General features: G+C 40.2%; 1 protein-coding gene across 1 annotated transcript; it reads right to left on the reverse strand.

Moving 5' to 3' along the window:
* Positions 1 to 46,576: 46,576 nt before the first annotated feature.
* On the reverse strand, positions 46,577 to 104,044 carry LOC100494846 (probable cation-transporting ATPase 13A5). Its single transcript, XM_002932227.4, has 30 exons — positions 103,941 to 104,044; positions 96,189 to 96,362; positions 94,308 to 94,442; positions 93,338 to 93,408; positions 93,177 to 93,257; positions 92,779 to 92,848; positions 88,168 to 88,302; positions 88,001 to 88,073; positions 85,563 to 85,694; positions 83,350 to 83,520; positions 83,109 to 83,266; positions 80,840 to 81,028; positions 80,222 to 80,283; positions 78,539 to 78,689; positions 78,351 to 78,437; positions 76,312 to 76,468; positions 75,125 to 75,242; positions 73,659 to 73,783; positions 72,018 to 72,181; positions 70,552 to 70,677; positions 68,190 to 68,269; positions 66,303 to 66,345; positions 64,005 to 64,114; positions 63,238 to 63,334; positions 60,823 to 60,895; positions 58,242 to 58,416; positions 56,418 to 56,590; positions 51,625 to 51,713; positions 49,247 to 49,327; positions 46,577 to 46,970 (listed from the first exon to the last, which is right to left on the reverse strand). Exons 1-30 carry the CDS (start codon positions 103,986 to 103,988, stop codon positions 46,749 to 46,751), a joined length of 3,570 nt encoding a protein of 1,189 aa, XP_002932273.2. The 5' UTR covers positions 103,989 to 104,044; the 3' UTR covers positions 46,577 to 46,748.
* Positions 104,045 to 144,179: the final 40,135 nt, after the last annotated feature.

Genomic DNA, 144,179 nt, shown 5'->3' on the forward strand with positions numbered 1-144,179 from the left:
TCAATTCCATAGCATGAAATACATGTATATTGGCAGTAGTGATGAAGGAATCTGTCCCGTTTCGTGAAACGGTGAAAAATTTACGAAACGCATTTGGTACATAATTTTTTTTTGCCGTCTCATGTCTTTTTTTGTCGGCTGCAGTGTTTTTTTTGTCGCACGTGGTTTTTTTTATGTGACCGCGCCCAATTTTGACACGGTTGTGCCCTTTTTTGACGCGTCTGTGCCCAATTTTGACTCGACTGCACCCTTTTTTTGACGCGACTGCGCCCAATTTGACGCATGATGAACATTTTTTACATGCGGTGAATTTTTTTGCGGCAAATTTTCACGGAAGTTTCGCAAAACCATTTGCCAGTGATGAAATGCGGAAATTTGCTGCGAATCCATGACTCGCGAAAAAATACGCTCATCACTAATTGCCAGCTAATACTGTATAATTCATGCTATGCTAGCGAGTGAAGAAGAGGTGCCATTTGCTGTGCACAGAGCATCACAAAGGAAAACCTGCACGGAACATACCGGTAAGCACGTACTTCATTAAAAAATGAAAATATTTGAAATTTGTTTTTGTTAAGAGACCCATATTGTCATACTACCAGTTTGCCTATAGGGATTGTTGAAGATATGTCACCACTGGAGGGCAATGGTACCTTAGGAGGTAAGGTTGGAGTGAAGACTGGGGTGCTGTGACTTAAGGTGCCCAAGTCTGCAATCATGAAAGTCATAGGACCTTTGAGGAGGGTTTTGGTCATGCTAATTTCTGAAGCTCAGAATTTGAGCAACTGGGAGGAAGAATATCTAGATCAGTGATCCCCAACCAGTGGCTCAGGGGCAACATGTTGCTCCCCAACCCCTTGGATGTTGCTCCCAGTGCCCCCAAACCAGGTAGTTATTTTTGAATTCCTGACTTGGGGGCAAGTTTTGGTTGAACAAGACTTACTACCAAATAAAGCCCCTGTAAGCTGATAGGGTGCATAGAGGCCCCTAATAGCCAATCAAAGCCCTTATTTGGCACCTCCATGAACTTTTATGGTGCTTGTGTTGCTCTCCAAGTCTTTTTACAAGACTTAGTACTATTGTCTACCCATCTTGAACTTGATTTGTTGCCAGTAGTGTTGCATGATAATGTCACAATTAGTGATAAGAATTTTTTTTCCAGGTATGGCTTCACTGAGAAATTCCGCCTTTCACCACTGGCAAATGTTTTCGTGAAACTACTGCAAAAATTTGCTGTGACAAAAATTCCCAGAGTGAGGAAAATGTGAGAAAAATTTGCAAATCTTTCAAAAGATTCGCGAAACGGCAAACAATTCGCAAAACGGCAAAAATGTCTTGCGAAAAAAAATTGATGCTCTCGACTATTCTTTTGACGCCCAACTATTTTTTTGACACCTGCACCTATTCTTGCAACAATTTTGGACGGGCGACTATTCTTTTGACGCCCGCGGCTATTCTTGAGTCAATTTTGGAAGTGCAACTATTCTTTTGATGCCCGCGACTATTCTTGCGACAATTTTTGGACGCGCAGCAAATTTTTTCATCCGTTTCGCAAAACAATCCGCCAATGGCGAAATGTGGAAATTCGCTGTGAATCCATGCCTGCCAAGACATTTTGCCCATCACTAATGGTCATGTCAAAAAAAAGTCTCACCTGTGGCAGTCGCGTTTCTCAAAATTTTCGGCGTTTCGTGAAAATTTCTGACATATTTGCTCATTGCTATTCACAATGTTCATTCAGCTTTTTTTTATATATATTTTTTTCCTTTGAAGTAGGTACCTTAGTGAATTGATGTCTTCCTGCTCATCACAGGATGAGAACCTTCTTTAGCATTCACGTTAGGCAGAGATAACACTTATTATGGGAAACAGCAGCTGAACAAAATAGGAATATTTCAAGTCCTTCTCAGATTTCAGCCCCTTGTATAAAGGCACTCAGCCTTAATGGCCCTATACTATATAGTCAAGGTACTCTGTAGTACCTTTAATGTGTTGAGTAGAAAGTAAATTATACCTTTTTACTTAATAGAACCCTGAAAGATATCAGTCGGTATTTTCAAGATGCATTCGTTCCAGCCGGCTGAAAAACTGATAAAAACAGAGGAATAACAGAATTCTGCAACTTTTTAAAATGGTGCCACTGGGAATTATATGGCAATAGGCAAATGCCAAAAAAGATGTATTTTTCCTTATTTTTGTAAATATTAGGATATAAATTAATAGTCCATTTCTTCCTACTTTATATTCCCAACCTATTTTGATGATTCTGAAAGACTTGGGGGCAGATTTACTAAAAGTCTACTATTTCTCTTTTTTTTTTTTTTTAATTTTAAAATTTGAATCAATTCATTTCCTTCAATGTCTGGCGTCAACTAAAAAAAATCAAAAATAAAAAAAAGCATGTGCGGGAATATTTGCAGAAAAGTCACGACAATTCAGGATTTTTTTGACTTGTTGCTTGAAAACTGTGAATTTTTCAAATTGCTGCACAAAAAAACAGCTTTAAAAATCCAAAAATCTCTAAAGTTTTAAAGCAAAAGAAGGATCCGTCAGACAAGGGAAGGGACATTTGTGGCAAGTTTTAGCTGGCGAATTGTTTTGGATTTTTAGCCGTTTTGATGCGTAGTAAATCTGGAAAAAGTTGTCACTTTTTTTCAGCAACTTTTAGCACTAAAAAATCCAAATCAAAGGTAAACAAATCTCAAGTTTTTGGTACCATGGATAGCTCCTTGTCAGGTCTCAGTACCACAGACAGCTCCTTGTCAGGTCTCAGTACCACAGACAGCTCCTTGTCAGGTCTCAGTACCACAGACAGCTCCTTGTCAGGTCTCAGTACCACAGACAGCTCTTTGTCAGGTCTCAGTACCACAGACAGCTCCTTGCCAGGTCTCAGTACCATGGGCAGCTCCTTGGCAGGTCTCAGTACCATGGGCAGCTCCTTGGCAGGTCTCAGTACTACAGACAGCTCCTTGGCAGGTCTCAGTACCACAGACAGCTCCTTGGCAGGTCTCAGTACCACAGACAGCTCCTTGTCAGGTCTCAGTACCATGCACAGCTCCTTGTCAGGTCTCAGTACCACAGACAACTCTTTGGCAGGTCTCAGTACCATGCACAGCTCCTTGTCAGGTCTCTGTACTACAGACAGCTCCTTGGCAGGTCTCAGTACCATGCACAGCTCCTTGGCAGGTCTCAGTACCACAGACAGCTCCCTGTCAGGTCTCAGTACCACAGACAGCTCCTTGTCAGGTCTCTGTACTACAAACAGCTCCTTGGCAGGTCTCAGTACCATGGACAGCTCCTTGGCAGGTCTCAGTACCACATACAGCTCCTTGTCAGGTCTCTGTACTACAGACAGCTCCTTGGCAGGTCTCAGTACCATGGACAGCTCCTTGGCAGGTCTCAGTACCACAGACAGCTCCTTGGCAGATCTCAGCACCATGGGCAGCTCATTGGCAGGTCTCAGTACCACAGACAGCTCCTTGGCAGATCTCAGTACCACAGACAGCTCCTTGGCAGTTCTCAAGTTTTCAGTACCACGGATAGCTCCTTGGCAGTTCTCGAGTTTTCGGTACCACGGATAGCTCCTTGGCAGTTCTCGAGTTTTCGGTACCACGGATAGCTCCTTGGCAGTTCTCAGTACCATGGATAGATCCTTAGCAGGTCTCAGTACCACAGACAGCTCCTTGGCAGGTCTCAGTACCATGGATGGATCCTTGACAGGTCTCAGTACCATGGATAGATCCTTGGAAGGTCTCAGTACCATGGATAGATCCTTGGCAGGTCTCAGTACCATGGATAGATCCTTGGCAGGTCTCATACCATGGATAGATCCTTGACAGGTCTCAGTACCACAGAGAGCTCCTTGGCAGTTCTCAGTACCATGGATAGATCCTTGGAAGGTCTCAGTACCATGGATAGATCCTTGGCAGGTCTCAGTACCATGGATAGATCCTTGGCAGGTCTCATACCATGGATAGATCCTTGACAGGTCTCAGTACCACAGAGAGCTCCTTGGCAGTTCTCAGTACCATGGATAGATCCTTGGCAGGTTTCAGTACCACAGACAGCTCCTTGGCAGGTCTCAGTACCACAGAGAGCTCCTTGGCAGTTCTCAGTACCATGGATAGATCCTTGACAGGTCTCAGTACCACAGAGAGCTCCTTGGCAGTTCTCAGTACCATGGATAGATCCTTGACAGGTCTCAGTACCACAGAGAGCTCCTTGGCAGGTCTCAGTACCATGGATAGATCCTTGGCAGGTCTCAGTACCACAGACAGCTCTTTGGCAGGTCTCAGTACCACAGACAGCTCTTTGGCAGGTCTCAGTACCACAGACAGCTCCTTGGCAGGTCTCAGTACCATGGATAGATCCTTGGCAGGTCTCAGTACCACAGAGAGCTCCTTGGCAGGTCTCAGTACCATGGATAGATCCTTGGCAGGTCTCATACCATGGATAGATCCTTGACAGGTCTCAGTACCACAGAGAGCTCCTTGGCAGTTCTCAGTACCATGGATAGATCCTTGGCAGGTTTCAGTACCACAGACAGCTCCTTGGCAGGTCTCAGTACCACAGAGAGCTCCTTGGCAGTTCTCAGTACCATGGATAGATCCTTGACAGGTCTCAGTACCACAGAGAGCTCCTTGGCAGTTCTCAGTACCATGGATAGATCCTTGACAGGTCTCAGTACCACAGAGAGCTCCTTGGCAGGTCTCAGTACCATGGATAGATCCTTGGCAGGTCTCAGTACCACAGACAGCTCTTTGGCAGGTCTCAGTACCACAGACAGCTCTTTGGCAGGTCTCAGTACCACAGACAGCTCCTTGGCAGGTCTCAGTACCATGGATAGATCCTTGCCAGGTCTCAGTACCACAGAGAGCTCCTTGGCAGGTCTCAGTACCATGGATAGATCCTTGGCAGGTCTCAGTACCATGAATAGATCCTTAGCAGGTCTCAGTACCATGGATAGATCCTTGGCAGGTCTCAGTACCATGGATAGATCCTTAACAGGTCTCAGTACCATGGATGGATCCTTGACAGGTCTCAGTACCATGGATAGATCCTTGACAGGTCTCAGTACCACAGAGAGCTCCTTGGCAGTTCTCAGTACCATGGATAGATCCTTGACAGGTCTCAGTACCACAGAGAGCTCCTTGGCAGTTCTCAGTACCATGGATAGATCCTTGGCAGGTCTCAATACCACAGACAGCTCTTTGGCAGGTCTCAGTACCACAGACAGCTCTTTGGCAGGTCTCAGTACCACAGAGAGCTCCTTGGCAGTTCTCAGTACCATGGATAGATCCTTGGCAGGTCTCAGTACCACAGAGAGCTCCTTGGCAGGTCTCAGTACCACAGAGAGCTCCTTGGCAGGTCTCAGTACCATGGATAGATCCTTGACAGGTCTCAGTACCACAGAGAGCTCCTTGGCAGTTCTCAGTACCATGGATAGATCCTTGGCAGGTCTCAGTACCACAGACAGCTCTTTGGCAGGTCTCAGTACCACAGACAGCTCTTTGGCAGGTCTCAGTACCACAGAGAGCTCCTTGGCAGTTCTCAGTACTATGGATAGATCCTTGGCAGGTCTCAGTACCACAGACAGCTCTTTGGCAGGTCTCAGAACCACAGACAGCTCTTTGGCAGGTCTCAGTACCACAGACAGCTCTTTGGCAGGTCTCAGTACCATGGATAGATCCTTGGCAGGTCTCAGTACCACAGACAGCTCTTTGGCAGGTCTCAGTACCACAGACAGCTCCTTGGCAGGTCTCAGTACCACAGACAGCTCCTTGGCAGTTTTATTTTGTTTTTTTACAGAACTCTTCCTCACTCACAAATTTTTTTCCGTGGGGAATTTTAGCGACCATCTTGTTAAAAAAAATCGCCAATGGCGAAATGCAGAAATTCACTGCAAGTCCATGCCTGGCGAAAAATTTTGCTCATCACCAGGACTCTGGTCTCTGAGAGTTTTCAGAATCCCACAACACAGTTAGTACCCAAAGTTAGCTCCTCCAAAGCCTTTATTTTTCACAGCTTGGTTTAAAGTGATCCACAATTTAAAGTGAAAACTGGAGTTGGGGTTGTGTGTTGCCCATGGTTCTATCAAACAGATTTTACAACACAATGTCCCCTTTAATAAAGAAAGCAATTGTAGTTGGTTGTTTTACCTCCCATAGGGATAATTATTTTCTTATCCCCAGTAAGATGCTTTGCTTTTCCCTTTTATATTCAGACGGAGGCTTATAAGTCAATTTCCTATTATCTGATCATCTTCTCCCTCAGCTTTATTCCTTTTACATTTACAGGCCGTTATTAAATTATCGATAAGGGCAGATTATTCTCTCCCTATCAGACTGTATGATTTCATTTTGAAAAGAGTTAAATACTCCCCAGTGACTTATCCCATAATATTTGTGATATTTTCTTAAAACAAAACCTCTTTTTTTGTTCCTTTTCTCTGTAAATCTCTGCCACTGTCCCCAATCTCTTGTAATTGTGATAGTTGTACCCTTGCACTGAAATTTGTTTTTATTCTCTGCCATTAATAGATGACTGTAATCAAACAGTAGGAATAAATACCATTTTATATGCTGAAATCCAGCTGCAAAACTGTTCTTCTCTTTCTGCATCATTTGAAATCCTGGCAGGGGAGGAGGGACTAAAACACTGATGTTACAACTTTTCCACAGCTTACAGGCAGCGTGCAGGAACTACATAACCTCAATCCACACTTTCCAGCACACCCCGGTCTTTCCACTCTGTTCCGCCAGGTGCACAGTATTTTGAGAGACTTCGGCACTCTCCACCACGATCCAAATAGCACAAAAATACCTTGTTGTCCTGCTGTGCCGGTATTTTTGTGCTTTTATTGTTGCGCGTCCATTCGGGCGTGGCTGCGTCAAAAAAAGGCGAGGTTGCATCAAAATTGGGTGAGGTCACGTCAAAAAAGGCTTGGTCGCGTCAAAGTGCAGGCGACGAAAAAAAAAATAGACACAGGCAGCAAAAAAGACTCGGGTGAAAAAAAAATAGACACAGGCGACAAAAAAGATGCGGGTGACACAAAAAAATAGACACAGGCAGCAAAAAAGACTCGGGTGAAAAAAAAATAGACACAGGCGACAAAAAAGACGCGGGTGACAAAAAAAAATAGACACAGGCGACAAAAAAGACGCTGGTGACAAAAAATATTTCGAATATTTCGTCGTTTCACGAATTTTATGGCGATGCGACACAGGACAGATTTGCTCATCACTAGTCTTGGACAATAAACTACTGTAGTTCGGTTTGAGTTTGCTGCAGAATAACTCCTGGCGTCCTTTTCCATCACTGTTTTCCATTTTTTTTCTTTTTAATTTTACATTTTTATTTGTAATTAATAAATTTGTGCCTGATTATTAAGCCTGGGTGTAGATCTCTTTATGAGAAGCATTTTACAATTTTCATGTGGAGTTACATAATTTTCTAATGAGCCCCCCATGGATTTATTATGATGATTATTATTATTATTATTATTATTATTATTATTATTTATATAGTGCCATCAATTTATGCAGCGCTTTACAGAATAGAAGGGTACAAAAGACAGAACAGTTAATGTACGTATAACCAATTCACAAAAATGGTTTGCAGTTACATTGGATGAGGATCGGAGACCCTAGGGGGAGGGCCCTGCTCGCAAGAGCTTACATTCTAAAAATATGGATTTGCATATAGGGTGGAAAAAGTTTTGGAGAGCAACACAAGCATGAATTGGCTATTTGGTAGCCCCTATGTTGAGTGGAAGCCTGCAAAAGGCTCTGGACCCAATTTACATGCTGCCCCTTCTGCCATAAGTCTGGGCCTTTGTGACCTTGTCCCAAATCCAGGCCTGAGGCCCATCCTTTGAAAGAGAGTCCAATGTACCCGATGCTCTAACCCAGGGATCCCCAACCTTCAAATGGAAAAAGTTTTGGAGAGCAACACAAGCATGAAAAAAAGTTCCTGGAGATGCCAATGAGAGCTACAATTGGCTATTTGGTAGCCCCTATGTTGAGTAGAAGCCTACAGAAGGCTCTGGACCAATTTAAATGCTGCCCCTTCCGCTGTAAGCCCGGGCCTTTGTGGCCTTGTCACAAATCCAGGCCTGAGGCCCATCCTTTAGAAGAGAGTCCAATGTACCCCATGCCAGGGATCCCCAACCTTCAAATGGAAAAAGTTTTGGAGAGCAACACAAGAATGAAAAAAGTTCCTGGAGGTGCCAATGAGAGCTATAATTGGCTATTTGGTAGCCCCTATGTTGAGTGGAAGCCTACAGAAGGCTCTGGACCCAATTAACATGCCCCCCCTTCTGCCGTAAGCCCGGGCCTTTGTGGCCTTGTCACAAATCCAGGCCTGAGGCCCATCCTTTGAAAGAGAGTCCAATGTACCCCATGCTCTAACCCAGGGGTCCCCAACCTTCAAATGGAAAAAGTTTTGGAGAGCAACACAAGCATGAAAAAGTTACTGGAGGTGCCAATGAGAGCTACAATTGGCTATTTGGTAGCCCCTATGTTGAGGTGAAGCCTACAGAAGGCTCTGGACCCAAGTTACATGCTGCCCCTTCTGCCTTAAGCCCAGGCCTTTATGGCCTTGTCACAAATCCAGGCCTGAGGCCCATCCTTTGAAAGAGGGTCCAATGTACCCCATGCTCTAACCCAGGGATCCCCAACCTTCAAAAATGGAAAAAGTTTTGGAGAGCAACACAAGCATGAAAAAAAGTTCCTGGAGGTGCCAATGAGAGCTATAATTGGCTATTTGGTAGCCCCTATGTTGAGTGGAAGCCTACAGAAGTCTCTGGACCCAATTTAAATGCAGCCCCTTCCGCTGTAAGCCCGGGCCTTTGTGGCCTTGTCACAAATCCAGGCCTGAGGCCCATCCTTTAGAAGAGACTCCAATGTACCCCATGCCAGGTATCCCCAACCTTCAAATGGAAAAAGTTTTGGAGAGCAACACAAGCATGAAAAAGTTCCTGGAGGTGCCAATGAGAGCTACAATTGGCTATTTGGTAGCCCCTATATTGAGGTGAAGCCTACAGAAGGCTCTGGACCCAAGTTACATGCTGCCCCTTCTGCCTTAAGCCCAGGCCTTTATGGCCTTGTCACAAATCCAGGCCTGAGGCCCATCCTTTGAAAGAGAGTCCAATGTACCCCATGCTCTAACCCAGGGATCCCCAACCTTCAAAAATGGAAAAAGTTTTGGAGAGCAACACAAGCATGAAAAAAAGTTCCTGGAGGTGCCAATGAGAGCTGTAATTGGCTATTTGGTAGCCCCTATGTTGAGTGGAAGCCTACAGAAGTCTCTGGACCCAATTTAAATGCAGCCCCTTCCGCTGTAAGCCCGGGCCTTTGTGGCCTTGTCACAAATCCAGGCCTGAGGCCCATCCTTTAGAAGAGACTCCAATGTACCCCATGCCAGGTATCCCCAACCTTCAAATGGAAAAAGTTTTGGAGAGCAACACAAGAATGAAAAAAGTTCCTGGAGGTGCCAATGAGAGCTACAATTGGCTATTTGGTAGCCCCTATGTTAAGTGGAAGCCTACAGAAGGCTCTGGACCCAATTTAAATGCCGCCCCTTCCGCTGTTAGCCCGGGCCTTTGTGGCCTTGCCACAAATCCAGGCCTGAGGCCCATCCTTTGAAAGAGAGTCCAATGTACCCCATGCTCTAACACAGGGATCCCCAACCTTCAAATGGAAAAAGTTTTGGAGAGCAACACAAGCATGAAAAAAAGTTCCTGGAGGTGCCAATGAGAGCTACAATTGGCTATTTGGTAGCCCCTATGTTGAGTGGAAGCCTACAGAAGGCTCTGGACCCAATTTAAATGCCGCTCCTTCCGCTGTAAGCCCAGGCCTTTGTGGCCTTGTCACAAATCCAGGCCTGAGGCCCATCCTTTAGAAGAAAGTCCAATGTACCCCATGCTCTAGCCCAGGGATCCCCAACCTTCAAATGGAAAAAGTTTTGGGGAGCAACACAAGCATGAAAAAATTCTTGGAGATGTCAATGAGAGCTATAGTTGGCTATTTGATAGCTCCTATGTTGAGTGGAAGCCTACAGAAGGCTCTGGACCCAATTTACATGCCCCCCCTTCAGCTGTAAGCCCGTGCCTTTGTGACCTTGCCACAAATCCAGGCCTGAGGCCCATCCTTTCAAGGAGAGTCTAATGCTCTAACCCAGGGATACCCAACCTTGAAATGGAAAAAAATTGGAGAGCAACACAAACATGAAAAAAGTTCCTGGGGGTGCCAATAAGAGCTACAATTGGCTATTTGGTAGCCCCTATGTTGACTGGCAGCCTACAGAAGGCTCTGTTTGGCAAAAACACTGGGTTTTATGCAATCAAAGCTTGCCTCCTATTCAGAAACTACCTACTGGGCCACTGGGAGCAACATCCAAAAGGCTGGGGAGCAACATGTTACTCATGAGCCAATGGTTGGGGATCACTGCTCTAACCTATCACCAACTGGACATTTCCAAATTGAAATGTAGTGTTTATTGAATTAAATCCTCCCACCCCATTGATGATCCCGCTCTTTATGTGCCGCGTCTACTGCCCCCAAATAAATACACTGAGAGTGAAACGACTATCCGACAATGGGAAAGGTTATACTGCCACGAGGTGAGCCAATCAATTCTATGTGCTTCATATTTCACCCAGTAATTTGCTTTGCGGTTTACAGCAATTCTCATTCTAACGGTGATTAAGAGAATCATTTCCATGGTTTCTATTTTGGAAATCCGTGATTCAAACAATGACTAATTCAATCCCCTATAAGTTTTTAATCAAATTGGGAATGATATGGGTGGAAATTGTGTGTGAGATAATCCGCGGTTGCTATAGGATAGAAAATACACAAGCAAATATAGATTCCTATTATAAGTTTGACATTTGCAGATTTTATTAGAGATAATGAGATGTAGAGAAGTACAAACTGATCAGGATTTGCTTCTCTAGAGAATTAAGGTCTCCAATCCAACAAAATGTCCAATGGTGTAAGATGTCTTGCTTTGCAATTCTGTAGCTCCCACAGGAGTTAGACAGCAGAGGTATATGATCCGTTATAATGGAAACCTGTTATCCAAAAAGCTCTAAATTACAGGAAGGCCAACTCCCATAGACTTCACAGAAATAGGGGTCGGTAGCACTAGATAGGTACCTAATATATAGGGGCAGAGACAGGGGAAAGTGTTGGAAGGGTTACTGCCTGCTCTGCTCTCATTTCCCTACAGAAATAGGGGTTGGTAGCACTAGGTAGGTACCTAATATATAGGGGCAGAGACAGGGGAAAGTGTTGGAAGGGTTACTGCCTGCCCTGCTCTCATTTCCCTACAGAAATAGGGGTTGGTAGCACTAGGTAGGTACCTAATATATAGGGGCAGAGACAGGGGAAAGTGTTGGAAGGGTTACTGCCTGCCCTGCTCTCATTTCCCTACAGAAATTTGGGTTGGTAGCACTAGGTAGGTACCTAATATATAGGGGCAGAGACAGGGGAAAGTGTTGGAAGGGTTACTGCCTGCCCTGCTCTCAATACCCTACAGAAATAGGGGTTGGTAGCACTAGGTAGGTACCTAATATATAGGGGCAGAGACAGGGGAAAGTGTTGGAAGGGTTACTGCCTGCCCTGCTCTCATTTCCCTACAGAAATAGGGGTTGGTAGCACTAGGTAGGTACCTAATATATAGGGGCAGAGACAGGGGAAAGTGTTGGAAGGGTTACTGCCTGCCCTGCTCTCATTTCCCTACAGAAATAGGGGTTGGTAGCACTAGGTAGGTACCTAATATATAGGGGCAGAGACAGGGGAAAGTGTTGGAAGGGTTACTGCCTGCCCTGCTCTCATTTCCCTACAGAAATAGGGGTTGGTAGCACTAGGTAGGTACCTAATATATAGGGATAAAGACAGGGGGGGAGTGTTGGAAGGGTTACTGCCTGCCCTGCTCTCATTTCCCTACAGAAATAGGGGTTGGTAGCACTAGGTAGGTACCTAATATATAGGGATAAAGACAGGGGGGGAGTGTTGGAAGGGTTACTGCCTGGAGATACTGCTGCTCTTTTTAAATTCCAAAAAAAATAGGGGTTGGTAGTGCTAGATGTGGTTAATAGAGCCAATGAGCCAATGGGAAAATGTTGGTGGGGCTGCTGAATACTTTGTTTTTAGTTACCCTACAATTACAGGGAGTGTGACTGGCAGAACTAGGTTTATATTATGTTGCTGATACAAAGAGTTAATGTTGAGTTTTAAAACACCTGGTTCTGCATAACATTAATATTAATAATCATTCCCATAATCACTGAAGGTAAATCAATTTAGTGCTATAAAACTAAGCGACACCACACGAGAATCCTCTGCTCTGTTTAATTATTAACGAACAATCTCTGTTATTGTTCTTGTATTTTCATCACAGCTACTGTATATATCCTTTCCTACATTCCTGCCCCAATAGACGTTTGTCATTCCCTTATTCTGATTGGCTGGTAAGTTGGATGCCCCGCCAATTGGGCATCAGCTTGCAGTGTGATGGAATAAATCATAAATGTCTATTTACTTCATTATAAGGCAAATCAGCTTTTTTAACAAACCTGGCTCAACTAGTTCAGCATCATTTACACAAAAGAAAGAGGCATTTGCCTTTAAAGGTTAGAATTAGTGATGAGCGAATCTGTCCCATTTTGCTTCGCCGAAAAATTCGCAAATCTTTCAAAAGATTTGCGAAATGGCGGAAAATTTGCCAAATGACGAAAATGTTGCAAAAATGTCCCCCGCGGCTATTCTTTTGTCGCGCTGCTATTCTTTTGTTGCGCAGCAATTCTTTTGTCACCCACGGCTATTCTTTCGTCGCGAGGCTATTCTTTTGTTGCCCGCGGCTATTCTTTTGTCGCACACCTATTCTTTTGTTGCACGCGGCTATTATTTTGTCACCCGCGGCTATTCTTTCGTCGCCCGCGGCTATTCTTTCATTGCGTGGCTATTCTTTTGTCACCCACGGCTATTCTTTTGTTGCCCGCGGCTATTCTTTTGTTGCACGCGGCTATTTTTTTGTCACCCGTGGCTATTCTTTCGTCGCGAGGCTATTCTTTCGTTGCCCGCAGCTATTCTTTCGACACGCGGCTATTCTTTCGTTGCGAGGCTATTCTTTCATTGCCCGCAGCTATTCTTTCGACACGCGGCTATTCTTTTGTCGCCCGCGGCTATTCTTTTGTCGCACACCTATTCTTTTGTTGCACGCGGTTATTATTTTGTCACCCGCGGCTATTATTTTGTCGCCCTCGACTATTCTTTTGATACAGGCGACAATTTGTGGACGTGCAGTGATTTTTTTTCATCCGTTTCGCGAAACAATCCGCCAATGGTGAAACACAGAAATTCGCCACGAATCCATGCCTGCCAAAACATTTCGCCCATCACTAGTTAGAATAAAAGATTAACCAACATATCATTTAGATCTAATATGGACTATTTAAAAAATCATATCAATATATATGTATATTCATATCAATAAATATTGCCATTTTACATCATTGACCATGATCACCGGACAGGAAGTACTACATGTTCTTACTCTTACAGGAAGAAGGAAGAAGACTAGTCTCTATTTATTCATTGGCTGTTGTAACCTAACCTGTATGTGTGTCCTTGGTTTGTGTGTGAGGACAATGCCAGATGGACTTAATGTTTAAAATAGCAGTATATCAATGTGGATCAATGGTACATTCTATATATTTCATGTATTATATATATATTTTAAACCCTGCACTACACTGATGAGCCCCAAGAAGGGCAAAACTGGTCTGTAGTTTGGAATCTGATCCAGTGGATGAGCCTATTGGTTAAACCCATGTAAATGGCATTTTCTTGGAGCACTTTGGGATTCATTCCCAGAATTCCTTATGTTTATTTATATATTTCATGTAAAGACAATATTTATATAAAACAATGGTTTACATATCGGTTGTACTTGGTTGATTTATTTTAATAGAGACCTATTGTTGGCATGGTGTTGTGGGCATTAGTGATGAGCGAATCTGTTCCGTTTCGCTTCGCCGAAAAATTTGCGAATCTTTCAAAAGATCCGCTAAGCGGCGAAAAATTTGCGAAACGGCGAAAATGTCGTGCGACAAAAAAAATTTGTCGCCCGCGGCTATTGTTTCATCTCGCGGCTATTGTTTTGTCGCCCACGGCTATTGTTTTGTCGCCCACGGCTATTGTTTTGTCGCCCGCGGCTATTGTTTTGTCGCCCGCGGCTATTGTTTTGTCGCCCGCGGCTATTGTTTTGTCGCCCGCGGCTATTGTTTTGTCTCCCGCGGCTATTGTTTCGTCGCCCGCGGCTATTGTTTCGTCGCCCGCGGCTATTGTTTCGTCGCGCGGCTATTGTTTCGTCGCGCGGCTATTATTTTGACGCCCGCGGCTATTCTTTTTTGACGGCCGCGACAATTTTTTGACGTACAGCGAATTTTTCTGCGGCAAATTTTTGCATCCGTTTCGCGAAACAATCCGCCAATGGCGAAACGCAGAAATTTGCCGCGAATCCATGCCTGGCAAAATATTTCGCCCATCACTAGTGGGCATGTTAATTGGTGGAAACTAAATAAAAGAACCTGTCATTATATGCAGGGCCAAGGGTCTTATGGGAATTCAAAAAACTGGATAAGAATATCTTTATAATGGAAATACTTCATGAAAAAGGGGCGAGGGGGAGTTGAATATCATGTAGTCCCCACAGCCAAGACATTCAGAGGAAGTGAGAAGCCTAATGGGGCAAACCAAAAACGGTTTCCAAGGTAATGATGTATATAAATGCTGTTACTTTTGATGGTTCACCTATTCTTCCCCTCCTATGCAGGGCTGGTAAAAAAGTGTACATGCTCAGGGGCAGACCGAGTTTATGCCTTCCATATGGCAGTCACTGAATATGGGCCTGCTTTTTTATATGTGCCCCTAATGAAGACCCCCCCCTTTTTAAATGGGGGTTGAAACGCGTTGGATTTTTGTTAATAAAAGTTTATTTTTGTTATATTATTTGGATGTGCCCTGCTTCTCTTTTACATTTTGTGATTTTTGGGGGGATCTCAAAAGGGACCCCTGCAGTGAGCACCCATTATATTGTGTTTTTTTTGCAGGTGCAGAACTACGTATTAGAATTTTTACTGAATAAGAGCCAACGGAAGGAGAGGGGAGTACAAGATAAAATAGTCCCACTGCCAAGAAATCCAGAGAAAGCAAGAATCCTAATGGGGCAAACCAAGACATTGGTAGGATGTTTATAAATGGAGATTAAGTTCCCCATACACGTTAAGATTTGCTCGCTTGGTGGGATCGCCAAGTGAGCGGATCTTCACCCGATATCCCCACCTACGAGTGGGCGATATCGGGGAGTGTGTAGGCTAATTCAATCGTTTGGCCCCAGGGCTGAATTATATGGCGGCAATGGGGCAGTCGGTTTGGGGACCGCATGAACGAGCCGATGCGGTCCCCGATCCGACTAGATTTTCTAACCTGCCCGATCGAGATATCGGTCGGGCAGGCCCATCGGTAGACCCCATACATGGGCCGATTAGCTGCCGAATCAATCTAAGGTACCCATATCGCCAGCCGTGTACTTCAGTGGCCAACACAACAAAAGGTGGTGGGTTAATAAAATAATTTAGTTCTCCTTTAAAGTTGCAGCATTACCTAAAGCAATCTATGGCTGTAGTAAGTAAGAAATAAGATCTAGCTGCGGTGTTTTAAACAAGGCCTACCCCCTTCCAACAACAACAACAACAAAATAAACCGTCCTTCATATCAGAATAGGATATATTTGATGAAGCTATGCATAATGTTTAAGGAAGGATAAATCTTACATTACTTATATAAAAAGCGATAGTAGTAATCAAAGTTCAAGGTGAAAAGTCAAAAGGAAAGGGCACGGCATTTTCAACCATATAGAACCAACATCCAACATATATATTGTACTTTCAGTCCTATCATTGCAAAATCTGCAATTTTGACTTAGAAAAGGCAAATGGTTCAGCGGAAAATCCATACGGACCAACGTACAAAGGAAGAAGAAAGTGCCTTGTAAGATAAATACAGTAACCTATGCATTGAAACACCAAGGCCGAGCATTGACTTGGTATTGAACCGAGCGTTGTGCGAGGAAAATGATTAGCACCTAGGGTTCCAACACTATAGTATTCCTTTCAAGGAGAAATTGACCAAGCAATTCATGGCCGGCTGACAACAGAACTGGGTGTTCAAGTGCAAATTGTGTCCTTACGTCTAGAAAATACACTGAAAATGACCCATAAATAAATTGGCATAAGTGATGGCAAACAGTCTCAGCTCTTGTTGAGCAGCGCAATAACGATGTGCCTCCCCCGAATCTTAATGGAGGCTGGAGGTATATGGTCAAAGGAAAAGTTTCTTCTATCTAATTGGCCACTGGGTGCTTCAGTCGTTTCAATTAGTGATGGGCGAAATGTTTCGCCAGGCATAGATTCGCGGCACAGAAAAATTAGCCACACGTCCAAAAATTTTCGCCCGCTTCAAAAGAATAGTCGCGGCTGACAAAATAATAGCCACGCGATGAAGGAATAGCCGCGGGCGGCAAAAGAATAGCCGCAGGTGACACAATAATAGCCGCGGGCGACAAAAGAATAGCCACGGGTGACAAAAGAATAGCCGCGCGATGAAAGAATAGCCGCGGGCGACAAAATAATAGCCGCGCGATGAAAGAATAGCCGCGGGCGACAAAAGAATAGCCATGCGACAAAAGAATAGCCGCGGGTGACAAAAGAATAGCCGCGCGACGAAAGAATAGCCGCAGGCGACAAAAGAATAGCCGCGGGCAACGAAAGAATAGCCGCGGGCAACGAAAGAATAGCCGCACAACAAAAGAATAGCAGCGGGCGACAATTTTTTTTTGATGTGCGACATTTTCGCCATTTCGTGAATTTTCCGCCATTTCGCGAAGCTGGGGGTGTTTCAATTACAAGTGCACATATGAAGAAGGAACGGGTTGTTGTTGCTTTTTTGACCCACGCAAGGGCACATACAGTATATTATGGGCGGTGCAACTAAAGTGCACTGGTTTGAAACACACGTTGAAGTTTATGGATAAGCGACTTCAAAGTAGATTCTAAATTCAGCAGAAAAAAAAGTCCCTCTTTTGCTAAATAATTCTGTTCCATTTAGCCAACAGTCTTGTGTAATTTTCAAATTAGGGATGCACCTACTAGGCCGCCCCCTGGGATCATAGGATTCACAGTGCACACAAACAAGCCAAGGCACACATACATGCTAGGCCCCATCAGCCAATGAATGGGCAGAGTTCTGCCTTTTGCTCCCACACTACTTCCTGTTACAGTTAGAGCTGCATCACTTCCTGTCAGCTGATCTCTGAGGGAGCACACAGCCCATCACTAAATGGCGGCTCAAGGGAAAGGATGTAAAAGGGCAATATTTACTGATATATATATTCCAGTTTGGGGAGATTCTTTAATAGGCCACTTAACATGATATAAACTGTCTGTTGGTTACGTATTCATTCTGGGGGTATAGTTTGCCTTTAATTATTGCACACAAACACTCAACACTTTGCCTTGGGACATTGCACTCTATTTTTTATTTCTTGTACCATTAACTTCTTTCCCTAATATAAAACTATATCCGATGCAGTATTTATTTAATATTCTACATGTAATAAATACATATCGTACTTGGCCGCTTTTCTATGTGAAAATACAATGCAAATATTTCTGAAAGTAAAAACGTTACGGGATGCCAATAAAGCCGTGTTTCAGAGAAATAGTCTTAAAATAGGCTCCGGTTCCTGACAATGGGCTATAGGATCTGTTTTCACGCACTGTAAATGGCTGAGCTGCCTGCGAAGGGCCTGTCAGAAGGCGGCATTTCCATCAAAGCGCCCATTGTATTTGTGCAGTTGTCGAGTAACATTGAAAAGTCTCTCTCTCCGTTAGAAAACGAAAGTTCTGTCGGAAAAAAAAAGAAAAAAAAAAGAACAACTCAATAGAATAAAAATAACTTTTAAATGTTTATTAGTATTCAGAGCACCTGCGATTGCACGAAGCTGTGCCGGATGAAAGAAAGAGCGCCGGCTGCTTTTAACGCATTTATCCCTCACATCCCCGAGCCTGGTCAGCGGCCCTCAAACAATGTTACGCCAAGTGGACCAAAGAGAGAGAAAACAACACTTTATTGGGAAAAAAATATATAATAAAAATAACTTGGAAGAGCGATATTAAGTTTCAGGCAAAGTAGAACTTGTACATTAGGAACGATAAGGACAAATGCCCAATGGGAGAATTAAACCCAATAGGGCTGTTCTGCCCCCAATAAGGGGTAATTATATCTTAGTTGGGATCAAGTACAGGTACTGTTTTATTATTACAGAGAAAAGGGAATCATTTAACCATTAAATAAACCCAATAGGGCTGTTCTGCCCCCAATAAGGGGTAATTATATCTTAGTTGGGATCAAGTACAGGTACTGTTTTATTATTACAGAGAAAAGGGAATCATTTAACCATTAAATAAACCCAATAGGGCTGTTCTGCCCCCAATAAGGGGTAATTATATCTTAGTTGGGATCAAGTACAGGTACTGTTTTATTATTACAGAGAAAAGGGAATCATTTAACCATGAAATAAACCCAATAGGGCTGTTCTGCCCCAATAAGGGGTAATTATATCTTAGTTGGGATCAAGTACAGGTACTGTTTTATTATTACAGAGAAAAGGGAATCATTTAACCATGAAATAAACCCAATAGGGCTGTTCTGCCCCCAATAAGGGGTAATTATATCTTAGTTGGGATCAAGTACAGGTACTGTTTTATTATTACAGAGAAAAGGGGATCATTTAACCATGAAATAAACCCAATAGGGCTGTTCTGCCCCAATAAGGGGTAATTATATCTTAGTTGGGATCAAGTACAGGTACTGTTTTATTATTACAGAGAAAAGGGAATCATTTAACCATGAAATAAACCCAATAGGGCTGTTCTGCCCCCAATAAGGGGTAATTATATCTTAGTTGGGATCAAGTACAGGTACTGTTTTATTATTACAGAGAAAAGGGAATCATTTAAACATGAAATAAACCCAATAGGATTGACGTCCTGCACAGAATGATGGTAAACCTTCCTCTGCTCTATGTAGCTCTGCCCCTCCCAGCAAAAGCCTGGGAACTTTAAATTAACCAATCCCAGTCCTGTAAGCCAGTGTAGGGGAAGAGGAACACCCCTCCTGGCCCAGTCAAGCCCTGCTTCCCTACTCTATGCTACGGGTCATTGGGCCCCAGTCTTGTAATGGTACTTGTGCCAACTGTACCCACCTTTGTATATGAGGTGTAAAGGTGGCCATACACGGACCAATTCTAGCTGCCAATAGTGGTCCTTTTGACTGATTTTATATCTTATCTGCCCGTGTATGGGCAACACTGGCGAGCCTCCAGGACTGACATCTGGCCTGTAATTGGGTGGGCAGGTTTGATTTTTTTAGTCGGATCGGGGACTGCTTCATCTTGTTAATGCGGCCCCCACACCAACTGTGCCAATACCTGCCATTTTAATTTGATTGTTTGGCCCTAGGGCCAAACACCTGAATTTGGCCGATATTGCCCACCTGTAACCTACAATATTTATGCCATGGCGGCCGTAGCCATGATGCTGAGTTTAATTATAAACCAAAGACCCCATAGACCCCTATATGGACTCTCCCGGCGCAACTTACCTTTATTCCTAGATGCCCCGTGTTTCCCGGATGCTTTAACTTTCACAAGGGGTATTGGTTTTTGAATTTTCTCTCTTTCTGTGCTATTGAAAATGAGCAATAGTTTCTCACACACACCCATATATACAATAGAACATGCCCTGGGTCATTTCTATCACTGTATTGGTTCTTTTTATTTATTAGATTGGGTCACAATGTATGGTAAATATTGTCTTACCAGGCAAACATAGTTAAAGAAGAAAATGTACTGCTGGATATCTGAGTGCTGAGAGACATTCTATCCCAGTTTGGGACTTGCACGGATATCTGCTTTCAGTAAACAGAATTGTATTTCATGCTGTAAAAATGTCCTGCATGAAGGTTATGAAATCCCAGTGTGTATTATGGGGGGGAGTTCCACTAACATAATGTCAATGAGACGTTAGATCTGTCGTGGGATTCCTGAGGGTGTTCATTCATTGGGTCACTCACGTGCATTTCATAAGCTTTTAAGGTTTAGCTTCATTATCACCGTTTTGCACCCACTTTTGGGACTCATTCATGACCATTCAAGTAATATTTATTTAAATCTTGAGCTTTTGCCATATGCTTAAAGAAATACTGTCATAGGAAAACATCTTTTTTTCAGTTAATAGAGCTTCTCCAGCAGAATCCTGCATTGTAATCTGTTTTTTCCATGGGGCTAGCCATATTCTTCATTTCCCAGGGTGCCACAGCCATGTAACCTGTGCTCTGATAAACTTCAGTCTCACTTTACTGCTGTGCTGCAAGTTGGAGTGAAATCCCCCCCCTCCCCCCCAGCAGCCAATCAGCAGAACAATGGGAAGGGAGCAAGATAGCAGCTCCCAGTAGGTATCAGAATAGCACTCAATAGTAAGAAATCCAAGTCCGGCTTGGGACTCCTCCAGTTACATGGGAGTAGGAGAAACAATAGGTTAGCTGAAAGCAGTTCTAATGTGTAGCGCTGGTTCCTTCTGAAAGCTCAGACTCAGGCACACTTTACTGCTGCGCTGCAAGTTGGAGTGATACCCCCCCTCCCCCCCAGCAGCCGATCAGCAGAACAATGGGAAGGGAGCAAGATAGCAGCTCCCAGTAGGTATCAGAATAGCACTCAATAGTAAGAAATCCAAGTCCGGCTTGGGACTCCCCCAGTTACATGGGAGTAGGAGAAACAATAGGTTAGCTGAAAGCAGTTCTAATGTGTAGCGCTGGCTGAAAGCTCAGACTCAGTCACACTTTACTGCTGCGCTGCAAGTTGGAGTGATACCCCCCCTCACCCCCAGCAGCCGATCAGCAGAACAATGGGAAGGGAGCAAGATAGCAGACCCCAGTAGGTATCAGAATAGCACTCAATAGTAAGAAATCCAAGTCCGGCTTGGGACTCCTCCAGTTACATGGGAGTAGGAGAAACAATAGGTTAGCTGAAAGCAGTTCTAATGTGTAGCGCTGGCTGAAAGCTCAGACTCAGGCACAAGGCACTGAGATGGCGCCTACACACCAATATTACAGCTACAAATACATTTGTTGGTTCAAGAATAAAATGTTAAATGGCAGAGGGAATTATTTGCTGTGTAACAGTATCCTTTAGAAATAAAACGTACCCCATAAAAACCATGACAGTATCCCTTTAACTTGTAACCCTAATTTTGTTTTGTTTTACTATAATAAGGGAGTTATCTTAAACTCAAAGAAAACTGAATAAAACTTTTTAGGCTTTATGCAAGATGATCTGAAATAAATACCTTGCCTCTGTATAAATTCCCCTAGATTGCCAGGTTTTCCATTACTATTCATATTAGAAATGGCCAGCACTTTGTCTGCAATGTGCTAAGATGTTTTATACCTAATTAGCACTGTCTCTGAGCATAATCCTCATTTTTATGTAAATCCCTCATGTCTTTTTTGAGCATTAACATAGAAAGTGTATATCATTTTCTAAAACAACCCGGCATGATCTCACAAGCTTGCATTAAATGTCCCTACTTACCCAGATTTTCTCCGATATGTTCAGCCAGTTATATGATTAGTATTCCAGGGATCCAGAGTGGAACATCTACAAAGATCCATTGTCTCCAAATATTACATGGAATGTAATGGTGCTCAGATATAGACCAGGGGCAGATTTTGTGTGCAAAACAAATATCATAGAAAGTTGGAAGGGTAGCAGATTTAGGCCTTATTGTCCCTGATGGACAGTACCATCCCTAGATCAGGGGGGAGGGAGATTGAGGTCATAGGAAGTGCCAGAGGTATTGTGGTACTTTGTATTCCCAATCAGGAACCTGCCCCCAAAGTGTAGGTACAGCAACAAGGACAATGTTAATAATGTTAATTGGCAAAGCAACAACCTGGATCTGAACATTACTGGAATACAACAATGAATTAGCCAGTAGGTGGCAGATACTCTGTAGTGCCACCTTGTGCAAAGTAAGTGATGATAATTTGTTACAGTGCCACCTAGAGAAGTACCACAACATGACCACACTCTGTCTCTGTCACAACATGTCGAATGCCAAGGACAAGGACAAAGGGACGTTGTCCAGGGAACTAGAAACAGGCCCGGATTTGTGGAGAGGCCACAAAGGCCCGGGCCTAGGGCGGCAGAAACCTGGGGGCGGCATGCCGCCCCGCCGCACCAAAATTGTAAAAGTTTTGTCCCCATACGGAGCAATGGGGACTTCTCCCCACTGCTCCGTATGCATGTTTGGCCTACAGCGCATGTGTATGCGTGCGCACCCCCGCCCCGCACTGTTCGCGCATGCGTGCGTAAACCCCACCTCCCCTTGTTCGCACACGCATGCGAACTGCGGGGGGGGGCGTGCGAGCGGGGGCGGCCTCTGGGTGGCCAATTGGTAAATCCAGCCCTGACTAGAAATGAAGAAGGTAGGAGGCATGGAGGAATTAAGGTTAGCAGTGCTGACTGGAGGACCTGGTTGCCCTTGATTCAAACCCATTCAAGCACTATCTGCATGAAACTTCTATTACAATAAGTTTATGAATATATTGAAGCTTATATTTATGTTGAAGGCTGTGACTACTACATATATACATTATGCTATTAATAATACTTATAAGTGCAGAATTTAAACTATAGAGCAGGGGTCCCCAACCTTTCTTACTCATGAGTCACAGTCAAATGAAAAAAGACTTGGGGAGCAACACAAGCACCATAAAAGTTCATGGAGGAGCCAAATAAGGGCTGTGATTGGCTATTAGGCAGCCTCTATGCGCCCTATCAGCTTACAGGGGCTTTATTTGGTAGGAAATCTTGTTTTTATTCAACCAAAACTTGCCCCCAAGTCAGGAATTCAAAAATAACTCCCTGGTTTGGGGGCCCTGAGAGCAACACCCAAGGGGTTGGGGAGTAACATGTTGCCCTGAGCCACTGGTTGGGGATCCCTGCTATAAAGGCTTGCATCCTTAACTTGGCAATAGGACCAGTCCCTAGGGCAACTTGTACTAAGAGCTATCTCCCATAACCCTGTATTCCCCAGTACCATTGATTCAGGGAGGGAATCCCACAACCTCACAGCTTTCACAGTAACAAATCCTTTCCGAATGTTTAAACAGAACCTCCCTTCTTCTAAACGGAGTGGGTGCCCTCGTGCCCATTGGAAGGCCCTACTGGTAAATGAACATTAGAGAGGTTATTATATGATCCCCTTATATATTTATACATAGTTATCATGTCCCCCCTTAAGCGCCTCTTCTCCAGTGTAAACAGACCCAACTGGGCCAGTCTTTCCCCATAACTGAGACTTCCCATACCCTTTACCAGCTTAGTTGCCCTTCTCTGGACCCTCTCTAACTCAATAATGTCCCGTTTGAGCACTGGAGACCAAAACTGAACAGCATATTCTAGATGGGGCCTTACCAGCGCTCTGTAAAGGGGAAGAATAACCCCCTCCTCCCGTGAAAGAAAAAAAAAAATAGCCGCCTGGCATTATTTTTTGTCTTAAATAATGCATGCTAAAATTTATCATGAAATGTAAACCCACGACAGAACAAATTTCAAAGTGCTTCATTACATGGTAACCTTAAAAATAGCCGGCTATCTTATTGCGCTCGGTAAGCGCGGCTGCAAGCGATGCGTCTGTTTCAGCTGGGCAGGAAAATAAAGGATGAGAGGGAAGAATCTTGTTAGCTAGGATGACACGGTTAAAAGGATTGGAACTAATTTTGGAATTGACTGCATAGCTGGAGACCAGTGCATTACTGGAAAACAAACCTCAGGCTAGAAAACAAAGCGCTGTGTGAATTTAATCACGGTTTTGTACCACAGAAAGCAGCGGGAGCCGAGCGGGATGCACAAAACGGAAAAAAAAACGGCACCGATAATGCTAATCCTCATAAATGAAGGTCATCGTCTTACCTGCAGTCTGTAAAATACGGCGCATTCTGCTCCAGTTGGGTAATACGTTAAGAACATCTGACATTTACACAAATTCATATTGTAGAACGCGTTTCCTGTTCAAGCAGTATAACGAGGCAAATGAGCTTTAAAAATGGGGAAAAAAATCCTATAAAATAAGTGTACAGTGAAATAGGCTAAAGGCTGTTGTTGTTGCAGAGATGCCCATATTGCTATACCCCTCAATACCCACAGATGGTCAGGCTAATTATTGTGCATTCTACTCATAGCCCCAAGTGTCTTAAACAATTGGACTGTGTAGAGCGCTGATTTTTTTACTTAAAGGTACTGGGCAATTCACATTCAGTTGTCCATAAAAGCCTGGAGTTAGTATTCTCCTGTTGTGTTTCTAAATAGAGATAGGCAAAAAGGCCTCATACGTGTACAGGTATAGGGCAGGGGTAATTATATCTTAGTTGGGATCAAGTACAGGTACTGTTTTATTATTACAGAGAAAAGGGAATCATTTAACCATTAAATAAACCCAATAGGGTTGTTCTGCCCCCAATAAGGGGTAATTATATCTTAGTTGGGATCAAGTACAGGTACTAAGATATAATTACCCCTTATTGGGGCAGAACAGCCCTATTGGGTTTATTTAATGGTTAAATGATTCCCTTTTCTCTGTAATAATAAAACAGTACCTGTACTTGATCCCAACTAAGATATAATTACCCCTTATTGGGGCAGAACAGCCCTATTGGGTTTATTTAATGGTTAAATGATTCCCTTTTCTCTGTAATAATAAAACAGTACCTGTACTTGATCCCAACTAAGATATAATTACCCCTTATTGGGGCAGAACAGCCCTATTGGGTTTATTTAATGGTTAAATGATTCCCTTTTCTCTGTAATAATAAAACAGTACCTGTACTTGATCCCAACTAAGATATAATTACCCCTTATTGGGGGCAGAACAGCCCTATTGGGTTTATTTCATGGTTAAATGATTCCCTTTTCTCTGTAATAATAAAACAGTACCTGTACTTGATCCCAACTAAGATATAATTACCCCTTATTGGGGGCAGATCAGTCCTTTTGAGTTTATTTAATGGTTAAATGATTCCCTTTTCTCTGTAATAATAAAACAGTACCTGTACTTGATCCCAACTAAGATATAATTGCCCCTTATTGGGGGCAGAACAGCCCTATTGGGTTTATTTAATGGTTAAATGATTCCCTTTTCTCTGTAATAATAAAACAGTACCTGTACTTGATCCCAACTAAGATATAATTACCCCTTATTGGGGCAGAACAGCCCTATTGGGTTTATTTAATGGTTAAATGATTCCCTTTTCTCTGTAATAATAAAACAGTACCTGTACTTGATCCCAACTAAGATATAATTACCCCTTATTGGGGGCAGATCAGTCCTTTTGAGTTTATTTAATGGTTAAATGATTCCCTTTTCTCTGTAATAATAAAACAGTACCTGTACTTGATCCCAACTAAGATATAATTACCCCTTATTGGGGGCAGATCAGTCCTTTTGAGTTTGATTAATGGTTTATTGATTTTTTAGTAGACTTAAGGTATGGAGATCCAAATTACGGAAAGACCCTTTATCTGATATCGCTTTATCTAGATAACGGGTCCCACACCTGTACAATAATTTTTCCTTTTTACATATTAGCATTTATTTAAAAAATAAGATTTGCAAACCCGCAAATATTTAGTAACTAATCCCCTGCTAGGAAATTAGATTGCACATTTTTTGTGTGTGCCAGTGCACAGTGAATGTAATAAAGACTGGAAAATGTAATACAATCTGGAAAAGTCATTATTTCTAAATCAGTAATAACCTCGGGCAGTGCTAAATGAAATCCACAATGTAAAAACAGTCTAAATAAACTGTTGTATTATATTAATTACATTATTTCTTCCTTAATTCTGGGCCTTTTTTGTTTCTACTATCTCCTTACTATGCTATTATTACATTTCTACCAACAGAGTACCCACACTTATACAATAAAATGGCATTTGCAAAATGTATGTATATCAATGGAGCTATGTAGTAATCTGGGTTCCCTTAATAAAATAAATAATAACCCATAACAATCAGCTTTTATTATTTTTATTTGCTTAAACCACAACAATCTAATTGCCGATTGGGTGCTCGGAGGTGCTGGACTGGAGTAAATGTTGCTCATGTTACTTTGTAACCCCCAACAAAACCTTCTAGTAGAATGGGTGGGTTCTCTAGTCTACTAATATCAAGATGGCCCTCATTTCACCACCTTGTTTTACTCACTTGTGTGCATTCCTTACTGGCACACACTGTTTCACCTGGAATTTAATGGTCATAGAAGAACACTGTAGTTTGCCAATGTCTAATTTTTGAAATCTTGATACTGTAACCCTATCTTGACTAAAAAAAAAGTCTTGTCTAGCTAGTGATGGTGGAACATGGGTCGTACTAGACTCTTCTACCCAGATTAGAGATGGTGTTGAGTAACTACCCCTCGCTTTGTAGAAATAAAATATAGGAGAAGTTCTTTCAAACAAACAAAACTTTATTTATTGTCAAAGACACTCCAAAGGGTAAATACTCACATGCAAATATTAGAGGCAATATTCTAATAGATGTCATAGGTAGAGCAGGGATGTGACACCATTGTAGACGGCTTGGTGGGTTTTAAGGTTCACCTTTAGGATTTCTAGCAATAGTGGTTTGGCTCCCCACAAAAGGAATAGTTCAGGAAGTTAAATAAAAACTAATTTCCTTTAGTACTATGATATATTCACTTTAGGCTAGCTGAGCCTAGGTGAGAAACACCTCCAGCTATAAATCTTTGTTGAAGCACAGACTGCCCTTTCTATAGTTAACTATAGCTAACTATCTTACATTCCTATAATGTACGATAACAAAAGCTAGTCTTGTAACTAATCCTCCATGACCAAAACCAAACCTTCCATGACTAAACCTTCATTCACAGTGTCCCTGTTTCCCAACTTACTAGAAGGATTGTCCTTCTAGGGCAGAACTTTTCTGGGCCTTCTTGACATTAGGGTCCCCAGGCACATCCACCTGGTTTAGCAGACAGAAGGCTAAAGAGGAAAGACCACTAGTGATGGGCGAATTGTTTCGCCAGGCATGGATTCGCGGGGAATTTCCGTGTTTCGCCATTGGCGGATTGTTTCGCGAAACGGATGAAAAAATTTGCCAGACGTCCAAAAATTGTCGCGTTCCATCAAAATAATAGCCACGCAACAAAATAATAGCTGCGCAACAAAAGAATAGCCGTGGGCGACAATTTTTTTGACGTGCGCCATTTTCACCATTTCACAAATCTTTTGAAAGGTTTGCGAATTTTTCGGCGAAGCGAAACGAAACGGGACAGATTCACTCATCACTAAGGACCACCGCTTTCTAAACACTATATTAAAATGTGACAGGAAGTGGTCAATAACCTATAAGCCAATAATATACATATATGTCTAGGAATTTCTTTGGTGCCAAAGCTTGTCTAATGCTTATTTGAAGAACTATCTGTGCAAGTTGTGCAAAAAGAGCTCCCCATACCAGTCATTGATTATCTCAGATACTTTCTTGAATATCTAGTATAAATAAATCTAAAGCAACTGGACTCGTTAAGTAATCATTGAAGACGTTTCACTACTCATCCGAGCAGCTTCTTCAGTTCAACTGACTGGTATGGGAAGTCCTCAGCATATGACCTCTTCCACTAATCCAATCACAATGGCACATTGTAACTCTACCAGTCAGTTGAACTGAAGAAGCTGCTCGGATGAGTAGTGAAACATCTTCAATGATTACTTAACAAGTCCGGTTGCTTTAGATTTATTTATACTAGATATACCATGACCTGGATGAATGAAAATCTTCATAGTCTTGAATCACTTGAGCACTACAAATGTAGATCATCTGGTATGAGCCTAAAGCTCCTGGCATACCTGGTGGTTTCTCTCAAACGTCAATGGGATTATCAGGAGCGGTTTGGGTTGCTTTTTTTTGACATCTGAAATACAATAATATCTACAATGTATTATTTTTTCATAATGTATGACTTTTGTTGTGCAGCAGAATTACAATCTAACAAATACAATCAAATAAATAAATCCATCAATAATCGTACCCACAAGCCTTGAGATAAACCAGCAAAAGTTTATTTAAAAGCTAAAAAATCTAAAGGTCATAAATGTTTTAGCGGTCTATGTTCAGATCAGTTTTTGTTCCATTGATCGAGCCCTTCCACGCATACGCGCACACATATATATTTATACACATATACAGTATACGCCATCGAGGAAGATAATTTACGGACGCAAACTTCTCGTAATAAGTGTTTTCAGCCGTGGTCATGTTGAGCTTCTATCTATTTATTCTTCTGCATCACATGATCTTGTCATTGTTTGTTCTCATCTTGAAGTATTGATCAACCTTTTCTCATTTCATGCTGTCATTTTTTCAGACTCTCCATTTGATCTTTCTACATCTCGGATTCAATGAATAATTCACTTCCTGGACTAATACCAGATTTCTTTCTCTTCCTCTGGAACTCTATTAGTGAAAAAAAAAAAAACTTTGCAGGGCATTTCAACCGTATATTTGTACAGTGGTTTGATTCTTCATCTTCCACCTTCTGTTAATTTAATACTGTTAATTAAGGGAATAGTTACCGGACAAGCAAAGACAAGTACAGTGATTAAAGGGAATAGGGAGCAGAATAATGAAATGTGATTCGTTCATCAAAAACAGAAAATAAATATATACAGGTATAGGACCCATTATCCAGAATGCTTGGGACCAATGGTATTACGGATAAGGGTTCTTTCCATAATTTGGATCTCCATACCTTAAGTCTACAAAAAAATCAATAAAACATTAATTAGGATTGTTTTGCCCCCAATAAGGGGTAATTATATCTTAGTTGGGATCAAGTACAGGTACTGTTTTATTATTACAGAGAAAAGGGAATCATTTAACCATTAAATAAACCCAATAGGGCTGTTCTGCCCCAATAAGGGGTAATTATATCTTAGTTGGGATCAAGTACAGGTACTGTTTTATTATTACAGAGAAAAGGGAATCATTTAACCATTAAATAAACCCAATAGGGCTGTTCTGCCCCCAATAAGGGGTAATTATATCTTAGTTGGGATCAAGTACAGGTACTGTTTTATTATTACAGAGAAAAGGGAATCATTTAACCATGAAATAAACCCAATAGGGCTGTTCTGCCCCCAATAAGGGGTAATTATATCTTAGTTGGGATCAAGTACAGGTACTATTTTATTATTACAGAGAAAAGGGGATCATTTAACCATGAAATAAACCCAATAGGGCTGTTCTGCCCCAATAAGGGGTAATTATATCTTAGTTGGGATCAAGTACAAGTACTGTTTTATTATTACAGAGAAAAGGGAATCATTTAACCATTAAATAAACCCAATAGGACTGTTCTGCCCCCAATAAGGGGTAATTATATCTTAGTTGGGATCAAGTACAGGTACTGTTTTATTATTACAGAGAAAAGGGGATCATTTAACCATGAAATAAACCCAATAGGGCTGTTCTGCCCCAATAAGGGGTAATTATATCTTAGTTGGGATCAAGTACAAGTACTGTTTTATTATTACAGAGAAAAGGGAATCATTTAACCATTAAATAAACCCAATAGGACTGTTCTGCCCCCAATAAGGGGTAATTATATCTTAGTTGGGATCAAGTTCAGGTACTGTTTTATTATTACAGAGAAAAGGGAATCATTTAACCATTAAATAAACCCAATAGGACTGTTCTGCCCCCAATAAGGGGTAATTATATCTTAGTTGGGATCAAGTACAGGTACTGTTTTATTATTACAGAGAAAAGGGAATCATTTAACCATGAAATAAACCCAATAGGGCTGTTCTGCCCCCAATAAGGGGTAATTATATCTTAGTTGGGATCAAGTACAGGTACTGTTTTATTATTACAGAGAAAAGGGAATCATTTTTAAAAAATGTGCATTATTGATTTAAATGGAGCCTATAGGAGATGGCCTTCCCATAATCCAGAGCTTTCTGGATAATGGGTTTGCACATAATGGATCCCATATCTGTAGTTGGGAAAATTAATTACTAGGGTGATATAGTGGGACATTGAGCCAACTAAGCCAAATGTTTACATTTTTCTCCAACTTTATATTCATTGTTTTTCCTTTGCATGTTGGAGTTGGCAGTTGATATTAAATTGTAAGCCGTATAATGCTATTGGCTCCCAGCTGCTCTTTACCCTGCATACTTCAGCTGTTACAGTACTCTATGCTGCTTGTGTTTTATTTAAACACCTTTTACCTGTGGGTAAAAAAATTAGTGGAGTTTCACTCATAAAAAAACATGAAAAACACACTTGAGCCTACACACAACTCATCTATAGTAGCCTGTGTGCCAATTGGTAGTGATGAGCAAATTTTTTCTCCAGACATGAATTCGTAGCAAATTTCGGCATTGGCGAATTGTTTCGTGAAAATTTTTTGCCGCGCATAAAAAAGGCGTGGCTGCGTCAAAAAATGCGGACAACAAAAAAACAGACGTGGGCGACAAAAAAGACGCAGGCAACAAAAAAATCGCGCAACAAATGTGTTTCGTGAATTTTCTTACCACTTCGCGATTTTAATGGACAGATTCGCTCATCACTACCAGTTGGCCAATTGTATCTACTTACATGAGGTGCAGTACAAGGAATCTCTGTAACTAACCCCTACATAGATAAGGAAATAAGTACAGTGCTACCTTTACTATTAGCACCAACAGGGGACCAATGAAACACCATTTAAAAAGGGGCAATATATTAATTTTTCAAGATATATAGAGAAATAGGGCTTGTGCCGAACACACTTTTTTGTTACTTTATTCTCTGTGCTAAACAGGGCAACCAAGGAAATCCAATCTACTTTAGGTTTGGTCCTTGGGTGGTAGAAAATCCACCTGTATAATAAGCCCCTGCTAACAAAACAGTTACAACAAAGGGAGATTTGTAGTTTATTGGGATCTAATTGTGTGCCTTGCAAGAATCAAACATGGAGTAGCTTCAGTTTCCATATTTGTTCTATGTCAAGAAATAACAAAAACCATAGATTTTTTTTTTTGTTATTAAAACAACAGGCAAAAAGTAGGTTCAGCATAAGTCCTATTCATTGAACTCATCTTGAACAAGGGGGTTTATTGCCCCTAACATTGCAGGGTAGGCTCCCACTGTGGGATGTTCCTACAAGCGGAACAGTCCTGTCAAAGAACACAGACAAGCATGGACTACAGAACAACTAATATGGCTGCTCCTTGGGACTGGAGCCAAGTGGATCATACACCTAGGGGCTGATTTACTAAGACACGATTTCGAATCCGAATTGGAAAAATTCCATTTGGAAATGAACATTTTGCGACTGTTTCGTATTTTTTGCGATTTTTTCGGCGTCTTTACGTTTTTTGCGTAAAAACGCGAGTTTTTCGGCGTCTTTACGATTTTTGCGTAAAAACGCGAGTTTTTCATAGCCATTACGAAAGTTGCGCAAAGTCGCGATTTTTTCGTAGCGTTAAAACTTGCGCGAAACGTCGCGCCTTTTAAGTTTTAACGCTACGAAAAAGGCGCGACTTTGCGCGCAAGTGTTAACGCTACGAAAAAATCGCGACTTTGCGCAACTTTCGTAATGGCTACGAAAAACTCGCGTTTTTACGCAAAAATCGTAAAGACGCCGAAAAACCCGCGTTTTTACGCAAAAATCGTAAAGACGCCGAAAAAATCGCAAAATTACCGATCATTACGAAAAAAACGCAATCGGACGTATTCGGCCCGTTCGTGGGTTAGTAAATGTGCCCCCTAGGGGTTGATTCATTAAAACACGAGTTCGAATCCCGAATGGGAAAAATTTGGATTGGATACGATAATTTCTGAAGATCGCAAATATCACGAAAATGCTTACGAAAAAATCGTATTAGTTACAATACTATCGTATTGGCAATCCGAAAGACACGAAATTTTCGTACCAAACAACTGTAAACAGCGGGAAAACCTTTCCGATTTTTTGCATGCTAACGTACGAAAAAGTCGCGCAAAAATACGCTCGGAGCGTTCGTGTCTTAATAAATCTGCCCCCTAATATATTTACACATGGCAAATTATAAATATATTTTTCCTATCTGTATTACTTAATAGGCAAATTAATTTGTTACAATTATTATTAGACATTTAGGTTAAATATAAACCATGTTTAGTTACCCTTTAAAAGCGAACAGGTGCATTTTTTATATTGTTTGCACTTCAGCCGGGCATCTTTGTTCCCACAAAGTATATATGGAAAGGAACAGCAATTTGTTAGCTGTATTCCAACCAGCAGTTGACATTAACTGTGCCAATAGAGCTGTCAGATACAGTCTTTGCCTCGACTTTTCAGTCCTCAGTCCATTTTCATACATTTTCTTCCTACTGCTCCTATCCTTTTATATCAGAGTGAGTACATCATGCACTTGATCAACCTGCGCGCTGTGCACTGTGCCAGACCTATCATTAAATCTATCAATTAAATCATAATTGTTTTTGCCTCAAGCTATCAAGACAATTTCTGCAGCAATTCTCGCTGCTTTATTGGTTCTGAGCCAGGAGAGTAACTTTAGAAGGGCTAAGAATCGAGAAATGTGAAAGCTTTATCTTGATGGAGTGCTAAGGTAAGAGCTTTTAATTGGTTTACTAGCAAACGTTATAGGCTTAATATTTGTTTTATAGACATACGCACATTTATAGTATAAGTACGGGAGAAGGTAAGCTTCTGTATTGTAAGGCTGATGATGAATTTTTCCAATCAAGTCCAGATGCAGCCAAGTTCCTTTACCTTGTTGTCGTGTTATGTCTCCCCCAGTTAACCCAAGGGAATAAAATACTAAAATTCGCCACGAATCCGAATCCCGGAAGGGAAAAAATCGTGTTGGAAACAAAAATTTTGCGACTTTTTCGTCGCCGTCGCGATTTTTTGTATTTGTCGCGACTTTTCCGTCGCCGTCACGACTTTATCGTATTTTGCGCGACTTTTTCGTCGTCATTTTTTTGTATTGAGCGATAGCAAATGGCGGAAAAACCAAATCCGATGTTTTCGCGACAACGACGGAAAAATCGCGGGACATACGAAAAAGTCGCGATGACGATGAAAAAGACGCAAAAATACAGATCATTACGAAAAAACGCATTTGGACGCTTTCGGTCCGTTCGTCAATTAGTAAATCTGCCCCATGGTCTATGACGTTTTATATTGATCTTTTCTGACAAGACTATGCACTTTAGCGCCATCTAGAGGCAGGATTTAACACTCAAAAAATGGTGTCTGGACATGGTGAGATATAAATGTGAAAACTTGCTGGCTGCATCTGTAGGTGCCTCTTGCTGATTAGTAAACAAAAGTACAAGGGTATCTCATACAAAATCATTTTATGAAAAGCATATAAGATGCTTGTGTCATCTCAGAACATGATTTAATAAAAAAAGGGAGTTATTTAGCAACAGAAGACTTTTTTCTCCCAGCATTCAGAACAAACTGAATTCATAATAACTAGAACAAAGTTGCATGGATGCCGCTCAGATGAGTGGTAAATAGTGATGAGCGAATCTGTCCCGTTCAGCTTTGCCATGAAATTCTCGAAACAAGAAAATTCACAAAAAATGCCGTGAAACGCGTTTGTCGCTGGACTTTTTTTGTCACTGGACTTTTTTTTGTCACCCGTGTCTTTTTTTGGTTGCTTGCATCATTTTTTGAAGCACCTACTTTTTTTGATGCGCAACAAATTTTTCCACTGCACATTTCCGTGGAAGTTTTGCGAAAATATTCGCTCATCACTAGTGGTGAAATGTTTCTTCATTGCATCCCACTTGCATTTGTAAAAGTCCCCAATGTCTCTAATGATCATCAAAAAAATCCCAAACCTTTCCTTTCATAAAATTGTATTTACCAATTACTCCCTCCAAAGATAATGTATGTTCTCCATCCCCCTGTATGTTTACCCTCCGTCTTCTTCGATTTTTTTATAAAAATGCTTATTGTGTTAGTCCATTCCTCTCTGTATTATTTTTATCTTCCCTGATGTGCTCCTTAATTTCCTGTTTGTTTTACTATTTGCCAGATTTAGGGGCACATTTACTAAAATTTTCAAACTTGACCAAACTTATTTTCTCAAACTATGACTTTTTCAAGTTATCACACAAAAAAACAGTGTCAAAAATCCGAAACCTCTAAAGTTTCATGACAAAAGAAGGATCTTCAAGGAAAGGGAAGGGACCTCTGCCATCGAGTTCTACATGAATACAGCAAATTTAACCTGGAGAATTTAGATTTTTAGCCGTTTAGATGCATAGTATATCTCGAAAAAGTTGCAGCTTTTTTTTCCTGCTAAAAATTCAAATTGAGAAAAAAAAACTGATGGTTAGTAAATGGGCCCCTAAGGGGCCCATTTACTAATCCACAAACATCCGAAAAGCGTCTGAATGCCTTTTTTTCGTAATGATCGGTATTTTAAGTCTGAAAGGTTTGCCCACTGTTTACGAGCGCTCAATATGAAAAAGTGGCAACAATATATGAGCAAGTCGTAACGGCTCCGAAAAAGTCGTGACAATTTACGAAAAAGTTGTGACGGCGACGCAAAAATCGAAAAAAAATACAAAAAAGTCGCAAAATGTTCGTTTCCAATCCGATTTTTTCCCATTCGGGATTCGGATTCGTGGATTAGTAAATCAGCCCCTAAGTGTCATAAACTATATATTTGTTATATTGTAGTTTCTCTTCTCTTTAATGATTTCTGCGTTGCTGTTACATTTGAGTAGAGGATCCAAATTTACATGCATTTCATGTAGTGCGAGGGAAAATTTCCACCATTGTCCCTTATCTTTCTTATCTACCATTCTAGCTGTAGGTGAGCAGCTCTGGGTGCAAATATGTTCATGCATTTTTTGCCTGTTAAAAATGACTGGTGTTATCTGGCAATACCCTGAGGATATCTCAATATTTATTTATCATTCTTTCCTCACGTGTGAGATTATAGCCCTTAACAAAAACGGCTCCATTCAGCTTATCATTCTCCAGTTTATATTTAATTAAATCTTCTCTATTATCTGATTTATGTTTCATATGCTCCCTCTATACACTCCAGTTTATATGTTTTTCTAGATTGTTCCACAAATATTTCCTATTCTGAATAATTTTCTTTAGCTTCCATGTAAATACAATTTAGACATCTTGGACAATGTTCCTTTAGCTTCCATGTAAATACAATTTAGACATCTTGGACAATGTTCCTTTAGCTTCCATGAAAATACAATTTAGACATCTTGGACAATGTTCCTTTAGTTTCCATGAAAATACAATTTAGACATCTTGGCCAATGTTCCTTTAGCTTCCATGTAAATACAATTTAGACATCTTGGACAATGTTCCTTTAGCTTCCATGAAAATACAATTTAGACATCTTGGACAATGTTCCTTTAGTTTCCATGAAAATACAATTTAGACATCTTGGCCAATGTTCCTTTAGCTTCCATGTAAATACAATTTAGACATCTTGGCCAATGTTGATTTGGCTTCCATGTAAATACAATTTAGACATCTTGGACAATGTTCCTTTAGCTTCCATGAAAATACAATTTAGACATCTTGGCCAATGTTCCTTTAGCTTCCATGTAAATACAATTTAGACATCTTGGACAATGTTCCTTTAGCTTCCATGTAAATACAATTTAGACATCTTGGACAATGTTCCTTTAGCTTCCATGTAAATACAATTTAGACATCTTGGACAATGTTCCTTTAGCTTCCATGAAAATACAATTTAGACATCTTGGCCAATGTTCCTTTAGCTTCCATGTAAATACAATTTAGACATCTTGGACAATGTTCCTTTAGCTTCCATGTAAATACAATTTAGACATCTTGGACAATGTTCCTTTAGCTTCCATGTAAATACAATTTAGACATCTTGGACAATGTTCCTTTAGCTTCCATGAAAATACAATTTAGACATCTTGGGCAATGTTCCTTTAGCTTCCATGTAAATACAATTTAGACATCTTGGCCAATGTTCCTTTAGCTTCCATGTAAATACAATTTAGACATCTTGGGCAATGTTCCTTTAGCTTCATAGGAAAATACAATTTAGACATCTTGGACAATGTTCCTTTAGCTTCCATGTAAATACAATTTAGACATCTTGGACAATGTTCCTTTAGCTTCCATGTAAATACAATTTAGACATCTTGGGCAATGTTCCTTTAGCTTCATAGGAAAATACAATTTAGACATCTTGGACAATGTTCCTTTAGCTTCCATGTAAATACAATTTAGACATCTTGGACAATGTTCCTTTAGCTTCCATGAAAATACAATTTAGACATCTTGGGCAATGTTCCTTTAGCTTCCATGTAAATACAATTTAGACATCTTGGACAATGTTCCTTTAGCTTCCATGTAAATACAATTTAGACATCTTGGACAATGTTCCTTTAGCTTCCATGTAAATACAATTTAGACATCTTGGACAATGTTCCTTTAGCTTCCATGAAAATACAATTTAGACATCTTGGCCAATGTTCCTTTAGCTTCCATGTAAATACAATTTAGACATCTTGGGCAATGTTCCTTTAGCTTCATAGGAAAATACAATTTAGACATCTTGGACAATGTTCCTTTAGCTTCCATGTAAATACAATTTAGACATCTTGGGCAATGGTACTTTAGCTCCATGTAAATACAATTTAGACATCTTGGACAATGTTCCTTTAGCTTCCATGTAAATACAATTTAGACATCTTGGACAATGTTCCTTTAGCTTCCATGTAAATACAATTTAGACATCTTGGACAATGTTCCTTTAGCTTCCATGAAAATACAATTTAGACATCTTGGCCAATGTTCCTTTAGCTTCCATGTAAATACAATTTAGACATCTTGGGCAATGTTCCTTTAGCTTCATAGGAAAATACAATTTAGACATCTTGGACAATGTTCCTTTAGCTTCCATGTAAATACAATTTAGACATCTTGGGCAATGGTACTTTAGCTCCATGTAAATACAATTTAGACATCTTGGACAATGTTCCTTTAGCTTCCATGTAAATACAATTTAGACATCTTGGGCAATGTTCCTTTAGCTTCATAGGAAAATACAATTTAGACATCTTGGGCAATGTTCCTTTAGCTTCATAGGAAAATACAATTTAGACATCTTGGGCAATGTTCCTTTAGCTTCATAGGAAAATACAATTTAGACATCTTGGGCAATGTTCCTTTAGCTTCCATGTAAATACAATTTATTCATCTTGGGCAATGTTCCTTTAGCTTCCATATAAATACAATTTAGACATCTTGGGAAATGTTCCTTTAGCTTCCATATAAATACAATTTAGACATCTTGGGAAATGTTCCTTTAGTTTCCATGTAAATACAATTGGGCAAATGGTAGTTTAGTTTTCATGTAAATGATACAATCTTGCAAACGATTCGGGTAACGGCGAAAAATTCACAAAATGGTGAAAATATTGTGTGTCAAAAAAAAAATTGTCTGGTGTGTCATTTTTTTTGACGTAGGCGAAATTTTTTTGGCGCGTGACAAATTTTTCAGCAGTGAATTTTGTCGCCTATTTCGCAAAAACATCACCGCGAATCCATGTCTGGTAAATTATTTCGCCTATCACTAGTTCCAGTTTGTTTCATATTGTATGAAATATACTTTTTACAAAGGAAATATAGTTATTACAGCGTTGTATCAATTCAGTTATCATTGTTGATTTTATTATTTATAAAATGCAAAAATATCCTATAAATATCGCCAATATCTCTATTTTTTTTTTATAAATACAGGTATCGGATCCCTTATCCAGAAAGCTCCAAATTATGGAAAGCCTTTCTCCCATAGACTCCATTTTATTAAAATAATTCCGAATTTTAAAACTGATTTCCTTTATATATGTAAAAATAAAACAGTACCTGTACTTGATCCCAATTAAGATATAATTACCCCTTATTGGGGCAGAACAGCCCTATTGGGTTTATTTAATGGTTAAATGATTCCCTTTTCTCTGTAATAATAAAACAGTACCTGTACTTGATCCCAACTAAGATATAATTACCCCTTATTGGGGCAGAACAGCCCTATTGGGTTTATTTCATGGTTAAATGATTCCCTTTTCTCTGTAATAATAAAACAGTACCTGTACTTGATCCCAACTAAGATATAATTACCCCTTATTGGGGGCAGAACAGCCCTATTGGGTTTATTTAATGGTTAAATGATTCCCTTTTCTCTGTAATAATAAAACAGTACCTGTACTTGATCCCAACTAAGATATAATTACCCCTTATTGGGGCAGAACAGCCCTATTGGGTTTATTTCATGGTTAAATGATTCCCTTTTCTCTGTAATAATAAAACAGTACCTGTACTTGATCCCAACTAAGATATAATTACCCCTTATTGGGGCAGAACAGCCCTATTGGGTTTATTTAATGGTTAAACGATTCCCTTTTCTCTGTAATAATAAAACAGTACCTGTACTTGATCCCAACTAAGATATAATTACCCCTTATTGGGGCAGAACAGCCCTATTGGGTTTATTTCATGGTTAAATGATTCCCTTTTCTCTGTAATAATAAAACAGTACCTGTACTTGATCCCAACTAAGATATAATTACCCCTTATTGGGGCAGAACAGCCCTATTGGGTTTATTTAATGGTTAAATAATTCCCTTTTCTCTGTAATAATAAAACAGTACCTGTACTTGATCCCAACTAAGATATAATTACCCCTTATTGGGGGCAGAACAGCCCTATTGGGTTTATTTAATGGTTAAATGATTCCCTTTTCTCTGTAATAATAAAACTGTACCTGTACTTGATCCCAACTAAGATATAATTACCCCTTATTGGGGCAGAATTACCTGGATTATGCAGTGACTGTATATAAGAATATATCCCTTCATAGCTTCTCTTTTCAAGGTAAAAAAAAAAGGATTTTTTTGTAGCCTGTCTTCAAACGCCAGTTCCTTAAGATTTATTTTTTCACAGACCTACTCTATTTCTCAAAAATGTGGAAAAAAATTATGTATATTGTGAAACAGTGACATGTAGTGACATGCCCTTTCAAGTCTGGAACATCGATATCCAACTGGAAATATAATTAGGACACAGCAAAAGGTAAATCATACATATTTAAAACAAAGAAGATCTTGAGTTTCTTAAAAAGAATATCCTCCTAAGAAGATCAGATTTTCTACGGGGGATTGATTTTCCTGCAGTTAAATATAAGCCTTTGACAAAGTAAAATCTTGATACTTTATTTTTAACTCATCGTTTTTTGAAGTACAGAGGATGATTTTGGCACTTGTCTGAAGCATCTCGATCAGTTGTGTTCTTATTTTTATATTTCAATAGGCAGATCACAATTTTAGGGGGCCCATTCATCAAAGTAAGATCACTTCCAAATACAATTTTTTTTTATCTTTTCCAACTTTTCATACTGTGTGTATTTTTTCCGACTTTTTGCGCAACGTTTTCGTACTTTGCTACAAAAAGCATGACAATTTGTGCGACAAGATTGTTTTGGGCCGAGTTGGAGCTGCAGAGTTCCATTGAGCCCTATGGGAGACTTTCCTTGGGCCGGGTTGGAGCTGCAGAGTGCCATTGAGCCCTATGGGAGACTTTCCTTGGGCCGGGTTGGAGCTGCAGAGTGCCATTGAGCCCTATGGGAGGCTTTCCTTGGGCCGGGTTGGAGTTGCAGAGTGCCATTGAGCCCTATGGGAGACTTTCCTTGGGCCGGGTTGGAGCTGCAGAGTTCCATTGAGCCCTATAGGAGACTTTCCTTGGGCCGGGTTGGAGCTGCAGAGTGCCATTGAGCCCTATGGGAGACTTTCCTTGGGCCGGGTTGGAGCTGCAGAGTGCCATTGAGCCCTATGGGAGGCTTTCCTTGGGCCGGGTTGGAGCTGCAGAGTGCCATTGAGTCCTATGGGAGGCTTTCCTTGGGCCGGGTTGGAGCTGCAGAGTGCCATTGAGCCCTATGGGAGGCTTTCCGTGGGCCGGGTTGGAGCTGCAGAGTGCCATTGAGCCCTATGGGAGACTTTCCTTGGGCCGGGTTGGAGCTGCAGAGTGCCATTGAGCCCTATGGGAGACTTTCCTTGGGCCGGGTTGGAGCTGCAGAGTGCCATTGAGCCCTATGGGAGGCTTTCCTTGGGCCGGGTTGGAGTTGCAGAGTGCCATTGAGCCCTATGGGAGACTTTCCTTGGGCCGGGTTGGAGCTGCAGAGTTCCATTGAGCCCTATAGGAGACTTTCCTTGGGCCGGGTTGGAGCTGCAGAGTGCCATTGAGCCCTATGGGAGACTTTCCTTGGGCCGGGTTGGAGCTGCAGAGTGCCATTGAGCCCTATGGGAGGCTTTCCTTGGGCCGGGTTGGAGCTGCAGAGTGCCATTGAGTCCTATGGGAGGCTTTCCTTGGGCCGGGTTGGAGCTGCAGAGTGCCATTGAGCCCTATGGGAGGCTTTCCGTGGGCCGGGTTGGAGCTGCAGAGTGCCATTGAGCCCTATGGGAGACTTTCCTTGGGCCGGGTTGGAGCTGCAGAGTGCCATTGAGCCCTATGGGAGACTTTCCTTGGGCCAGGTTGGAGCTGCAGAGTGCCATTGAGCCCTATGGGAGACTTTCCTTGGGCCGGGTTGGAGCTGCAGAGTGCCATTGAGCCCTATGGGAGACTTTCCTTGGGCCAGGTTGGAGCTGCAGAGTGCCATTGAGCCCTATGGGAGACTTTCCTTGGGCCGGGTTGGAGCTGCAGAGTGCCATTGAGCCCTATGGGAGACTTTCCTTGGGCCGGGTTGGAGCTGCAGAGTGCCATTGAGCCCTATGGGAGACTTTCCTTGGGCCGGGTTGGAGCTGCAGAGTGCCATTGAGCCCTATGGGAGACTTTCCTTGGGCCGGGTTGGAGCTGCAGAGTGCCATTGAGCCCTATGGGAGACTTTCCTTGGGCCGGGTTGGAGCTGCAGAGTGCCATTGAGCCCTATGGGAGACTTTCCTTGGGTCGGGTTGGAGCTGCAGAGTGCCATTGAGCCCTATGGGAGACTTTCCTTGGGCCGGGTTGGAGCTGCAGGGTGCCATTGAGCCCTATGGGAGACTTTCCTTGGGCCGGGTTGGAGCTGCAGAGTGCCATTGAGCCCTATGGGAGGCTTCCAAAATCATGCACTGAAGGATCAAAGTCAGAAAGGTTTTTCTACCGTTTACGATCCTTCGGATACGAAGATTTTGTGACTTTCGGATCGCCAATACGATATTATTGGGACTAATACAATTTTTTCGTAAGCATTTTCGTGACATTTCCGATCATCAGAAATTATCGTATCTAATCTGAATTTTACCCATTTCGGGATTTGAACTCCTTCTTTGATGAATCAGCCCCTAGGTCTTTTAATACAATGCCTAGCCTCATAATACAGACAATAAATACTAATAGGGTAAATAAGGAGTAGGTGTTGGAATACAGCAATGGTTAGGACATGCAAAACTACATCCTAATGCCCAGTATATGTGTTTCAAAAATGCATGTTTTTTGGCCATAGGATGTAATAGTTAATGATAGAATTAAAAAGGAAAAGAACCATATTGGTTAGGGAGAGCGGGGCTAAAAGGAGCCCTTCTCAAATGCAAGACAAGCACAGAGAGATTTCTTAAAACAGAAAGTATTCACATCCCTCATGCTACACACATAGCACAGCATTAAAACCAAAAATAAAAGGTTTTGACTTTCACTCATGGCATTATAGGCGGAGACATGCAAATAAGCCCTTAATGTCCCTGTGGCCAACTGTGCTTCCAGAACTGCTGGTTTAATAGCATAGATACAGCCTAATAGTTAAAATCCATATATCCGAACTTGCAGATCTGATCAGTGTAAAATATTGGAATATGGCTTCTGAAGGGGCGGGACTGGAAAGCAGCAAAGGAAAAGAACCATTTTGCTTAGGGAGAGAGGGGCTAAAAGAAGCACAAGAGACCTTCTCAAATGCAAGACAAGTACCAAGAGCCGTCTTAAACAGAAGGTATTCAGATACCTCATGGTACATACACTGCACAAAAATGAAAGGCTTTGACCGTCACTCATGGCACTCTCTCATTGACATTATAGGCGGAGACATGCAAATGACTCCTTCATGTCCCTTGGGCAACAATGACATCACGTGTGCAGGGAATTGTGAGGTTGGGAGGAGGCAAGCTGAAGGCAATCAACTACTGTTACATTTTATTTGAGTCACAAAGTAGTCAGCCAGATCAGCAGGGGAACAGGGGGCGGTGCTTAGGGGACATGGGTGGGGCTTTGGGAACAGGGGGCGGGGTTTAGGGAACTGTTCCAAACCAGATTATTACATTAAATATCATGAAAAGGCTGCGTATTTATAATTGATGTATATTGCAAAGTTGCTAAAAATGATGTTTACTTTTCAAAAAAGCTTACATTTTGTTTGGACAGAGTCCCCCTATAAAATATAAACAACCATAACTACTTTCTCATTGAGTAGTGGAATAAAATTATTTATTACATTTATTTTAAAGGGCAAGTAACACCAGCACCTACAAATATAGCATTTTGTTTTACACATCACAATAAATTTCATTTAATTCCTATTTACTTCCCTGGTTAAGTATTAAAACCACTGAATTCTGCACTGTTTATCTGTTATTTATTTCCATATCCCAAATTCCCAAATTTTGCAGATTTTTTGCTGTTCCGCAAATTTCCATGTTGTCTCGTGGATTTTGCGGCAAAGTGAAATGGGACAGATTCGCTCATCATTATAGATGAGTATTTAGGGGGGAATATTTTGTGATCTTCAGGGTTTTGTGTATATACAATATTACATTGCAAACTGGAAATTTTTGTTTTTTATACACAATTATTTTTTCCATTTATGATTTTTATTAAATTACCCCCTTTTTTAAAAAAGTTTACAGCATTTCTCATTAAAGGGACCACAAAATAAATAACGGTCAGGCAGAAAAAGTAAAAACCGCTGAACTCTGACGGATCCAACATAATCAATAGTGATGAGCGAATCTGTCCCAGTTTGGGAAATTCACTAAAATTAGCGAAATTTACAAAATGGTGAAAAATCTGCGAAATGCGGAAATATACAAAATGGTGAAAAATCTGCGAAATGCAGCTACTGCGTGAGTTTTTTGATGCATGCAACTTTTTTTGATACAAAGCAACTTTTTCGACGTGACTGCAACTTTTTCCTCACTCGCCAAATGTTTTGTCGCGACCAATTTTTGCAGCAGTTTCACAAAAAAAAAATCCCCAATGTCGAAATGCTAAATTTTTCAGTGTCCGTTTTGCTTCTCTGAAAAATTCTGGAATCGTTGAAAGAATTGTTGGAAAATTCGCAAAAACGGCAAAAATGTTGCGCATTAAAAAAGATATTGTTGCATTTTTTTTTGACGCGAGTGACAATTTATTTTTTTCACTAAACAATTTTTTTGATGCGGGTGACAATTTCTTGAGGCGTGGCGAAAAAACTATTCTCCCGTTTTTCGATTTGGCGAAATGCTGAAATTTGCCGCAAAATTCAAACCTGCCAAATTGTTTCTAGAGATGTAGCGAACTGTTCGCCGGCGAACTAATTCGCGCGAACATTGGGTGTTCGCAAGTTCGGAAGTTCGCAAACTTTTCAAGTATGTTCGCAATTTAGGTTCGCCGCGGTTTTTTTTCCCGCTGCGTTTTTTCTCTGCATTTTTTTCGGCCTAAAAACGCCGCACAAGCCACACATGGCGTTTTTCAGCCTAGTACGGGTGTAAGCAACTCCCGTTTCCATGGTGCTAATAGTGCGAAATAGCAAAAAACGCTGCGTATTTCCGCTAGGTCTGCCAGCTGCCTTTGCGGTTTTACGCAATGCTGTGTCAACAAAGTATTTTTCAGAGAAATTTTTGCCCTTGATCCCCCTCCTGCATGTCACTGTCCAGGTCGTGGCACCCTTTAAACAAATTTAAAATCAGTTTTCTGCCCAGAAATGGCTTTTCTAGGTTTTAAAGTTCGCCTTCCCATTGAAGTCTATGGGGTTCGCACAGTTCGCGAATATTCGCGCTTTTTGGTGTAAGTTCGCGAATGCGTTTGCAAACTTTTTTTTTGAGGTTCGCTACATCCCTAATTATTTCGCCCATCACTACTTATCACTAATAATCAAAAACAAATGGTGCATTTGGTGTTAATGTTAGTAAATTAAACTAAATATCGTGTTCATATTGGCGAGGTTAAAGGGAAACTCCCCGGGGGTGAATCCAATGTAAGTAAATGTACAGAGCGCTGCTTCACCCCAAGGTAAACTTTCCTTGTTTGTCTTGTTCCTTTATCTCATTTTAATTGTTGCAGGAAATCCCCTGCCATTAACCATGAACCAGAAAGCACCTTTACAACGGTATTATTATCTTAATAACACGGAAAATAAATTCATTATGTACTAAGAATAAAAGTATCAGTGATTAGCGAGGAATTCCTAAAGCTCTGGGCAATTCCAATAGAAAAAAAATGTGGGGAATAAATAGACAAGGTATTCCAATTAAAGCTTCTTTTACTGTATGTGTCTTTGAAAATGTAAAGTACAGAAATAGCACATGAATATATATTTATAGATGTGTAGATATTACTAGTATTAATACAAAGGATAATGCATCCCCCCTATTGTCATTTATATGGCTGTTAAATGTCACAAAGGGATTTCATGGCCAACATAGAGCTATACAGGGAACTTATAAGGGATACTGTACCCCCTACTGTAAATGATAAGGATATTAGCAGTCACTGAGGGGTTCTGTGCCCATATAAAGGCACAAGGCTGCAGGCTGAGTTATACAGGGAACTCTGAGTATCACTCATGTATTATAAGGGATAATGTACCCCCTACTGTAAATGATAAGGATATTAGCAGTCACTGAGGGGTTCTGTGCCCATATAAAGGCACAAGGCTGCAGGCTGAGTTATACAGGGAACTCTGAGTATCACTCATGTATTATAAGGGATAATGTACCCCCTACTGTAAATGATAAGGATATTAGCAGTCACTGAGGGGCTCTGTGCCCATATAAAGGCACAAGGCTGCAGGCTGAGTTATACAGGGAACTCTGAGTATCACTCATGTATTATAAGGGATACTGTACCCCCTACTGTAAATGATAAGGATATTAGCAGTCACTGAGGGGTTCTGTGCCCATATAAAGGCACAAGGCTGCAGGCTGAGTTATACAGGGAACTCTGAGTATCACTCATGTATTATAAGGGATAATGTACCCCCTACTGTAAATGATAAGGATATTAGCAGTCACTGAGGGGTTCTGTGCCCATATAAAGGCACAAGGCTGCAGGCTGAGTTATACAGGGAACTCTGAGTATCACTCATGTATTATAAGGGATAATGTACCCCCTACTGTAAATGATAAGGATATTAGCAGTCACTGAGGGGTTCTGTGCCCATATAAAGGCACAAGGCTGCAGGCTGAGTTATACAGGGAACTCTGAGTATCACTCATGTATTATAAGGGATAATGTACCCCCTACTGTAAATGATAAGGATATTAGCAGTCACTGAGGGGTTCTGTGCCCCCCATATAAAGGCACAAGGCTGCAGGCTGAGTTATACAGGGAACTCTGAGTATCACTCATGTATTATAAGGGATAATGTACCCCCTACTGTAAATGATAAGGATATTAGCAGTCACTGAGGGGTTCTGTGCCCATATAAAGGCACAAGGCTGCAGGCTGAGTTATACAGGGAACTCTGAGTATCACTCATGTATTATAAGGGATAATGTACCCCCTACTGTAAATGATAAGGATATTAGCAGTCACAGAGGGGTTTTGTGACCATATGAAGGCACAAGGCTACATGATGTATATATATGATGATATTGATATTCTATGAAAATTTGCAATTGGTCTTCATATTTTATGGTTTTCAGTTATTAAGCTTTTTGTCCAGCAGGTCTCCATTTGCTATTTTAGCAGCTTCCTGGTTGCTAGGGTCTTATTTTACCCTAACAACCAGTCAGTGGTTTAAAAGAGAGATGGGAATAGTAGAGGGCCTGCATAAAAACAGAAATAATAAACTGTAACAATAACAATAAAACTGGAGCCTCACAGGGCAATAGTGTTTGGCTGCCGGGGTCAGGGACCCCCATGAAAGCTGGAAAGAGGCAGAAGAGAAAGGCAAATAATTAAAAAAATTTAAAAAATAAATTTGAAGGACCACAAGGCTAAAATACTGTTTATATCTTTAAATCTCTATCCCTTGCTGGCACTACTAGAGACATTTGGATCCCGATGCAAGTACTGTAGTTATATCTACTGCTATTTTATTGAAAATTTCATAACAGTTAACATAAATATCATTTTTTCTCTGTTTGGAACAAAAACAAAAACATTAGAAAATTGACCAGTAATAAGAAATGAAAATGAATCCAGAGTTTATTTCATGAACAGATTTTCACTCCAGACAACAAACATACATCGCACCCCAGGTACATTGGATGCAGCTACTGAATGCCAATCCTTTTGCTACTGATGAATTATATTATATCTATATTATATTATATTCTGCCGACAAGGAGATTCTCAGTCATTGGCAGTTGGGGGTTGGTAAGAGGCATTTTGAATAACAAGAATATCTCTGTCCGTTACAGAAACTGACTTAATTGCATAATCTGTTCTATTTTGCGGAGGCCACTCGGTGTCCGTCTCTGATCTTCTCTGCAGTTTCCTGTAGAGGCTTTTTGATTGGTAGTTAGATCGTCTCTTTAACCATAACCAGAGGCTTCTGTTCTCAATGATTCCCTCCTGTAAAATGAATTGTTTGTCAGTGAACTTAGTAAAACTTTTTAGCACTTTTTGTCTCAAAACTTATGGGCGGGATGTAAAAAGAATTGAACCCATGGCACCCCATCCATCGATGGTACTTGGTACTAGTTTATTGCATGTGTATATAATACAGCCTTATGGATAAAGTTGTTATTCTGTTTATACTTTGCAATGTAATAAACTGTCTTGTAAGCATGATCATATTGCTAAACACTATTTAATTATTTTTATATTTTTATTTTTGTGATTTTTCATAGTCACAAATCCTAACGAGGCTTGCTGACTTTGTTGACTAGTTGACTGTGCTTCTACCAGGACTTTGAAATGTGAAACAAGCAACATTTATCATCTATCTCGTTTACTATGGTGGGATGGAACAATGTAATTAAGTAAATGTCATTCATTGGCAAATCCCATAGTTTCCATATCCTTTGCAACATGTCCACTAGTATCTTTTAACCCAGGGGGCCCCAACCTTTCTTACTCGGGAGCCACAGTCAAATGTAAAAAGACTTGGGGAGCAACACAAGCACCATAAAAGTTCATGGAGGAGCCAAATAAGGGCTGTGATTGGCTATTAGGGGCCTCTATGCACACTATCAGCTTACAGGGGGCTTTATTTGGTAGGAAATCTTGTTTTTATTCAACCAAAACTTGTCCCGTTTCGCTTCGCAAAAAAATTTGCAAATCTTTCAAAAGAAACGTTAGCCAAACGGCGAAAATGTTGCGTGGAAAAAAATTGTTGCCCGTGACTATTCTTTTGATGCCTGCGACAATTCTTGCGACAATTTTTTGACGGGCAACCATTCTGTTGACACTCGCGACTATTCTTGCGACAATTTATGGACGCACTACTATTCTTACGACAATTTTTGGACGCTCTGCGAATTTTTTCACCCATTCCGTGAAACAATTCGCCAATGGCGTAACGCAGAAATTCACCTGGAATCCATGCCTGGCGAAACACTTTGCCCATCACTAGTCAGGAATTCAAAAATAACTCCCTGGTTTGGGGCACTGAGAGCAACACCCAAGGGGTTGGGGAGCAACATGTTGCTAAAAAGCTACTGGTTGGGGATCCCTGCTTTAGCCTATCACTACAAGTGATTTAGATACTTCACATAAGTTTGATGATCTCTCATATGAACCAACACATTCATCTACACACTCAGAATAAAAAGAGGAGCACTCTGGGCTAAATTTCAAATAGCCACACAGATACTCTATATTTTATTGGTTTTTGGTTATTATTTAACATTAAAATAATAGAGAGTCATAAAAAAAACACTACAAAACTAGAAAAAAAAAAGAATATTGTTTTTGCTGTCTTTTCATTGTGGCCCAGTCTATCAGTGGGATAAATGTGCACCCATAGAGGTGTAAAAGACTTCAGAATGGAATTCTTCATTTTCAAAAAGTCATGGTTTCTAAGGTAATGTACAGTATCCCAACAGGAAGCCTTATATTAACTGAAGTCTCTTGTACTGTATTTCACATATTCACATGCAACTCTATGGGGCCGATTTACTAATCCACGGAAAGTGTCCGAATGCGTTTTTTTCGTAATGATCGGTATTTTGCGATTTTTTTGTCGCCGTCGCACATTGGAAACAAACATTTTGCGACTTTTTCTTATTTTTTGCGATTTTTTCGTCGTCGCCGTGACTTTTTCGTAAATTGTCACGACTTTTTCGTCGTCGCCGTGACTTTTTCGTAAATTGTCACGACTTTTTCGTAGCCGTTACGACTTGCGTGAATTGTCGCGACTTTTTCTGAGCCGTTGCGAAAAAATGGGAAAGGTTTGCCTGCCGTTTACTAGCGTTCAATATGAAAAAGTTGCGACAATTCACGAAAAAGTTGCGACAAAAAATACAAAAAAAGTCACAAAAAATACAAAAAAAGTCACAAAATGTTTGTTTCCAATGTGATTTTTTCCCATTTGGGATTCGGATTCGTGGATTACTAAATCAGCCCCTATGGGGCAGATTTATCAAAATGTGAGTTTAATACATAAAAACTCACCCACGTTCTATTCATTCCTATTGGATTTTTAGAAGTGTATTTATCAATGGGTGATAGTTAGAACTCACCATTTGATAATTAAGCTTCTAAAAATCCCATAGGAATTAATAGAACATGGGGGAGTTTTTATGTATTAAACTCACATTTTGATAAATCTGCCCCTATGATTTCTGGGAACGCTACAATAAAGTATCAACTGCATTAAAAAAAACAAAAAAACATTTTAGACTTACCTCTATAGCGTAGGACACAGCAAAATGTACTAACCCCATAATAAGAATGTAGACTCGCCAGTAATAAGGAGTGCAAGCCAACTGTAAAATAAATAGAGGCACAATAAGTAAATAACTTCTTCATTACAAAGAATGATCTGTAAAGAACAGAATCAATGCTAATGTTAGTAATACAGGTAAGTTTGGGTCTATTGATATCTTAAAATACGAGGTTCAAATGTAAGAATACCTTTGTAAATGTGCCCATACACCATAAGATTCACTTGTTTGGCGATGTCGCCAAGCGGGCAGATCTTCTCCCGATATCCCCCACCTACGGGTGGCGATATCGGGAGAATCCAGGCTAATTTGATCATTTAGCCCTGGGGCCAAACGATCGAATTATAACGACGGGTATAGTAAAAATCGGTCCGGGGACCACATCAACGAGCCGATGTGTCCCCAATCCGACTAGATTTTTAACCTGCCTGATTGAGATCTGCCCGATTTGTGCAACGAACGTTCTTTTGTTCAATCCGAAAATTTCGGTAAGGTGACGAAAAGTCGGGGAAAATACGAAAAAGTCATGACGGCAAAGAAAAAGTTGCAAAAATACCGATCATTACGAAAAAACGCATTCGGACGCCTTCGGAGCGTTCATGGATTAGTAAATGTGCCCCATTGTTTATTGTTTCAATGTACAGATTGCATGTTTCTCCTTTACAATGATGTTAAACTGTTTAAAGAACAACCTCTATGACAAAGACAAAAGGACACATTATTTAAAACCTAGAAGTATAACGAGTAGTAAAAGTGATGTACAACAGCAGTCAAGAAGGTAACAATGGAAAAAGAGGTCATTGATTGCTTTACTTACAAAGACCAATCTCGAAAATGTTACATTTTATCATTAGTAAAAAGGAGGAAGTTTGAGAAATATTTTGGTTGTAGGACACTCATAGTTTTTTTAAATGGTTTTTTATAGTGATAAGCGAATCTGTCCTGTTTCGCTTTGCCGAAAAATTTGTGAATCTTTCAAAAGATTTGAGAAACATCGAAAAATTTGCGAAACAACGAAAATGTTCGCCCGTGACTATTCTTTTGGTGAGCAACTATTCTTTTGATGCCCGTGACTATTCTTTTGACGCCCGCGACTATTCTTGTGACAATTTTTGGACGCGCAACTATTTTTTTTATGCCTGTGACTATTCTTTTGACGCCCGTGACTATTCTTGTGACAATTTTTGGCCGTGCGACTATTCTTTTGATGGCCACGACTATTATTTTGACGCCTGCGACTATTCTTTTGACGCCCGCGGCTATTCTTTTGACGCCCTCGACTATTCTTTTGACGCCCGTGACTATTCTTGTAACAATTTTTGGCCACACGACTATTCTTTTGATGCTCACGACTATTATTTTGACGCCTGCGACTATTATTTTGATGCCCGCGACTATTCTTTTGACGCCCACAACTATTCTTGTGACAATTTTTGGCCACGCGACTATTCTTTTGATGCCCGTGACTATTCTTGCTAAAATTTTTGGAAGCGCGACTTTTCTTTTGCTGCCTGTGACTATTCTTGTGACAATTTTTGGACGCGCAACAAATTTTTCAGTGGCAAATTTTTTAAATCCATTTCGTGAAACAATCCACCAATGCCGAAACGCGGAAATTTGCCACAAATCCATGCCTCAAACATTTCGCTTTAAAATGGGGGTCATTTTTTTAAATGTTATTTTTATTGATCATTTTTATTGATTACTATTTAAAAATGTTGCCCTTTAACAACAAAATGGGCAAAATTATTTTCCAGCGAAGTGAAATGGGACCGATTTGCTCATTACTAACGATGAGCGAATCTCTCCCGCCTCGCTTTGTCGAAAAATTTGCGAAAATGGGGAAAATGTTGCACATAAAAAAATTGTCGCCCGCGACTATGCTTTTGCCACCCGCAACTAATTTTTTTGCCGCGCGACTATTGTATTGACGCATGACTATTTATTTTGACGCCGCAACTATTCTTTGACACCAGTGACTATTCTTTTGACGCGCGACTATTCTTTTGGTGTGGGACTATTTATTTTGACGTGCAACTTTTTATTTTGCCGCCGCGACTATTTATTTTGCCGCTGCGACTATTCCTTTGACGCCCGTGACTATTTATTTTGATGCCTGTGACAATTTTTGGACACGTGGCAAATTTTTCCACAACAAATTTTTTCATCCATTTCGCGAAACAATCCACCAATGGGGAAACGCGGAAATTCGCCGTAAATCCATGCCTTCCGAAACATTTTTCACATCACTACTCATTACTATTTTTAGATGCTGAATTTGCTTTCTTGCATTCAGTAGGGTTCTTTAAAAAAAAACAGAATAAAAGTCAATACTGTACCTCTAAAGCTGTGTAAACTGATTCAATATCAGCAAACAAAAGAAATAAAAGAACTGCTACTTGTAAGACCATCATGAAGCTGAGTAAATCTGCAAAAGCAAAATGAAGAAGGTCAAAAATTTCAATTTATTCTTGAATTGAATTTACAGTGAATATATAACACAAAGCAGCAAAGAACTGTATTCCCACAATGCAATTTCCCCCCTTCAAATGATGAATTCCATATTCCAGTTTTCTATTATGTTCTAAATATTATTGTATTATATGATGATAAAAGGAAAATTTCCATTGCTAAAAAAGTGCACCCAAATAGTAGTGAATATTTAATAAATGTTTTATACCTAAGCAGCGATGAGCAAAATTATTCACCAGGAATGGATTTGTGGCGAATTTCTGCAGATTTATGAGAGAAATGGGCGAAAAATTTTGCAGCGTAAAAATTTTCCGCACCAAAAAAAATGATGTGCGTCCAAAAACATTGTGGTGCGTAATTTTTTTTTAACGTAAGTCATTTTTCCGATGCGCACAATTTTGTTACGCACGCTGCTTTCAGCGTTCTATAATTTGCAAAAACAGGTTCTAGGTGGCAAGATCTTTTTCTTTTGAGGGAAGAAAGAAATTGCGAAAAAATTGTGGAAAAAAATATTTTACTGCAATTTATATAAATTGTGTCAAAGCCTAAACTTAAAAATCAATAATCCGCACCTTACTGTTTTATTTCCTGAATTCTTACAATTGCATTTTTGCAACTGCAACCCACACACTGTGAATCACATAATTTTTTTTACAATTTTTTTGTCGCGCAGGTAAAAAAAATGCTGTGCATTGAAAAAATTTGTTGCGCGTCATTTTTTTTATACACATGGCAAAAAGATTGTTAAAAACGATGCACGCAAAATATTTTTTGAATGTTTTTGCTGTTTTGCTGTTTCGCAAATCTTTTCAAAGCTTCTCAAATTTTTTTGATACGACAATTTTTTTTGCCACGCTGTAAATTTTCACACAGCTAATTTTCTTGACCATTTCACGAAATAATCTGCCAATGGAGAAACGTGAAATTCGGCATGAATCGATGCCTGCTGAATTATTTCGCCCATCGCTACTAATAAACTTTTTGTATCATAAAAAATATTTTAAAAAACATTTATTTCTGAAAAAATTATTAAACACCCAGTACAATGTAAGTACATAGCTATGCAAATGCTGGTCTCCTTAAATGTTTTTGTCGTGGAATTTTTCAAAAATTTTTATGTTCTGCAAGCTACTCACTCATGTTATTTGGTAGTTGGCCAAAATCATTGACTCGAGATAAAATCAAATGATTAGACCAAAGCAAAAATATACTTGACAGGTTTGCCCTCAGCATTAGAACATAAAAAAATGTCTTGTCCTATGTGAAAATGATAATTTTGTATTAAATCACCTTAATATTTTTTATATTTAGTATCTTTACTGAAGAATATACCATCTGAGTCTAGAACGACCACTCATCTGCTCTATAGTGACAAACAAATGTTCCATAGGGTGAAGAACCCAGAATGCAGGTTATGGAGAGATTTATTGACATTTGAATTTTTGTTTTTATGGCAAGTTTTTTTGGGCGTCAAAAATCACAAATAGAGATTCTGAAAGAGTAATTTTCAGGTTTATTCAGCACAAAAAAATATAAAAATTCTCCATCTAAAAGCTGCCAGGTTCATATAGAAGTCCCTGGAATTGGTATAAGCAAAATTCAAGCTGTGTTTCAATTTGAGTTTTTAAAATGTATTCAAGATTTGACAGACTTATTGAAAATGATGGCTAGAATGCTATTTCCTACATTTGAGTTTTTATAAACATTTTTATGAAACAAGTTTTTAAAATTCTAGTTTTTTTTTTACTGATTAATGGGATTGTTTTATACTGTAGGTCTGTAGGAGGATCCAAAGGCAAGTGTGTGTGATAGGGTGGTTGGAGACAGATGACTTAGGGGCTGATTTACTAAGACACGAATTCAAATCCAAATTGGAAAAATTCCGATTGGAAAACGAACATTTTGCGTCTTTTTCGTATTTTTTGCGATTTTTTTCGGCGCCTTTTCCGTTACCAATACGATTTTCGCGAAAAAACGCGAGTTTTTCGTAGCCATTACGATTCGCTTGTATCTTGTCGCGACTTTTTCGTATTGAACGCTCGTAAGCGGCGGGCAAAACTTTCAGACTTAGCATGATTTTGGAAGCCTCCCATAGGACTCAATGGCACTCTGCAGCTCCAACCCGGCCCAAGGAAAGCCTCCCATAGGGCTCAATGGCACTCTGCAGCTCCAACCCGGCCCAAGGAAAGTCTCCCATAGGGCTCAATGGCACTCTGCAGCTCCAACCCGGCCCAAGGAAAGTCTCCCATAGGGCTCAATGGCACTCTGCAGCTCCAACCCGGCCCAAGGAAAGTCTCCCATAGGACTCAATGGCACTCTGCAGCTCCAACCTGGCCCAAGGAAAGTCTCCCATAGGGCTCAATGGCACTCTGCAGCTCCAACACGGCCCAAGGAAAGTCTCCCATAGGGCTCAATGCCACTCTGCAGCTCCAACCCGGCCCAAGGAAAGTCTCCCATAGGGCTCAATGGCACTCTGCAGCTCCAACCCGGCCCAAGGAAAGTCTCCCATAGGGCTCAATGCCACTCTGCAGCTCCAACCCGGCCCAAGGAAAGTCTCCCATAGGGCTCAATGGCACTCTGCAGCTCCAACACGGCCCAAGGAAAGTCTCCCATAGGGCTCAATGGCACTCTGCAGCTCCAACACGGCCCAAGGAAAGTCTCCCATAGGGCTCAATGGCACTCTGCAGCTCCAACCCGGCCCAAGGAAAGTCTCCCATAGGGCTCAATGGCACTCTGCAGCTCCAACCCGGCCCAAGGAAAGTCTCCCATAGGGCTCAATGGCACTCTGCAGCTCCAACCCGGCCCAAGGAAAGTCTCCCATAGGGCTCAATGACACTCTGCAGCTCCAACCCGGCCCAAGGAAAGTCTCCCATAGGGCTCAATGGCACTCTGCAGCTCCAACCCGGCCCAAGGAAAGTCTCCCATAGGGCTCAATGGCACTCTGCAGCTCCAACCCGGCCCAAGGAAAGTCTCCCATAGGGCTCAATGGCACTCTGCAGCTCCAACCCGGCCCAAGGAAAGTCTCCCATAGGGCTCAATGGCATTCTGCAGCTCCAACCCGGCCCAAGGAAAGTCTCCCATAGGGCTCAATGGCACTCTGCAGCTCCAACCCGGCCCAAGGAAAGTCTCCCATAGGGCTCAATGGCACTCTGCAGCTCCAACCTGGCCCAAGAAAAGTCACCATACTGAAGCTTGAATGAATCCGAACGCTACGAAAAAAATCGCAACATTTTGCGCAACTTTCGGAATGGCTACGAAAAAGGCGCGATAATTTTCCGAAAAAATCGCCAAATACCGATCATTACGAAAAAAACGCAATCGGACGCATTCGGCCAGTTCGTGAGTAAGTAAATGGGCCCCTTAGTGAAGCAAGGGTTCAACCAGCATTGGAACCCAGCTTATGGTAAATTAATTGGAAAATGTATGTGTGCACTGGTTGTTAGTGATGGGCAAAATCATTTCCAAGGCATGGATTTGTGCCAAAGTTCCACATTTTGCCTTTGGCATATTTTTTGCTAAACAGGTGTCAAAATTCAGCACAGAAGAGTGCAACAAAAAAAATTTTGTGCAATTTTTGCTTTTCAAAGATTCGCTAATTTTTCAGCGAAGCAAAACCAGACAGATTCGCTCATCACCACTGGTTGTTAAAGTCGCACATAGGGGCACATTTACTAATCCATGCACGGACCGAAAGCATCCAAATGTTGTTTTTTTTTAATGATCGGTATTTTTGCGACTTTTTCGACGCCGTCGCGATTTTTTGTATTTGGTTCGTATTTGATTTTTCGTGATTGGTTTTTCTGCCGTTTACAATTGCTCAATACGAAAAAATTGCGACGGCGACGAAAAAGTTGCGCAAAATAGAATAAAGTCGTGACGGCGACAAAAAAATTGCGCAAAATACGGAAAAACTGCGTCGGCGGTGAAAAATTAGCAAAATTTTAATTTCCAATCCGATTTTTTCCCATTCGGGATTCGGATTCGTGGATTAGTAAATGTGCCCCATAGTATTCCCATTGTAATAAATGGTCTAATAAATAGTGATGAGTGAATCTGTCCCGTTTTGCTTTGCCACTAATTTTGCAAATCTTTCAAAAGATTTGCAAAATGACGGAATATTCGCAAAATGGCAAAAATGTAAAAAAAATTGTCACACTTGTGAAAAAAAATGTTGCTCATGTCAAAAAAAAAAAAATGCCAATGGTGAAACACAGAAATTCACCGCAAATCCATGCCTGATAAAAATTTCACCCAATTACTACTAATAAATAGTGATGGGCGAAATGTTTCGCTAGGCATGGATTCGCGGCAAATTTCCGCGTTTCGCCATTGGCAGATTGTTTCACAAAACGGATGAAAAAATTTGCCGAAAAATTGTCGCCCGCGTCAAAATAATAGTCACGGGCGACAAAATAATAGCCGCGGGTGACAAAATAATAGTCGCAGGCGACAAAATAATAGTCGCAGGCGACAAAATAATAGCCGCGGGCGACAAAAGAATAGAATTTTTTTTTAAGTGCAACATTTTCAACGTTTCGCAAATCTTTTGATAGATTCGTGAATTTTTCGGCGAAACGGGACAGATTCGCTCATCACTACTAATAAACATAAGAATGCTAAAGACTGGAAATCTTTATGAAAGTCAAGGGGTGCAACTTACAGTTGGTGTGTAGGCGTTTTCTGAATGGTCTTCCTTTAGAAAAGACAAACTCCAAGACAATGTAGTTCATGCTGCTTATAAAGAACACTGTAGTGACTAGTGAGGCCGCAGAGGCAGAAGCAACTTCTGTGGTGGTGACATTTCCTGTGCTGTGGTTTAATGGCTGACATGCGCTGTGGGGGTAAAAGTAAAATGATAACTCTATTGCTGACAAATTGAATATAAAGCATAAAGTCAATCTTACATCACATTTTAGGGAAACCTCACATCCGGATGATTAGGGTGCCCCCTGTGGCATTATAGAACCATTCGTTCAATTCTCCCACTGACGTTCAGGGCTGAATCATCAGATATTGAAGTAGAAACAATAGGAATTCTACCTCCATCTGCCGATTAAGCCCTAACGTAGATTTTGCTGGGGCTCCTTCAATGGTGCCCAATCAAAATCTTTTAACCCACCCAATTGACGATATGACCATTATCCGCAGTCTTTGCGATATTGGTTGTTTTGTCGATCTGCCCTACATGTACCGAATGTTGTACGAAACAATGCCTCATACGATACTATCGGTGTGTGTATGGCCAGCTTTAGACTCAGTGGTTTGTTTTTACATAAAAATGCAATTTTGTTGAGGAAAAAAAATGCAATTTTGTCATGATTTATTGTGCGACATAACTAATGACGAGCAAATTTTTTTCAACAGGCATGGATTCACAGCGAATTTCCACATTCCACCATTAGCAAATTGTTTTGTGAAACTTCGGAGAAAATTCTCCACAAAAAATTAGCTGTGCATCAAAAAAAAGTTGCTGTTGCATCCAATTGGCCGTGGTCGCATAAAAAAATGGATGTAGTTGAATCAAGAATGGGCGTGGTTGCATCAAATTGGGCTCAGTCGTGTCAAACAGGGTGTGGTCACATCAAAATTGGGCGCAGTCTCGTCAAAATGGGTGCGGGCAACAAAAATAAGACGCGGGTGACAAAAAAAATGTGGGTGACAAAACAGTTGCAAGCCAAATGCATTTTGTTCAGATTTTTCGCTGTTTCATGGGTTTTTCACGTTTCGTGAATTTTCTTGTCTTTTCGCAAATTTTATGGTGAAACGGGACAGATTCGCTCGTCACTAGACAGAACTGCAACAAATCCAAATGCAAAAATACGCTGTTGAGATCATGTAGAAGTCAATGGCAGATGTCCCTTTAACAACTGAGAGATCTTTCTTTGCTTTGTGTTCTTAGAGTTTTTTGGGGATTTGGTATGACAATACGAAAAAGTAAATTTTTTGGCTTTTTTTCCATGGCTTTTTTCATGTGCTTTTTTAATTCAGATCTTTTGATAAATGACTGACATTCGAGAAAATCACTATAGTTAAAAATGCTATAAAACCACAAAAATCAGAATGCATCCCCCCCCTCCCAGTATAACATAATCCATTTTGTATTGCCTTTATAGGGTTGATTAGGGTTAATAAATGTTGCATTGTACATGGTAGGGATTATGAGAGTATTGTCAAAAATGTTTTTTGTCTTAAAAAGTGGATGTGGTGACTTTACAAACTAATTAATTTATCCCATATAAGAGAAACAAATATGCTTTTTTAAATGCATACATTCATTCCATTTTAATTATGACATTTATCATTTATCAGTGTTTTTTTTTTTCACAAAACTGCTTTTTGACAGAAAAAAATATTCACCACAAAAAAAGTAAATGTCATGAAAAATGACCGTTGACTTGTACGGGGAAAATAAACACAGCAAAACATGTCCATTAACTTCAGTGCATTTTGGACAAAAAAACGCCCATTGATTTAAGTCATTTACCTGATAACATCACTTTCATTAATCCATGGCTGCTGCTGAAGTAGTAAAAATGCAGTCACTTCCAGAGCGATATTCAGTAAACAGTGCAAAGTAACAGAGAGCAACAAAGAAGGAGAGAGAAGTTGCCCAGGGGGTCTGTATGGTGCTAGTTTTGGGGCCGGACCATTTAAGCTTGCTGGAAAAAGCAAACAAAAGAAAGGTTTATTCATATGTGGTTTTATATAAATATACAGAAATACCGAATATGACATAAATATATACATTATGCAGTATATTTCTTGAGTCCCATACTTTTCAGTATATCCCCAGGGAATAGGTTTTAGCTGCAGCTAGTGATGGGCGAAATGTTTTGTCAGGCTTGGATTTGCAGATTGTTCCGCAACACTGATGAAAAAATTTGCCACGGAAAAATTTGCCACGCATCCAAAAATTTCGCCCCCCCTCAAAAAAAAATAGTCGTGCATTGTCGTGGGCGTCAAAAGAATAGTAGCGAGACAAAAGAATAGCCACGGGCAACAAAAGAATAGCTGCGGGCGTCAGAAGAATAGCCCAGGGCGACAAAAGAATAGCCGAGGGTGACAAAAGAATAGACGCGGGCTTCAGAAGAATAGCCCAGGGCGACAAAAGAATAGCCAAGGGTGACAAAAGAATAGCCGCGGGCGTCAGAAGAATAGCCCAGGGCGACAAAAGAATAGCCGAGGGTGACAAAAGAATAGACGCGGGCGTCAGAAGAATAGCCCAGGGCGACAAAAGAATAGCCGAGGGTGACAAAAGAATAGACGTGGGTGTCAGAAGAATAGCCCAGGGTGACAAAAGAATAGCCACGGGCGTCAGAAGAATAGCCCAAGGCGACAAAAGAATAGCCGAGGGTGACAAAAGAATAGCCGCGGGCGTCAGAAGAATAGCCCAGGGCGACAAAAGAATAGCCGAGGGTGACAAAAGAATAGACGTGGGTGTCAGAAGAATAGCCCAGGGTGACAAAAGAATAGCCACGGCGTCAGAAGAATAGCCCAAGGCGACAAAAGAATAGCCGAGGGTGACAAAAGAATAGCCGCGGGCGTCAGAAGAATAGCCCAGGGCGACAAAAGAATAGCCGAGGGTGACAAAAGAATAGACGCGGGCGTCAGAAGAATATCTGAGGGCGACAAAAGAGTAGCCGAGGGTGACAAAAGAATAGTCGCAGGCAACAATTTTTGTTTGATGCACAACATTTTTGCCGTTTCGCGAATTTTTCGGCGAAGCGAAACGAGACAGATTCGCTCATCACTAGCTGCAGCTATTTTGTGTTTGCTGTTTGTGTCTCACAGACATTGATATCGGTTTAGTTATTTAGGGGCACATTTACTAAAATTCTTTTTTTTCTGGGCTTGAAAGTCGTATAAACTCGACCTGGTATAAATTCCAATTGAACTCGATCATTGCTGTATTTATAAAAAAAAATTTAACTAAACATTAATAAATTGTAAATTACGGGAGTTATTTTTATAAAACTCAAATTTTTCTGGGAATAATAATGAGAAAATCAAGTTCTGGTGAAAACCCACTTGCAAATCTCGAAATTATCTAGAAGTAAGATTGCTTAGTAAATGTGCCCCATAGTGTCCTTTATTTTAGATTATGTCGATTTAGTCCAGCTAGTGGAACCAAAATCACCCTCATCTTGTATGTAGAGTATTGGATGGATCCATTAAGCTGTATTTACATACTCAGATTCAGTGTTCCTGGCTGAAAGAAATTACAGCATACTAACTATATGGTCCAACAATCAACAAGGCCATTGATGTTGTTGGGTACAAGCGGGAACCAAGTCAGATGGACCTGAAGGCTCAGCAGCTGGGTAGAACCATAACAGCACACACAAAACTTAGAAATAGGCCTCAATGATCAGGTCTGTTATACCTCATTCTATTTTATGAAAATATGATGAGCGAATCTGTCCCGTTTCTCTTCGCAGAAAAATTTGTGAATCTTTCGCCCGCGGCTATTCTTTTGTCGCCAGCGGCTATTCTTTTTGTCACCCGTGGCTATTGTTTTGTCACCCGCGGCTATTCTTTTGTCGCCCGCGGCTATTCTTTTTGTCGCCCGCGGTTATTCTTTTGTCACCCGCGGCTATTCTTTTGTCACAAGGCTATTCTTTTGTCGCCCGCGGCTATTCTTTTTGTTGCGAGGCTATTCTTTTGTCACTCGCGGCTATTCTTTTGTCACCCGCGGCTATTCTTTTGTCGCCCGCGGCTATTCTTTTTGTCGCCCGCGGCTATTCTTTTGTCACCTGCGGCTATTCTTTTGTCACGAGGCTATTCTTTTGACGCGGGTGACAATTTTTGGATGCAAATTTTTTCATCCGTTTCACGAAACAATCCGCCAATGGCAAAACGCGGAAATTCACTGCGAATCCATGCCTGCGAAACATTTCGCCCATCACTACCATACAGATGTCTCCCCACTCACCTACACTGTTTATAACATCAACAGACATAGAAATGTACAGAAATAGAAATGTCATCGACAACATCCACATTCATTTTATGACAAAATTTGTATTTTTTACTCCGTTCAGATTCCACTGAAGTCAGATACTTACCTGTTAAAGAAAAAACAACCATGATGCCAATATCCTGCAAGGTAAACTGAATATTCCCGAGAAGTGCTTGTTTCTGTAAGTAGAACTTATAATTAATTTAATTGTTTAATAGCATTTCCATTCTAAAACAAACGTTTAACTCATAAAAACTGACCATATAGGTATCATCGTTGCTCTTGTACTATGCTGAATACTGAGACAGCTAATACAAACTATGGATAATAGTAATGAGCAAATTTTTTGGCTAGGCATAGATTTGCAGCGAATTTCCGCTTTTCTCCATTGGTAAATTGTTTTGTGAAACTTCAGAGAAAATTAGCAGCCGAAAAATTTCGCAAATTTTGCTGTTCTTTCACAATTTTTTTGGCGAAGCGAAACGGGTCAGATTTGCTCATCACTTATGAATAAGAGAACTGTGGACATTTAAGAAATATAAAATAAATGGAGATACAGGTATCGGACCCCTTATCCAGAAACCCGTTATCCAGAAAGCTCCGAATTACCGAAAGCCCGTCTCCTATAGACTCCATTATAATCAAATAATTCAGAATTTTAAAACTGATTTCCTTTTTCTATGTAGAAATAAAACAGTACCTTGTAATTGATCCCAACTAAGATATAATTACTCCTTATTGGGGGCAGAACAGCCCTATTGGGTTTATTTAATGGTTAAATGATTCCCTTTTCTCTGTAATAATAAAACAGTACCTGTACTTGATCCCAACTAAGATATAATTACCCCTTATTGGGGCAGAACAGCCCTATTGGGTTTATTTAATGGTTAAATGATTCCCTTTTCTCTGTAATAATAAAACAGTACCTGTACTTGATCCCAACTAAGATATAATTACCCCTTATTGGATGTAAAATAATCCTATTGGGTTTAATTAATGTTTTATTGATTTTTTAGCAGACTTAAGGTGTTGAGATCCAAATTATGGAAAGACCCCTTATCCGGAATACCCTTGGTCCCGAGCATTCTGGATAATGGGTCCTATACCTGTACTGTGTACAATTGTCCTCTATTATCTATATAGTAAGGGTTCTTTCAGCTTGTTGTACAGGTATGGGACCTGTTATCCAGAATGCTCGGGACCTGGGGATCTTTCCGTAATTTGGTTTCAATAACTTAAGTCTGCTAAAAATCATTTAAATATTGAATAAACTCAATAGGATTGTTCTGCCCCCAATAAGGGGTAATTATATCTTAGTTGGGATCAAGTACAGGTACTGTTTTATTATTACAGAGAAAAGGGAATCATTTAACCATTAAATAAACCCAATAGGGCTGTTCTGCCCCCAATAAGGGGTAATTATATCTTAGTTGGGATCAAGTACAGGTACTGTTTTATTATTACAGAGAAAAGGGAATCATTTAACCATTAAATAAACCCAATAGGGCTGTTCTGCCCCCAATAAGGGGTAATTATATCTTAGTTGGGATCAAGTACAGGTACTGTTTTATTATTACAGAGAAAAGGGAATCATTTAACCATGAAATAAACCCAATAGGGCTGTTCTGCCCCAATAAGGGGTAATTATATCTTAGTTCGGATCAAGTACAGGTACTGTTTTATTATTACAGAGAAAAGGGAATCATTTAACCATGAAATAAACCCAATAGGGCTGTTCTGCCCCCAATAAGGGGTAATTATATCTTAGTTGGGATCAAGTACAGGTACTGTTTTATTATTACAGAGAAAAGGGAATCATTTAACCATTAAATAAACCCAATAGGGCTGTTCTGCCCCCAATAAGGGGTAATTATATCTTAGTTGGGATCAAGTACAGGCACTGTTTTATTATTACAGAGAAAAGGGAATCATTTAACCATTAAATAAACCCAATAGGGCTGTTCTGCCCCCAATAAGGGGTAATTATATCTTAGTTGGGATCAAGTACAGGTACTGTTTTATTATTACAGAGAAAAGGGAATCATTTAACCATGAAATAAACCCAATAGGGCTGTTCTGCCCCAATAAGGGGTAATTATATCTTAGCTGGGATCAAGTACAGGTACTGTTTTATTATTACAGAGAAAAGGGAATCATTTAACCATTAAATAAACCCAATAGGGCTGTTCTGCCCCCAATAAGGGGTAATTATATCTTAGTTGGGATCAAGTACAGGTACTGTTTTATTATTTTATAATGGAGTCTATAATTTGGAACTTTCTGGATAACGGGATTCCGGATAAGGGATCCCATACCTTTATTATGATTTCCACTTCTTTGTCCACACACTGAGAAATGAAACTCTAAACAGTTCAATATCCCAAGGCATGGGACTGGGCGCCCTCCATTCTACATCTCCAACCTTTGACTTTCAAGCCAACCTAGGTCTCTGTCTCATCACAGTTTGCAACAGCATTATTCAGGAGAACTGTACATTTCATTCAAGCGACATAAGTCTTACCAAAAACAAAAGTACAAATGAAGTCAGTGCAAGCAGGGTAACCATGGTTAAAAATTTAAATACGGTGAAAGAAGAGACAAGAGCATTTCGGCCTTCCCTGTAAATGAAATTACAAAATGTGTCATGATTTTTGACAGATGCAATGATAGGATACTATTTTTCTAACTAAAATGTTTAAAGGAGAAGGAAAGGTAAAAACCCAGTAAGCTGTATCAGAAAGGTCATAGAAACGCTCCCTGAGTCCTCTATCAAAAGAAACACAGGATTTCTTGTCTACTTTTTTGTATACATGTTGTTCTGGTGTTCAACTTCCTCTCTCAGAAAAATCACTAATTCCTGGGGCCAGAGTCTGTTCAGCTCTCTCCCCTCTCCTGCTCCCCCCTCCCTCTCTCCACTCTCCTGCTCCCCCCTCCCATAAGAATTCATAAAACTCACTCCCCCCACCCTTAGGAATGTGTAATCTGAGCTACCAGCGGCTAGAGCTACAGCGGGAAGCTACAAAGACCAAGCTAACATGGCAGCTGCTATCTTAAACAAACAGAGGGAGATTCTAGGGCTGTTTTCTCAGGTATGGTAAAGCTTTCTGCTGAATAAATATAGGGTTCTAGGTGGCACTAATGTGGCAAATCTATGGGCAGTAAAATGCCAAAATGACTTTCCTTCTCCTTTAATTTAATGATAAATAGTACATCAATTATTACTTTCCTGCTACTAAAAATACATAGTGGCAACAATACTAAATGGTACATTCAACAGGCCTAACTTACTTGATTAGCGTAGTCACACATTTAATATTTGGGATGTTTGAAGTAAAAGGTGAAGCAACAGATGCCTCGAGCTCAGACAAGGAGATTCCAACATTGGCCATTTTAAGTGCCTGTGGATAACAGAGTTCGTCATATATATTTCTCATATATTTAGAAGTTTAAAATTTGTTTTTTTTTAAAAAATAGGTTACTAGTGATGAGCGCAATTTTTGGCAGACATGGATTGCATGTTTTATCATTGACTTTTTTAAATTATTTTTTTTTTGTTAAACCATGGAAAAAATTTCTCTTGAAAATGTTGTAATGATTAGTGATGAGAGAATATGGGCAGTTTCGCTTGGCTGGAAAAATTGCAAAATGGCAAAAATTTTGCGAAACGCATTTATCGCAAGATTTTTTGTCGCGTACTTTTGTCAGTCACAATTTTTTTGCCGCGGCCATGCCCATTTTGACACGATCGCACCCAATTTGACTCGACTGCATCAAATTTGCCACAACAATACCCATTTTGACACAATTGCACCCAATTTGACTCGACTGCATCCAATTTGCCGCAACCATACCCATTTTGACACGATCGCACCCAATTTGACTCGACTGCATCCAATTTGCCGCGACCATGCCCATTTTGACACGATCGCACCCAATTAGACTCGACTGCATCCAATTTGCCACAACCATACCCATTTTGACACGATCGCACCCAATTTGACTCGACTGCATCCAATTTGCCACAACCATACCCAATTTGACACGATCGCACCCAATTTGACTCGACTGCATCCAATTTGCCGCAACCATACCCATTTTGACACGATCGCATCCAATTTGACTTGACCTGCATCCAATTTGCCACAACCATACCCATTTTGACACGATTGCACCCAATTTGACTCGACTGCATCCAATTTGCCGCAACCATACCCATTTTGACACAATCGCACCCAATTTGACTCGACTGCATTCAATTTGCCGCGACCATGCCCATTTTGACACGATTGCACCCAATTTGACTCGACTGCGTCCAATTTGCCGCAACCATACCCATTTTGACAGGATCGCACCCAATTTGACTCGACTGCGTCCAATTTGCAGCAACCATACCCATTTTGACACGATCGCACCCAATTTGACTCGACTGCATCCAATTTGCTGCAACCATGCCCATTTTGACACGATCGCACCCAATTTGACTCGACTGCATCCAATTTGCCGCAACCATACCCATTTTGACACGATCGCACCCAATTAGACTCGACTGCATCCAATTTGCCACAACCATACCCATTTTGACACGATCGCACCCAATTTGACTCGACTGCATCCAATTTGCCACAACCATACCCAATTTGACACGATCGCACCCAATTTGACTCGACTGCATCCAATTTGCCGCAACCATACCCATTTTGACACGATCGCATCCAATTTGACTTGACCTGCATCCAATTTGCCACAACCATACCCATTTTGACACGATTGCACCCAATTTGACTCGACTGCATCCAATTTGCCGCAACCATACCCATTTTGACACAATCGCACCCAATTTGACTCGACTGCATTCAATTTGCCGCGACCATGCCCATTTTGACACGATTGCACCCAATTTGACTCGACTGCGTCCAATTTGCCGCAACCATACCCATTTTGACAGGATCGCACCCAATTTGACTCGACTGCGTCCAATTTGCAGCAACCATACCCATTTTGACACGATCGCACCCAATTTGACTCGACTGCATCCAATTTGCTGCAACCATGCCCATTTTGACACGATCGCACCCAATTTGACTCGACTGCATCCAATTTGCCGCAACCATGCCCATTTTGACACGATCGCACCTAATTTGACTTGACTACATCCAATTTGATGTGACCACGCCTATTTTGCCGCGACCATGGCCAATTTGACACAACTTTTTTTTACACGCAGCAAATGTTTCTGCAGCGAATTTTTGCAGACGTTTCATAAAACAATTCGCCAATGGCGAAATGCAGAAATACACTGCAAATCCATGCTTGCCAAAAAAATTTGCTCATCGCTAGTAATGAGTATTTGATGAGGAAAAAATGCAGCAGAAAAACACCAGTTGACTTCAATGCATTTTGCTTGGGAAAAAAAGCTGCAAAAAATGTAAATTGACATAAATGATTTTTTTTTTTTTTTTGAAATTCACAGAACAGATTCGCTCCTCGCTATAGGTTACATGTGCCAATTATATCTGCAGTTATTGTGTCTGTTCCTCTTTAGTAACATAAATTAAAGTTGAAGTAACTTAAATCTACAGTACTTACCCCACAATCATTTGCCCCATCTCCACACATTCCAACATGGTAACTAAAAAAAATAAAATAACAAAAATAAGATGTATATTGTGCTTCTTTCTTTGGAATGGCACATCTTGCCCATTTATTCAGAGTCTGTGTATGAGCAGTACATATTCATCTAATGCTATTGCTTTCTAAGCTTAATGCATTCTATAGTGCATTTGGTTGAATAATAGAAAAAAAAATGCCTGTCTAGAAGAGAACGGTTATTATTCGAAAAAACCTACAAAAAACTCTTCTTTACAAAGTAATGTGTATGCTCAATCACATTTGATGCAGATCTTCAATAATCAAAAGATAAGTCTCTGTCAACCCTTCCTCAGGTCTTTGCACCTGTCATGGAATTTATAGAATCTGTAATCTGTGAAGATTCATCCAGGTCATGGTATATCTGTAGTAATAAGTCAAACAACTTGACTTGCTGTGCTTTTCTTGAAGATGTTTTGTCAGTCATCCAACTGGTTTTCTCAATTCAGAATGACTTGTACAAAGGTCTTCCTGGAATAAATACCTTGCAATGTTGCTCCAATCAGCATCATCTGTTAATCATAACCATGATCATAACCAGGGAACTCATGAAGGTGAGGTGTTGATTGTATTAGCATGATTGGAGCTTTGAGGTGTTATTAAACCTTCCAGGGAGAGGTGCCAATACAGCACTGTATGTGGAAGACAATAGATGTCACACCCCGCCTTTATTCAAACTCGTTTTTTCTGTTGTCACATATATGGCCTCTTTAACACCTCTTTTGTAGTGATGGGTGAAAAAATTAGCCAGGCATGGATACACGGCAAATTTCCGAGTTTAGCCATTGGTGGATATTTTGGCGAAATGGGTGACAACATTTGCAGAGTCCAAGGAATTTTTGCGAGCATCAAACGTATTGTCGCGCATCAAAAGAATTGTCTTGCGCCAAAAAGAATTGTCTCTCACTTCAAAAAGGATTGTGTCTCATCAATTGTCTCGAGCCAAAAATAATTGTCTCTCTCATCAAACGTATTGTCTCGCATCAAACGTATTGTCTTCCGCCAAAAAGTATTGTCTCTCGGGCCTAAAAGAATTGTCTCTCACATGTCAAAAGAATTGTCTTGCGCTAAAAAGAATTGTCTCTCTCGTCAAAAAGAATTGTTTCACTCATCAAAAAGAATTGTCTCTCATCAAAAGAATTGTCTCACGCTACAATTTTTTTTTACGCGCAAAATTTCCCCGCTTTGCAAATTTTTCACCATTTTGCAAAACTATTGAAAGATCCATTAATTTTTCAGCGAAGGGAAACGGAACAGATTCGCTCATCACTAATCTTTTGAACCAGTCGTTCTCCCTGTCTAGAATCTAGTGCAGAAAGCCAGTTGGATGACTGGTGAAACCTTTTCAAGAAAAACACAGCAAGTCCAGTTGATTTGACTTATTACTACAGACATCTAAACATTAAGAGGCAAATTTATTAATTTTCAAATTTGACTTTTTACTGCAATTCAAATTTTTTGGCAGCAAAAATCATAAAATTTAAGATCTGAAACAATTTTCAAGATTTATTTAAGCGCAAAAAGAATTGAATTTTATAATTTTAACACGCAAAAGCTGGTGAGTAAATGTTAATAAGATATTTTTTAACAGTTGTTCAAAAAGATGGATAGAAAGTTATTTGACTGCATCTGAGTTGTTTTTTCATCTTTTTATGTAATTGTCTTTGAAATTCATGTTTTTTAATAAAAAAAAATAGATCAAGTTTTTGAAAACTTGTTTTCTCATATACTGGTCTTCCTGTGTCTATTGTCTATAATGGGAAGGGATTTAAGTTTGTTCCTGGTATATTTTTTTTTAATACTTTTCTGTACGTTATAGTTTCTTACTCTATTTTTTGAAATTCTTCAATAAGACTTGATTTTTGTCTTGGCGTCATTCTTGCAAATATTGTCCCATTTAGAAGTACCTTCAAGAGAAAACAAGACTTAAGCATTATAAAGGTTTACTTGGTGTGGTGTAAATATCACATGTGTGGCATTAGCCTTAGTCTTAAGGTGGCCATACACGAGGCGATTTCGCTCGTTGTGCGATGAACGATTATATCGACAAACGATCGTATGGCGATCGAGTTCCCATACGATATGCCATCCACGGGCAACGATAATTCGGGAAAGATTTTGTCGCATCATTATCGTAAAATACCTACGATCGTACATCTACATACGATCGATGTCGTTGACTTCCGCTGCTGGCAATCGTGACATGCGCAGAGAACAATCGTTGAAAGACAAATGTCTGACACTCACACCAACTGGCAGATTTTATCGTTAAACGACCAAAATTTTTAAACCTGGCCGATCGATTTTGGGGACGATAATGTCGGCTCGTTTAGTGGGCCGACGATCGTTCGTACACCACCAACTATACGATAACTTAACGATAGCATCGGATCGTTCGGGAATCGGTCGTTTGTAAGTAAAAAATCGGTCCGTGTATGGCCACCTTTAGGGGGAGATTTATCAATCCACGAATCCCGAAAGGGAAAAAATCGTATTGGAAATGAAAATTTTGCAACTTTTTCATCGCTGTCGCGATTTTTCGTATTTGACGCAACTTTTTCATCGCTGTCGCGACTTTATCGTATTTTGTGCGACTATTTCATCGCCATCGCAATTTTTTCGTATTGAGCGATTGTAAACGGCGGAAAAACCAATCGGATTTTTTCGCGACGGCGACAAAAAGTCGTGGAAAAATATACGAAAAAGTCACGACGGCGACGAAAAAGTCGCTGAACATACGGAAAAGTCGCAAAAAAACAGATCATTATGAAAAAAACGCCTTCGGACCATTCGTGGATTAGTAAATCTCCCCCTTAGGGGCCCATTTACTTACTCACGAACGGGCCGAATGCGTCCGATTGCGTTTTTTTCGTAATGATCGGTATTTTGCGATTTTTTCGGAAAATTATCACGACTTTTTCGTTACCAATACGATTTTTGCGAAAAAACGCGAGTTTTTCGTAGCCATTCCGAAAGTTGCGATTTTTTCGTAGCGTTAAAACTTGCGCAAAAAGTTGCGATTTTTTCGTAGTGTTAAAACTTGCGCAAAACGTCGCGTCTTTTAAGTTTTAACGCTACGAAAAAAGCGCAACTTTTCGCGCAAGTTTTAACGCTACGAAAAAATCGCAACTTTCGGAATGGCTACGATAAACTCGCGTTTTTTCGCGCAAATCGTATTGGTAACGAAAAAGTTGCGATAATTTCCGAAAAGTCGGAAAGGCGCCGAAAAAAATCGCAAAAAATACGAAAAAGTCGCAAAATGTTCGTTTTCCAATCGGAATTTTTCCAATTCGGATTCGAATTCGTGGGTTAGTAAATCAGCCCCTTAGTCTTTTGAAAAATAGCACAATGGGTTTTATAAATAACCTATACAATAGAATGTAACAGCAAACAAAAAATCAATTATCAAACAGTCTTATCACATTTTTAGACATATTTTTATCTAGTCTAGGCAAGTGATGGACGAAATAATTTGCAAGGTATGGATTTGCGGCAAATTTCCACGTTTCGGATTGTTTCGCGAAACGGGCTGGGAAAATTTGTTGTGTGACAAAAATGTTTATATTAAAAAAATTAGTTTTTTGAAAAATGACACAGGAAAAAAAAGTCACGTGTGGCATTTTTTTCACGTGTACATTAAAAAAAGACGTTTGCAACAAAAAAAAAATTTCTGCGCAATTTTTTCGCCTTTTTGCAAATTCTCCAGTATTTCACAAATCTTTTGAAGGATTGTCTAATTTTTTGGCAAAGTGAAACGGCACAGATTCGCTCATCACTAGTCTAGACCAAGTCTCATGGGGCCAGTTCTGTTCAGTGGATCCTAAGTTAACACAAATTTATAAGCTTACCCAAAATTTCTGATCAGATAAACTACATTTGTGTATCAATAAAAATATCATACGCCGTAGAAATATCAATTTTAACTTAATACATTTTCCTCTTTAGCATCAATTATCATACATTTGCAAGGCAAGCATGCCTATTTCCATTCTTTTAATTTCCAAGAACTGACCAGTGAGCGAATCTGTCCCATTTCGCTTCTCAGAAAAATTTGCAAATCTTTGAAAAGATTTGCAAAATGGTAAAAATGTTGTGCGTCAAAACAAAATGGTTGTACGATAAACCAATGATGCGCACCTCTTTTTTTTTACCAACTTTTTCCGCTGTGAAAAGCTTTTGTTATATTTACCTTTGGAACCAAGTTATAGAAATGCTGCAACAATATCTCAAAGGCTTTCCCATCCATTGCAAAGTGATACTTTACTGGCTGAAATGTGTTGTGATTCCATCCGTCATTCATATTGATAGGTAAAATCTGAAATTATAGTCCTGTTAGTTAAGCCAAATACAACCGATACTGACACAACTCTGGACATGTATGAATTTTCTATTTGTTTTCTTTCCTATGATAAAATAACATCGCTGTGATTAAATTCAAACAATTTAGACATGCAGAGTTTACACACATATACACACTAACATTAACTACACGTTTTTTTTGTCAATTTTCGAATTTGTGAATTCAAGAGGCCCATTCACTAACATTCAGATTTTCGTGGTTTATTAGTTTTTAGAAACCACAACTAAACTCACTTCCATGAATGTCAGTCCTATATAGTGATGAGCGAATATGTCCCATTTCGCGGGAACATTTGCGAAACTGCAAAAATGTTGCGCATCAAAAAAATTGTTGTGCATGTAATAAAAAAAATTGCCACAGAAAAATTCATTGCACATAAAAGAAATGTTGCCCACGTCAAAAAATTGTTGCCCATGTATAAAAAAATGACGTGGATGACCTTTTTTGACATGTGTCATTTTTTTGACGTGGGCAACATTCTTTTTATGTGCAATGAATTTTTCTGTGGCAAATTTTGTTTCATGAAAAAATCCGCCAATGGCAAAACGTGGAAATTTGCCTGCCGAATTATTTCGCCCATCACTAGTCACATATCAGAAAATCCAAATGAAAAAAGCTTGAATGGAAAAAAGCTGTGAAAAAAATACAAAAATGCAACTTTGATTTATTACACAAAAATTGCGACTTTTCCTGCCGTTTATGATCGTTCGGATACGAAAATTTCGGATCGCCATTTGCAAACGATCATTTCAATACCAAAATTTCTGAACTTTCGGACCGTAAGTATGAAATCTTCGTATTGAAACAAACTGAATTTCATGACTTTCGCAATCATCAGAAATTATCGGATTTCGTGATTTGGATTCGTACTTTAAAGAATGTCTCAATTCTAACAATTCTGTTTTGATAGATTGATCATATTTTCCTATTAATTCCATTAAACTGAGAAAACAATTTGAACAATTGAATCAAAAGTTCTACCAGGATTTAATTGTTACTAAATTAAATTGTAGTTTTTGATTAATCTGTCCCTAAAATTTACTTTTTTTCTAGTGATGGGCAGAATTTTTGGCTAGGTTTCGCTGTGAAAAAAATACCCACAGACTCCAATGTATTGTAAAAAGTCAGGTGGTTTGGAATGGCAAGGTCACTGCAAAAAATGCCCATTGACTTCAACATGTTGCACAAATTTTTGCCATTGACAAATTTTTTGCGAATTGAAATGGGGCAGATTCACCCGTCGCTACTAATGACTTTTACAACATGTTTCAAGATGAATTATACAAAGGTCTTACACTTTCTTTGTGCTTATTTTCTTCGTTTTGAATGATTGTTTTCCAAGTGATTGATGCAGGGACATGTTTTTGGGGTTCGTTGGCTTCTACTAAGATAAGTTTGCTGGATTTGGGGATCATGCCACAGTTTGTACCAATATTAAGAGCTGTTTGCAGATTATCCCCTTAGATAAAAAAAAAAGTAGGAAATGTTAAAATTAGAATTTTCAATCAAAAGATCAAACAATAATAATCTTAAAATCTATTTATATTGAGGAATCTATGGGGCATATTTACTAATCAACGAATCCGAATCCCAAATGGGAAAAAATCGAATTGGAAACTAAAATTAAACTAAACTTTTTCGTCGCCGTTGCATTTTTTTCATATTTTGCGCGATTTTTTCTGATTGAGTAATTGTAAATGGAGGAAAAACCAATCCGATTTTTTCATGACGGCCACGAAAAAGTTGCGGAAAATATACGATAAAGTTGTAACAGCGACGAAAAAGTTGCGCAAAATACGAAAAATCGCGACGACAACGAAAAAGTCGCAAAAATACCGATCTTTATGAAAAACCCGCATTCGGACGCTTTCGGTTCGTTCGTGGATTAGTAAATGTGCCCCTATGTGTTGCTGTATCCAGACTGTATGTTACTTTATCTTTGCCTTTAAAACCCTGCCCTGGTATGTGACTAGATAATGATACTGAATTATTGAAAAAAACACATTCCGTCCAGAGAAAGTTTAACAGTGATGAACAGCGATTCACTTTGAGTATGTTCTCACTGGGGCTCATTTATCAATACTGCAATATTGCACCTGGGCAGTAACCCATGGCAACCAAACTTTTTCTTTTTTTTTTTTGCTTTCATTGTTCTAATTATAGGCATGCAGTTTATACCACTTATAAGTCTTCTGTTTTTCTTACTAGAAAGTAAAATGAAAGAAACAATAGGGCTAATTTATAAGTGATTTTGACACAGTGTGGCAAAGTCATGGTTTTTACCCACAAAGCAGTGTTTTTTTCCCAATAATTCCAGCGTAAAAGCATGAGGTGTCATTGCCCCTGGATGCCTGATCTTGATAACTTTTAGATGGAGTAATAATAATAAATTGCAAGAAAAATTGTCTTTTTTTCAAAATAAAATCCTATTTTGCTACATAAAAACACAAATAGGGAAAACAAAATGGAGTATTAGTAAATGCCCCCTAAGTATAAAGGGGCGAATGTAAAAAAAGTCAGTAATGAAATAAATTTAATTTAGTTTTTGTGAACCTTGAACCAATTCCGACAGTAGCAGAAAGATTGCGCATTTTATAGTTCGCATCATTGTGCAGTTTATGTAATTAAACTTTTATTCGACCAAAGATTACGCCACCTTCAAGCATTCACTATGCGCAATAAAAATTCACAATGCAATAAGAGTAACAAAGAAAGAATTTTTATTCTTATTCGTGTGATTATTTTCCTTTAACGACTTTTATTACATTTTCCCATAGAGTTTATAAGGGTACTTTCTCAACCCAACTTTTTTTCCTGCTCACTTTCAGCCAAGTGACTTGTATCATGATCATCACATGATTGGTGAACTCCTTACCGTTTCACGTTTTTTTTTAACAATACATTCCCCTTGAATAACTTCCATGTAAAAACCTTACCTGTGATCATCACATTCCGTATGTTGGCGGCAGCGAGTTCCTGGAGCACTGAGATTGTCTCTGGCTTCAGACGATTTTCCAGTATCAGTAACCCTAGGAAAATGAGGTCTGTCTCTATCATATCCCTGAAATGTAAAATGAAAAATATAATTAAAACACTTTTTTAGGAAAATCATTCAAGTCAGCAGTTGCATACTATGGCCGCCATTTTTTTTTCTTCATTGCTCCTACCATTCCAAAACCTGTAGAACAGAGACTTGCATATTTCTATCTATTTGCTATACAAAAAGTGCTGTCTTGTATAAAAACGGGCATTGACTCAAGGGATGAGAACATAATTTTGCCCCTTTATAGGTCCCTGGTAAGGCCTCACCTTGAGTATGGGGGCAGTTTTGGGCTCCAGTCCTTAAGAAGGATATTAATGAGCTGGAGAAAGTGCAGAGACTGCAACTAAACTGGTAAAGGGGATGGAAGTAGTGATGGGCGAAATGATTCGCAGTGAATTTCTGCGTTTCGCCATTGGCAGATCTTTCGCGAAACGGATGAAAAAAATTAGCCACGGAAAAATTCACTGCACCTCCAAAAATTGTCACCGGCGTCAAAAGAATAGCCGTGCGACAAAATAATAGCCACGGGCGACAAAATAATAGCCGTGCAACAAAATAGTAGCTGCGGGCGACAAAATAATAGCCGCGGATGACAAAATTCTAGCCGTGCGACAAAATAATAGCCACGGGCGACAAAATAATAGCCATGCGACAAAATAATAGCCACGGGCGACAATTTTTTTTGCCGCACAACATTTTTGCGGTTTCGCGGATCTTTCAAAAGATTCGCAAATTTTTCGGCGAAGCGAAATGGGACAGATTCGCTCATCACTACCTTTGACCTTTAGGGGCACATTTACTATGGGTCGAATCCGAGTCCGAATTGGAAAAATCCGATTTGAAAACGAACATTTTCGTATTTTTGGCGATTTTTTCGGCACCTTTACGATTTTTCGGAAATTATCGCGACTTTTTCGTTACCAATACGATTTTTGCGAAAAAACGCGAGTTAATCGTAGCCATTCCAAAAGTTGCGTTTTTTTCGTAGCATTAAAACTTGCGCAAAAAGTTGCGATTTTTTTGTAGTGTTAAAACTTGCGCGAAACATTGCGCCTTTTAAGTTTTAACACTACAAAAAAATCGCAACTTTTTGCGCAAGTTTTAATGCTACGAAAAAAACGCAACTTTTGGAATGGCTACGATTAACTCGCGTTTTTTCGCAAAAATCGTATTGGTAACGAAAAAGTCGCGTCAATTTTCCGAAAAAAATCGCAAAATACCGATCATTACGAAAAAAACGCAATCGGAGGCATTTGGCCCGTTCGTGGCTTAGTAAATGTGCCCCTAAGTCTTAAATTTGTTTTAAGGTAAGTACTGTTAATCTGTTTATACTGAGAATACAGAAACTGCATTGCTTACCGTTCTATGTGATGCAGATCTGGTAGGCTTTCATTCATAAATAATCGATACGCTAGTCCTATGACTCGAAAACCTTGAGTTGTATAGTAGTCAAGTTTCTCAGAGACATTGGGTGGCACTAGGGAGATTAAAGATGATGCCCATCATGTTGTTGATCCTGATAGTTACAAATTCTTTAACAAATTGCAATTTTACTATCCTTATTTTCTATCATCTATCTTTCTATCTATCTATCTATCTATCTATCTATCTATTTTTCCATCATCTACATCACCTTCTCTTTAGTGAAGAAAACCAAAGGTTATCATGCATGGGTCAATAAAGGCTGCCTTTGTGGACCATGTTGGCAGCTTATTGGCTGGTGTTTGGGCCTACCAGAGTGATATGTGGAGAAAATCAGAAGATATCTATCAGACAGGCTCGTTGATGTGATTCTCACCCTGACAGCCTGCATTTACCATTGTTGTGATTCAGTTATCTGGCCTGAGGGCTAAAGGATCAGATCAACCCAATATCATCCAGTTCGACATGGGCATATAGGGTACAGATCTTCTCATGTGGCAGCCTATGTGTACAACCATCTTACACTATTATCTTCTCACACAATTTTTAACCATCTTTCATCCCCTTCTCTTGGGTTGCATTTGCCTAAGACTCCACATACAACATATTATGTCTATTAGGGGCTCTTTAACAAAAAGTGATTAAAGCCTGGTGGATACTAAAGGACCTTTACATGGTATTTGAAGGCCATAAATACAATATACTCATTAACTACAAGTTATTGAATCTATGAGTCTTTAACTGTACTACTCTGTTGAAGAAGACCTAGGTAGAGGCTATAGCCTTTTAATTACTAATGATTAAGAGTCAAGTATGGGCATTACATTGAAGCATCCAAGATTTTCACTATTTCATGGGGAAGAATTGTTCTGTCATGCCATCATGTTGCTCTACCATGGCTAGACAAAAAGGAGCAAAAATTTGGATACTGTGGTATTTCATCCAAAATTCTTGTTGCTTTTCCTAAACACAACAAAGGCCACTAAGCTCTTAATATGTTATTCAAGCAGTTTGTAGAAATATATTATATGTATGCCCTACTGTATAGGGAAAACATAATACTAACTAGGTACTATATGATCCCCTCTTTCCACCATTAGCCAAAAACATCAGTCGTTTAGTACCTGTTCCTGGTTTGCAAAGTTCAATAACCACCTCTGGAGCCCCCTTCACAAACACCGTGAGGTCCCTCTCTCCAATAATCTGTGTAATAACCGACATGCGCTTAAGGCTGGAAGAAAAGGGGAATTGATGCAAAATGGCGATTCCTTCCACCGGGTCCTAACAAAGAAAAGATAAACAAAGTAAAGCTGAATTCAATTATTTGAGAATATTGAATGGAACACAAACTATTTATCATGTTTATGAATAGATTTTTAAGCATTTTGATTTAATTTGCCATGTTCTTATTCCAATATTTTGCCGTTGGCTGTCAGCGAAATCAATAAAGCCCATGTCACTTGGTCCCAGTAAGTCTGAGCTTTTAGTCCAGAATCTTAAATAAAATGCTAGACAGGCTAAAGAAGCAGCTGGGCAATTCATTCTGGGGGATATCTGGGAGACAGGAGAGAAGTTGTGTGCCAGGTTAGAACAGGGTGCATATGGAAGACGGAGTGTAGTTGTAGTGTGGGCAACTCCCCATTTCTCTTCGCTGTAAAATTCGCAAATCTTTCAAAAGATTCGCGAAATGGCGACAAATTTGTGAAATGGCGAAAATGTTGCGCATCAAAAAAAATTGTCGCCCGCGGCTATTCTTTTGTTGCACGACTATTCTTTTGTTGCGTGGCTATTCTTTTGTTGCGTGGCTATTCTTTTGTCGCCCGCGGCTATTCTTTTGTTGTTCGGCTATTCTTTTGTCGCCCACAGCTATTCTTTTGTTGCACGACTATTCTTTTGTTGCGTGGCTATTCTTTTGTTGTTCGGCTATTCTTTGGTTGCGCGGCTATTCTTTTGTTGTTCGGCTATTCTTTTGTTGTTCGGCTATTCTTTTGTTGCGCGGCTATTCTTTTGTTGTTCGGCTATTCTTTGGTTGCGCGGCTATTCTTTTGTTGTTCGGCTATTCTTTTGTTGTTCGGCTATTCTTTTGTTGAGCGGCTATTCTTTTGTTGTTCGGCTATTCTTTTGTTGCGTGGCTATTCTTTTGTTGTTCGGCTATTCTTTTGTTGTTCGGCTATTCTTTTGTTGCGCGGCTATTCTTTTGTTGTTCGGCTATTCTTTTGTTGCGTGGCTATTCTTTTGTTGTTCGGCTATTCTTTTGTTGCGTGGCTATTCTTTTGTTGCCCGCGGCTATTCTTTTGTTGCGTGGCTATTCTTTTATCGCCTGCGGCTATTCTTTTGTTGCGCGGCTATTCTTTTGTTGCGTGGCTATTCTTTTGTCGCCCGTGGCTATTCTTTTGTTGCGTGGCTATTCTTTTGTTGTTCGGCTATTCTTTTGTTGCGTGGCTATTCTTTTGTTGCCCGCGGCTATTCTTTTGTTGTGTGGCTATTCTTTTATCTCCTGCGGCTATTCTTTTGTTGCACGGCTATTCTTTTGTTGCGTGGCTATTCTTTTGTCGCCCGTGGCTATTCTTTTGTTGCGTGGCTATTCTTTTGTTGCACGGCTATTCTTTTGTTGCGTGGCTATTCTTTTGTCATGTGGCTATTCCTTTGTCGCCTGCAGCTATTCTTTTGACGCGGGCGACAATTTTTGGATGTGCAGCGAATTTTTTCATCTGTTTCGCGAAACAATCCGCCGATGGCGAAACGTGGAAATTTGCTGTGAATCAATGCCTGGTGAAACATTTCCCATCACTAGTTGTGGTCAATCGCGTAGTCAGTGGCACCAGGCTAAAAAGTAGTGTAGGCATTGCTATTAACATAATCATTTATAAAATATATTATTTTTAATTAGATGGTTGGGGATGGGATGTTAGAGTTGCCACTGAGCTCTAACACTGAATGGTGTTCGACTGCTCATAGCAGTAGAACACATCCTGACAAACTGACAGGTTAAACTGCTTTGATAAATGGGTTAATTTTTTGTTTAAAAATATACCTTATATGTTGGGAAAATGTTAACACGATAATAAATGGAGTGAAAAAAATAACAAATGAATGCAAAGTAACCCAATTTGAGCTGGTAATTTCTCATATTACCAACGTACAGGACGTGTGTGTGACTTGCCTCCCCAGCTCCGGCTGCAGGTTTGACCAAAGTACATGAAATTAATTCTCCATCTTTTGTTCTATGAGCTGCGTGACTCTTAAACTCCTGTTAAAAAAAAAAAAAAAAAGATTAAAATTGATCTTGACAAATAACCCCCCCCCCTTTTTTTTTTTTTTAAACAAATATTATTGGGAAATCGGCATTACCCAGCCGGTCCCTTCGAACATCTTCACATCCAACGGGTCTCCAAGCATTTTACCATTGAGCATAATGAGTGAGTGGCAACTTGTCATTGCTCCCAGAAGAGGTCCCCATGGCAAGGTTTTTCCAGTGGTAAAGAAATGTATGTCCTGAAAGCTAGAGGTATAAAGGGAATTCTAATGATCACATTGATCAATAACTTTTGTTGAGCTGAAAAACTGTAGAATGTAAGTTTCGGTGCCTCGTGTTAATACTCATAGACATATGAATGGAATTGTGTAGAACAGGGTTGCAGTTATGCATTTATTTGGGGCCAAAATCTACCATCTACATTGTGCCAATAGGATGCCAACAAATGAGGCTCATTTTCCTGCAAGGAGATATCACACCCACAATCCCTAACTGTCTGCTTGCTAAAGATAGGGAAAAAAATTGGCACATTTTGATAATCCACATACCTTCATAATAGGGACACTCTTTGGCTCCTGGCCAAATGAAAGAGCAAGCTAAAGGTGATATGCAGTGAACAGCCTCTTTGAAATCTTTAAATTCCTGCCACTCTGCTCTAGCTGTCCACTCTGCTGGATGTTTTTTCTCCTAAAGGTGGCCATACATGGGCCGATTCTAACGGCCGATATAGGTCCGCTAGACTGAATCGGCAGCTTATTTGCCCGTGTATGGGCACTAGTGACAGGCCTGCCGACCGACATCTGGCCTGAAATTGGGCAGATCTCGATCGGGTAGGTTTGAAAATTAGTTGGATCGCAACGGCTTGTTGATGCCTATACCCAGGGCCAAACGACCAAATTAGCCTGATATCGCCCACCCATAGGTGGAGATATCGGGAGAAGATCCGCTTGCTTGGTGACCTCGCCAAGCGAGTGGATCTTAGCATGTATGACCACCTTCACCTTCTCTCTTAAACTCAGTTTAACCGTTACAAGGGACAATCCAAGCAGGAATTTTTATCAAAGTAAGTTCTGCCTGTGTAAGCCTGCATTCATAAGTGCATGATCATTACAGCACACACATGCTGTTTTAAATTTCATTGAAGAAGCATGAGAGGGAAAATGGCCTCCAGCTGAAATATGCTATTTGTTGTAGGAAAATGTGATGGTGTTGGAAAATGGAGGGGATATATGCAATACAAATGGTGTGTTTTGGGTGGGGGAAATGTGCCCAACTTATATACATAGTAGGAACATGTAGGGTTTGCATGCCCTTTAATCTACATAGTTTCATTTTTCTTCTGTGTCCTTATTAAAACATAGTAAGGAAATATCAATAAAAAAGAAAACTTAGGGCAAATAGTAGCCTAACACACTTTAAACTAAAAGCCTGGGTAATCATATTTTGGGCTTGTCCCACTCTAACCAGCAAGATGGCTGAACTGGGCCGCTCTGCCCCTATAAACATATCATAAGTACCCAATTGTTTGGAAAGGAAATATACTGTGCATATATATGTATTTATATGGTCATAAATTATATGGTCAAACAACATAGAAGCCAATAAGACATTTTACACTAACTTCTAAATCATAGGAATTATTCCTTGAAGATCTTCCTAAATAAAATGTTATTAGGACATTATAGATAAGCCAATATCTAGTTTGTTATAGCCAGACACCTACATGTAGGGGTTGGTGATCAATGTTATTACATATTTAGGTTGTAGAAAATACTTGCCTGCCTCCACTGAAAGGAACAACGCCATGCAAATCCAAAAAATCTTCTGTCAATGTACCAGTCTAAAGGGGAACATAATCCATTGATGAGCAATAGCAGTGGTAATCTCCTGTCGTATAAATATGGCCCTATGGGTCTAAGTGCAAATTTTAAAATTGGGACCCCACCCCCAGTTCGTTGACATAATCACATGCCCTTTGCACCAAATGTCTATGAAGATTCTCATTCATCCAGGCCATGATATACAGTATCTAGTAGAATTAAGTCTAAAACAACTGGACTTTTCTGAGTTTTTCTTGAAAACGTTTCACCACTCATCTGAATGGCTTCTTCAGTTCTACTACTATGCACCAAATAGTTATGCCATTGGTTCCCCCCAACCTTATGATTAATAACATCACTCAGTTCCGAAACCTAGGCCCTCTATCCACTGAATTCTCTTATTTCCTGAGTATATAATTGTGGTTTTATTGCACTTTTAATGGGAAATAATGGATTTACTTGTTCAAAGACGGCTCCCACCACCCAAGATCCCTGAAGAATGGTATCCATGATATCCCTGTACCTGTCTAGTGTCTTCATTATCCCCAATTAGTAAATATTGATATTATTATTTACTTTGTCAAAACAGAAGAGGTTCAGTTGCCCAGCTAGATTGATCCTCTGGGGGCTAATGCAGAAAATTCCCAGTTTCTTCAGCCTCGTCTGAGCATAGAGAAGCCCCAGTGTCAGGGAAGCTGGTAGAGCAGCATTGACTGCTACGCTTAGCACTATAAGGCACATCAGCACGGTGTCCTGCACGCTGGCCTGGATGCAGGGATAGAGAAAAGAATACAGTTTATGTGTACAGTCTTTATAGTTATTGTATTACTGTAACTGTTTTTGTTTTAATGGCACAAAGGGCCAAAAATATGTCAGTATTTTTCTCTAGAATGTTAGTTTTTTAACTAAGTTGGTCCAATCTGCGCTAAACTGCATCTGCATCTTGTTATAAGGGAAGGGGCCAGTAAAGGATAAGTTAGGGAGTATGTTCTAAGAGGGTAGGTGTCAGCAGAGAGAGCACCGGGACACAATTAGGAAACTTGCTCCTGATCCACATTTTTTGGAATTGGAAACCACCCTATGGAAAAGGAACAATCTCTCACTAATGAAGGGAGGCCCAGAAACCAACATTCCTCCCAGCAATGCACTTTGACTTTTAGGAACCATCAACCCTGCTAGATCTGTGCAACCCAGAGGAACCATAAAATCACAATCTGCAGTCTCCCGGCCTATCTGTGACTTGGCTATACATGGACTTATCTAAGTAATCCTTGCCACTTGGTTGGAGTTACATGTTATGAACTATGTCTCAAAATGGCACCAACATCCCGTGCAATTTGCTGATTAAGATCCTATCCATGAACTTTAACGTTCTCTTGCCTGATTGTCCAATAAATATACAATGCTATGATTTATGAGCCATGAATGCCCATTACAATGAGTGAGACCTATCTCTGGAGACTTCCAATTTAAACATCAGTTATGCTATTCTCATACTTTCCAAGTCACATTGGGTAATGAAAAGGGGACCTCTCTGACAAAAACAAAACTTTTTTCTCTTCATATTTACCCTGTCCTTGTTACTTTCCTTTTTTCTTCACCTCCTTTATTCTGACATGATCTAACTTGTAGTAGACCAAAGATCAAAACTATTTGCTAATTGGTTGCTATGGATAACTGTACCAATCTTCTCTCTTGATTTCTTTTCACTTGTGCTTCTTGACCTCATCCAATTCAATTTCCTTCCAACCTCCATGCTTAATTTAACCTCTTATCTATTCTTGTGCTATAAACACTCCCCTTCCCAGCATTAGCAATGAGCAAAATTTTTTGCCAAGCATGGATTCGCTGTGAAACTCAACATTTCACAATTGGCAAATATTTTTGCACACATCAAAAAAGTTTTGTGGTAGCTGCATCAGCAGTTTCTCAACCCATTCTTTTAACCTTCTCTGTTATATATCTTTTTTACCCTTTATTCTTACTTTCTTTTCCTTTCTTTCTTTCTTTCTTTCTTTCTTTCTTTCTTTCTTTCTTTCTTTCTTTCTTTCTTTCTTTCTCTCTCTTTCTTTTTTCTTTTTCTTTCTTTCTTTTTCTTTCTCTCTCTCTATTTCTTTCTTTCTTTTTCTCTCTTTCTTTTTTCTTTTTCTTTCTTTCTTTTTCTTTTTCTCTCTCTCTTTCTTTCTTTCTTTTTCTCTCTCTTTCTTTCTTTCTTTTTCTTTCTTTCGCTCTCTCTCTTTCTTTCTTTTTCTTTCTCTCTCTCTTTCCTTCTTTCCTTCTTTCCTTCTTTCTTTCTTTCTTTCTTTCTTTCTTTCTTTCTTTCTTTCTTTCTTTCTTTCTTTCTTTCTTTCTTTCTCTCTCTCTCTCTTACCCTTCAGTAATGCCCAATGTATTATTTACTCCATTAATCTCTCTCTCTCTCGCTTTCTTTCTCTCTTTCTCTTTCTCACTTTCTTTCTTTCTTTATTTCTTTCTCTCTCTCTTTCTTTCTTTCCTTCTTTACTTCTTTCTTTCTCTCTCTTACCCTTCAGTAATGCCCAATGTATACGTTACTCCATTAATCTCTGTCTCCCTCTCTTTTTCTTTCTCACTTTCTTTCTTTCTCACTTTCTCTTACTTTCTTTCTTTTTCTTTCTTTCTTTCTTTCTTTCTTTCTTTCTTTCTTTCTCTCTTTCTTTCTTTCTTTCTCTCTTTCTTTCTCTCTTTCTTTCTTTCTTTCTTTCTTTCTTATTTTTGTATCTCTTTCTTTCTCTTTTCAATAAAAAGATACATTTCTGAAGGCCAAATTTGAAAACAGACTAATAAAAGCAAAAATACACTAACCTATTGTCACGTTTAAGCTTACCTCATAATAAGTAAAGATGACTGCAGTATATACAGCTTCCCCCAAAGTAAAGACCACAAGTATAAGAACGACGTACATGGCCTGTCTGTGGAGCTTTACATTTATGGATTTGTTATACAGAATGGATTTCAGGAGATCTCCTTTTGTGGTATTAAATCCTAAATACAAGTACACATATATAAACATTAACAGTATTGGATAATGCTATATTTCTATTTATACTGTTTATTATTAAATTCACCTGTTTGAAGCACAACGGCTTTTACCAGCTCCTGACTCTGCGCCTTTGTCTGGATGAGCTCAGATCCACAAAACAGAACGTGTTTCTTGTAGTCGTCGCCACTTTGTGTTTTCCATGGGACGGAGCCCTCCGAGCAAGGCAAGGGGATCTTTGTGACCGGAACACTTTCACCTAAAAATGACAGTTCTCTAGTAGTAAATTTATTAATATGAGAATTTATTTAAAGGGAAATGATCATAATTTAACTGAAAGAGGCTATAGAAGTAGCTCCTACATTCTCTATCTAAAATAAATATGCATTGCAAGCACTAAGGGAATGCACTCTCTGATGTCATTCAAAGAGTTCTGGGGAGATGCATAAAAACTCGTTGAGGGCCACATACAGTTTACCAGTTTACAGACTTCCATTTTCATAGCCCTGGAGTAAAGTGTAGAACTATCATTGCAAAATGTGTAATGCCTACCCACAATACAATATGCATGATACTTGGGTTACATATACTAACCCACCCATGCTGCTATTGGAATTGCTACTCGAAACATGCCCAGCCTCATGTTGAATTCCCCATCTAAATTCCCCATACTACAGGAATTCAATGGGTGGTGATCATTAAAGTCACATCCAGTTAAAGGAAAACCCCCAGAATGAATACTTAACCAACAGATTATTTTATGTTAAGTGGCCTATTAAAGAATCTCCCCAAACTGGAATGTATATATCAGTAAATATTGCCCTTTTACATCCTTTCCCTTGAGTCGCCATTTAGTGATGGGCTGTGTGCTCCCTCAGAGATCAGCTGACAGGAAGTGATGCAGCTCTAACTGTAACAGGAAGTAGTGTGGGAGCAAAAGGCAGAACTCTGCCCATTCATTGGCTGATGGGGCCTAGCATGTATGTGTGCCTTGGCTTGTTTGTGTGCACTGTGACTCCTATGATCCCAGGGGGCGGCCCTTAGTACATAAAATGGCAGTTTCCTATTTAGGATTACCCAATGGCACATACTGCTAAACAAGTATATTTATATGAAAATGGTTTATTTAGATGAAGCAGGGTTTTACATATGAGCTGTTTATGCAATATATTTTTTATAGAGACCTACATTGTTTGGGGGTATAGTTTTCCTTTAACCTAATAAAATGGGGGGTATAAGCAAGAATAAAACCTCAAGCTTAAGAACTAATAACTTCATAGATCCCTTCAAAAATTCCAGCAATATATATGTATAAGATATCCCTATCTTTACATTCATCTCCAAACATTTCCATTATGTGAATAAAGCTATATCAGCCCACCTTGTACCCCTCCCCAGACACAGATACATTGTTGCTGGGTATGGTTAGATAATCATGACCCCAACAATTAGGGGGTTAATATTTTGGATTTGCTGGGTTGTCGGCTGATATTTTCTTTCCATTTTGTTGTTTCATTTTTCTCTTTGTTTCCACCACAACAGTATGAACTCCAAGGTAATATGGTAACTACCCCCTGTACCACCAGGCACGTCTTGGTGAATGGGGCATGGGCAAATTCATTCCATTCAGAAGATTCTAAATTCAACTTTCAATTTCATTTTGTACATATATTGTCTTTACCCATGGGAACCCCAAGGTTACCGTTCCCCAGGGCCTCATCAACCAAATACTTCCTAGCCCCTTCAAGGTAAACAAAAACGTAGCATCTGCTTGTGGGCATTTATTATATATTTGCAATGATTAGTGATGAGTGAATTTTTTCACCGGGCATGGATTCGCAGCGAATTTACGTATTTCGCCATTGGCAAATTGTTTTGCGAAACTTCTGTGAAAAGTTGCTGCAGAGCGGAATTTATTTTGTCGCATGCCAAACTGGGTGCGGTCGCGTAAAAAAAAAAGGGTGCGGTTTCATCAAAAAAACCGCGGGCGACATTAAAGACGTGGACGACAAAAAAAATCGCGCAACAAGTGCGTTTCGTGGTTTTTTTGCCATTTCGAGAATTTACTTGCCGTTTCGCAAATTTTATGGCGAAGCGAAACGGGACAGATTCGCTCATCACTAGCAATGATCAATTTCCAAGACACCACTTCATATCATGGCCATCTAAACCCCAAAAAACCAAGGTACAGCTACAACCCCTTGAGGGCTGAAATCTGAAACTAGGCTAGAAAATTCTGAAATTGTATCAAATGCCACAATATTCTTATTTAAAGAGACTGCTAGAAAGATTCCCATGTACCTGTTAGCATTCCTTCGTTGACCGTGCATCCTCCACTTATTAATATGGCATCACAGGGCAAGGAGCGATTGGTTTCTGCCAGTACGATCACATCCCCAGGGACCAAAGATTGAGCTTCTACTTCCTTAAGTTCTGAGAACACATCAAATATACACATTTTATCTACAGGGTATTATATATATGTGTTTTCCTAATAATATTTATTGCCTAGTCCATTCCTCCCAGTCCATTTCTTGGGATATCGAAAGACTCCTCAATAAATTCTTTCTTTAACTACACAACTGAATGTCAGTTGAATGTCTCAAAGCCCACAACCCACCCTACACCAAGTAATCTAGCCAGGTCCCAGCTAGCTCATAATTGAACAACTACTGGTACTATTTCACCATGTTTCAAAGTCTGATCACCCTCCCCAGAGTCATCTGACCAGCAATTTTGTAAGATAATCCAATAAATGATAGAGTTCAGTAGAACCCACTTCCTCTTTACCCTCAGGTTTCAATGTCTGCTCTGCTGTCCACCACTCTGAGAAGCTCATCCACAAGTTATTTGTTTACAAATGGTGGTCCTTCCTTGATATGACATTTGCTGCTCACTGCTCACCCCAAACATCTGACCTACTCCCACACCAGGCCATGGGTATTTGCTTCTCCTCAAGCTTCAATCACAGAGATTACTTCACAGATCAGAGGACATTTCTCAAAACTTATTAAAGTATTAAAATGGGGTGTATGTTTCTAGTTGTTCCAGCCATTTATAGCTTTTATCCATGTATTGTACTGATACATACATCTTATAGCTACCTTTGTCTTACAATGTATACTATGGGGCACATTTACTAATCCATGAATCCGAATGGGAAAAATTCGGATTGGAAACGAACATTTTGCGACTTTTTCGTATTCTTTGTGATTTTTTGTCGCCGTTACGACTTTTTCGTAAATTTTCACGACTTTTTCGTAGAAGTTACGATTTGCTCGTATATTGTCGCAACTTTTTCGTACTGAGCGCTCGTAAATGGCGGGCAAAACTTTCAGACTTTGCATGATTTTGGAAGCCTCCCATAGGACTCAATGGCACTCTGCAGCTCCAACCCGGCCCAAGGAAAGTCTCCCATAGGGCTCAATGGCACTCTGCAGCTCCAACCTGGCCCAAGGAAAGTCTCCCATAGGGCTCAATGGCACTCTGCAGCTCCAACCCGGCCCAAGGAAAGTCTCCCATAGGGCTCAATGGCACTCTGCAGCTCCAACCCAGCCCAAGGAAAGTCTCCCATAGGGCTCAATGGCACTCTGCAGCTCCAACCCGGCCCAAGGAAAGTCTCCCATAGGGCTCAATGGCACTCTGCAGCTCCAACCTGGCCCAAGGAAAGTCTCCCATTGGGCTCAATGGCACTCTGCAGCTCCAACCCGACCCAAGGAAAGTCTCCCATAGGGCTCAATGGCACTCTGCAGCTCCAACCCGGCCCAAGGAAAGTCTCCCATAGGGCTCAATGGCACTCTGCAGCTCCAACCCAGCCCAAGGAAAGTCTCCCATAGGGCTCAATGGCACTCTGCAGCTCCAACCCGACCCAAGGAAAGTCTCCCATAGGGCTCAATGGCACTCTGCAGCTCCAACCCGACCCAAGGAAAGTCTCCCATAGGGCTCAATGGCACTCTGCAGCTCCAACCCGGCCCAAGGAAAGTCTCCCATAGGGCTCAATGGCACTCTGCAGCTCCAACCCGACCCAAGGAAAGTCTCCCATAGGGCTCAATGGCACTCTGCAGCTCCAACCCGGCCCAAGGAAAGTCTCCCATAGGGCTCAATGGCACTCTGCAGCTCCAACCCGGCCCAAGGAAAGCCTCCCATAGGGCTCAATGGCACTCTGCAGCTCCAACCCGGCCCAAGGAAAGTCTCCCATAGGGCTCAATGGCACTCTGCAGCTCCAACCCGGCCCAAGGAAAGTCTCCCATAGGGCTCAATGGCACCCTGCAGCTCCAACCCGGCCCAAGGAAAGTCTCCCATAGGGCTCAATGGCACTCTGCAGCTCCAACCCGGCCCAAGGAAAGTCTCCCATAGGGCTCAATGGCACTCTGCAGCTCCAACCCGGCCCAAGGAAAGTCACGATACTGAAGCTTGAATGAATCCGAAACTTTCGTACAACGGCTACGGTGCAACGGCTACGAAAAAGTCACGACAATTCCCACAAGTCGTAACGCTACGAAAAAGTCGTGACAATTTACGAAAAAGTCGTAGCGGCTACGAAAAAGTCGCGACAATTTACGGAAAAATCGCAAAATACCGATCATTACGAAAGAAACGCATTCAGACGCTTTTCGTACGTTCGTGGATTAGTAAATGTGCCCCTATGATTATTTAAATGATATCTTCCTGCATTGGAATCTGGTTTTGAAAAAGTTGGTGAAGGTCTAAAAGTCTGATGATTCTCTGCCTGCCATTACCTCCATTCTTATGAAGCACAGTCACCATGATGCTGTTAAAAGAGATGGACATTTTGTGTAGTTTCACAGATTGCTAAGGGAAAGATAAAAAAAAAGTGGGAAAGTGTGTGTTTCCTTTCTGCAATAGGAACAAAGTACTGAGATGATTGGGTGGTTTCTGTACTCACCGCTCTCAGGTTATAGATAGTCGCAGCAACCGAAACAAGAGTCATAGCTAAAATGGCACAGGCGTATTCTACATAGTTATTAGAAAGCCACAGACATATAGAATAGGCTTGGAAAACATAAAATGGGTTGAAGATCTGCAAAACAAAAATCATGTTACACTGTTGTCTCAAACTTTGAAAAGTATATCCTGAAACCAGTTTTAGTTCTATCAGAGACTCCTTCTAAAACTAATACAGGCTTTTAGTATTTACGGCATATTTACAGCGTTGAGACTATGGGGTGCTAATGCCGATGCTGTAGATTGTTGATCAATAGAAGAAAATGTAAGGTAAGGTGATACCTTTTATTGGCTGAGTAAGTTAAAATTGGAAGATTTTGAGATGACAGTATTTAATCTCTTCCTTAGGCTTAAAGATGTTACATTGTATAAAACTGTATTAGAAGACATTTATACACTCCAAGGCAGAATAGAGTGGGGTTAACAAGAAAGTGGCCAAGTGGGAATAAAAGTGGCCATACATGGGCCGATTGTAGCTGCCAATATCGGTCCCTTGGACTGATTAGGCAGCTTATCGGCCTGTATAGAGGCAACAACAACTGGCCTGCCCAACCAATATCTGGCCTGAAATCGGCCAGATCTCGATCGGGCAGGTTAAAAAATTCAGTCGGATCGGGGACTGCATTGGCACGTTGATGCGGTCCCTGAACCGACTGCGCCCATTACAGTCGTTATAATTCAATCGTTTGACCCCAGGGCCAAAGGGCCAAATGCCCGAATTAGCCTATATTAGCCCAATATCGCCCACCGTGGTGACCTCGCCAAGTGAGCGGATCTTATGTGCATGGCCACCTTAAGACAAGAAAAGCTTCCCAGGATAAGCAATTTAGCTTCCCTCTGCCAAGGATGCAAATACTGGAACAATAAGTACCTTGTTGTGAGGTGATGTCAGCCTAAGGAAGGTGTCTTTGTTATTTGCCCTTAGCTGAGGCCCTTAGGTGGCAGATCTCTAAGTTAAAGGCATCTCTGGACATATAACTCCTGATATTCCTCATCAGTTTGAATACCCACTCCTAACCCTCTTGTTGTATCTTGAAGTTACCCATTAATATTATGACTGAACCAAAGAGTGTCATTGCTGGTGTGAGCTAAAGGGTAAATTACCCCACTATAGGGTATTATTTCTCCATGACACCACATTACATTCTTGGTATGAACTCATTCATTAAACTGTATACTTTCTGCTGCAGGTAATTCCAGCTCTGTCCTCTTTACTAGGAACAAAATTTAATCTTTTCCACTTTGCAGCTTTGCTAGGGCATCTAGTGACCCACATTTTCTTGCATTGAATACAAGATCGGAGCTTCTCTTCTCTAACGTATCCTCTCTGAATTCTCTGCTCTGGCCGTGTTTATCTTCCACTGGATTGTTATGTCTCGCCGGAATCTCGTAAATTCCCACATGTCCTTGAGTGTTCATGATAGAAATGAACTTTACCATCAAATCTGCATTATCAGACAATAATTCCTTGGCTTTTCTCCTACTTTTGCAAACTACCAGAAGGTCAAATGTGGAATTGAAATAAAAAAAAAACAAAAGACAATTTAATGATTTACAATCGACATCGCCATCTTGTCTGCGTGTTCCCTCACCTCAGCAGTATTATATCTAAACATACCTTGACATTTCTTGCTCAAACCAACTACACTTACTTACAGATTGAGCCTAGTTCTTTGCAACTAATTTACCCTTTTCTAACATTATAAGTAGTAACATGCCAGCTGAACTTCTTTTTTAGTATTTTCTTTTTTTCATATTCCTAACCTGTATAAACCTCTGGCTTGTCCATCCTCACTCGCCCACACACACAGGAACATATGCGTAATATACACAACAAGTGCACACTGAAACAATTTGTACTTACACCCACACATGCTCCTTAGATACTTGTGGCTAGTTATGAGCAAATTTTTTTTGGCAGGCATGAATTCACTGCAAAAATCAACATTTGACCATTGGCAATTTTCTTTTTTGCGAAACTGCCTCATTTATTGCACCAAAAAAGTTGCAATTGGGTCAAAAAAGGTCAAGATTGCATCAAAAAAGTTGCAAAAAAAATCATGGGCACATCAAAAAAGTTGTGCTGTAGCCGTATTTCACAATTTTTTCCCAGTTTCTCAATTTTTTTTTGCCAGTTTCGCAAATATTTCTCAAAACGGGACAGATTCGCTCCTCTCTACATGTTCCAAGTGTTGATGAACCATCTCAGCATGTCCTCATCCATTGCATGCTCTGGACTTGACTTTGTACCAAGGGGGTTGTTCATCTTTACACTTTTAGTAAGTTGTAGATCAGTGATCCCCAACCAGTGGCTCAGGGGAAACATGTTGCTCCCCAACCCCTTGGATGTTGCTCTCAGTGCCCCCAAACCAGGGAGTTATTTTTTTAATTTCTGACTTGGAGGTAAGTTTTGGAGGCATAAAGGCCATTTGTGTTGCCAAACAGAGCCCCCTGTAGGCTGTCAGTCAACATTAGGCTCCAAATAACCAATCACAGACCTTATTGGTCACCCCCTAGAATCATGCTTGTGTTGCTCCTCAACTTTTTTTATTTAAATATTGCTCAGGGTGTTGGAGACCCCTGTTGTAGAAAGTGCTATTTTAAGGCAATTAGCAATTGACCTTCATGTTTTATTATTTGTGGTTTTCAAATTATTTAGGTTTTTGTTCACTGGTTCTGCAGTTTGGAATTTTAGCAAATTGTCCTAGCAACCAGGCTTTGTATGAGAAGCTGAAATACGAATTGGAGAGGGTCTGAATAGAAATATAAGGAATAACAATAACAAATAACAATAAAATTGTAACCTCACAGAGCAATAGTTTGATGGCCACCTGGGTCACTGACCCTCATTTGAAAGCTGGAAAGGGTCAGAAAGGGAAAGAAAATAATTCAAAAACTATAAAAGATAAAAAATGAAGACCAGTTGAAGAGTTGATATGAACTGACCTTTCTATACCATGCTACAAATGAACTTAAAGGTGAAATTCTCCATAAACTGGGACTGAAACCATCCCTGCTATGAAAAAAAAAAACCCTGAGCCTCAACTAGTTTGTGATTTACCAAAACACATGCTAATCTGTATCTGTATTGGTAAATGATCAGGGAAATGCCTAGTAGGCACCCTCCACAATGCTGGATTTCTAGGAAACAATGCTGCATTGTGGGTAAGAAACATGGTGACTGGCCTCTGATTATTGCCCTTTGCGCTGCTTTATTAAATGAGCCCATTTTATCAATTTTTTACCTCCTGACATTGGCTTAATGTTACTCAGTGCCAAGCTGACTGTATGAATGGGTTGAAGAATAAGTGCTCCTAACGCACGAAACGCGTCAGGCACACTTTTGTTTTTAAACATGATGAAATAAAGTACAGAATTTTAACGGATTCCTTGTGTCCGAAGTGTGCTCGATGTCCTTCCTTCCACTGCCAAGCTGACTGTAGCCTCCTACATCGAACTTCATGACCCTGTATGATATAGGTATCTTCTGGTCTTAATGATACTTCTCCAATTGCTCTCTCTTACAAAAATCTTTCCTTCTAAGACATATTGGGATAACTCATCAATACTCATTGTTGGGGCCACTATTGTGTTTTATGTATGCAACCATTCTTATTAGTTATTACTTTATAACATTTATCCTAAGATATTCTCAACTGCTTCCCATTCTTTCTCATTCTTCTTCAGTAGTGATGAGCGAATCTGTCCTGTTTCGCTTCGCCGAAAAATTTGCGAATCTTTCAAAAGATTATTTTTTTGTTGCCCGAGGCTATTCTTTTGTCGCCCGGGGCTATTCTTTTGCCGCCTGCTGCTATTCTTTTGTTGAGCATGGCTATTCTTTTGTCGCACGGCTATTCTTTTGTCGCCCGCGGCTATTCTTTTGTCATCCGCGGCTATGCTTTTGTCACGCGCTGCTATTCTTTTGTCGCCGTGGCTATTCTTTTGTCGCACGACTATTTTTTTTTGATGCGCAACTATTCTTCCGCGGCTAATATTTTCATCAGCTTTTGCGAAACAATCCGCCAATGGTGAAACGTGGAAATTCACCGCAAATCCATTCCTGGCGAAACATTTCGCCCATAACTATTCTTCAGCTTTCTGTCTGCTCTACCTTCCTCTAGTCCTTATCAGCATCACAATAAAGTGGTTTAAAAAACTGTGGTTGAGGATAGTGGTGGGCAAAATAATTCACCAGGCATGAATTTGTGGTGAATTTCGGCGTTGTCAGATTTTATTCCGCAAAACGGGCGACGAAATTTGCAGCGTAAGAAAAAATTACGTTTTCGACTTTTCAAGCAACTTTTGAAAGATTCACAATTTTTTTGGTGAAGTGAAACGGGACAGATTCGCTCATCACTAGTTGAGGACTTTCTATATAAGCTGTGTTTATAGGTATATGTACATCAGTTCTTACATAGTTGGGGTATAGAACAGAGAGGCGGAATATGCTGTAATAGTAATAATAAATGTAATAGCACCAATCAGGAAATCTGATTTATTTAACAAAAATGATAAACGTATTTATTTTAAAAAAAAACAAAAAAAAACATACCTCTTTGAAGAGTAGAACCCAGACTGGTTTGATTTTCACTTCTATTGAGTTAGGACCACACACCCTTTGCCTGCACATAGCAAAAGAATATTGATATGATAAGAAACAAGAAGAGCTTACAATCTGGTGTGAAAGCAAAAGGGTTGTATATAAGGGCTGAGGAAAGTATCTGAGCTCAAATGAAATGTTTGAGCTCAATATTATGGCTTGATCTTGGTTGGGTAAAGCCATCTCACAAGGACCGAGAGGGACTCTTCCGGGGAAGAAGGAATATATGGAAAGAATTATGTTTTTGGATGGGTTTACGTTTATTTTTACCTTAATGTCTATGTAAGGCTATAGAAAATGTTATATTAAATATTTCAGTGCTTGATCTGCACTTGGGACATGTATCCTACCTGATCTCTCGATCTTCAGGGGACAGACCAGAACCAAATTTGGAGTATATGTCTAAGCAAGACAGCTCTTCATCCAGAACACTTTAATGAGATGGATAGAAGAGTAAGTTTCCTTGATGCATGAAACTGTTATTTATTTTAAAAGTTTATAAATGTTTTACCCAATTCGCTGAAACTTCCCCTCAACTGTATTCCAGGCATAACGAATTTTCTGTACCTCCATATAGCGCATCTGTAATGAGAGAGTAATTAACGTTTGCATCAATTACATAAACAGACTATGAAAAGAGCATTTTTTTAATAATATAAGTTACAGGCATGGGATCCCTTATCCAAAAACCTGTTATCCAGAAAGCTCTGAATTACGGAAAGCCTGTCTCCATAGACTCTATTTTAATCAAATAATTCAGAATTTTAAAACTGATTTCCTTTTCCTCTGTAATAATAAAACAGTACCTGTACTTGATCCCAACTAAGATATAATTACCCCTTATTGGGGGCAGAACAGCCCTATTGGGTTTATTTAATGGTTAAATGATTCCCTTTTCTCTGTAATAATAAAACAGTACCTGTACTTGATCCCAACTAAGATATAATTACCCCTTATTGGGGGCAGAACAGCCCTATTGGGTTTATTTAATGGTTAAATGATTCCCTTTTCTCTGTAATAATAAAACAGTACCTGTACTTGATCCCAACTAAGATATAATTACCCCTTATTGGGGGCAGAACAGTCCTATTGGGTTTATTTCATGGTTAAATGATTCCCTTTTCTCTGTAATAATAAAACAGTACCTGTACTTGATCCCAACTAAGATATAATTACCCCTTATTGGGGGCAGAACAGCCCTATTGGGTTTAATTAATGTTTTATTGATTTTTTAGAAGAGTTAAGGTATGGAGGTCCAAATTACGGTCCCAAGCCTTCTGGATAACGGGTCCTATACCTGTATATAAATTGGTATGTAAATTGAATTGACACATATTCTGACTATGTGAGGAGCTTAACCTGGAAGCGGGCACTTTGGAGTTTACAAAGACTGTAAACCCTATGACTGTCTTTGCATATCTATAAAGCAAGTGAACCAAAGCCAAGAAACAACTTTTTTTTTTTTTTTTGCAAATAGTTACCCTGCCCTCTGGCTCCGTTATTAATTTGCTGATGATGGAGTTTTTCTCAGTGACAATCTGATGGACGGGTTTTGATCCTCCTGTGCAAGGACTGATCTCTAGCACCTTCCTTTTTGAGTATTCCCTGTGTTCATCCTATTAAAGAAACACACACACACATGGGCATTTAGGCAGAAGGAAGCAACACTCCCAGCCTTGGTACAGTTATAATTATAAATGTTGCCTTTTTATAGATATTATAGGCCATGTAGAATGTTTCCTGTAGGCACCCTACATGCAGCATTGATAACGTAATGACAAAAGTATCATCACTAGCCATGACATAAAATATGTGGTGTCGGTTGAGTTCCATGGCAACATAACCATTTATAAAACTCATCAGGTCTACTCATTACAGAACGTCAGCTGAATGAATATACTTTGATTTAATACAAAGAGTCACAAACTGTGGGCCTGACCCTAGTCAGGGGGCCAGGGCATTGGGTAAGGACATTCAGTTTGACCAGCCATAATTAATGTAACTCTAACTTGTCTTTGCAAAACCAAGAAGGTCTTTAACCTGAAAACATCCCCTCATAAATGCCCTTGATGACATCACAGCCATAAGAGTAGAATGTGCTGTAAATTATATTGATATAGCATTACAGTTGTAATAAGAGATAGCCACTATGGACATTGAAAGAGAACACGTTCATCTAAAGCAAATAAAGTGCTATCTTGTATAAAAAGGGCATTGACTCAAGGGATGAAACATAATTTTGCCTCTTTATAGGTCCCTGGTAAGGCCTCACCTTGAGTATGGGGGGCAGTTTTGGGCTCCAGTCCTTAAGAAGGATATTAATGAGCTGGAGAGAGTGCAGAGACTGCAACTAAACTGGTAAAGGGGATGGAAGGGTTAAACTATGAGGTGAGACTGTCGACGTTGAGGTTGTTTTCTCTGGAAAAGAGGCGCTTGCGAGGGGACATGATTACTCTGTACAAGTACATTAGTGGGGATTGTAGGCAGTTGGGGGATGTTCTTTTTTCCCATAAAAACGATCAATGTACCAGAGGCCCCCCCTTTAGATTAGATTTGTTCTTGAACAAGCAGAATATCCAAGGCTATTGTGATACTAATACCTACAGTTAGTATTACTGGTTGTATATATAGTTTATGTATGTGAGTGTATAGATTGGTGAGTATAGGTTGTGTGCTGGGTTTACTTGGGAGGGTTGAACTTGATGGAAGTGCCAACTGTTTTTCTTTGGACAAATTATCAAGCATAATGAAGGTGTGACCAATTTATCTGTAGATGTATTATCATATCTTTAACTTAGAAATACAGGGCGGGCAGAGGTAGGCACATAGGAGCCCCCTCCTACCCTCTACAAGTCACCCTAACTCAGGGGTACCCAAACTTTTTTTCTTGTAAGCCACATTCAAATGTAACAAAAAGTTGGGGAGCAACACAAGCATAAGAAATGTACCTGGGGGTACCAAATAAGGACTATGATTGGAAGTATCTATGTGGACTGGAAGCTCTGCTTGGCAGGAAACTTGCCTCCAAGACATAAATTCCAAAATAAGCACCTACTCTGAGGCCCCTGGGAGCAACATCCAAGGGCTTGGTGAGCAACATGTTGCTTCCGGGCCACTAGTTGGGGACCACTGGACTAACTTATGCATTATTCAGAGATGCTAGAGAGTGCCTGAGGAAGCATACCACAAAGAAGCCATATACTTATTTCCTTCCCTATGGCAGGCCTGTGGCAGGTTGTAAGGACAGGCCTATCTTGGCCCTCCACTGCTGCATTCTGCTCCTTGACTGAATTGTAATCAACATGGGTGCAAGGGCATCGTGTGCACTAAAGGGGCAGGATTGTGAGCTTCTCAGTACTTACAGTGGTTCTAATTAATACAACATCAGCTTCCATCAAGCGGCACGGGGCACACCGACACCAGACATCCAACTCTGGTCTCCAGTAAAACAGGAGTTGGAGAAACCCAAGGGAAATAATATGACCTACAACACAGAGAGCTTGGCGCCACCAGACAGTTTTGTATCCAAACAACTCCTGGAAAATGACAGAAGAAATTAAAAGTTAGAATTTTGCACTCAAGACCTATAATGGATTCCATGTTGACCTATAATGGATTCCATGCTGACCTATAATGGATTCCATGCAGACCTATAATGGATTCCATGGTGACCTATAAGGGATTCCATGGTGACCTATAATGGATTCCATGCTGACCTATAATGGATTCCATGCTGACCTATAATGGATTCCATGATGACCTATAATGGATTCCAAGATGACCTATAATAGATTCCATGATGACCTATAATGGATTCAATGCTGACCTATAATGGATTCAATGCTGACCTATAATGGATTCCATAATGACCTATAATAGATTCCATGATGACCTATAATGGATTCAATGCTGACCTATAATGGATTCAATGCTGACCTATAATGGATTCAATGCTGACCTATAATGGATTCCATGATGACCTATAATGGATTCCATGCTGACTGTCCATGAGCTGCAGTTTAGGTGGTTGGCATGTTCAACCCTGGGCTTTACCATTGATCTGAATGCCTCACTAAGTGACAAAAACAAAGGATCTCACGGTGTATTTAGCATTAATAATAGAGATTGTGGGGTTTTGGACTAACACAGCCATACAATGTTCCTACTCAAACACATTTACACCAATACCAATACTTCAAATAGCTATCAAATTCATGTTCTCAGGGTATCACCAGAGGTTGGAATAATTTGAGTGGACTTGCTTAGACTTAAACATATGTAAAAAAGAAAAAAGTCCTCTCGGGAAGGACTTGTGTGTTTGCTGGGATGCCAGTGGCACATGTAGCGATTTTTGAGGTATTTTGTGGTTCCTTCTTAACATTTAGCACTAAAATGCCCCAAATGCTCCCATTCCCAAAATGGCTCCACCAAAACCACCATTTCTTGTGTTTTCATGCAGTTCCTATTTCCATCAAAAATGTCAGGCAGAAGATAATTTAGGGAGTTAACACATTGGGGCCGATTCACTAAAGGTCGATAACGCTAATCGCATGCTTTTTTTGCGTTAAAAAGAATGCGATAAATAAGTCCCGTTCAACAAACTCATATCGCATTGCGGTAATTCTCGCATAGATATAATACTAACGCATGATTCATAACACATATGAATTGTTAAACATGCTAAATAACGCATTAGTTTGTGGGAAGATTAACACCTACTCTGGGCAGGCGGTACTTAAAGAAAATTGCGGTTGGTGAGCTTTTGGCAACACAATATGGACTTTGCAGTGGGATTTATTCCAGTCTGTGTTGGCCCCAGAGTAATGCAGCCGCCAGTTTGCAGGGAAATGGGCATTTTCAGAACAGTAGTTTCCCGAAAGTAACGGTTACGTGAGTAAAAACGTATGCTAATATGGCATGCGGCGAAATATATTGCACGCAGCGGAAAATAACGCAAGAAAAACGCTCATCGCGAGTTAAATAACGCAAAGAACATCGCTTCTTAATTATGACGCCTGTCCTTTTAGTGAATCGAGCGCTAAGTCGCAAAAAATAAGAAATAAGAAGTGATAAAATTTTTAACACTCGTTTTATCGACCTTTAGTGAATTGGCCCCATTATGTTTTAAGTAAAGCAAACAAAACATAGTGGACAAAATGAAAAAAAAATGCCCCAAAGGCTTAAGCTCCAGTTACTGTATATAAGCCAATGAGGCAGTGCACTAAGAAGAACTAATTAACCCCAAACTTTCCCCATTTACAGTCTGTTATCTTTTTCGATAAAGAGCAGCTCGTTATAGAGGCTTTCCAGCAGACTGTTGGTTTGTTTGACTTTGCTCTTTGGAATCAAAGACTAGAATGTGGCTTTAGTTTCATTTTCAAATGGTTCCCTGTTTTGTGATAGAAATAACAAAAAACATATTTCCTAATTAAAAGAATAGGCAAAAAGTATGTTAAACGCAAGTCCTATTTACAGAACTAATGTTGAGGGGGGAATACTGTGCATTTAAGCAGAAAAAATGTAGATAGGAAGTCCTACCTGAGGCATAGGTGGCTTCAGATGAGTTTTGGATTTAGAGGAGGAAGATGAAATGTTTGTTTGGGAAGGCTACTAAAAGAAGGCTTTCCATGGGAGAGTTTATAATTGTATACGTATGTATGCAGGGCCTCCATTAGTAGTCATGGTGCCCCAAAATACTAAGTAAGAAGGGCCTCCACCATCCCTGGGGGGTGGGCCCTGCCAACAAATAAATAAGGTCCCGTTATAAAAACATTCTCCTTGCATGCATGGCCATGCCCCTAATGAGCCCAGTAAACATTATCTGTATGTCAACGACACAAGCATTTATAAACCCCACCAATGATCCACCCAAGCCTTGCTCACTCACCCTCAAACCTGCCCAGATATGGCCTATGAATTCCACCTTAGCATCTCACTTTGCCATGGAGCCCCTGACTAAAAAACCTCCCCTTTCCCCCCATGGTGAGCATTACTACGCAGTAGGTTGTCTATTAGTTGATGAAGTTAAGTCTTCTTTAAGCATCATTATTATGCCACCTGATCATTGCCTGCAGATGCCAGTTAATAACAAATGGACATATGGTTTTCATACGAATTTAGTACGGATGCAGCCTTAAAGGGAAGCCCTGTCCAGCAATTGCTGACTGAGGGATCATTACTGGGTGGGACAAAATGACCAGGCAGAGGTTAATGGCTGGGCTTAGTTGTGTAGCACTGAAGGTGGAGCCTAGGTAATATGAACCGGGAGCAGTTAGGGAGGTCATCCATTTTGGAGATAAAAAATGGAGTACCATCCGCCCTCACGTTGGTTATCCTTTGTATTAGTTGTTACAATTGAGGCTGTGGTTACTGGGATACATGCTTGGAATGACGAGTATTCTGGGACCATGGTTAGGTAAGGGTTTAAAGGAGTAAGGGCAATTGTCACAGCCAGGCAGTGGGTCCCCTGCAGTGAAGATGGAGTGGATTTCTTGGAGGTGTTGTGTTATGTATTGATACCTTGGTCAAAGCATGCAATCCTGCATACCCACCATGCTGTAGGCCAGTGTCAGACTTGGCTACCTGGGGCCCACCAGAGAATCTCACCCCAGGGGCCCAACAAACATATAAGCACACCAGCTGCTGCAGCCCCCCACGACCCCCAAGTGCACGCAACTCCACACCCCCTGCTATGTATATCCACAAAAAGGGCTGTCTCAGCAAAATATGAGCATATTAACCCCAGATATGCAAGTAAGAAATAAACAAGTATATTAACCTTAGACATGTCAGTAATGATCATATTAACCCCAGACAGTAAGGTCACAGCAAAAAATGGAAAAATAAACACATTAACTCTAGACATGCTGGCTAACATCAGTGCAGAAAATGGACAAAAAATAAATTAACCCCAAATATGCCAGTAAGATAAGTGCTGAAAATAATTAAGATTAAAAGCATTGCTCACTTGTACACAAGCAGAATTCCATTATCATCTCTTATTTCTCATTGCGCCGCCCCAAACTCTTTGCCCTGCTCCGCAAAAAAAATTAAAGATGGCTGTGCATTCCACAGTGGAATGCACTGCCATCTTTAAACTTCTTTATCACCTTCGAAAGGCTGTCAGGGAGAGTGACAATATGCCCTGCTGTCATTGGGGGAGGTCGGCCGTGTGCCCAGCAATCTGGTAGAGAGGGCATCCAGCTGTCTGGTGGGGAGGGCATCAGGGGCCCAGCAGTCCAATGGGGAGGGAAGGCGGGGGGCCAGCAGTCCGGTGTGAAGGGTGCCCGGGGGCCAGCAGCCTGGCGGGAAAGGTGACGGGGAGGCCTAGCAGAGTGAAGGATATTTGTTTGGGTGGCCCAGGAGCAGGGCAATGGAGCTGGCGGGGGAAGGATGTGCGAAGCACAGGGCCCAGCAGGACTGGGGCCCACTGGGATTTTTCCTGGTATCCCGGTGGGCCAGTCCGACCCTGCTGGAGTCCACAAGCAGCTGGGGGCCTGGTACAATTGTCATACACCTAGTCTGGTCCATTGCCAGGGACTTCAGAGCTTCTCAGTATTACTGGTAAAATTCTTGTTAACAACACTGTAACTATATACCTGTTATTTATTTTTATTTATATAGTTATGCACTGCTATTGCTTATGTCATGTAATAAAGCCGTGGCCAATATAAATTCCAATAAAGGACAAGTTGCAAGTGGTAATTAATTCTAGAGATAGTTTGGGGAAATGGGTAGGTATTTGGCCCATGTCTTGACCACATATAGCCGGTCCGGTAACATATAAATGCTTGTGCCGTTGATCAGATAGAGACAGTGCAGATATATAACACATTAACATTCTGGTTCAATGTTGGAGGTCACTAAGTCACTGTTCATTGTGAGAATAGAGTAGCCGGCCTCTGGCAGTCAGGAGATACTTGGAACTCATGTTGGCAACAGTTGGATGGCTGCAGTTTGACTCTTATGCCCTTGCCTATGGCATTTGGAATACAAATGATGTTGATTTAAAGTTTAACTAGGGAACACAAAACGCGCACTATTCGCATTTGTGAATAATCTCTTTATCTACCAGAGAAGAGCAACAGTTGTCCTTTTCCCCAGAGACCCGAGTGGAACAGACACAAGGAAAAGTAAAACCAAGTGGTTTCTCTGCTTTATTTCCGTATCGATCCCTTGGACGTGCCATTGTATATCACAGAGGAGACTTTAACTCTATTGTTATCCATGTTGTATTTTGTGTAAAGATAATAAAGGTCCATCCTAGACAAACAAAGTATTTTGAGTAGTTGTTTTGCTAGAGCTGAAGGAGAATGGGCCCCTGGGAGTGCAGGACGGCTGAGACCCCCATCTAACAGGATAAAAAGAAAAACTGCCAGCTGCCCCCAGTTGATTTTTAACTAGAAACCCCTAGCATCCCACTAATAGCCCCTAATAGCCAGTATGTAACTATGCACCTGTATCTAACATACAGTAGAGCTTCATAAAACTTTTTTGAATTTTTTTTTTGGGGGGGGGGTAGCAGGGTTTTATTTTTGCTGTGATTTGCAACAAAATGTGATTTTGAGAGTAAATATATCATATCAGGGTGTATTCTGGGACTACATGAGTACATATAACCATCAGGAAACCCCAAGCAGATAGAGTTGCCACGTGGCCGGTGTTTATTACACCAACCAAACCCTCACTACTATGTGCAGTATCTTATTAATATGAACTCAGTGTGTAAAAAAAATATATAAATATATATATATATATACAGTATATATATAAAGGAAAAATTACACTATTTATTTAAATGAATTTAGTGCTTGAATAGTATTGCTACTATCCAATAAATGTATGGTATTTGACAGACCAGCCAGTAAATCACCTGCTAGAGCTGGGGCCAGAATTACAAATTGCCTGACATTTTCTGTTGTTGGATTACCCCTTATTAGAATAGACCAGCCTATGCCCCTCCATTATGCCCACCCAGTCCACCAATTTCTCCACCCTGTGATGTCATTGCCACACCCTGACATGACATCACAGCCTATTCCCCAACCCAAAGGGCAGTATAATTTTATAAAAAAGGTGCCAATCCTACTAGCGGACCATGCCCCAGGGCCGGAACTAGGGGTAGGCAGAAGAGGCACCTACCTAGGGTGCAACAATGGGGGGCACCAGGCAGGTACCTCCCCTGCCTACCCCTAGTGAGCATATCCTTGTTATTACCCCTGCCCTGCCGATGGTACTGCACATATGTTTACAAGGTGCAAGGTGGCCGGCCAGGTTGCTTAGGGCACCCAGACAGCTTGGCCTGCCCCTGCCATGCCCCCACTGGTTGCTTGGGGTATTACAAATATATACAAAGAATACTGAATACTGTGTAACACAGGAGCAGTGGTCTAAGTCTTACATCATATATCCACATTGCCAGCTTCCCATTGGCCATGGCGTTCCCTTGCCATTCTATTTCTTAGATTGTGTAATCATTATTTCCAAAACTTGGCATCAGTCAGCTCAAATACCAGTCAGTTTCCAGACACCATGGGCTAGTTAGGTCCCAATCTGGGCTAGTGGGTATTAAAAGTCGGTTCTTGCTATTATGCACTAAATATATACAGGTATGGGACCCATTATCCAGAATGCTTGAGACCTGGGCTGGATAAGGGGTCTTTCCGTAATTCGGATCTCCTACCTTAAGTCTACTAAAAAATTATTTAAACAGTAAATAAACCCAATAGATTGTTTTGGCTCCAATAAGGGGTAATTATATCTTAGTTGGGATCAAGTACAGGTACTGTTTTATTATTACAGAGAAAAGGGAATCATTTAACCATTAAATAAACCCAATAGGGCTGTTCTGCCCCCAATAAGGGGTAATTATATCTTAGTTGGGATCAAGTACAGGTACTGTTTTATTATTACAGAGAAAAGGGAATCATTTAACCATGAAATAAACTCAATAGGGCTGTTCTGCCCCAATAAGGGGTAATTATATCTTAGTTTGGATCAAGTACAGGTACTGTTTTATTATTACAGAGAAAAGGGAATCATTTAACCATGAAATAAACCCAATAGGGCTGTTCTGCCCCAATAAGGGGTAATTATATCTTAGTTGGGATCAAGTACAGGTACTGTTTTATTATTACAGAGAAAAGGGAATCATTTAACCATGAAATAAACCCAATAGGGCTGTTCTGCCCCAATAAGGGGTAATTATATCTTAGTTGGGATCAAGTACAGGTACTGTTTTATTATTATAGAGAAAAGGGAATCATTTAACCATTAAATAAACCCAATAGGGCTGTTCTGCCCCCAATAAGGGGTAATTATATCTTAGTTGGGATCAAGTACAGGTACTGTTTTATTATTACAGAGAAAAGGGAATCATTTAACCATGAAATAAACCCAATAGGGCTGTTCTGCCCCAATAAGGGGTAATTATATCTTAGTTGGGATCAAGTACAGGTACTGTTTTATTATTACAGAGAAAAGGGAATCATTTAACCATGAAATAAACCCAATAGGGCTGTTCTGCCCCAATAAGGGGTAATTATATCTTAGTTGGGATCAAGTACAGGTACTGATTTATTATTACAGAGAAAAAGGAAATCATTTTTAAAAATGTGAATCATTTGATTACAATGGAGTCTATGGGAGATGGCCTTTCCGTAATTCTGGATAATGGGTTTCCGGATAAGGGGTCTGATACCTGTATTTACATAAAAAACCCCAAAAAACGATTATCTGTCCTATGTAGATCCTACATTTAAACCATCACACATTTACACTATGGGTCCAGGTATTCAATAGCATTTGACATTCTCTTTACTATTTAACACTATATATATCTTTAATATTTAACAAATATGTCACTACTAAATTCACTTTCAATTCCAAGCAGAAAAATCTTCTTCTACAAACACAGGCTGCTCCCAAGTCAGATTCAGAGTCAGAGAATATTTCCCAGAGGCCCCTGTGCACATTATTCCCTGTACAGCCAAGTACCAATCCTGACTGTCATTTCTTTCACTTCATTTTTTTCTGCTGCAGTTTTTCCAAGTTACTGAGTTACTTTGTCCCAAAACGAAATAAAAGTGATGAAAGAAAATCTAAGTGTCACCTACCAATTCATTCTCCTGCCCCTGGTTCAGCACAGAATAGCTCTCTGTCATTGCGCAGGCTGCTGTCTCTCTCTGGATGCCAAAACATCAACTGTCTGCAATCCATCCGGGGTGTCTGACTGTCCTCTCACACACTTATACTGATTATGGATACAAGGACGGCCTCTTCATTTGCCTGCTGAGCCCAATTGCAAATGGGTTTTTTTTTTCCTGGTGGCAATGTAAGAACTTTACTTTTGGATCCTGCTGGTCCTCCCTTTCAGCAAGTTTATGCCTGTGATTGGACAGGGACTTGCACTTGATAGTTCTTGGAAAGTCAGGTAAATGGGACCTGGTGAGTTCGGGGACATTGGCTGATCACTGCTTTTTAAATTCACTGAGCTTTTTAGGCTGCTAGAAATTGAGGTGAAATTTATTTTTTAAGTGAATGGAATAAGCATTTTTCTGGCTTTCCGTGTGAAGCATAGCTTTATATCACTTCCAACCACTGTATACTCTTTAGTTCAGTTACAGATCCTACAATTTAGAAAAATTAAAAAAAAAAAAACAAAACAAAAAAAAAGTCACCATCAGCCTCTCCATCTTGCCCTACTGTCTCCATCTTGCCCTACCCTCTCCATCTTGCCCTACTTTCTCCATCTTGCCCTACTGTCTCCATCTTGTCCTACTGTCTCCATCTTGTCCTACTGTCTCCATCCCTACTGTCTCCATCTTGTCCTACTGTCTCCATCTTGTCCTACTGTCTCCATCTTGTCCTACTGTCTCCATCTTGCCCTACTGTCTCCATCTTGCCCTACTGTCTCCATCTTGTCCTACTGTCTCCATCTTGCCCTACTGTCTCCATCTTGTCCTACTGTCTCCATCTTGCCCTACTGTCTCCATCTTGTCCTACTGTCTCCATTTTGCCCTACTCTCTTCATCTTGCCCTACTGTCTCCATCTTGCCCTACTGTTTCCATCTTGCCCTACTGTCTCCATCTTGCCCTACTGTCTCCATCTTGCCCTACTGGTTCCATCTTGCCCTACTGTCTCCATCTTGCCCTACTGTCACCATCTTGTCCTACTGTCTCCATCTGGTCCTACTGTCTCCACCTTGCTCTACTGTCTCCATCTTGCCCTACTGTCTCCATCTTGCCCTACTGTCTCCATCTTGCCCTACTGTCTCCATCCCTACTGTCTCCATCTTGTCCTACTGTCTCCATCTTGCCCTACTGTCTCCATCTTGCCCTACTGTCTCCATCCCTACTGTCTCCATCTTGCCCTACTGTCTCCATCCCTACTGTCTCCATCTTGTCCTACTGTCTCCATCTTGTCCTACTGTCTCCATCTTGCCCTACTGTCTCCATCTTGCCCTACTGTCTCCATCTTGTCCTACTGTCTCCATCTTGTCCTACTGTCTCCATCTTGTCCTACTGTCTCCATCTTGCCCTACTCTCTCCATCTTGTCCTACTGTCTCCATCTTGCCCTACTGTCTCCATCTTGTCCTACTGTCTCCATTTTGCCCTACTCTCTCCATCTTGCCCTACTCTCTCCATCTTGCCCTACTGTTTCCATCTTGCCCTAATGTCCCCATCTTGCCCTACTGTCTCCATCTTGCCCTACTGTCTCCATCTTGCCCTACTGTCTCCATCTTGCCCTACTGTCTCCATCTTGCCCTACTGTCACCATCTTGTCCTACTGTCTCCATCTTGTCCTACTGTCTCCATCTTGTCCTACTGTTGGCATCTTGTCCTACCTTCTCCAATTTGTCCTACTGTCTCCATCTTGTCCTTCTGTTGTCATGTTGTCCTACCTTCTCCATCTTGTCTTACTGTCTCCATTTATTCCTGATGGCACCACCTGGACTTACTGTAACCATCTAGCCCTACTATGACCACCTTGCCATACGGTCTACATCTTTCCCAGTTATAACAGCTGTCCCCTACAGAAGTAGAGCCCCACTTTGCAAATCACTATATCCAAATACTATCAGTCATGTGGGACCAAAACTGTATATTTTTATCTGTATTTTTCCTGCACATTTATTTGCAGAATATGTAGGGTTTTAACAAAGTATGTTCTGGATGGGCAGTGAGTGTCTATGCCACTATTCTATACTGGGAGAAGAAATACAAAATATAAGTCCCACTCTGAATGAGGTTACCAGAGGGGTCTGCACTTTGGAGCCTGTTGGAGTTACCAGCAGGAGGTCTGATGTTTGTACATTACCAGCCTTTTCATTTTAAAGGCCTCATTAAGATATTAACATGCAATTAATTATATCATAAATATAGAGCTTACAAGAAAGAAGCCCTATCTGCATTTGTATGTTATTATACCCGCATCTTGATGCACTTGGCTGTTGATAAGGTTCCGTCATTTTTATTCTGCCCTAACCTTGTACCAATTGTGTGACCATTAATGATCCCATTATTATCTTGTGATTTTTTAACAACAAAATGCCCTGTGTAAGTTCTATTCAAATCTCAAGCTGACATTGTCTCCCAACTGAAATATTCAGGGTAAAAAGGAGACTATGGAGGATACAGTTTACTGTTTTAAAGGGCACGTTCCCCCCCCCCCCCAAAAAAAAAAAATTTCAGGGAACAGCTTCTTTGAAATCTTTAAATACCTGCCTCCTCCTCTAACCCACTTTCTTAAGAACTGAATTTGGCTTACTGAGCATGCTCAGATTACCAAACACACCCTCTAGTCAAGCAGCCAATGAAGGGATAGCACTGCTGGTTTCCATAGAAACTCTGCTCTAGCTGAGCACTCTGCGGGAGAAACATGTTTTTTTCTCCTAACCTCCTGTCCTGAGCTCAGCTTAACTGTTACAGAGCACAATCCAAGCAGGACTTTTTTTTATTAAAGTAGGTTCTGCCTGTGTAAGCCTGCATTCTTCATTGCATGAAGTCACAGGGGAAATCCACTATTTTTTTTGGCAAACAAAAGGGATAAATGCAATACAAATTGTGTGGTTTGTGTGGGGGAGATGTGCCCAACTTGTTAGGAAATGGTAGGAAAATGTAGGGTTTACATGTTCTTTAATGTGTAGGCAAAGGAGTTCAGGCTAAACCAGTTTTTAAAAGCAGTAATTTTCCTTCAAGTTCACAGGTTCAAATGCTATGTCTGTATCGTTATAGCAATAGCCATTCCTTTGTTTTGAAATATTCAAGCTCAGCCCAGACTACTTGTGTGGATAAACTGAATCAATAATTGAATTGTCCTAAACCATCAACAGCAAGGATATGGGGGGGTAAAAGAGTTCAAGTCTCAGGAGCAAAAGAAGCAGTTTCTCTACATGATCAAATGCCCTGATTCACTATCTAAAGCCCCCAAGGCACCGATGAGCGCTGGCAATAGGGCAATATATGTACGTTCCATCAACACATATCAGCAAGTATTTTGTCTAGTTAATGTCATATTTGTACTTAGAAAACAGAAATGAGTCATAGACTTAAATTACCCCAAAACAGCTTGAGAAAGTGTCTCAGACGCTCTCAGGTTAATAATTAGTTATCCAAACGAGCATTGGCTACAAGCGAGCAATGGCCTGATGCCAAAAGGGCAAGGTGACCTGTACTTGGATCAATCTGATACTAATTAACCAAGTTCAGGTAGCTTGTATTTTCTCACTTGCAAGGAGGCATCCAACCCTTTCAGCACTTTGATAACTTTTGTAGACTTTCTGTATTTCAGTAATCGCTCTTTTGGGAATAATGTGCTATAAATATGCCTGTTTTTGAAATGTCTCAAATGCATAACGCTATATTGTCAATATCATCTCCCACAGATTGTCCATTTGTCCAGATTTCCCTGCGAGGATGACACAAACTGTATATTTCATGCTCGGAGCACAAAGAATTGAAGCTTCAGGTGCAACCCGGTGCAAGGAGGTAAGTGCAAGGAGCAAAGCACTTTGTGCCTAAATTTTGTACTTTGCAACCTGCTCTTCTCTTTATAGAAGAGGTTATAGTTCTTCTCCTGTTGATAGTATTTATGTCCGCTACCCTGTGGGCTCTTCTGGACTGATGGACAAAGATGTACAGAACACAACTGTGGTAGCAGCAATGGGAAGGGCGACATTAAATGTAAGGCAATTTATATGGTGAGAAGATCTTCCTCTTTAGAATACCACTTGGAATCCATACTGAGAAGAAGACAGGCATTAATATACCAGTGGGGGACACAGATGTACAATAGGTCTTCCAAACTCATATTATTTCTAGCTTATTTTTATAGTCACTCATTTTAACACCCCCCCTCAGGCCACCAGTCCAATATGTTAACCAACTATTGTCCAGTGTTTATATCAGTTCTTCTTTGCTACACATTGGGTCTATACAGTCTTTGGGGATAACATGTTCCAGACAACACATGATGAGATGCTGGTGGGGAGATAACATGTTCCAGACAACACATGATTAGATGTTGGTGGAGTGATAACATGTTCCAGACAACACACGATGAGATGTTGGTGGCGTGATAACATGTTCCAGACAAAACATGATGAGATGTTGGTGGGGTGATAACATGTTCCAGACAACACATGATGAGATGTTGGTGGGGTGATAACATGTTCCAGACAACACATGATGAGATGTTGGTGGGGTGATAACATGTTCCAGACAACACACAATGAGATGTTGGTGGGGTGATAACATGTTCCAGACAACACACGATGAGATGTTGGTGGGGTGATAACATGTTCCAGACAACACACGATGAGATGTTGGTGGGGTGATAACATGTTCCAGACAACACACGATGAGATGTTGGTGGGGTGATAACATGTTCTAGACAACACATGATGAGATGTTGGTGGGGAGATAGCGTGTTCCAGACAACACATGATGACATGTTGATGGGGTGATAACATGTTCCAGACAACACATAATGAGATAGCATGTTCTATACAACACATGGTGAGATGTTGGTAAGGGAGATAACATGTTCCAGACAACACATGATTAGATGTTGGTGGAGTGATAACATGTTCCAGACAACACACGATGAGATGTTGGTGGCGTGATAACATGTTCCAGACAAAACATGATGAGATGTTGGTGGGGTGATAACATGTTCCAGACAACACATGATGAGACGTTGGTGGGGTGATAACATGTTCCAGACAACACATGATGAGATGTTGGTGGGGTGATAACATGTTCCAGACAACACACAATGAGATGTTGGTGGGGTAATAACATGTTCCAGACAACACACGATGAGATGTTGGTGGGGTGATAACATGTTCCAGACAACACACGATGAGATGTTGGTGGGGTGATAACATGTTCCAGACAACACACGATGAGATGTTGGTGGGGTGATAACATGTTCTAGACAACACATGGTGAGATGTTGGTGGGGAGATAGCGTGTTCCAGACAACACATGATGACATGTTGATGGGGTGATAACATGTTCCAGACAACACATAATGAGATAGCATGTTCTATACAACACATGGTGAGATGTTGGTAAGGGTGATAACATGTTCCAGACAACACATGATGAGATGTTGGTAAGGGTGATAACATGTTCCAGACAACACACAATGAGATGTTGGTAGGGTGATAACATGTTCCAGACAACATGTGATGAGATGTTGGTGGGGTGATAACATGTTCTAGACAACACACGATGAGATGTTGGTGGGGTGATAACATGTTCCAGACAACACATGATGAGATGTTGGTGGGGTGATAACATGTTCCAGACAACACATGATGAGATGTTGGTGGGGTGATAACATGTTCTAGACAACACACGATGAGATGTTGGTGGGGTGATAACATGTTCTAGACAACACACGATGAGATGTTGGTGGGGTGATAACATGTTCCAGGCAAAACATGATGAGATGTTGGTGGGGTGATAACATGTTCCAGACAACACATGATGAGATGTTGGTGGGGTGATAACATGTCCCAGACAACACGTGATGAGTTTTTGCCAGCTGATATGTTCTTCAAGATGGTAATCTTCTTGGAGATGAGTGACTCAGCATACTTTGAGCTGTGGAAAATTTTTAACTACCAAAACAAGTATGGCTAAATAAGCCTCTAACTCTGCCATCTAAGCCTTTGTTTAGACCCAGACCTCTGTCCAACATTAACCCTAAATGTATCCTTACGTAACATAACTACTCAGAATACCAAAACATTAGCCTGTGCAAAAAAAATCTTACTGGGGTTAAACATGAGGGAAATGAATTAGTTATCTAAACCATTATATGATTAATGTTTAGCAGAATCATCATAAAATCATCGTAAAAAGGATATGGTTCAGAATATCATTTGGTTGATGATAAGAACATCCTTGAACAGTTTCTCTTTTATTGGGGTTAATTGGTCAAGTTTTGTATTTCACACAATAATAAAGTTGAATTTATTAGTTCAGCAATTCACTCAAGATTCACTCATCACTAATAGCCAGTGATCACTGGTACTTTGTGAGATAGTCTCTCCACGTTCAGCATCCATAGTTAGTGATGAGCGGATCTGTCCCGTTTGTCTTCGGCGGCAAATTCACCAATATTGGGCGTCGAAAAAAAATTATCTCTATGTTTTTTGACGCGCATGACAATTTTTTGTTGATGCGAGTCATTGTTTTTGAACATGGGGCAAATTTTTTTTTTATGCAGACAGCAATATTTTTGTCCTGCATATCCATGCCTGGCAAATTACGCCCATCACTATCCAAAGTTATAAAGAAACACTTCATACTCTCATTTTTCCTGCCCATACTTCTTCCACCTACCCATATTTAGCCCCTCAAACCCCCTACAGCTCCCCCTCAGTTTAACTAATACTTGGCTTCTAGAACACCTCCCACTTTTACCAAAAACAATGCCCAATACACAATATCAATAGCATCACTGTTTACCCTTCTATTTGTGTCTATTAGTTGCCCACCCCTTAGGGTGGCCATACACGCTAAGATCCGCTCGCTTGGTGAGGTCGCCAAGTGAGCAGATCTTCTCCCAATACCATACGGGTGGGCGATATCAGGCTAATTTGGTTGTTTGGGCCTGGGGTCAAATGATCGAATTAGAACAACGGGTATAGGTGTCCATCAGTACAAACGGCTCTTCAGCGATGGTGTCCATCGGCTCATTGATGTGGTCCCCGATCCGACTAATTTTCAAACTTGCCCGTTCAAGATCTGCCCGATTTCAGGCCAGATGTTGGTCGGGCAGGCCTGTCGTTAGTGCCCATACGCAGGCCGATAGGGACCGATATCGACAGCTAGAGTCGGCCCATTCATGGCCACCTTTAGGGGCTGATTTACTAATCCACGAATCTGAATGGGAAAAATTTGGATTGGAAAATTAACATTTTGCGACTTTTTCGTATTTTTTGCGACTTTTTCATAGCCATTACAAATTTCGTGAATTGTCGCAACTTTTTCATAGTCATTACAAATTCTGTGAATTGTCGCGACTTTTTCATAGCCATTATGACTTCCGTGAATTGTCGCGACTTTTTCATAGCCATTATGACTTCCGTGAATTGTCGCGACTTTTTCATAGCCATTATGACTTCCGTGAATTGTCGCGACTTTTTCATAGCCATTACGTGCGCTCGAAAAAAAACGCATTCAATCGCTTTTCGGACGTTCGTGGATTAGTAAATGTGCCCCTTAGACTGTAATCTCTTTTGAGAAGGTACCACCTTCCCAATGTGTCTTTTCCAAGTGACAGCTCATTTTTGGTATATGAACATTTTTCTCCTGCCTTTACTATTACAGTATTGTGAAAATATACAGCTGCATTTATTAATATATACATACATCTCCAACATAAAATCTAATTATATTTTTCTGTTTTTTCCAATGGACTGCAACTTGTTTATACTTGGTGTTGGAATAAATGCATTTCTAATGCGAGTTAAGAAAAAAAAAAGGCCACCTTTGTTAAATGTACTGACATTGATGGTGGCTTGAAATGCGTCTCTCAGACAATTCATCAGAAAATACCCTCGTTTTAATAGCCCGCTGCATAACTAAAAATAGCCACGTAAGAACAAGCCTGCTTTTAACAAGAGAAGGGCTGAATTCATTAGATTTTAATGCATTTAATGATCACTCAATTATTCAAATGTCCTGATTAATTATTTCTCAGACGATAAAGTAGCACACCCGTTTTCAATTTTAATTGAGGAAAGAACCTGAATAGTAAATAGTAATTCTGTTCTGCAACATAAATCACCATGACATGCTATAGACTCGCGAAAAAATATCCATCAACCTGCACTCACGGGGAAAGTAATTAACATCAAACAAAGGAATCGAAGAGAAAAGGCGAAACGCGTCGGAGTCCGAAGGTTTTGGCAAGACTCAAAACAAAAGATTGCTCCCTTTTTTTATTATTTTGCGTCTTTGTGTGTTTGTGCCTTATCTCTACAATAGACTTTTTTTTACAAGTATATTCCTATTTGAAAAGCAGCCTGCTGGTTTTTTTGGGAAGATAAATGGTCCGCGGTGAGGGGCTCCGTCTCTCATGATTTATCTGCAACATTTGAAAAGAATCTTTTCATGAACATTTCTTCCCAGGTGGCCAATTTATTAAGTTGGTTTATTGATGTTTTCAAGATTATTATTATTTTTTTTGTTATGTCTATGCAAACACGCAGCGTACGATCGATGTTTTTGGGGGGCACAGTAAGGGGAAAAAGGGAGAAAATAATATTAATTGATCAAATGGTATCTTGTCACCAATAGTTATTTAAAGGAAAACTATACCCCCCAAACAATGCATAAACAGCTCATATGTAAAACCCTGCTTCATCTAAATATAAAAATATACTTTTTTAGCAGTATGTGCCATTGGGTAATCCTAAATAGAAAACTGCCATTTTAAGTACTAAGGGCCGCCCCCTGGGATCATAGGAGTCACAGTGCACACAAACAAGCCAAGGCACACATACATGCTAGGCCCCATCAGCCAATGAATGGGCAGAGTTCTGCCTTTTGCTCCCACACTACCTCCTGTTACAGTTAGAGCTGCATCACTTCCTGTCAGCTGATCTCTGAGGGAGCATACAGCCCATCACTAAATGGCGGCTCAAGGGAAAGGATGTAAAAGGGCAATATTTACTGATATATATATTCCAGTTTGGGGAGATTCTTTAATAGGCCACTTAACATAATATAAACTGGATCTGTTGGTTACGTATTCATTCTGGGGTTTTAGTTTCCCTTTAAAGAAGATAACCAAAAACTTAATTACAGTAACATGAAAATTCACTAGTGAGATTGCTGCTTGTAGAAACGATGTCAGTTATTTTACTTGTAAGGGGTTTGGCTGATGTAAGAAGACAAGAGTAAATCACTTCAGGGAGCCCAAGACTTACTACCTCAGTGATGCACCTAAAGGGAGTCAATTGCTAGCGATAGGCTAAAAGCAATGATCCCCAACCAGTGGCTCAGGGGCAACATGTTGCTCCCCAACCCCTTGGGTGTTGCTCTCAGTGCCCCCAAACCAGGGAGTTATTTTTGAATTCCTGACTTGGGGGCAAGTTTTGGTTGAATAAAAAGAGGATTTCCTACCAAATAAAGCCCCTGTAAGCTGATAGGGTGCATAGAGGCCCCTAATAGCCAATCACAGCCCTTATTTGGCTCCTCCATGAACTTTTATGGTGCTTGTTTTGCTCCCCAAGTCTTTTTACATTTGACTGTGGTTCACAAGTAAGAATAGTTGGGATCCATTGGGCTAGACAGAGGAGCTCACTAAAGTTAGTATGAGATTGTGGAAGGCCAGCTAGATGAGCAGCTGAAGCTTCAACAAAGAGTAAGAAAGAGGCCAGTGCCCTGCTAGTACTTTGCTCACACAGGGACCCAGTGAAGAGGGAAATTAGGAATAGATATGCCCTAGGGCCGCTATCACATGTTTACCCCTGTGCCTGTAGCCTTTGAGGTAAAGAGCCCATGACCTGAAAATAAGAGGCAGAAAAGTAGGTTCCAGGCTGGCCCAGTGGCCGCGGAATGCTTGTTCTATATATTATAACCTATACAATAACCATTATTGTACAAGTTGTACTGGTACCTGAGAATAAAGTGCTCCTGTGTTTGTCCGCAAGTGACTTTTGGAGAGTTGGGGAATGTTTAATAGAGCAATATTTCATTAATAATACAAACCCGATGTTGCTGGACTAGCGCTCCCAGTATGTTGTGTTCCAGGGAGCCTGGACCAACTAAGCCCAGAGGAGAGTTGTAGTTAAAAAACATCTCTCAAGTGCACTCTTCCCCTTTGCAAAGGCTCATCCTGCGTGTTAGAGTCACGTGTGCCCCTGCTCCTACCATCTAGCTGGACATTGGCATAATACTAGCCAAGACAGGGATACAATTCATAAAAAAAAAAGTTGTTGATATATTTTCTTTGTTTAAAGAACCATAACAGCCCCCCCTACCCCACTCTTGTCTTCCCTGCCTTGTGACCCCCAAGTGTTGCCTTGTGACTTCTGGGCATTGCTTCTCCCCCTTGTGACTCGGTGGCGCTGCTGGAACTCAGACAATGTCCCCCTCCCACCAACCCCTGCAGCTTTTGATTTATGTGATATAAAGTTGTAAACTGGGAGTTTCATTTAAATTGCAAATCATTCATGGCTATTAATGTATTACAGGTATGGGACCCATTATCTGGAATGCTCAGGACCTGGGGTTTTCCGGATAAGGGATTGTACCGTAATTTGGATCTCCATACCTTAAGTCTACTAAAAGATTATTTAAACATTAAATTAACCCAAAAGGATTGTTTTGCTTCCAATAAGAACTGATTGTATCTTAGTTGGGATCAGGTACAGGCACTGTTTTATTATTACAGAGAAAAGGGAATCATTTAACCATTAAATAAACCCAATAGGGCTGTTCTGCCCCAATAAGGGGTAATTATATCTTAGTTGGGATCAAGTACAGGCACTGTTTTATTATTACAGAGAAAAGGGAATCATTTAACCATTAAATAAACCCAATAGGGCTGTTCTGCCCCCAATAAGGGGTAATTATATCTTAGTTGGGATCAAGTACAGGTACTGTTTTATTATTACAGAGAAAAGGGAATCATTTAACCATTAAATAAACCCAATAGGGCTGTTCTGCCCCCCAATAAGGGGTAATTATATCTGAGTTGGGATCAAGTACAGGTACTGTTTTATTATTACAGAGAAAAGGGAATCATTTAACCATTAAATAAACCCAATAGGGCTGTTCTGCCCCAATAAGGGGTAATTATATCTTAGTTGGGATCAAGTACAGGTACTGTTTTATTTTTACAGAGAAAAGGGAATCATTTAACCATTAAATAAACCCAATAGGGCTGTTCTGCCCCCCAATAAGGGGTAATTATATCTGAGTTGGGATCAAGTACAGGTACTGTTTTATTATTACAGAGAAAAGGGAATCATTTAACCATTAAATAAACCCAATAAGGCTGTTCTGCCCCAATAAGGGGTAATTATATCTTAGTTGGGATCAAGTACAGGTACTGTTTTATTATTACAGAGAAAAGGGAATCATTTAACCATGAAATAAACCCAATAAGGCTGTTCTGCCCCAATAAGGGGTAATTATATCTTAGTTGGGATCAAGTACAGGTACTGTTTTATTATTACAGAGAAAAGGGAATAATTTAACCATTAAATAAACCCAATAAGGCTGTTCTGCCCCAATAAGGGGTAATTATATCTTAGTTGGGATCAAGTACAGGTACTGTTTTATTATAACAGAGAAAAGGGAATCATTTAACCATTAAATAAACCCAATAGGGCTGTTCTGCCCCCAATAAGGGGTAATTATATCTTAGTTGGGATCAAGTACATGTACTGTTTTATTATTACAGAGAAAATTGAATCATATAACCATGAAATAAACCCAATAGGGCTGTTCTGCCCCCAATAAGGGTTAATTATATCTTAGTTGGGATCAAGTACAGGTACTGTTTTATTATTACATAGAAAAGGGAATCATTTAACCATTAAATAAACCCAATAGGGCTGTTCTGCCCCCAATAAGGGGTAATTATATCTTAGTTGGGATCAAGTACAGGTACTGTTTTATTATTACAGAGAAAAGGGAATCATTTAACCATTAAATAAACCCAATAGGGCTGTTCTGCCCCCAATAAGGGGTAATTATATCTTAGTTGGGATCAAGTACAGGTACTGTTTTATTATTACAGAGAAAAGGGGGATCATTTTTAAAAATTAGAATTATTTGCTGATAATGGAGTCTATGGGAGATCTCCTTCCCATAATTTGGAACTTTCTGGATAAGGGGTTTCCGGAAAAGGGATCCCATACCTGTATTTTATATTTAGATTTCTCAGTGTTCCTTCAAAAGTTTTGACCTACAAATGAAAACAAAGAATTCATGCACCTTGACAGTTGTGTCCAATTAGTCAAAATGGACATAATTGTGTGTGTTCTTTGTAGAGATGCACCAGATCTACCAACCCTGAACCCTTCATCACCCCCCCTTAATGTTGCTCCTAGTGGCCCCAAAGTAGGTGCCCATTTTTAAATTTCTAGTTTCAAGCCAAGTAAGAAGAAAATGGACTCAATTTTACTCCATCAGAGCCTCCTGCAGGCCGGCAGTCCATATGGGGCACCCCCAAAGAACTGTTTCCATGCTTGTGTGGCTCCCCAACACTTTTTACATCCAACTTTGGCTCACAAGTAAAAAAGGTTGGGGATCCCTGATCTAGACACTATATTATACTGTATATCAGTGATCCCCAACCAATGGCTCGTGGGCAACATGTTGCTCCCCAACCTCTTGGATGTTGCTCTCGGTGCCCCCAAACCAGGGAGTTATTTTTGAATTCCTGACTTGGGGGCAAGTTTTAGTTGAATAAAAACAAGATTTCCTACCAAATAAAGCCCCCTGTAAGCTGATAGGGTACATAGAGGCCCCTAATAGCCAATCACAGCCCTTATTTGGCTCCTCCATGAACTTTTATGGTGCTTGTGTTGCTCCCCAAGTCTTTTTATATTTGACTGTGGCTCATGAGTAAGAACGGTTGGGGACCCCTGCTGTATATAGTCTATACAGTCCTATTCTCTAGTCTAGTACCTAAAAATCACAGAAAAGAGCAATTACAGTCCAACTATTCTATGATCTCAATAAGGACAATAGACTTGCCAATTAGCTATTGCTTATAATGAAGAAAAACTCCATACAGAGAGGAATTTAGCCATTAATACAAATACAAGAGGCAATAGGTTTTATCTTAGGATACAGATAGTTTCTTTTACTGTGAGAATCAATATGTTGTGGGATTGTTGCCCTAGCAGGTACAATATAATGCTTTGAGAAAGGAATGGATTCTTTTCTGGCAAGTGAAAACAATACAAGACTTCCAAGTAGGAATATATAAAGCTACATGACTTTTTCACCTTCTGTTAGACATTAGAGACATGTTTAAAATGCGTGTTTCTCCTTCTGTTCGGTCGCCTGGAAGCTAGGAAAGATTCATTTCAGCAAAAGGTTGAATTTGATGAACACGAGTTGTTTTAACTGAAGCCCCTGCTATTAAATGTAGTTTGAATGAATGATTATATCACGGGCCATCATAATAATACCATCATTGTCATAATTATAAGGTATTACCTCCAAGAAAATAATATTATAGCAGTGTATTAGATCGTTAACCAGGTGGAATAGTTGACCTCTAATATCATCACACATGAGAGGCATTAAATGCTCTTTCATTGGACATTGGAACTCGGCCAGTCGCTGGGTTATGAGGTATATTCTATTGCTTAGCTGAAATACTGATAGAACATGCTTAGGCTAAGGATTTTGTGCACACACAACTTTTTTCTCCAAGGCAACTTCAGGCAACTTCGAAAAGCTAAAGCTACACATGTGTTTTCCTACTGGCGATTTCTGTTGGCATTCTTGCTGGTAAGAAAGTATTCGAGAAGATCAATCTCCTCATCTGTCAAGAACAATGTAGACAGTGTTTGTGTTGGAGCCACTGATAAAGTATTCTTAGTATCCATATGAGTGAGTTAAGGTCCCCATACACGGGCCGTTTCTAGCTGCCAATATGGGTCCCTTAGACCAGTGGTCTCCAACCTTTTTTGCACCACGGACCGGTTTCAAGCAAGATCATTTTTCCGAGGAACAGGGGTGGTGGGTATAATACAGCTCATCATAATACAAAATCAGTGGGAGACTTGAGCTTGTTTCCCTGCAGCTAGATGCACCCAGCCCCCCCAGGTCTTCTTACTCCCACCCAAGTGGTGACATCCCTTGAAACTTAATATGGAGCTTTAAGTACTTTGGTCCTTTTCGTGATCAGTAGAAAGCTCCCTAGGCTTTACATAGTTGTTGAGTTGAGATCACAGGTAATTGGGACCAGAGGTGGCCCAGTTCAGCACCGCCCACGGCCCAGTGGTTGGGGACCCCTGCCTTAGACCGATTTGGCAGCTAATCTGCTCGTGTATGGGCACTACCATCATGGCAGGTTAAAAAATCTAGTCGGATTGGGGACCGCATCGGCTCGTTGATGCTGTCCCCAAACCGACTTTGCCTATACCCGTCGTTATAATTTGATCGTTTGGCCCCAGGGCCATAAGGGATCCCATACCTGTATTTCTTTTTATTTAAGAATTCCTGGTTTGTAATAACTTAAACTATAGCTAATGAGTTCAAAATGCTTAAAGTTGCTTGTTAATTCAAGGCATGTTTCCCGAGATGAACTTTTATGAAGGATACAGAAAAAATCAAAAGGAGGGAAAAAGAAAAAGGAACCATATATGATGTGTATAGAACTCAAACCTGTACTGTAAGGGAAAAAAGTGAAGGTAAGGTGAAAAAATACTTCCCAGTGACAGAAGACGCCATTCATGCATCCAAGTCACTGGTCTTTATGACTGGGTCAGGAATAAGCAATTGTCTGCATGTTAAACTGGATACCCCATCCCTCCCTGATATGGGTTTTTCTCTATTGGTAAGCGATTATCCACATTGTCCCAGTTTAGCCAAACGTAGTGGAATTTTCCATGGTTTCATGTTTAAGAGCAATAAGATTTATTTAGGAGCCTTAAGAACTAATCTTGATGCCAGTGGGTTAGTCCCTGACTCTGTATGTATGTATATCTTTATTTATAAAGTGCTACTTATGTACCCAGCGCTGCACAGTAGAATACATTAATACAAACAGGGGGTTATTAAGATAATAATAGATAAATACAAAGTATAACAATTAATACAGATAAATACAGTTGCAACAAGTTGAGAGTCAAAGACACAAGAGGATGGAGGTCCCTGCCCCGTAGAGCTTACAATCTATGGGGCACATTTACTAATCCACTAATCCGAATCCCGAATGGGAAAAAATCGGATTGGAAACGAAAATTTGGCGACTTTTTCGTCACTGTCGCGTTTTTTTCGTATTTTGCGTGATTTTTTTGTCGCCATCATGACTTTATTGTATTTTGCGTGACTTTTTCGTCGCCATCGCGATTTTTTCGTAAATTGTAAACAGTGGAAACACCAATCCGATTTTTTTGCGACGGCGATGAAAAAGTTGCGGAAAATATATGAAAAAGTCGTAATGGAGATGAAAAAATCGTGGGACATACGAAAAAGTCACGGCAGCAACGAAAAAGTCGCAAAAATACCGATCATTACGAAAAAACGCGTTCGGACACTTTTGGTCCGTTCATGCATTAGTAAATCTGCCCCTTATGTAACTGATAGGAAACAAGCAGTAGGACTTGACTCTGTAGGAAAGGGAAGCAAAAGAATATGTAACCGGGAAGAGACAAACTACAGGAGGAAATATTCATGTTTTCAGCCTGAAGAATACGGAAGAACATATGAAAGTCATCCTGGAACTCATTTTTACTGAAAGAACAGCATAATAAAAATGTCTGCTCTGAAACAGAAAAATAAGAAGAGATGTTGCCCAGAAAAAAATAAAATATCTTTAGAAATTATGTGTCAGAAAACTGAGCACCATCGGCACTGGGATAAAAGCTCTAATTTTGTGCTATGGGGATATGAGAGCAACATGTCATAGGGAAAGCGATAACGGTCAGAAAAAAAGATGGCGGTAAGTGCACTTTAGTGCAGAAAATAAAATGTCTCCTTTTTTGCTCTGGCTTAGGGGTATATGATAGACTTGCGCCTAAGGAACCAAAGGCTAATGCTGTATAAAGGCAAATGTTGGAAGTACATTTTAGCCAAGACTGATTAATTAATGTTCAGACAATTGTGATTGGATGTTGTATAGCAATGTTGCACTTGGCCACAATGATGATGGAATCTTGGGGAAATAAGAAGTGAAGATAATTGCACTTTGCACTTGTTGGTTGTTAATTTGGCCTCAGGTCACACAACCTTTCCATCTGTGTTTTTAATATACTAAAGCAGCAATGTTAGGCAGCCACCTTCTAGACCAGGGGTCCCCAATGGTTTTACCCATGAGCAACATTTAAATTAAAAAAAAAAAGGTGGGGATCAATGCAAGCATGAAAAAAGTTCCTAGAGTTGATCAATAAGGGCTGTGATTGGTTATTTGGTAACCCAATGTGGACTGGCAGCCTACAGGAGGCTCTGTTTGGCAGTACAGATGGTCTTCATGCCTCCAAAACTTGAATCCAAGCCAGACATTTTTAAATAGGCACCTACTTCGAGGCAAATGGGAGCAACATCCAAGGGGGTGGAAAGCACCATGTTGCTTGCGAGGAACTGGTTGGGGTTCAGTATCCTATACCTTTCTAGACCAAGTACATGTGGATGCAAAGCTGCAAAATTAAAATAATGGGACCGCATTGGCTAATTTTTTCGTGAAACTGTTGCTAAAATTCAGTGCAAAAAAAAAAATTGCAGTGGGAAAAAAGTAAAAAATGGGAGACTTTCCTTGGGCCGGGTTGGAGCTGCAGAGTGCCATTGAGCCCTATGGGAGACTTTCCTTGGGCCGGGTTGGAGTTGCAGAGTGCCATTGAGCCCTATGGGAGACTTTCCTTGGGCCGGGTTGGAGCTGCAGAGTGCCATTGAGCCCTATGGGAGACTTTCCTTGGGCCGGGTTGGAGTTGCAGAGTGCCATTGAGCCCTATGGGAGACTTTCCTTGGGCCGGGTTGGAGTTGCAGAGTGCCATTGAGCCCTATGGGAGACTTTCCTTGGGCCGGGTTGGAGCTGCAGAGTGCCATTGAGCCCTATGGGAGGCTTTCCTTGGGCCGGGTTGGAGCTGCAGAGTGCCATTGAGCCCTATGGGAGACTTTCCTTGGGCCGGGTTGGAGCTGCAGAGTGCCATTGAGCCCTATGGGAGACTTTCCTTGGGCCGGGTTGGAGCTGCAGAGTGCCATTGAGCCCTATGGGAGACTTTCCTTGGGCCGGGTTGGAGCTGCAGAGTGCCATTGAGCCCTATGGGAGACTTTCCTTGGGCCGGGTTGGAGCTGCAGAGTGCCATTGAGCCCTATGGGAGACTTTCCTTGGGCCGGGTTGGAGCTGCAGAGTGCCATTGAGCCCTATGGGAGACTTTCCTTGGGCCGGGTTGGAGCTGCAGAGTGCCATTGAGCCCTATGGGAGACTTTCCTTGGGCCGGGTTGGAGCTGCAGAGTGCCATTGAGCCCTATGGGAGACTTTCCTTGGGCCGGGTTGGAGCTGCAGAGTGCCATTGAGCCCTATGGGAGACTTTCCTTGGGCCGGGTTGGAGCTGCAGAGTGCCATTGAGCCCTATGGGAGACTTTCCTTGGGCCGGGTTGGAGCTGCAGAGTGCCATTGAGCCCTATGGGAGACTTTCCTTGGGCCGGGTTGGAGCTGCAGAGTGCCATTGAGCCCTATGGGAGACTTTCCTTGGGCCGGGTTGGAGCTGCAGAGTGCCATTGAGCCCTATGGGAGACTTTCCTGCAGCTCCAACCCGGCCCAAAGAAAGTCTTGGCTGTACCATTCTAACCACTGATTGGTTGCCATGAGTAGTTGCCCATGTGCAAATTTGCCCACTGTTTTTAAACGACTGTTTTGCCTTGTTGTTTAATTTAATGAATGGTGATCCTATACTGTACCTATTTTATAATCCACAATGCACCATAATATATGCGGCATCTTTAATTATTAAAGTGGCATCCATGTTGAATGGAAAAAAAGACAAATTAGCGTCTATTTTCCTACCACCAGTATTTTTATAAAGCCTCTGGGGGCAGTTTATGTACTAAACGACAGGATATTTATGTGCATGTTTCTTATCCAGACCATCAATACGTCCCATAAAATGATAAATAAGAGGATAACATTCACATTCCCGAAGAATATGGATTTTGTCATATATAAATACATTATTTTGTCCACTGCTAATTAGCTGGTATTACTGAATGCCAATTCCTGGATTTTATATGCTTTAACATTTAAGATCAATGATGGTCGACATCTAATACCCAGTGTAGCCGTGTCATTGAGCCTCAATTTGACTTGATGAGCCTGAACATCTATAAACCATGGAGTGACATTTTATGTGCTCTTGTAAAGCTTGTGTGCCATGAAGTCGATTAGCCCTGTGTTTGGGAATGGAATTAAAATGCTCATTTTTATAGAAGTTAATACTTTCCTACTTGTACAGGTATAGGACCCGTTATCCAGAATGCTCAGGACCCCGGATAAGGGGTCTTTCCATAATTTGGCTCTCCATATCTTAAATCAATAAAACATTAATTAAACCCAATAGGATTATTTTGCATTCAATAAGGGGTAATTATAACTTAGTTGGGATCAAGTACAGGTACTGTTTTATTATTACAGAGAAAAGGGAATCATTTAACCATTAAATAAACCCAATAGGGCTGTTCTGCCCCAATAAGGGGTAATTATATCTTAGTTGGGATCAAGTACAGGTACTGTTTTATTATTACAGAGAAAAGGGAATCATTTAACCATGAAATAAACCCAATAGGGCTGTTCTGCCCCCAATAAGGGGTAATTATATCTTAGTTGGGATCAAGTACAGGTACTGTTTTATTATTACAGAGAAAAGGGAATCATTTAACCATTAAATAATCCCAATAGGGCTGTTCTGCCCCCAATAAGGGGTAATTATATCTTAGTTGGGATCAAGTACAGGTACTGTTTTATTATTACAGAGAAAGGGAAATCATTTTTAAAAATTAGAATTATTTGCTGATAATGGAGTTTATGGGAGATGGGCTTCCCATAATTTGGAACTTTCTGGATAATGGGTTTCCAGATAATGGATCCCATACCTGTACTGCATAACTATAAGCAAATACAATTGATTAAGGTTTAATTCTCCAATAAAAACTTACTATATGTAGCCTCTCCAAACAAAATCCCCCCCCCCCCCTCCTCGCCCGTGAAGAACTGTTTTTTATTCTTTAATGTAAAATCCTTTGTAGCTTTCAGTGTTGTAATATTTAGTGACTAGAAAATAAGCACGCTGCTCAGGATCCAACATCATTCCTTTTTCTTTTTTTTCTTTTTTTCCACCAATCAATATTTTTCTTTTCTGATACATTTTCCATCAAAACCGCCTGAAACTTGTACGTGTCATTTTTCACTAAAAATAACTCGGGAAAGTATTCACTGGAGGTGTCAAAAGAATTACAGATCAATAAGAAAACAGTAAGTGAAGAAGTAATCAATAGATCTGCACAACAACAAACAGTGAATATAATACACAAAATCCCATTTGTTGGGCCTGTGCCTTTATTTTGTTTTGCAAAGCATGGCTAATTTTAGGTCCTGCCATTAACCTTTGTCTGCCGACCCAGCCTCTCATTGTCAGCTTTACAAAGGGTAAATAAACATCTATTTGTGTGTAGGTTATTTAGCACAAGGACCAGGATATTCTTTGAAAATAAGGGCAGATTCATCAATGTTTTTTTTACTGTAGTTCGAGTGTCTTTTTGAGGAAAAAATTGCAAACTCTAAATTGACTTTCCGAGTAGTAATTCACAGCGAATTTCTGCATTCCGCTATTGGTGAATTGTTCAGTGAAACTTCCGTGAAAATTCGCCATGGAATAATCGCACAGACTTTTATTTTGTTGAGCGTCAAATTAGGCGTGGTCGCGGCAAAGTGGGTGCGGTCGTGTCGAAGTGGGCGCGGTCGTGTCAAAGTGGGCACGGTCATATCAAAATGGGTGCAGTCGCGTAGAAAAAAGGCCCGGGTGACAAAAAAAATAGCCGCGGCGACAAAAAATAGATGCAGGCGACAGAAAATAGATGCGGGCGACAAAAAATAGATGCAGGCGACAGAAAATAGATGCGGGCGACAAAAAATAGATGCAGGCGACAGAAAATAGATGCGGGCGACAAAAAATAGATGCAGGCGACAAAAAATAGATGCGGGCGACAAAAAATAGATGCGGGCGACAAAAAAATAGCACAAGAAAAAGGGAAAGTTGTGCTCAACCACTAAATTGTAAACCATTAGGGGGGGGGGGAATGAGGCTGTGACCACAAAATACATAGAAACAACTACAAAAGATCCTCTGCACTCACCCATTATCAATAAGTAGAAATAGGACATTAGGACATTTCTGTGCATTCAGCTACTAAGAAATGCCTTCCCCCCCAGACCCAAAAGAGGGATTGTTTGTCCGTACATTGCAATATACTTCAAGCTGGCCAACTATGTCAAAATCATCCCTTCTGGCCAGTCCTACACTGACCTATATAAGTAATTTAAGATTAGTACTGAGCAAAGGGACTAAGTTTTACCTGGAACATACTTGCTAATAAGGTTAAAACTCCCATATGGTTGCCCTTTTATTGGCTCCTCTGGGATCACCTGACTGTAGCTGGGAAGAGTGGGGGCTACAACATAAGAGCTGGCCTCTGCTCCTGTATAAACAATAACACAAGAAAATTGCTAAGTAAATGTGCCCCAAAAACTCAAAATCTGAAATATAAATTAATTCATTTCCCATTTTATAAAATCATTAGTGATTTTCAGCCTCATTGAAAATTGATAAAACTACGTGGGGGGCATTTGTTAACATTTTCATGGTTTTATAGTTTTTAAAGCACAACTAAACTCATTCCCACAAATGTCAGTCATTAATCAAAAGATCTATTTTTTGGGTTGGCCATTAGGAATGAGCGAATCTGTTCCGTCTCGCTTCGCTGAAAAATTCGCGAATCTTTCAAAAGATCCGCGAAACGGCGAAAAAAATTGTCGCCCGTGGCTATTATTTTGTCGCCCGTGGCTATTATTTTGTCGCACGGCTATTCTTTTGTCGCCCGCGGCTATTATTTTGTCGCACGGCTATTCTTTTGTCGCCCGCGGCTATTATTTTGTCGCACGGCTATTCTTTTGTCGCCTGCGGCTATTATTTAATCGCCCAGCTATTATTTTGTCGCCCGCGGCTATTATTTTGTCATGCGACTATTCTTTTTTGATGCTGGAAACTATTTTTGGACGTGCAGCCAGGGGCGCTTCTGCCATTAGGCGAGTTGAGAAACTCGCCTCAGGCGGCAGAAGCGCCCCAGTTACAAAAGCCGCTCCTGGTAACTTTAAGAGCCGAATTTCCGGTTTTTAAACTGGAAATTCGGCTCTTCTAGTGCAGAGAGCGCAATTTGCGCTCTCTGCACTAGTGATCTCACCGCCCCCGGACCCGCTCCTGCGCTCAGAAGGTAAGCGCTGGGGAGCGGGGGGGGGGGGCGGCATCCAGGAGCCGCCTCAGGTGGCGATATGTCCAGAATCGCCCCTGCGTGCAGCGCATCTTTCCGCAGCAAATTTTTTCATCCGTTTCGCGCAACAATCTGCCATGGCAAAATGGGGAAATTTGCAGCAAATCCATGCCTGCCGAAACATTTCGCCCATCACTATTGGCCATTTGTCACTGAAACACATACTTTCACTCTTTACTTGGAAAGCTTTGAGGGTTGCTTTGCAGTGTCCCATTATGATGTTGAACGTTATCTGCCTCCTCATTGTTTTTGTTGGCTAAAACCACTTGACAAATTATGGGCTCTACACATTCTAGTGCCTCTCCAAGTTGTCTGATTATTGTTCATGTTGTTCGTGATAGAAAAATGCATACGAATGACAAAAAGAAAAATAGTCAGATAATGCTTTGCTTTTTATACTTTATAATTAGCACTTAGGCAAAAACCATGTGCATTAAGTGTATTGCTGAACGCCGAGAGGCTGAGGGCTAAGTTTCTGCCTTTCCTACTTGTGCATCTTTGCAGCTCCACAAATGAAATGCTATTTATCTCTCGGAATACTCTTGCCAATATCTGGTTTTAGTGCATGCGTTTTTTTTGGAAAGCATCCCAATTCCCTGCTCATCAGACTGAAGAGGATAAACAAGGGTTTTAGCTCCATATGGCTGCTAACATGACTTACTGATTCACTTAAGCCTTAATTGTTGCATAGAACAGAAATCATGGTTTAAGTGTAGCCGGGTATGGAATGCAACGAAACCTAAAGAAGAACATCTTTATTTGAAAACGGAAATGACTAACGAACCAAACTGAGCAAAACGAAGAACTTGACTGGATAAAATTTATACGGGTAACTAAAGCCTAAAAATAATTATGGCTGGAAATGCCGTATTTTATATACAGAACTTATTGAACCAGCCTAAAGGCTTAGGGGGAGATTTATTAAGACACGAACGCTCTGAGCGTATTTTGGGCAATTTTTTTGCACGTTTGTGCGACTTTTCCGTATGCACGCGCAACTTTTTCGTAAAAAAATTTGGAAAGGTTCTGCCGCTGTTTACAATTCTTTGGTACGAAACTTTCGCAACTTTCGGATCGCAATACAATATTATGTGACTAATACAATTTTTTTCGGAAGCATTTTCGTGATATTTGAGATCTTCAGAAATTATCGTATCCAATCCGAATTTTTCCCATTCGGGATTTGAACTCGTGTTTTAATGAATCGGCCCCTAAGGGGCACATTTACTAATCCACGAACGTCCGAAATGCGTCCGAATGCGTTTTTTTTGTAATGATCAGTATTTTGCGACTTTTTCACGAATTTTTCGCGAATTTTTCGAGCGCTCAATACAAAAAAGTCGCAATAATTCGCGAAAGTCCTAATGGCTATGCAAAAGTCGCGACAATTCACGAAAGTCATAATGGTTATGCAAAAGTCGCGAAAATTCGCACAAGTCATAACGGCTACGAAAAATTCGCGACGGTGAAAAAAAAAAATCGCAAAAATATTCGTTTCCAATCCAATTTTTTCCCATTCGGGATTCGGATTTGTGGATTAGTAAATCAGCCCCTAAGTATCTCTATAGTAGTAATGACTCAGCACTTCCACAAGGGGTCACCATCTTGGATTCTGTTAAAAGTGTCTGTGACACTGCACATGCTCAGTAGGCTCTGGGCAGCTGTTGGGAAGCTAAGCTTAGGGGTTGTAGCAAATGTTCAAGCAGAAAATGAGCTTTGTCTGTCATAGAGGGTGATGCTACAGGTCTGATTATTAATTTCTGATGCTAATTGCACTGGCCATGTGCTGCCATGCAGTAATTATCTGTATTATTTACTAAAAAGCCTTAAATTGTGACATTTAGGGGCACATTTATAAGCAATTTTGAGATAAAGTCAGATTTTTTTCTTATTTCTAGATAATTTCAAAATTTATTAATGGGTTTTCACTAGAACACAATTGCGCGACAGACATGTTTCGCAGATTTTTCACCGTTTCGCGAATTATGCTGTTGTTTCACAAATTTTTCGGCAAGGCAAAACGGGACAGATTCGCTCATCACTCATTTTGACCCATTGACTCGAATGCATTTGGTGTAAGAAAACATGTTCATTGATGCTAATGCATTTGCTAAAAGAAAAAAAAATGGCAAAAAAAGACGCATTGACACCAAAGCATTTGTCGAAATTTTGGTAAAATTTCACCATTTTTCCAATTTTTTTGCAGATTTGCTAATCTTTCTGCAAAGTGAAACAGGGCAGTTTTTATCATCGCTAGCTATGAATACTGTTAAACCAACCTTTCAATATGGTCAAATTTCCAATGAATAGGTATAAAAATATGTTCACTGGATTGATTTTTTTTAATGGATCCCAGTCACCCAGTACCCAATATGTATTATTAGTGATGAGCGATGATCTACCCTGTTTCGCTTTGCCATAAAATTCGCGAAACAGTAAGGAAGTTAACGAAACGCATTTGTTGCACAACTTTTTTGTTGCCCTGTGTCTTATTTTTGTTTCCCACGCCAATTCTGACTTGACCGTGCCCATTTTTGACGCGTCTGCAACTTTTTTTGACATGCAACAAATTTCACTATTGACGAATTGTTTAGCTAAACTTCTGCAAAAATTCGGCACAAAGAAAATTAGTTGCGCATCAAAAAAAAGTCAAAATCGCTTCAAAATGGGCACGGTCCAGGCAAAATAGATGTGGGTGCATCAAAATGGGCGGATGTAGACATGTCAAAATGGTCATGGTTGTATCAAAATAGGAGCACCGTTTCGCAATTTTTACTGTAGTTTCAGGAATTTTGCGGCTAAATGAAAGGGACAGATTCACTCATCATTACTTAGCACAATCCAAATGTAAACAAATGATGGAACTACCTCGGCACAGGGCAATACCCCACTATCTACACCAGGGAACCCCAAACCTTTTTTACCTGTGAGCCACACTCAAATGTAAAACGAGTTGTGGAGTAACACAAGCATGAAAAAGTTCATGAGGATGCCAAATAAGAGCTATGATTGGCTATTTGGTAGCCCCTATGTGGACTGGCAGCCTATAGGAGACTCTGTTTGGCAATACAACTGGTTTTTATGCAACTAAAACTTGCCTCCAAGCCAGGAATTCCATAATAAGCCCCTGCTTTGAGGCCACTGGGAGCAAAACCCAAGGGGTTGGTGAGCAACATGTTACCCCCGAGCCACTGGTTGGGGATCACTGCTCTACACAATGCAGTAAGATCAGTTAAGGGGTCTGTCAAGGGTATGCAAGGAAAATCATTCCCAAACAAATACAAGTGACATGGGCTGATCCCTTGCACAATTAATTTTTTTCTTGATAGCCAGCATATTTACAAAAAATTTGATTTGGAAAAACTCGGTTTGCTCATTTTGCTGAAAAACTTGATGACAATGAAATCACATTGCTTCATTCATTTTTATAAAATCAACTGTAACATGAAAAATAAAATAACTTGAATATATACATCTCTTTTGGAGATTTCATTCTAATTTTTCAAGATTTGCGTGACAAATAAATCTTGAAAATTTAGAAAACTCATGGGGTTTTTTTTGCAATGGTTGTCTTAAATCGTGGGAACAAAGCAAGATCTTAAATGATAAAGGCCCCATAAACTGAATTTATAGTAGAAATACAATATATTTGTATATAATGTATCTCAGATCCCCCATAGGGTGTATATAAATTACGTTTTTGGATATATCATTCTTATGCCCCTTTGTCAGCCCAATGTTCTATGTTTCTATGGACTTAAGACTTGTGCTCACAATTAATATGAATACAGATCAATGTATTTGACTTTGTTTAAATCTCTGTAGTCTTGAAATGGGGGATTGAAACAAACACTGACTGGAGTATAAATGGGAATACTAAGAAAGCATTTAATGAATTGGCCCAACAAACCTTCTGTTGAGGTTAAATGGAGGTTTTTTTTTTTTTTAAATAATATATTGATTTTTAACCTGTGAACTGATTATGTTTCCTCCATTACTGCAGGCTCTATATAATGAAACCATCGATAGTACAAGTTCAAATTAATTATTGCTAATTGTCTTGAACAATCTATATGGAATTCCCTACAGGAAAAGTCTCTTGGTTTCTTTATCCTCAGTGTCAGTCACGGATAGCAAGATTTATTCATTTATACAGTATCCCCAGTGTTTTTATTGGTGCTGTTTGGCACACTAGGGAAAAGGCATAATAACAGAGGTCTTAAACTCCCATTTAATGACAGCTTTTAGTATAAGATAAGGAGTAAGTGGGAAGATGAGATTAAAGGATCAAGCAGTAAATTAGATGAAGTTCAATGTTTTGTTCCATGTTTTACAGTAGTCGGGAGGTACGGCCGCCGACTTAATGGCTCACCGTGCCACCCAGGCTACATCATCACCATACATTTTCCACCAAAGGTTGTAGATTATTCATTTAAAATAGTCTCATCCAAGATTCAGTAATAAAGAACTGCTTTGGAAGTAGAATTCTTGTCTAGTAGAGTATCTCCACCGAAACAGGGACTGAAGAAGTAAGTATAGGACTCAAAAGAGGACAGTTTGTAATATTATCCATTTTATATATAATCAAATAAAGAGTAGTGATGAGCGAATTTTTTTAGCAAGCATGGATTCGCAGCTAATTTCCGCATTTCGGCACTGGCGAAACTTCCAGGAAAATTCTACATGGAAAAATTTCCCGCGCATCAAAAAAAAATTGTGGTCGCGTCAAATTGCGTGTGGTCGTTTCAATATTGGCCGGTTGTGCCAAAATTGGGCCCAGTCGCATCAAAATAGGTGCAGTCATGTCAAAATTGGGCACGGCACTTCAAAGTAGGTGTGGCCACATAAAAAAAGGCGCGGGTGCCAAAAACTCACAAGTGGCAAAAAAAAATGCGAGACAAATGCATTTTGTGATTTTTCAGCCGTTTTGTGAATTTTCTTGCCGTTTCCCAAATTTTATGGTGAACCGAAATGGGACAGATTAGCTCATCACTAATAAAGAGGAAGGTGAAGTGGAGTAAAAGAGACAAAAAAAAACAATGAAGATATAAGAAAATTAGATATGGAGACATATTTACTAAAGTGAAAAGTTACTAAGGGATCCCCAACCTTTTATTCCTGTGAACCACATTTAAATGGAAAAAGTGTTGGGGAGCAACACAAGTATTAAAAAGGTTCCTGGGGGAGCCAATAAGAGCTATAATTGGCTACTTAATAGCCCCTGTGTTGACTGGAAGTCTATAGAAGGTACAGGTATAGGACCCGTTATCCAGAATGCTCGGGACCAAGGGTATTCCGGATAAGGGGTCTTTCCGTAATTTGGATCTCCCATGCCTTAAGTCTACCAAAGAATCAATAAAACTGCAATTAAATCCAATAGGATTGTTTTGCATCCAATAAGGATTATTTGTATCTTAGTTGGGATCAATTACAAGGTTCTGTTTTATTATTACAGAGAAAAGGGAATCATTTAACCATGAAATAAACCCAATAGGGCTGTTCTGCCCCAATAAGGGGTAATTATATCTTAGTTGGGATCAAGTACAGATACTGTTTTATTATTACAGAGAAAAGGGAATCATTTAACCATTAAATAAACCCAATAGGGCTGTTCTGCCCCAATAAGGGGTAATTATATCTTAGTTGGGATCAAGTACAGGTACTGTTTTATTATTACAGAGAAAAGGGAATCATTTAACCATTAAATAAACCCAATAGGGCTGTTCTGCCCCCAATAAGGGGTAATTATATCTTAGTTGGGATCAAGTACAGGTTCTGTTTTATTATTACAGAGAAAAGGGAATCATTTAACCATTAAATAAACCCAATAGGGCTGTTCTGCCCCAATAAGGGGTAATTATATCTTAGTTGGGATCAAGTACAGGTACTGTTTTATTATTACAGAGAAAAGGGAAATCAGTTTTAAAATTCTGAATTATTTGATTAAAATGGAGTCTATGGGAGACGGGCATTCCATAATTCGGAGCTTTCTGGATAACGGGTTTCCGGATAAGGGATCCCATACCTGTACTTGGTTTTTATGCAACCAAAACTTATCTTCTAACCAGAAATTCAAAAATGAGCCCCTGCTAGGAGCAACACCCAAGGGGTTGGGGAGCAACATGTTGGTTCTGAGCCACTGGTTGGGGATTCCAACTAAAATGAATGGTGTTTCTTGTGTGTTACCTGTCTGAATTAGTCATTGTTTTTCATCAGCAGATCCTTTTTGTGGCAATAGAACAGAGGTGTTGGTTATGACATGAATTACCCCCCTACACACACACCCCCACCATTTATGCAGACTCATGTACGAGTCTCTTGTTTGCATGTAATACCGATATATATGTGCGCAACCGGAGAGAAAACAAAGCAACATTTGTATGGAAGCCGCAGAGCAATTGCTAAAAAGACATCCCTGCCGTGCCCTTATCAGTCAAAAGGTTAAAGACTAACAGATTCATTTGTCATTCATTAGGATTGACCCGCTAACTCATGCATAATTATTGCACTTTTTACAAACACATACTGTCACGGTAACCAGAAAGAATTGATTAAGGCTGTGGGTCTGAGCGTGCCTTCACACAATGCAGATTGGGTCGCTTGCTGTGCTCGCTCACTATTTAAATAACGATAATAACAGGCGAGAACAGGTGCAGGACTCGGAAGGAGACAGGTTCAATTATTTTGTTGTCTTGTAGCGCTAATAACATGAGCGGTTCTCCGGGTCTTTAGCAGCCCTGGAATGACTTTGAGAATAAAAAGAAAACTATGATGAAAGTCTTGAATGTTTCCTGTGTTTGAGATGCATATGTAACAATGGAACCCCTACTGAATTCCATGGGATTATAAAGTCTACCCTTCCCTCTCCTAGATACATATGTAACAATGGTATAGAGTCTGTTTATTATGGAACCCCTACTGAATTCCATGGCATTATAAAGTCTACCCTTCCCTCTCCTAGATGCATTTGTAACTATGGTATAGAGTCTGTTTATTATGGAACCCCTACTGAATTCCATGGGATTATAAAGTCTACCCTTTCCTCATCTAGATGCATATGTAACAATGGTATAGAGTCTGTTTATTATGGAACCCCTACTGAATTCCATGGCATTATCAAGTCTACCCTTCCCTCTCCTAGATGCTTATGTAACAATGGTATAGAGTCTGTTTATTATGGAACCCCTACTGAATTCCATGGGATTATAAAGTCTACCCTTGCCTCTCCTAGATGCATATGTAACAATGGTATAGAGTCTGTTTATTATGGAACCCCTACTGAATTCCATGGAATTATAAAGTCTACCCTTCCCTCTCCTAGAGGCATATGTAACAATGGTATAGAGTCTGTTTATTATGGAACCCCTACTGAATTCCATGGAATTATAAAGTCTACCCTTCCCTCTCCTAGATGCATTTGTAACTATGGTATAGAGTCTGTTTATTATGGAACCCCTACTGGATTCCATGGAATTATAAAGTCTACCCTTCCCTCATCTAGATGCATTTGTAACAATGGTATAGAGTCTGTTTATCATGGAACCCCTACTGAATTCCATGGAATTATAAAGTCTACCCTTCCCTCATCTAGATGTATATGTAACAATGGTATAGAGTCTGTTTATCATGGAACCCCTACTGAATTCCATGGGATTATAAAGTCTACCCTTGCCTCTCCTAGATGCATATGTAACAATGGTATAGAGTCTGTTTATTATGGAACCCCTACTGAATTCCATGGAATTATAAAGTCTACCCTTCCCTCTCCTATAGGCATATGTAACAATGGTATAGAGTCTGTTTATTATGGAACCCCTACTGAATTCCATGGAATTATAAAGTCTACCCTTCCCTCTCCTAGATGCATTTGTAACTATGGTATAGAGTCTGTTTATTATGGAACCCCTACTGGATTCCATGGAATTATAAAGTCTACCCTTCCCTCATCTAGATGCATTTGTAACAATGGTATAGAGTCTGTTTATCATGGAACCCCTACTGAATTCCATGGAATTATAAAGTCTACCCTTCCCTCATCTAGATGTATATGTAACAATGGTATAGAGTCTGTTTATCATGGAACCCCTACTGAATTCCATGGGATTATAAAGTCTACCCTTGCCTCTCCTAGATGCATATGTAACAATGGTATAGAGTCTGTTTATTATGGAACCCCTACTGAATTCCATGGAATTATAAAGTCTACCCTTCCCTCTCCTAGAGGCATATGTAACAATGGTATAGAGTCTGTTTATTATGGAACCCCTACTGAATTCCATGGAATTATAAAGTCTACCCTTCCCTCTCCTAGATGCATTTGTAACTATGGTATAGAGTCTGTTTATTATGGAACCCCTACTGGATTCCATGGAATTATAAAGTCTACCCTTCCCTCATCTAGATGCATTTGTAACAATGGTATAGAGTCTGTTTATCATGGAACCCCTACTGAATTCCATGGAATTATAAAGTCTACCCTTCCCTCATCTAGATGTATATGTAACAATGGTATAGAGTCTGTTTATCATGGAACCCCTACTGAATTCCATGGGATTATAAAGTCTACCCTTCCCTCATCTAGATGTATATGTAACAATGGTATAGAGTCTGTTTATCATGGAACCCCTACTGAATTCCATGGAATTATAAAGTCTACCCTTCCCTCTCCTAGATGCATATGTAACAATGGTATAGAGTCTGTTTATCATGGAACCCCTACTGAATTCCATGGAATTATAAAGTCTACCCTTGCCTCTCCTAGATGCATATGTAACAATGGTATAGAGTCTGTTTATCATGGAACCCCTACTGAATTCCATGGGATTATAAAGTCTACCCTTCCCTCTCCTAGATGCATTTGTAACTATGGTATAGAGTCTGTTTATTATGGAACCCCTACTGGATTCCATGGAATTATAAAGTCTACCCTTCCCTCATCTAGATGCATTTGTAACAATGGTATAGAGTCTGTTTATCATGGAACCCCTACTGAATTCCATGGAATTATAAAGTCTACCCTTGCCTCTCCTAGATGCATATGTAACAATGGTATAGAGTCTGTTTATCATGGAACCCCTACTGAATTCCATGGGATTATAAAGTCTACCCTTCCCTCTCCTAGATGCATTTGTAACTATGGTATAGAGTCTGTTTATTATGGAACCCCTACTGGATTCCATGGAATTATAAAGTCTACCCTTCCCTCATCTAGATGCATTTGTAACAATGGTATAGAGTCTGTTTATCATGGAACCCCTACTGAATTCCATGGAATTATAAAGTCTACCCTTGCCTCTCCTAGATGCATATGTAACAATGGTATAGAGTCTGTTTATCATGGAACCCCTACTGAATTCCATGGAATTATAAAGTCTACCCTTCCCTCTCCTAGATGCATATGTAACAATGGTATAGAGTCTGTTTATCATGGAACCCCTACTGAATTCCATGGGATTATAAAGTCTACCCTTCCCTCTCCTAGATGTATATGTAACAATGGTATAGAGTCTGTTTATCATGGAACCCCTACTGAATTCCATGGAATTATAAAGTCTACCCTTCCCTCTCCTAGATACATATGTAACAATCGTATAGAGTCTGTTTATCGTGGAACCCCTACTGAATTCCATGGGATTATAAAGTCTACCCTTCCCTCTCCTAGATGCATATGTAACAATGGTATAGAGTCTGTTTATCATGGAACCCCTACTGAATTCCATGGAATTATAAAGTCTACCCTTCCCTCATCTAGATGCATATGTAACAATGGTATAGAGTCTGTTTATTATGGAACCCCTACTGGATTCCATGGTATTATAAAGTCTACCCCTCCCTCTCCTAGATGTATATGTAACAATGGTATAGAGTCTGTTTATCATGGAACCCCTACTGAATTCCATGGAATTATAAAGTCTACCCTTCCCTCTCCTAGATGCATATGTAACAATGGTATAGAGTCTGTTTATCATGGAACCCCTACTGAATTCCATGGGATTATAAAGTCTACCCTTCCCTCTCCTAGATGCATTTGTAACTATGGTATAGAGTCTGTTTATTATGGAACCCCTACTGGATTCCATGGAATTATAAAGTCTACCCTTCCCTCATCTAGATGCATTTGTAACAATGGTATAGAGTCTGTTTATCATGGAACCCCTACTGAATTCCATGGAATTATAAAGTCTACCCTTGCCTCTCCTAGATGCATATGTAACAATGGTATAGAGTCTGTTTATCATGGAACCCCTACTGAATTCCATGGGATTATAAAGTCTACCCTTCCCTCTCCTAGATGCATTTGTAACTATGGTATAGAGTCTGTTTATTATGGAACCCCTACTGGATTCCATGGAATTATAAAGTCTACCCTTCCCTCATCTAGATGCATTTGTAACAATGGTATAGAGTCTGTTTATCATGGAACCCCTACTGAATTCCATGGAATTATAAAGTCTACCCTTGCCTCTCCTAGATGCATATGTAACAATGGTATAGAGTCTGTTTATCATGGAACCCCTACTGAATTCCATGGAATTATAAAGTCTACCCTTCCCTCTCCTAGATGCATATGTAACAATGGTATAGAGTCTGTTTATCATGGAACCCCTACTGAATTCCATGGGATTATAAAGTCTACCCTTCCCTCTCCTAGATGTATATGTAACAATGGTATAGAGTCTGTTTATCATGGAACCCCTACTGAATTCCATGGAATTATAAAGTCTACCCTTCCCTCTCCTAGATACATATGTAACAATCGTATAGAGTCTGTTTATCGTGGAACCCCTACTGAATTCCATGGGATTATAAAGTCTACCCTTCCCTCTCCTAGATGCATATGTAACAATGGTATAGAGTCTGTTTATCATGGAACCCCTACTGAATTCCATGGAATTATAAAGTCTACCCTTCCCTCATCTAGATGCATATGTAACAATGGTATAGAGTCTGTTTATTATGGAACCCCTACTGGATTCCATGGTATTATAAAGTCTACCCCTCCCTCTCCTAGATGTATATGTAACAATGGTATAGAGTCTGTTTATCATGGAACCCCTACTGAATTCCATGGAATTATAAAGTCTACCCTTCCCTCTCCTAGATACATATGTAACAATCGTATAGAGTCTGTTTATCATGGAACCCCTACTGAATTCCATGGGATTATAAAGTCTACCCTTCCCTCTCCTAGATGCATATGTAACAATGGTATAGAGTCTGTTTATCATGGAACCCCTACTGAATTCCATGGAATTATAAAGTCTACCCTTCCCTCATCTAGATGCATATGTAACAATGGTATAGAGTCTGTTTATTATGGAACCCCTACTGAATTCCATGGGATTATAAAGTCTACCCTTTCCTCTCCTAGATGCATATGTAACAATGGTATAGAGTCTGTTTATCATGGAACCCCTACTGAATTCCATGGAATTATAAAGTCTACCCTTCCCTCATCTAGATGCATATGTAACAATGGTATAGAGTCTGTTTATTATGGAACCCCTACTGAATTCCATGGCATTATAAAGTCTACCCTTTCCTCTCCTAGATGCATATGTAACAATGGTATAGAGTCTGTTTATCATGGAACCCCTACTGAATTCCATGGGATTATAAAGTCTACCCTTCCCTCTCCTAGATGTATATGTAACAATGGTATAGAGTCTGTTTATCATGGAACCCCTACTGAATTCCATGGGATTATAAAGTCTACCCTTCCCTCTCCTAGATGTATATGTAACAATGGTATAGAGTCTGTTTATCATGGAACCCCTACTGAATTCCATGGAATTATAAAGTCTACCCTTCCCTCTCCTAGATACATATGTAACAATCGTATAGAGTCTGTTTATCATGGAACCCCTACTGAATTCCATGGGATTATAAAGTCTACCCTTCCCTCTCCTAGATGCATATGTAACAATGGTATAGAGTCTGTTTATCATGGAACCCCTACTGAATTCCATGGGATTATAAAGTCTACCCTTGCCTCTCCTAGATGCATATGTAACAATGGTATAGAGTCTGTTTATCATGGAACCTCTACTGAATTCCATGGGATTATAAAGTCTACCCTTCCCTCTCCTAGATGTATATGTAACAATGGTATAGAGTCTGTTTATTATGGAACCCCTACTGAATTCCATGGTATTATAAAGTCTACCCTTCCCTCTCCTAGATGTATATGTAACAATGGTATAGAGTCTGTTTATTATGGAACCCCTACTGAATTCCATGGGATTATAAAGTCTACCCTTTCCTCTCCTGGAGAGGTTGAGGTTAGAGGGGCAGATTCAAGAGGCGTTTACATGCATGATAACCCACCTTGATGAGGGAATCTGTCCCGTTTTGGGCCGCCGACTTTTTTTGGAAAGTGTTTGAGATGTATATGTAACAATGGTTTAGAGTTTGTTTATCATGGAACCCCTACTGAATTATTTGGCATTATAAAGTTGTAGGACTGTTCTGCCCCCAATAAGGGGTAATTATATCTTAGTTGGGATCAAGTACAGGTACTGTTTTATTATTACAGAGAAAAGGGAATCATTTAACCATTAAATAAACCCAATAGGCCTGTTCTGCCCCCAATAAGGGGTAATTATATCTTAGTTGGGATCAAGTACAGGTACTGTTTTATTATTACAGAGAAAAGGGAATCATTTAACCATGAAATAAACCCAATAGGGCTGTTCTGCCCCCAATAAGGGGTAATTATATCTTAGTTGGGATCAAGTACAGGTACTGTTTTATTATTACAGAGAAAAGGGAATCATTTAACCATTAAATAAACCCAATAGGGCTGTTCTGCCCCCAATAAGGGGTAATTATATCTTAGTTGGGATCAAGTACAGGTACTGTTTTATTATTACAGAGAAAAGGGAATCATTTAACCATGAAATAAACCCAATAGGGCTGTTCTGCCCCAATAAGGGGTAATTATATCTTAGTTGGGATCAAGTACAGGTACTGTTTTATTATTACAGAGCAATAAGAAATCATTTTCAAAAATTCGAATTTTTGCATATAATGGAGTCTACGGGAGATGGCCTTTCCGTTATTTGGAACTTTCTGGATAATGGATCCCATACCTGTATAGACCCTACTTAAAATGCTTAACTTCAAATTCCTCCACCATTTATATAATAACGTATCATTTAATAGACAACTCTAACTGAATTTCCCACTTCCAGTCCTATTTGATATATAACTATACATTTGGAGCAAAGCACAAACAGATCAAATTCTCGAGGCACATAAGCAATGCGGGCAAAGCATGGCGCCGCAGACATAATGTCTGAATGAGCTCTACTTTAAAATGAATTTCTTTACAGTTCAGAGAATTCTTAAGATTCAAGTCATTTATTCACATTCGGTTGCAACTAACAGATGGCACTGCCAGCCACAGTCATGCCAACAACTCTTATCTGAGACAGCTTAACCTGGTGATGTATGAGACTGTCAAGATTTGTATCTGGTTGCAACTTTTTATATATCAACCAGCGAAGCTGATGCCTGGCTCCCCATGACATACTGTATAATTCATAGAAAGAATAACTTAGCAAAAAAAAGCAGATCTTTACAATTTCATGCCGGGGCTTGGGTAAGTTAGGGTTAGTACATTCACAAGACGTAATTATTTTACTCTTGATGGACCATGTTATTAAACGTTGACAATAAAAAAAAAAAAAACGCCATTATCAGAGATGCATAGACAAAATTTCTTTCCTGTACTTGACTCCAACTAAGATATAATTACCCCGTATTGGGGCAGAACAGCCATATTGGGTTTATTTCATGGTTAAATGATTCCCTTTTCTCTGTAATAATAAAACAGTACCTGTACTTGATCCCAACTAAGATATAATTACCCCTTATTGGGGGCAGAACAGCCCTATTGGGTTTATTTAATGGTTAAATGATTCCCTTTTCTCTGTAATAATAAAACAGTACCTGTACTTGATCCCAACTAAGATATAATTACCCCTTATTGGGGGCAGAACAGCCCTATTGGGTTTATTTAATGGTTAAATGATTCCCTTTTCTCTGTAATAATAAAACAGTACCTGTACTTGATCCCAACTACAATATAATTACCCCTTATTGGGGCAGAACAGCCCTATTGGGTTTATTTCATGGTTAAATGATTCCCTTTTCTCTGTAATAATAAAACAGTACCTGTACTTGATCCCAACTAAGATATAATTACCCCTTATTGGGGCAGAACAGCCCTATTGGGTTTATTTCATGGTTAAATGATTCCCTTTTCTCTGTAATAATAAAACAGTACCTGTACTTGATCCCAACTAAGATATAATTACCCCTTATTGGGGCAGAACAGCCCTATTGGGTTTATTTCATGGTTAAATTATTCCCTTTTCTCTGTAATAATAAAACAGTACCTGTACTTGATCCCAGAACAATCCTATTGGGGTTATTTAATGTTTTATTTTTTTTTAGTAGACTTAAGGTGTGGCGATCCAAATCATAGGAAGACCCCTTATGGGGAATACCCTCGGTCCCAAGCATTCTGGATAACCGGTCCTAAACCTGTACTCTGTTTTCTAGAATACCAGAAATCTGATGTCTAAGTCTTGACAAAGCTTCATTTTTAATTGTCATTTTTTAAGGTTACGGAACAGCTTAATTGCAAAGGCCATCAATAATAAGGACAGTAGTGGTAAAAATCAAATTAAAAAAGTTATTTATTTCGACAGAAAAAAGCATTTCGTGCCTTACGGAGTACTTACTTATAGGCTGAGCAAGTTCCCCATAAGGACAAGAAAGGCTTTTTTGTCCAAATAAATGACTTTTTAAATTTGATTTTTACCGCTACTGTCCTTATTAGTGATGGCCTTTGCAATTAAGCTGTCCTGTTTCCAATTAGTGGTAACCCCTAGACTGGGGGTACCATTAGCTAAATAGTACCTTCTCCCACATATTAATATAAAATACTGTATTAATCACCAATTCCATCAACCTTGCAGCAGAGCCAATACATTACATTTACATTTTTTGGTGATCCAATCATTTATGGTTTCCTTAATGTATTGTTGAATTTTTTTGATAGGGTTATCAGTCATGTGACAACACAAGTCAATGTTACTGGTGGTTTGTAAATGCAATGGTATCCAAATTATGTATTACACACTCTTCACAGGCCATGTTAATAACTATAATGTAACACTATGACCACAATATATTGATCATAGTGTGGCTTTAATACCCTATATCAGTGATCCCCAACCAATGGCTTGAGAGCAACATGTTGCTTCCCAACCCCCTTGGATGTTGCTTCCAGTGGCCTGAAAGCAGGGGCTTATTTTTGAATTCCTGGCTTGGAGGTTTTGGTTGCATACAACCAATTGTACTGGCAAACAGAACCTCCTGTGGGTTGCCAGTCCACAGAAGGGCTACCAAATAGCCAATCACAGCCCATATTTTGCCCCCCTAGGAATGTTTTTTTATCCTTGTGTTGTTCTTAAACTCTTTTTCCATTTGCAGGTAAAAAAAAGGTTGGGAACCTCTGCCCTATATATACCCCTGTTCTGGCCACTCTAATACAGGTATCGGACCCCTTATCCGGAAACCCGTTATCCAGAAAGCTCCGAATTACGGAAAGCCTGTCTCCCTCTCCCATAGACTCCATTTTAATCAAATCATTCAGAATTTTAAAAAGAATTTCCTTTATCTCTGTAGTGAGAAAACAGTACCTTGTAATTGATCCCAACTAAGATCTAATTAATCCTTATTGGATGCAAAACAATCCTGTTGGGTTTAATTAATGTTTTATTGATTTTTTAGTAGACTTAAGGTATGAAGATCCAAATTACGGAAAAACCCCTTATCCGGAATACCCTTGGTCCCGAGCATTCTGGATAATAGGTCCTATACCTGTACTGTAAATTGTATGGTGGTTCTGTTGCACATGTGCATCTCCATCATTTTTTTCTGGGATTTCCAATGTGTTCTGGTGCTCTGCTACCTCATTGACAACAATATGTTCCTGTCCATTTCTCCCATAACCTGGAACTATCCTTAGATTCATTGTACTCTGAAACCTACCAAAGCTTCTTCTGATTGTACTTTGATTCCAAGTTCCCTCCAGGACCTCACTATCTACAGAGTGGCCTCTATTATAAGGAGAAGAAGTACAATATATGATTACTTTAGAGGTAAGGAAGCGAAGAAAATAGGATAAAAAAAACTTTAGGGTAAGGGAGAAGGTAAGCAGAACTTAGGGTATAAGGAAATTCTGTTCTATTCTATTATCAGCAAGAGCGCCCTTTTCCATTGAAATATATAATCACGTCTCTAATTCCTTTACTTACTGTTGTTTGGTCTATGAATTAGCTCAGTGATCCCCAACCAGTGTCTCGGGGCAACATGTTGCTCCCCAACCCCTTGGGTGTTGCTCTCAGTGCCCCCAAACCAGGGAGTTATTTTTGAATTCCTGACTTGGGGGCAAGTTTTGGTTGAATAAAAACAAGATTTCCTACCAAATAAAGCCCCTGTAAGCTGATAGGGTGCATAGAGGCTGCCTAATAGCCAATCTTAGCCCTTATTTGGCTCCTCCATGAACTTTTATGGTGCTTGTGTTGCTCTCCAAGTCTCTTTACATTTGACTGTGGCTCATGAGTAAGAAAGGTTGGGGATCCCTGAATTAGCTTAATCTTGCATCTCTCTTACTCTGGTATGGAACTTTGGGGGAGGGGGATAACTACAGCATGGACATTAATAAAGGCATCTCCAAATAGGCCTAGACTCTACAGGCAAACTTTAGCCTCCACCTTCTTTTGATAGAAATTTACAAGATTCATTTATAATCCCAAGTCCATCTTCTGCTGCCTTGAGCAACCAATTGTTAGTTGTGGTCTCCCACTAGGCCAGTGGTTCTCAACCTGTGGGTCGGGACCTCTTTGGGGGTTGAATGGCCCTTTCACAGCGGTTGCCTAAGACCATCAGAAATATGTGTTTTCGGATGGTCTTAGGCAACCGCTGTGAAAGGGCCATTATTTGGAATAATTTCATGGTTTGGGGTCACCACAACATGAGGAACTGTATTAAAGTGTTGTGGCATTAGGAAGGTTGAGAACCACTGGCTCTACAGGCGAACTTTAGCCTCCACCTTCTTTTGATAGCTATTTGCACCTAAGGATGCTATAGGGCTGCTACAACATTTATTTATAATCCCAAGTCCACCTTCTTCTGCCTTGAGCAAACAATTGTTAGTTGTGTTCTCCTACTAGGCAGGGAACAGACAGCAAATGCATGTTGGTTCTCTCAAGAAGAAACTGCAAGAGACAGACAATAGCAACCAAGCCTGTGGGGTACCAATACTCAAAGTTATTAAGAGTAGAAGTATCAACTGGCTTCTCTAGACTTGTGTAAAACATGTAATAGGATTATTACAAGAGGGTAGTTATGCATCAAAGAAACCTGTTACCTTAATGTTGCTTCAACCTTGAGTCCTTAGATGGTCCTATCTATACTATTTCTACATTCGAAAGCCACCAATGATGTGTTCTTTTAAAAATTTCAGGCAGCTCAGCTATTTTACAAATACCAGCATCCTATATTACTCAGTTCCAGAGGATGCTATGAGTTATCCTGGGAACTTTGCAGGTTCAAGTCAACAACTTATGGCCTTCTAGAATGACTGGAGGTAATAACCTAAAGCATTGGCTGCTTCTCCCTAGTTTGGAAAGAACACATGAAAGTTCTTCTGTTTATTTATCCATTCGCTTTATACAACTGTCATCAAAACTAAGGGTTCTAATGACTGTAATGATGTGGCAATTTGTCTGACAGCAAACAAGTATTTAATTGTGACAGTTCCCCATAAAAACTATAGATTTTTGTACTCGCATCATTAAGATACATTTTATTTCCGATTACATTTTTTGGTATCTTTTTTTTTTTCCTTGACAGCATGTAAACATGTTTGTGTTCTTGTTTTTCTAATTTGATCTTTAATGGGAAATGAGTGTATTATTAGGAAGTATATATTCAGGTATAATATATTTCATTCTCGGTAATAACCTGCACATTATTTTGTCTCTAGGCTTTGTACCGTTTTGACAGCCGTTGGTGAGTGTTCTGCAAAGTAATGTCAAAACAATGATGATTTTTTTTTTTTTTACTGACTGTGAATTTCAGTCAACCCCATAAGCCTTCAGCTCTGCTGGTTATTTCTGCTGTAAGGAAATAGGGGAAAGAGAAGCCTTCAGCCGACTGAGATGGGTGGGATTTTTTTTATTCAACATGGGGTTGCGGAGGGTGTTGCTCAACATAAATATTACCCATTCGGTGATAGTCTTCAGCAGGGTCCAGTTTATTTAGAGTAGAAGAAGCATCTGAGGGGACCCTTGAAGCAAATGAACATTAATATAACTGGTTTCTGGTTGATCAAATACAGCTGGGGTTGTAGTCCAACAGGAGGGCTTTGGGTTGATGGGTTTCTTGTACTGTGGACCATCCATTCTTTTTCAGCTTTACCAAGAGGTCCAATTCCTGCAAAAAAAAAAAAAATAATAATAATAATAATAATATCCTGTTTTGGTTGCTAAAGTTTTTTCTGCAGATCCCAAGCTTAACCCTT

The sequence above is a fragment of the Xenopus tropicalis genome, chromosome 6 (genome assembly GCF_000004195.4).
Source record: "Xenopus tropicalis strain Nigerian chromosome 6, UCB_Xtro_10.0, whole genome shotgun sequence".
NCBI lineage: Eukaryota > Metazoa > Chordata > Amphibia > Anura > Pipidae > Xenopus > Xenopus tropicalis.

Bases quoted from the DNA above. Each gene is read 5' to 3' on its own strand.
- LOC100494846 (XM_002932227.4), bottom strand. From the start codon at position 103,988: ATGACAGAGAGCTATTCTGTGCTGAACCAGGGGCAGGAGAATGAATTG. The intron at 75,243-76,311 runs GTACTAAACGAC...TAATCTCCCTAG, and splicing joins ACTTTGCAAACCAGGAACAG to TGCCACCCAATGTCTCTGAG. The intron at 46,971-49,246 runs GTAAGTCTAAAA...TTCATTTTACAG, and splicing joins CTGTGTCCTACGCTATAGAG to GAGGGAATCATTGAGAACAG.